The sequence below is a fragment of the Crocodylus siamensis genome, chromosome 3 (assembly GCF_052110815.1).
Source record: "Crocodylus siamensis isolate JL-2025a chromosome 3, ASM5211081v1, whole genome shotgun sequence".
In the NCBI taxonomy this organism is placed as follows: Eukaryota; Metazoa; Chordata; order Crocodylia; family Crocodylidae; genus Crocodylus; species Crocodylus siamensis.
This window is the reverse complement of record NC_143397.1, coordinates 175,797,354-175,936,396: the sequence shown is the minus strand read 5'-3', so window position 1 is coordinate 175,936,396 and position 139,043 is coordinate 175,797,354. Positions and strand designations below refer to the sequence as shown.

General features: G+C 42.6%; 2 protein-coding genes and 1 long non-coding RNA gene across 13 annotated transcripts; 1 reads left to right on the top strand and 2 right to left on the bottom strand.

The window, feature by feature from the left end:
- The first annotated feature begins 17,989 nt into the window (after positions 1-17,989).
- OSBPL1A (oxysterol binding protein like 1A) lies at positions 17,990-125,685 on the top strand. Of its 5 annotated transcripts, XM_090039826.1 has the most exons (30): positions 18,082-18,096; positions 18,227-18,425; positions 25,255-25,377; positions 35,160-35,245; positions 38,641-38,715; positions 39,525-39,636; positions 41,263-41,348; positions 42,952-43,096; positions 43,899-43,966; positions 44,084-44,128; positions 44,860-44,933; positions 45,028-45,088; positions 46,789-46,887; positions 48,368-48,493; positions 54,364-54,445; positions 62,818-62,924; positions 88,834-88,996; positions 100,951-101,101; positions 106,416-106,491; positions 107,648-107,782; positions 108,390-108,487; positions 110,081-110,263; positions 110,728-110,835; positions 110,932-111,021; positions 111,294-111,420; positions 115,903-116,019; positions 116,857-116,980; positions 120,457-120,547; positions 121,938-121,961; positions 124,434-125,685. In XM_090039826.1, exons 2-30 carry the CDS (start codon positions 18,350-18,352, stop codon positions 124,534-124,536), a joined length of 2,955 nt encoding a protein of 984 aa, XP_089895952.1. In that variant the 5' UTR covers positions 18,082-18,096; positions 18,227-18,349; the 3' UTR covers positions 124,537-125,685. The 5 variants fall into 5 exon arrangements, with proteins under 5 accessions (XP_089895954.1, XP_089895952.1, XP_089895950.1 ...); XM_090039828.1 differs by lacking the exon at positions 18,227-18,425 and having other exon boundaries at positions 17,990-18,096; XM_090039824.1 differs by lacking the exon at positions 18,082-18,096 and having other exon boundaries at positions 18,154-18,425.
- On the bottom strand, positions 38,805-64,941 carry LOC149869161 (uncharacterized). Of its 2 annotated transcripts, XR_016441406.1 has the most exons (5): positions 64,529-64,941; positions 43,451-43,587; positions 42,405-42,455; positions 42,054-42,204; positions 38,805-40,356 (listed from the first exon to the last, which is right to left on the bottom strand). It is a non-coding gene; the product is annotated as an uncharacterized LOC149869161 (long non-coding RNA). The 2 variants fall into 2 exon arrangements; XR_016441405.1 differs by lacking the exon at positions 42,405-42,455.
- A 152-nt stretch (positions 125,686-125,837) lies between the features above and the next one.
- On the bottom strand, positions 125,838-134,400 carry CABYR (calcium binding tyrosine phosphorylation regulated). Of its 6 annotated transcripts, none has more exons than XM_090039833.1 (6): positions 134,237-134,400; positions 133,748-133,929; positions 133,594-133,647; positions 130,743-131,693; positions 128,619-129,248; positions 125,838-127,081 (listed from the first exon to the last, which is right to left on the bottom strand). In XM_090039833.1, the coding sequence occupies exons 2-5, from the start codon at positions 133,893-133,895 to the stop codon at positions 128,623-128,625; spliced, it is 1,779 nt and encodes a 592-aa protein (XP_089895959.1). In that variant the 5' UTR covers positions 133,896-133,929; positions 134,237-134,400; the 3' UTR covers positions 125,838-127,081; positions 128,619-128,622. The 6 variants fall into 6 exon arrangements, with proteins under 6 accessions (XP_089895959.1, XP_089895958.1, XP_089895957.1 ...); XM_090039832.1 differs by having other exon boundaries at positions 133,748-133,975; positions 134,237-134,399; XM_090039831.1 differs by lacking the exon at positions 134,237-134,400 and adding an exon at positions 134,080-134,182 and having other exon boundaries at positions 130,743-131,690; positions 133,748-133,975.
- Between the last annotated feature and the right edge of the window lie 4,643 nt (positions 134,401-139,043).

Below are 139,043 nucleotides of genomic sequence, written 5' to 3'. Positions count from 1 at the left end.
TACTTAAATGAGAGCATCAAACCATTTTGTAGCCCAGTTTCTTAGGAAGACAGTTCCTTGGCTTCTTGATACTTCCTTGGTTTAATGACAAGCAGAGAGCCAAGGGAAACCATCATGGTGCAATCAGTGGGCTTGAAACCATGGGGCACATCTAGACAAGCACACATGTGCCTCTTGCCACACCTCAAAACCCTCTGGATATCCAGGGGTCTAAAAAACACAGTTTAAAAAAGCAGGGCAGAGCACAGTCCAGAGGCTGGGTCCTCCACAGAGATGCTCTGGCTGCCAGAGCATCTATATGTTTGGCCCCTCGCCGTGGCAGGCCAGGCCGCATGTTTCAGCACCAGGGTTCCAGTGCCAGTGAGTAAGGGGTCAGGGAGGCTGAAGAACAGGGGAGGTGACCATGGGGGAGGTCCCCGATAGCCCCAACCCCCCCAACCCCTGCTGTGGCCAGCCTCTCCCCTCACCAGCCCCCCCGAGGTCCCCTCCCCCTGCCGTGGCCAGCCACTCCCCTGCCAGCCCCACTGAGAACCCCGACCCCTGCCCCTGGATGGCCCCTCCCCCTGCCAGCCCCCCCAAGGCCCCTGATCACTGCCCCAGATGGCCCCATCCCCCCAAGCCCCACCTTAATCCCTGCCCCCCACCCCATAGTTTTAAAAAACAAAACAAAAAAACCCCAGCACTTACTGGCAGTTCAGCTGCCGTCTGGCTGACTGGGGCCCTACCCTCACAGTGCAGGGCAGGCTGACAGCCCCAGCCTGGGCCCTCCTGCCCCTCCACTGTCCTGTGCTGCCCAAGGGGGCTCTGCCAGGAGGCTCTGGAGCCCCTCCACCCCTGCTTCTAAGGTAAGCAGAAGCTTTTTCTTTTCCATTTTTTTTCTGGGTTTTTATTTTTTTAAGTGATGGTGCCCGAGGACCTTGGAGGCCTGGGTGTGGAAGTTGGGGGGTGGAGCTAGGTGGGGCAGCCATTGGGGGGCCTGGATGAGTGGGAAATGGACCTGGGTGGGGCAGCCATTGGAGGGGCTGCAGCAACTGGTGGGGGATGGGGCCAGGTGGGGCAGCAATCAGGGGGCTAGGGTGGGGCATGTGGGCCTTGGGGGGGTGGTAGCCCCTGCAGGAACCATTTGGCCCCCATTGGGGAGGGCCGTACTCCTTGTGTGGGGCCTGAATGCCTTGTTGGGGAGCTGAACCCTTTGTATAGGGGCCAAATCCCATGTTGGGGGGCCAAACACCTTGTGTGGGGGACAAAACCCCTGTTGGGGGGCTGAACCCTTTGTGCAGGGGTCGAACCCCTTTGTCTGGGGGCCGAATCCCCTGTTGGGGGGCCATAGCCATTGTGTTGGGGCCAAATACCCTGTTGGGGGTCTGAACCCCTTGTGTGGGGGCTATCATCCTGTGGAAGGGCAGCAAAATATGTATTCATGAAACATGTATTACAGTTCACTTTATTATTATGATAAGAGACTTGCTTTAACACTGTAAGATATATCGATAAAACACTGTCCAACTGATCACTGTCTGGGCCCCAGAAGCTCCTGAGAGATAGTAGCCCTGAGCTACTTGCCAGGGAAGCTTTTTATATTGATGAGGCCAGGACAGGGCAGCTTTTTATACTGTTGTGGACAGTACAGGTGCTGGTCCCAGGCTCTAGCGCCCTCTGGCTTCAGATTCAGGAGGAGACAGGCAGAGTTATTTTGCCCCAGGTGGCACAATTTGCTTCACACCAAAGTGCATGTCCGAGCTCAAATTTGAACCGCCTCTATTTGAGCTGCTGCCCTACGGGTGTGTCCACACATGCAAGCACATGTGCTTGCAGCAGCTCAGATAGAAGCAGTGCAAATTTGAGCTGGGGCTTTTTGCTTCAGTGTACATGCTCAGATCTGCACTTTGGGCAGGTATTGCCCGGAAGATGTTCTGGGTGTGGTGGCCTGCTTTGAACTGTCCCATTTGTCCAGGAGCTCAGCCACAGCCAGATGGGTCCAAGGTCCCAGTTCTGAGCAAGCACGGTCCTGCCACTGGCCTCCCCAGCAGGAGTTCTGGTGTTTCCTATTGGAAAACTGAAAAATCCCTGATAAAAAAAAATCCCAAAGTCACTCTGTAAAATACCCCCAAATCCATGTTCCTCCACAAGTAAAACAGAAGACCACTATAAAGAGAGAGAGAGAGACTGAGACAGAATCAGTTGAACAATGTTTTATTGATATATCTTATAGTGTTAAAGCAAGTCTCTAATCATAAAGTGAACTGTAAACACGTTTCATGAATACATATTTTGCTGCCCTCCCACAGGGCGATGGCCCCCACACAAGGGGATCATCCCCCCAACAGGGTGTTCAGCCCCTACACAAGGGGTATGGCCCCCACACAACGGGTTTGGCCCCCACTCAAGGGGTACAGCCCCTCAATGGTGGCCAAATGGCCTCCACAGGGGCTACCGCCCCCTGCAAGGCCCACATGCACCACCACAGCCCCCCGATTGCTGCCCCACCTGGCCTCATGCCCCACCAGCTGCTGCAGCCCCACTAATGCCTGCCCCACCCAGACCCACCTCCCACACTCCCCCAGACCCTCCAATGGCTGCCCCACTCCCCAACTTGCACCCCCAGGCCCCCAAGTCTACCCCCACAGGCACCATCACTTTAAAAAAAACCCAGAAAAACAACAGAAAAAATGGGGAAAAAAAGCCTCTGCTTACCTCAGAAGCAGGGGTGGGGGGGCTCCAGGGCCTCCTGGAAGAGCCCCCAGGGCAGCACAGGACAGGGGAGAACAGAAGGGCCCAGGCTGGGGCTGCAGGGGCTGTCAGCCTGCCTTGCACTGTGCAGGTGGGGCCCCAGTCAGCCAGACAGCAGCTGGAAAGTGCCAGGGGGGTTGTTTCTTTAAATTATGGGGTGAGGGGGGCAAGGATAGGGGAGCTTGGGGGGGATGGGGCCAGCCAGGGCGGGGGTTGGGGGCTTTGGGGGGGATGGCAGGGGAGAGGCCAGTCAGTGGGGCTGGGTGAGTGCGTGGGGCCATCAGGGGTCCCCCCCATGGTCCCTCCCGCCTCCTCCAGCCCCCGACCCCTTACTCACCAGCACCAGAGCCCTGGTGCTGAAACACGCAGCCTGGTCAGCCATGTGTTTCAGCACCAGGGCGGGGGCCAACCATAGAGACTTCTGGCAGCCAGAGTGTCTCCATGGAGGACCCAGCTTCCAGTTGCCTCAGGGGGACCATGCCCTGCTCCGCTTTTTTAAACTTCTAATTTTCTCCCCTTGCAATGCGGGGAATATTTTTTCGGTCCCCCACGTGCCTGTTTCCCCTCCTCAAAGGGGTTTGAGGTGGGGCAAGAGGCACGTGCGACTCATCTGTACACGCCCATAAAGGCTGTAATAGAAATTGCACTTCAGCTGGTGTTGGACACCAGCTTGCCTGGTACATAGTCTCCAGCTGTCACAAAACAACTATGACACATTAAAGGGCGCATCCAGGTGTGCGCAGCCTTGCAGTATGTGAGACTGCAGACACATATGTGGTGTCACATACTGCACATTGAGCTGTTCTCTGCACTGCAAGAGCAGCAAGGGGGTATTTTTTGACCCTTGGATATCCAAAAGTAAAAAAAAAAAGGCACAAAGAAAAAGCAGAATGGTGCACATGGGGGCAGTACGCACTACTCAAAACCAGAGCCTGGCCAGCCAGAGCCACATTCCAGCTGCCAGTCAAGCTCTGAGCAGCAGGATAACTGCTGATGCAGAACCCCAGAACCCCTGGTAAAGCTGCTGGTTCCAGCCTCCTCTACCCCACCTGAGGTAATCTGCAGCATACCAGAGGGCACATGGCACAGGCATTCCCTGGGGACAACTAGCGGTGGCACAAGATGTACCTTGGCTAGTCGTCCTCAGGGAAACAAACGTCTATGTGTGGATGTGGCTTCAGAGGCTGTGATACTAATACATCAATAGTAAAACTTCTGGTATTTGATATTTGATGATCTGTGTTGCCCCATGTACTCTATATCAGGGCTGTACAACTGGTGGCCTGTTAGATGCATGTCACTTATAAGTACTTAACTTGCAGCCTGTGTGTTTCTGTCACCCATATATCCTCAGCTCCCCAGTGGATCTGAGTGCTGCTCCCTGCAGATCTTCCTGATTTCCTTTATTGCTTGCTCCTATAGCCATTACCATCTAACCCCAGGACACCAGGGTCTCTAAGATCCCCTCTCCCTCCTCCAGCTTCTCCTTCCTGCTGCCCCCCTAAGGACAGGGCAGCACATCATGCAGAGAAGATGACGACAGGGTGGTGTAGCCTGCAAGAGAGGCAGCGACAGGGTGGTGTGGCTTAAGGGAGTGGTGGCAGGAGGGCTGGGTAGCCTGTAGCTGTTCAGAAGTTGGACAGCTCTGCTCCATATTATAATGCAGAGAGAGTTGCATTTAATTAAATGATAGAGCAATGCCCCCTTGAAGTTCAGCCAGGGATCCTGAGTAACACAGGGAACACCAGTTCTTTATGGGTACATACAAGCATTCAAGGAGGTCAGGGGGAGATTAGACCCTGTTAAAAATGGCCACCTGATCTATCCTAGTTAACTTAAGTGAGGATCCTACTTTTAAATCCCTAGTTACGTCCATGAAAGTGCAAACTGTACAGAAGTTCAGGAAGGTTACATCAACCTAAAAATGGCTGACCTGATATAAGTTAACTGTACTTCCAAGGCACTCTTAATTTAAAACCTGTCCAGTGATAACTGATCTAACTAAACCTCTGTACAGTTTCCAGTGCAGCTCCAGCCATGGTCCCCAGCACCAGAGTTGCGCTTTTCCTACCCCATGTTCCCTGGCACCAGGTTATTTTTTAGCCCCCAGCCCTCACCAACAGACAACCCCCCACCCCCCATCCTGGCCAGCCAGAAACCCCCTCCTGAGCATGACAAACCCCTCCTCCCACAAGCCACCCCTGGTGCCAGTTTTACTGGCTTTCACCAGTGCCAGAAGCCAAGGAAGTAAGGGGGAGTAAAGTTTAGATTATGTATGGGATGGTTTAGATAGGGATAATCCTGCCTCAGGCAGGAGGCTAAACTAGATGACCCCTAGAGGTCCCTTCTAGCCCTACTTCTCTATAATTCTATGAGTCTATGAAGGGTGGGTGGGATTGGAAGGGGGACATGTTCACTGGGGTGGTTTTTTATCTGGGGCTTAAGGAGTTGGGGGGCTAAAAATAGTCCCTTAACTGGGGAGGAGAGCTCCCAACCCCCCAAGAACCCCTGCAGACCCCACTAGCCCCCCTGATCCCACCAAAGCCTCCTGGACCTCACCAACCCACCTACAGACTCTACTAGATCCCCTGCTCCCCTGAAGCCTTCCACTTGCCCTCCAATCCTGCCAAATTTTCCTGGTCCCCACCAACACCCCACTGTGGGACCTGCTAGACCCTCTGATCCCCACTTGCCCTCCAGTCCCCCCCAAGACCTCAAAGTCCCCATCTGTCCCCCCCACCCCAATCCCACCAAGCTCCCTTGTAGACCGCATTTGCTCCGCAATTCTCCTCACTAGCTCTCCCCATTCCTGACTTACCTCAGACTGGGTGGCCATTTTTAACTAGATCTAACCTGCCCCTAACCTCCCCAAATGTCTGTATATACCCCACGAATGCAACATACAGTGCAGCATTACTCACAGTACTAAGAAAAATACTTTGTTACAAAACCGATTATTGTGGAAAGACTCATGAAAAAATTGTTCTCAGAATACAGGAAGCTATAACTTGTAAAACTGCCTATGAACAAAAAGAAGGGGTTGCAAACATCCTCACTGACACTCACCAAAGGAAAGGTGGTTGACCAACAGCCACATCCTTGCAAAATAAAAGAATGCAGGCAAACAGATGTACAGTTCCACTTTGACTTGTTGCGTGGTGTGTTAGCGGTCACTGAAACATAGAACCATAGAATCAGTGAGTCGGAAGGGATCTAGGCCGATCATCGAGTCCGACCCCCTGCCATGGGCAGGACTGAGCACTGGGGGTGGCAGGGGTCATAAGACCCCAGCCAGGTGCCTATCCAGTCTCCTCTTGAAGATTTCCAGGGAAGGTGAGATCATTCTCACCTATCCTTCTTTTTCAGGAAGCATTGTAAGACCTTTTAATATAAGGAGGCCTTTAGCAGCAGAGTTAACTTTTGGGGCACTGTTTGGGGAGTTTGTTGTTACATATTATTGTATTTTAATTCTTTTTTTGTTTGTATAATTTATTTCATTGCTATTGTAAGCCACCCTGAGCCTTTTCTGGGGAAGTCAGAATATAAAGCTAATAAAAGTACCTCTTTAAACAGGAAAATAAATAGCCAACATAATTTCTCCAAAGTTTCAATTGAAAAATTATTTGGACTATAATTCATGAAACTGTGCCTAAAGTTGCATTTCACTTTTTTTTTAAAGAAGCAATCCAAAAATGCCCATTTGATTCAGTTCTGTAACTGATCTATCAGACACCAGGTGCTTCAGAATGAAGTGGTGGAGAAAAAAGTGCTTCAGCTACCAGGCTCAGCCCTGCAAGGATGACTGTGCCACCTTTCCCCCTTGCTACCCATCTGCATTAGGCAGCCAGGATGCAACCCAGTCACTTGCACCTGGTAGCAGCAGAGGGAAAAGGAGTAGAGCACATGCTACTGGACTGGTCCAGCAGAGAGCACCCCAGTGAAGCCACTGCCTCCACCCCAGGCTCCACCCCTGGGCTCCACATGAAAGGGGAAAGTGGCACTCTGCCCCCACGCAGACCATGTGTTTCTAATGCAAAACCAGGAGTCTGTGCACTAGACACAATGAAGTCCTTGACCTTCCTCACTGCCAAAACAGGGAGCAGGGTATGCCAGGTGCAGCACTGTGTGTCACAGCCCTGTGATAAGGACCATGCATCTTTCCTGTGGGAGTGTGCACTAAGTGGCAAGTGGTAATTAGGCAGCCCTCCTGCTTCCCCATCAATAGAGGCAGAGCATTTAGAGAAAGGGGAGCTTAAACCACTCCAGCCCCAGGGCTGCCTGCGTGCCTGCAAAAAGTATGTCTGCTATAGATCTTTGCTTTCACTTGTAGGGCAGTGGCTTATCATGAGCCTCTGTGATTCCTATGTGCTGGCTTTTTCTGATATCCCCAAATGAAAGTCATAGGTTAATATGTTTAAATAAATGCATGAATAAATTATTCAGTATCAATAAATATGAAGAATATAATTATTAGAATGAATAGATATGTTGTATTAATAACTGGTATTGAACACTAATTCATAATAATAATTCATTATTAATAAATGACTACACAGCAGCTCCATTTCTCTCCCTGCTGCCACAGATCTTAGTTTCTGATCATCATGTAAGACTTGAGTCTGGATCCTGACATCCCATTTTTTTTAAGTCAATTGTGTTAATGGATCTAAGCTTTGCAGGTGCCAATGGTGGATCTAGATTGCTATTTGGTGCCTGCATTCTACTAGATTTCCCCTTAGGCACCTAATTTAACTGATTTGGATCTGCCCCCAACTGGTTATAAAGTTTTTCTATATTTGGAGGGTTCATATGGTTGTGAGGGTCCAGGAAATTATGTGAGAGAAATGTGTGTTTTTTTCAGTGATACCTTTTATTGGACCAACTGTTTAGTTGGGAAATTTTTTGGAGGTCTCCCGGCATAGCTGTCATGTATTTGGAGCTGCATGTGCTAGCCAGAAGGTAGGATATAATAATCAGTAAGTCTTAGGGATGATGTTATGCTTCTTGCACAAACTTAGGTAATAGAAGTCACAACATCACTTGGTTACTTTTTTTCTTTGTGTTAGATATTTTCCATTGTAGACAGTGACGTTTGATATCCTGAATTCAGTAGTAGGATTGGAGTGTTGTGTTGTAATGGTCTGGGAAATATCCAAGAAGCAAGGAGGTTTTGCTGGGTTTCATACCTTTTATTGGACCAGTTATATAGTTGGGAGAAATATTAGATAACCTTTCAGGAACAAGGGGCAACCATACACATGCTTCGAGGTGCAGGGGGAGGGAAGGGGCATTAATTAGAGGAGTTCTTGGGAGCCAGTCTAATTAAAATGCCCTCAACATCTTGTGTACTCAGCATCTCACATTTTAAAATGGCAGTGGGGGCACTTTAACTAAATAAAACTCGTTCAATGAGCTTTAGTTAAAGCACCCCTGACGCCATCTTGAAATGCAGGGCTGCTGAATACACGAGATGCTGCAGCACGCTGGAGTGTTTTGTTTAGAGCGCTGCAGCAGACTCAGCTGAGTCTGATCTGACCCGTTCTAATCAGAACTCATCAGAGCATGTGTAAAAGTGCCCAAAGTGCCTTTCCTCAGGTCTGGGAAAGAAGCAGGTATAGTCTAGGTTAAATAATTTTTATTTATTTTAATTATTCCAAATGATTTGGGAACTACAAATAGCATTTAGAATGTACATATATATTGTGTATACAAGAAAGCTTGCATAACCCTAATGATTAAGTAAAGCAGCAATTGGCAGCTTTTCAGAGCCATGGACTTGAACAGCCCACCTTAGGACTGAGGTGGGTCAGCGTTACTTTTCCCAGTCATCCTTTCTCCCCGGCCTTCTCCCAGCTGCCCACCTCTAGTGCAGCTCATTGCCATCTAGTCCCAGTGTAGGCAAATCCCTCAACTGACAGAACGCCACTGCCACACTGCAGAAGTCCCCTGGCTCTGTGGGATGGTTTCAGTGGCTCTGTAAGTTGGGTCCGGTTACAGGCCCTATATGCTGCCAACTCTGAAGTGAATGAACTCCATGAAGGTCAGACAGTGGTTTACTTTATGACAAGGAATACAAGCTGTTCTGCATGTTTAGGACAAGACAGTATATTGGGTTATTGCTGTTTGGTACTGTAGCAGGATGACACGCTAGGGTAGCCATTCTCTCCCCTAGGGTGTCCTCCGTACCGTGCCAAAACGTTCATTAAGCACCCTCGAAATCTCTCCTGCCACGTCTTTGATGTTCTGTAGTTATGTAGGGAGGCTGCCCTTCGTTCCCTTGGCTACGGTTCTGCTGCTACCCCGCGGCTTGGTTCTATAATGGAGTTCCGGACACCCCAGCCTTATGGGCTATGCATGGCTCCAACCACCCCTATACCACGCCCCAAGCCTCACAGATGTACCGGATGTTGTTTGGGTCTGTTTCACTCTCCGCACCCCACAAGCACTCTGGCTTGTCTCGCAACCTGCGCCTCACCGGCGCTTCTGACTTGTCTCGCAACCTGTGCCTCACCAGCACATGTCAATCACTGTCCACTCTCTGGGGCTTCTCACACCGCCCGCTCTCTGGGGCTTCTTGCTGTCCCCTTTGCTCTGGGGCTTCACGCACTGCCCCCCTCTCTGGGGCTGTGGTCAGTGCACCCCCAAATATTCCACCATCCCTGGCACCGGGGCCCTCATGCTACCATGGAGCCCCTATGAGGCCTCCTCCAGCCCCTAACAGCTTTGCCCAGTCCTCCGGTCTTACAACAATAACAAAGCAATAACACAAGCCCCTGGGCTATAACAAAGCTAAACCGCTTGGCTAACCTCCTTGTGAGTCACCTTCTGCGGGTGCTCCGTCCCTCACTAGCGTAACAGACTGCTCGCGTTCAGGCCTTACTCCTTTTCTCAGTCAGGCACCACTGCTTCCCCTTGGCTGCCAGCTGAGACCCCCACTCTCGGCCTCCAGCCTGAGCTTTATAGAAGTCAGCCCTGTCCCTTTTGGTCAGCAGACTCAACAGGTGTGGGCCCCTAGCTCCTCCTGGTTGCCCTGGCAACCGACACCTGGTGGCCATTCCTGCTCTTCAAGTAGCAGGCACCTTAGTGCCCTGCTACAGGTACCAAAAGGTGTTCAAAATATTTTATACTACATTAATATTAAAAAATAAAGCAGATAATAGTTATTAGTTAAAATGCAATGTTTATATAATATGCTCAATTAATGTATGAATTATTAAATATTAGTGGATACTTAAAGGTAGAACAACTGTTGTATGTATAGCTTTCCAGGAAAAACCCATGTAATTTAAAGAGAAAAACTTCCTAAAAGAGGATAGCTTATTTTATTTTTAATTTAATGGTTAATGTTTAAGCATTATTACCAAATCTGATAGAAAGCTGAGACAATTACCCATGCCTTCATATTCTTGCAAAAGGAAAGGAACTAACAAGGACTGGATCATTCTCCATATATCTCTGGGTCATATACACGCTACTGCCTTAGTACTGGAAACACTTTTAGCTTTGTAAGCAGCTTCTTAACTCCATGTCTGGGTTCATAACCTTAGGATAAAGATGACACAATTTTAGGAAAATGATATAGAGTTAGTTGTGCAAAGCGAGTATAAAATGCCACAAGTAGTACAAGTGTGGAAAAATCCAATTTAGGAATTTTTATGCAAAATTGACACAGGTAAAAAGTGTCAATACACAAAATGCAAGGCAATAAGAATCAAGTGCAAAATATATAGCTTGAAATCCTGGCTGCTTTTAAGTCAATGGGAGTTTTGCCATATGTTGTAATCCATAATTATGTACATTTTGAGCAGAAAGAACAGGATGTTACATTAAAGTATCAAAGATCTGACCTATTCTTCACTTAAAGCAACCAAGGTAGCATGGCTTAATTACAACTTTTGTGCGAAATTTTATACAGATGACAGTTCTAGAACTACACATCAGATTGCTCAATATAAATATGCTGCATTTTGGCCATATCATAATACATCAGTATGGGAGGGCATTATTGCTTAAACATTTTGAATAGTGTTATAGGGTTGTTGTAGCTACAGTGGATGAGGAAATATACAAGAGGCACATTTTGTTTGGTAATACCTTTTATTGTTTGAGTTGGCAGAGATGTTAAACAAGCTTTGGGGCACAAAATAGCCTTCCCTCAGGTCAAGGAAAGAAGTAGATACAGCCTAAGCTAAATACCAGGTAGAGCAATTACTTTGGTGGAACCCCATTATGTAAATGGCAGTGGTTACCTATGAAAGAAGAAGGCATTACTGTTTTAAATTATTATTTTCATTTACGTAATTGGATAAACCAAAGTAATTGCTCTACCTGGTATTTAGATTAGGCTGTATCTGCCACTTTCCTAGACCTGAGGGAATGACATTTTGTGCTCCAAAGCTTATCTAACATTTTTCCCAACTATTGGCCCAATAAAAGGTATCACTAAACAGATCTTGCTTCTTAAACATTTGGGAACAGGAATACAAATTAGGATATTTCACTCTTCTGATGACTCCTCAGTTACAAGCGAATATCTCAAATTTTATATGAATTGCTCAATATGCAAGCAAGCCTACTGTCTCTATTGTATGGAGCTGGACTCAATTAACAGATTTAGGGTTCTTTTTTGCCATAACATTAATATTGACGATTTTCTCTTGAGGTGTTAATGTTCTTATGTACAACAAAGGAGAAGGTTTATTAATAAAGCTCAATAGAATGTATCTACTATAAGAATTAAAAATATAATATAGGATCACAGAAGTAATTTTTTCAAATTGGAAAAGACTAACCAGAGCATAGAAATCTCCTTCAAGAATAGGATACAGGCCCCTAACAGGCACACATTCAATATAAAACATGATATGCAAGATCAGGGGTATCACACTTATCTGGGACTGGTGCATGGCCAGTCTGCAGGCCTGACTGGCCCCACAGACTAGCCCCACATTATGTAGTCTTGCTCAGATTGCCACAGAGCTCCCACTGCAGGGCTCTGCCACATGGTCCTCAAGCTCCTACTGCATGCAGCACAGCCTTGGAGCTGCACACAGCCATTCTGGGACTGTGTATACATGGCAGCTGTTCCATTGGCATCGCACAAGGCCATCCAATGTACCCTGCATGCTGTCTGTGGGTCACTCTGAGAGCCATGGGCAGGACCAGGGGCCAGATGATACAGCTCCTCAGGCTGTATCTTTGACACCCCTGTCCTAAATAGAAACTGTGATGACACCATGACAAAAAAATGGAGGGAAAATTTAACACGTGTTTAGAAATCAATGTAGTCTATTGAAGGACAACAGATACTAAAGTGTCCTAATCATATTTTTATGAGTTTTTGCAGGGTTTCATCACAGAGTAGAGTAAAGGTTGATTAAATTACTTGTATGTACTTTTGCATGTCTTAATGTGTTTAGTCAGACCAGGTTCTTTGGGTAAATCTGGTATCTTTTATTAAACCAACTCAAATAATTGGAAACATTCTTCTTTGCAAACTTTTGGGTACAAACACCCTTCTTCAGTCTGAGGAACTCTAAAGTTGTTCTGTGCTCATCCTAGATGGGATAGAATCGAATGGAAGCCCAAGGCCCATATGCAAAAATGCCAGTCAGTGAAAATGCAAATTGAGACAGTCAGTGAGAAACAGGTGGGAGTAAGGAAGGGGAATGTAGGCCTGTTGATAAGAAGTAGCTGGTAAATAGTAGAGAGTTTACCTGGGGTATCAGGTTGTAATGTGCCATAAATGCAATGTCTATATTTAGTCCATGATTTTTTGTGTCCAGTAGGTTGATTAAGTGAAATTTGTAGGCTCATCTGCAAAAGGTGTTTTGTAATTCCCTTTGACGATTAAGACTGAGAGATTGGCGAGAGAGTAGCTGTCTTGTAAGAAATGTGCCCCCCACAGGTGATTGGGTATTCGTGTCTTTGATAGATTTTTGGTGTGCGTTCATTCTGGCATGTATTTGTTGTTTGGTTTCTCCTGCATATTTTCCATCAGGGCATTTGGTACACTGGATGAGATATATTACATTTCTAGAAGTAAGATTCAGGAATGCTAATGATTCTGTTGTGGGGTGTAGCTATTGTGGGAGTGGTGGAGATGTGTTGGCAGGTTTTACATTTCTTGTCATGGCATGGTGTGGATCCATTCGGTGTGTTTTGGGCCATACGTAGTTTGCTTCTGGTAATGAGGTTGGTAAAGTTTGATGCTTGTTTAAAGGCTAGGATGGGTGGTTCTGGGAATATCTCTTTAAGAATTGAGTCTTCTCTGGATGTGTTGCAATTGTTTGAGAATTTTCTGTATAGATTCCAGGGAAAGATGATATGTTGTAACTAGTGGTGTGCAACTCATGAGGATTTTCTTTCTGTACTTCAGAATATGTTTAAGGTTTTTTTAAGCATAATTTTAACTGGGAATTTATTAGGTTAGGCCTGATTACTTTAAGAGTAATTAAAATGGCCTTGTATTATATACCTTTAAATAACTAATGCATATTCACAACACGGAAGTTGTCTTGCTGACTTTCAAGTACCTGGTTAAGTATTTAGCTGAACTGAGACCAGTGTATGCACCTCTTATTCACTATCTTTCTAACACCAAACCAGACTGCTTCTACCACTTAGCAAAAAAAAGACACAACATATTGGTATCTCAATCTTGAGCTGTGACCAAGATCTGCTTCGTGAGGCTCAAGAGGAACATGTGAACAGGTGGCTTCTTTACATTGGAGCCATTTAATGGCCTAATCCAATGTTGTACTTTAAGGAAATTTAGAGATTTTCTAGATTGCATTAAGTGCCTATGGGCCCCATGGAGGAGGATCAGTAGATATAGGAGCCGTGTTCCTTTGGTCATGTCCATATGTCAGTTGGCAAGAGCATAACATAGCTAGTTTAACAACTCTAGACCACCTCTTTCTATATACATAAAATTTCTCTGGTATGTTTCTGTGGAGTGGGGACCCAGGATTCATGTCTGCCTCCTGATCATTGTGCTCTCCAAGGAATAACTTTCCAAGTAAATATGGGCACAAGGAATTACATGCTAGTTCTTAGAATGCTGCTTGTCAATTAACATGTTGACCTTTCTTTTAGTAAACACTTTCCTGTACCTCCCTAATTATTTTCCAGTGTGTAGTTCCTAATAAAATAGCAAATATATGTAACCTGACTGATATTAGAAGGTGAAGAATAGATCAATGGCAGAGCTGTGAACACAGATAGTAAGGTGTTAGAAGGCCAACTGTTGAATTTTTGCTTAGAGTACATTGGAATGAAATACTTTATATTTAATCCTATTTAAGTTCTAACATTTCCAAATGTTATTCTTCACTTCACCCATGGATAAGTACGTACTCTTAGGGCAGGTCTACATGTTACTGTATGGCTACAGTGCCATGCTTTAGTACTGCCTTTTGGAAGTACTAAAGCATGGTGCAGCATGAGTGGCTACTGTGCCATGCGCATGGCGCATGGTTAGATTTGGCTACTACATAGCTGTAGCGGTGCGCTATACTGGGGGAGTGTGCTGCTAGAGCGACATAGCTGGCGATCATGTGTAGACTCACATGATCACTACATTGCCATAGGACACTATACAGTGAAGCACCACATCGCTATGTCACCATAGGACGACATGTAGATGCACCCTTAGTCACTTGTGCAATGCTGTAAACAGTGTGCATTTCCCTCTGACCTTTCTAAGGGATCACTGGGATCCTAAAGCATGAGCTGTTATCATCCTTGTATCATCTTGGCTTGAATGGCTCCTAATAACAACAGCAATAAGAAGAATGGCACTTTGCTGTGCTTTAAAATACCCAGAATTGTTATAAATCCTGGGACAGTAAAATCTGATTACACACTGCACAAAGTGGAAGTTCCAAAGTAGCCAAGGATCTCTTTGGACTTGTATTCCGGGGCAGGATGAAAAAGAAATCTGACCTTTCAAAACTTTGAATTCAATCAATTTGTCCATACTTCTTTATCTTTTCAGTGTAAATAATCCAAGCAGAGGAGCTGGTATGAGTATGTTGTGCTGCAGGAAAATTTTTGACAAAACCAATTTACATCACATATGTGAATTTTATTGTAAAATAGGTGCAAACCCACCAAACCCCAACACAGCAGGTGCTTCTTGGATGCTCCATTTATCACTAACTCCAGTAAATTACCTGAAAAGGAGAAGAATAGAGAGGCCCAATACAGGAAAAGCCATGATCTTGGCAACACTGGTTTACTTTCTTCTACATTCTTAGGTGCAAAACTCACCTGATTATTACTCTGGGAGTGTACAGGAAGCCGTAAAAATGGTAAACTGTGATGAAGAAATAGTAAGGCTTAATTTTCAAATACAAGGAAATATGAGAAACTGTGCTATAGTTTGCATAACCAGCTGTGTTGTGTGGTAATTATAGCAGGGACGGTTTATAGAACTAGTGAGTTACTGATTTTTTTTTTTAAAGAAGAGGTTTGGTGTTTACTGAGAGGCTGCTCCAAACCCTCAGGGGGTTGTGAAAGAAGGTACAAAACCAGAAATGGGTGAAAAAGACAAAGGGAGAGAAGCTGAAGTGGAGCCAAGGAGTAGCTGGGTGTGTGAAAAAGCAAAAGAAAAGTCTGAGCAGTGCAGTTACTGAATGCTCTAAAAGTGAAGAGAAGGTTGAAGAGTAAGCATTGAAGAAGACAGTGTGATAAAGGAATAACTCAGACCCTTCATAGATTGCATGCCTACTTCCAAAGCATGCTTGTGGCATGATGCTTACTTAAATCAGTACTTGTCTACTCTTAACAACACCCCCCAAAACATTAATCTCTGCAGGTGAACTAATACTTTTGCTCTTCATATTTTCTGTAATTTTATTTTTCAAATGACCATATTTGAAGGCATAGAAAATATGAGGCAAAAATAAGTCACCTATAATAAAAATCATGCTTTATTATAGGCTTTCTCTCTCATCTGGGTTTCGCAATAATTGCTGGGGTACAAGCATGTCCATTCCTGAAATAAAAGCCCCACCACATTCTCTTGCGTGGTCCTCTGACTGCATGCTAGTTCCCAACCTACCACATTTTCCAAATGTGTCACGGAATCACTGTTGTCTCAGCATACAGAAACGTATACCTTCCTTTAAATGCCAATTTTGTGAAGACAGCATGTGTAATAGTTGACTTGGAGATGGATGTCTAGAAAATCCAAACCTCTCTTCCCAACATTCACTGGGCAATTGTGGGAAAGCCACTTTGTGGGTGGCTTTGGGTAATTTACATCACTTTTCCATTGCTCAGGTTTCCCTTCTACAGAAAGGGTTCATTGATACCCATTTCTTTTCAAAGACTTTGACAGCATTGGGTAAAAGATGCCATGTAACAGCCACTCATTATTCATGGTCACTAGGGCAGTTGCCTCTCTACTCCTGTCTCCCTTAGTCGGGCCTGCATCACAGTGTTCTTGGCATTTCAGTCCAGAGCAGAGGTGTGCAATCATTTGGGCTGGAGAGCCACTTGGGGAGTCTTAGTGTGCTGTTACAGGCCTGGTTAGCGCCACTGGTGTCCCCCCCCCCGCTCCTGCAATAGCTCATCAAAACTCCTTAAGTGATAGATCACTAGACCTGGGAGCAGATCGCAACTCTGCCCTGTGTCCTGGCCCAATGCTGTTACTTCGTGGTGGAGACCACCCTAAGACCCCCTTGGGCAGGGCATACCTGGTCGGATGGATGGGATGGGGCAGGAGGAAGGGAGCAGCATCTGGGAGCAGGATGGGTGGGCAGGACTGGGATGGCATGGCAATGACAGTGCAAGGCCAGGTCCCTGGGCAGAGATACAATCCACTACCTCTGCGACCCTGCCCATAGAACAAATGCCCATTGCGGAGCGCTGTGGGCAGCGAATTGTGGCTCTGCCCCAGGCCTTCACCCTGTGCTGGCACTGCTCTGTGATCTTGACCCTAGCCCTGGCCCCAGCTGACCCTGGCCATCCTGGTCCCAGATGCTGCTCCCTTCCCACCGGCAGCCCCATCCCATCTGCCTGGTTGTCCATGTCCTCCCCATGTGGGTCCCGGGCTGGTCTCAAGGGAGGCCCTGCACCCCACCCACTCCAACCAAAGCCCTGGCACCAGAGTTGGGTGGGGTCCAGCAGTGGTAGCCAAAAGGAGCCACTGCTGTGGGAGCTGCTGGGAAGTGGAGTCCAGCTGCCGCCCTGCCTTAGCCTCACTGTTCGCCTGGGGCGGTGGGACTGGCCACATGCCCCACAACTCGGGCTGCCCCCTGGGCCTGGGCCAGGCAGGGCTGAGGCACCCAGCGTGGGCCAAGTAAAATCCCTTGCCAAATTGCATCCGGCCCACAGGCTGTGTTTTGCCCACCCTGGTCCAAGGGTGCTCTCTCTCCTTAGGGTTGCCAACCCTCCAGGATTGCCCTGGAGTCTCCAGGGATTAGATATAAATCTCCAGGTGGCTGCTGAGAGTCACCCAGATTAACGATGGGGCAGTCATTAAAATGAATATGAAATGTTGAATGTGACTTATACAGTAGTCCAGCAGGTTTTTCAAATGTAATAGTAATGTGCATTTCCCTTCCTGACATAAAGTCTGTGCCCCATAATCCATAACTGATATACCGGAGCACAAGGGCACTCTTGCTGCGTGTTGCAGGCACAGCGGCCTGCCCGAGACCTCCCGGAATAGAAGCACAGTTGGCAACCCCCCCTCTCCTGTGCTTCAGTTCCCTGGTGGGATGCCATGGTGGCCTGGGCAGCGCCCTGCTGAAAGTTTCTGCTGTCAAGGGATCGGAGCCCCAGCCCAGCCTGACCCTGGAAGTTCAAAGCAGACGGCCGGCGCTGCTTAGCCTGGAATATGACCCCCACCAGAGGCGAGTTCACACGGTGGGGCTGAAATGGCAACGTGCCTCCATTTGGAGCGGTCACTGCCGCGCTCCGTGCGGACACATTACGGGTGGGGTTTAGATGAGGGCTGCATGGGATGGTTTGGATGGGGCTGGCCCTTCCACTTGGCTGTGCTGGACGCGCGCCGCGGCCCGCCAGCCCGGCCGCCCTGGGCCAGACACGCTCAGACTCGAACCGAGGGGAGTCGACACCAGGCTCTCCCCGCCCCCCACTGGCAGCGAGCCTGCCCCGCCCCCAGCCCCTCCAGTTCGCAGCGGCCGCTGAGCGGCGCGGGGGGAGGAGCTTTTCTCCCTCTCGGCGCTTGTTGGGAGTCAAGTATGGGCGGAAGCGGGGGGACTGGACAGGAATCCTCCCCCTCCCGCCGGGCCGCGTCACGTGCGGCCTGCGGGCTATAAAAGACTAGGGCGGCGGCGGGGGGAGGGGTAGGCGCTAGGCGGAGCGTGCGGGACTCACGCGGAGCCGGGAGCGGTGAGCGGCGCGGGGTGCGGGGCGGGGGGCGACCGCAGCCAGGGGGCCCGGTCCGGCGGGGGCGACAGGGTCTGCCCGTGGGGAGCGGGCAGGTAGGTAGCACACACGTGTGACGCACACATGTCTGTAGCACCGGCTCTCCTGGGCTGGAGCTCATTTGATCAGCTGATCGCTTCGTTATTGCCCAGCCTGATAAAGACAGCTGCTGGGCAGAGCTCCTGGGTACTTCAGTGGAGTGCTTCCGTACCACGCTATGTACACACGCGCGCACACGCGCTTTGATCACCCCCATTTGGTCCCTTCTCCAGCCGACGGGCGTCATGGCCCAGGTAGGTAGCAAAACAAGCTGACAGGACTCTGACCGGTTACCGCTGCTGCTTGTGGCAGAGCATTGATATTGGAGCTGCCTATCTTTAATACCAGTGCTCTGCCCAGTAGGTCACTTGGTCAGATGCTGTGTAATGGGGAAGAGAGACCCAGTTTTCTGGGCTGGAGAAGAGCTTGCAGCAAGAGAAATCAACAAGACTAATACATGTGTGCATAATCTTTAACTCTAGTAACTCTCTCTCTCTTTCATTAGTCTGTAAGGTGTGGGTCTACCCTCCCTTCCATTTGACTTCAGACTCACATGGCTAACAACATCTCTCCCTTCCCAAATCTACCTGAGCATTGCTAGTGACATAAATCACGTTATTGCTCCGCTCCTGAGGAACTAGGACATCATCAGTCCTCCGAGGAGACTGGTAGCTGGTTGTGAGAGACTGGAGTCAAGCAGGCAGAGCAGTGGCTAATTGGACTAGGTGTCACTTTACCCTACTTCTGCTTGAGTTTACAAGACTACCAGTTTGTCTTTTAAAGGTGTCATTTTGCCCTTCTGTCTTACTGTCACTTGTCTGATTCTGTTGTGTATATCTGTGTGTGTATATGTTTATTTTTTGTAAGATCGCATTGGTCCTAATTGGACTGATCAGCTAGCTCCTTGGTCCTTCTTTGTAAGGAATCTGTCCTAGATGCTGCAGAAAGCCATGCTAGCATGGGAAAGAGCCTTTCTAAATAATGAAGAAGTCAAGTGGGTTAACATAAATGTTCTGGCTTAAAATCAGCATCATTAAGCACTTGTGAACAGGTGCTGTGTTCTCACTTGTATGTTGGGTGTGGGTGAAATAATTTCCATACAGCTTAAGGCTGCTCGGTTAACGTGATGTACCTTGAGACTGCTATGGTGTGTACATTTGGGTGGGAGCTCCTTAGGTTGTTGAGAGTAGGCTCAGTGCCTGAAATAATCAAATGTATCTCATGCTTGAAACATCTCTCCATGGACTGTGTGCTGGCAACTGTTCCTGCTTTGGGAGTATCCATTCATCTGCAGCGCAGACCAGAGCGGGGCTTGTTTGGGGCCTCCTCCATTTCCTGGTGATGTCACTGGAAGGCTTCTGTGGCTACTGGGCAGAGCACTGATAATTAAATGGGAAGCTCCAAGACTTCTGTTGCTGGATAAAACATGAGCAGTTGTGATAACCAGCCAAAATTTTGTTAACTTATATTGCTGCTACGCAGCTGTGCCCACGTGGGTCAGGAGACCCTCTGGCTGGAGAAAGGATCAAAGCAAGAGCAAGTGGCTGGTGCTGAGAACAGTAGCTTGGTTGTTGGACTAATAGCATCTTACCTTTCCTAGTAGCTGGAGAGGAGTGCTTAAGCTTCTGACTGGGCATGGTCCAAGGGCTGGAATAGCTATCAGATATCTGTAGCTTGTAGATTTTACTTATCTGGTAATGGATCATTAAGAATGTGAATGAGAAGTTGGGACTGTGTGTGTAAAGAGGCTTGTGTTTAAGAGAGTAGATGTATTTGAGAAATCCAGTGCTTATGTGCAGGGATTCCATCTTTTATACTCTAAAATGAAATAATGAAAGAAAGACTTCATAAGAAGGACTTGTTGAGTAGTAGTCTCTAATGTGAAGGAACATTGGCACACTTTGTGAAGTACTAAACAAAAAGTACAAACTTCATGCTGATCAGTATTCAGAAACTTTTTTGCGTTGCTTGGCAATTTTATAATTTAAACTCTGTGTAGTTAGACAGCAATTTAAAGGAGTAAGGCAGTCTGAGGGAGAGCATGCCTGCACAGACCTTTCACATTGGCTAGTAATTTTATTTCTTGGATCTGGTAGGCAGGAGAGGAAGAACTTCCTCTGTATAGTTAGTATTTATTTTGCCTTCCTTCTACATATGTTCAGATTTAAACCATGAAGTAGTCGCCTCTTATTTTAGTTGGACTTGATAGATAAGTTTCAGTGGTCCAAGGAATGTGGAGCTCTTCATCACAGTCATGCAGCTTAGAGGCTTTGACAGTAGTTTCCTGTGTTGGGCAATGCTGCCAGCTAGTAACACTTTTCAGCATCTGTGCATAAACTTGCTTTAAAGTGGCATAAAGCACATCTCTAGAATACCTGTCAATCCTAAACTTTAAGTTCTTATCCAGTCATATTGTGTATCTTGATGATGGATGTAGAAAAGATGCAAGTAAGTAGTTCATTGCAGTTGTGAAAAAACTAATTGTCTTTGAGTTGCACCAGTCACTCAAAAGGACACAACAGACGGTGAGTGCTGACAGACATGCAGAAAGCACCATGAGTTAGACTGACCCTCTATGTTTGCTGTTGGGTCGGGAAAGTGGGGAAATCAAGCCTTGCCTTGGAGCTGATCCAGCTGAAGAGCTGCCTGTCTGCAGCTTCTCTCCCCTAGCCTTGCTTCTGGTTTCCAACCCCCCCCACCCCCGGACAGCTGCCAGAGCAGATGGCAGTTGAAGGTGCTCCAAAGCTCCGTTATCTGAACCCTCATAATGGGTTGGCTGTGTAATTGGGGACTTCTGAAGCGCTCTGTAGCCCCACACTTCTGTCAGAGCACGACTGTAGAGTGCTTTCAAGGGGCTGATCGTGTGACAAATGTAACTTCTGTCTGTGCCCTGTATTTCACATGCCAAAACTTAGTGTGGGATAGACAAATGCAGGCAAAATAGGATTGGTCCCAAGCCAATCATACTTGCATTCAATGTTTCACAAGTCTCCAGGGTAGATGAAGCTTAAGCTGCCATTGAGACTTTCTGGTTGTGTGACCGACTGGCCTCAGCCTGTCCACAGCATGCTGGCAGTGCTCCTTGGCTCTATCTGATGAGGGGTAGATATGTCCCCACTATCTTAGTAATTGTGTGTTAAGTGCCTACTATAGGCTGTTGTAGGTGGCCTTGGAAGAGGAGCGAATGGGATGAGAATATATTCAACTTTTCTCACTTTATTTTTTACAGGGGCTTTTTTCAAGTCCAAGATGAAGTAGCTGACAGGTGCACTATAAGGAAGCTTTGCTATGCTCCTTTCTGTTAGTTGCTCTGTGGGTGCTGACAGACATGCAAGCCCCTACTTTAACTCATGGCCCTTTACATAAAGTGCCATGAGTTAGTGCCCCCCTCCCCCTGACACAACAGACACTTGTCTGTTAGGTTTGGGGGGGGGGGGGGAGCAGAGCAGGGGGATGAAACCTGCCTGCAGGAGCCTGCCTGCAGCTTCTCTTCCCTAACCCCCCCACTCATCCCAGCTCTGTGGCTGTCAGCAGGAAGGGAGGGGGAGTAAGCTGCTGGCTGGGGCTTGCCCAGCCTGAGCTGTAGGGTGGGCTTGGGGGGCTTCTAATCTGCCATAAGGTGGGGGGCTCTTATCTACCTGTCCCATCCTTTCCTGCCTTCCCCTCCAGGCCAGGCAAACTCCAGCTATACCTCATTTCCCCTCCTCTGTTCCCTGCTCCCTTTCTGCAGAGAGCCCTGGGGGTGGGACTAGGCTGTATCAGCACAGCCCTGATTGTGTAACAGATTTAAGCCTAGGCAACACAAGTTCTCTAAAGCGCTCTCAAGTGGAGTGCCTTCATCTGATCCCTCATTTGATGATGGTTAACTTATCGGGTGATCAGTAACTTTAAGAGTGCTCTGCAGCCATGCGCGTGCATCACAGCAGGGCTGTAGAACGCTTTCAGGAGTCTGATTGTGCGACAAACATAATTTCTGTCTGCGCCATATGGGTATACACAGGATTTCAATATCCATGGTTCTTTTGCCACCTTCTTCCAAGTACCAGTCTGTCCTTTGCATTTCTTTCCTTGACTCTGGAACTTGAGGGTTATAATTAAGGAACCAACTTGGGTTTATTGTGTTGCTCAGTTCTAATAAAGAGCACAGCTTTCGCTGGTGTGGACAGCTTCACACTACTCTATATTTTGAGGCTGTTGCTGTAAGCTTGACTCCAGGTGTACACCCAAAATAAAGAATTTCATGCTCTGAATCACCTGCAGTCTTAAGCTGGAAAGTAACTGCAGGCAGATCTCCCTTTTTGCTGTACAAAAATTTCCATTATATAATAAAAAAAAAAAACAAAAAACCTCAAGCCATGATTAATAGTAAGTCATGTTTCTTCCCTTTTAAGTATGTTCAAGACAGAAGAGTTAGAGAAAGTAATTGTGAGTAATTGGAGATTAAAGTACTAGAATAAACTCATCTTGTTCTATCTTGGCATTACGCATCTACTCTCCCTTCTGACTCTTGGGTACGAGAGAGGAGAAATTGTTCCAGGTTTTGTTTGTTTGTCTCTTAATTTCTGGTTGTTAACTCTAAATTGTGACAGTGACTTTAGGACAAAAGACTCTTGTTCAGTGTCTGCATGGCCTCCTCTTCAGTGCTCAAATGGTTCTAGTAATGTAGGGCAAAGTGCTGATCAAAAGAGTGGTTGCTCTGCTAGTGTTTACACACAATATGTGGAGCAACTGGATGGGTTACCAAAAAGGGAATCTCCTAACCCAAAGATGAGGGAAGGGAGAATATAGTGTCAAATAGGATTGCAGAGAGCCCCCTTCTCAGTTGATACATTGAGAGTGCACTGTAGTATTTGCACACTGTTAATATGGCATGTTTGCAAGTGATACAATGTCATAGTAGAAGCACCTCAAAGAAATGTACCTCTTGACTTCAGATGGAGAATCTTGCTGAGGAACCTTGTTTCAGACAAGTGCTTATCCTACCCTTTTTTGGAGATAGCAGAAAATGCAAGTGTCTTATTTCCATATGGTTGTTTCCTACCATTCCCACTGCTTGATTCTTAAAACACTGCATTCTGTGAGCCACCAAAAAAGGCAGTGCACTTCAGAGTTGAGAACCAGTACTGTGAACTATTAACTTGACCTATCTTGCTTGCTTTCTTCCCACTCCCCTCCCTGGACTTGTTTGTCCAGATGTGGTGGTGGGTGACCTTTGTTCTCAACCAGATAATTACTAAAGAAATAACAAAATATGTAGCAGAATTCCTGGCATGTCACTTTTGGGTCTTATGCTGCTAGGCTGTGAAATTTGGAAGTTTGCGTCAAGTCTAGAAACAACTAGCATTTGGATAACTTGTCTGGGTGTATAGCCTCCACAGGTATATCCTTTCTGGGTGATGCAGTGAGTTCCTACTTCAGCCGACTCTAACTATTTAGATCCAGAGCTCTGCTCGATTGGCCTTCTATTTTTCCTGCATGGGAAACTAACAGGAAACAGCAGAGTACATGGAAAATGTCTGTGGACACAGGAATATTGATCATTACACAGGATCTTCCAAGTATTAATGAGTCTGTAAGCATAAGGGCAGAAATTTTCCAATTTTTATTTTTAGTCTAGATTCTGCAAGACTAGGTTGAAGGCCAGCCAGCTCTGTGTACATTGTAGGGACTTGTTGAGATTTGCCTTGTGTCCATAGCCTGCTAACCTAGTCATCTGCTGATGCTCTCGAACAGTAATTCACCACATGTAGTAGACTTGTCCATTGTTATATACAGGCTGCTGCTTGAACCTGTTCAAAGGAGTCCTAAATCATGTCTGACTTAAGGAACCCTTTTTTTTATGAGACTAACTCTGAGACAGTTGATTTGTAGCAGTCAGCAAGTTGGAAAAACTTTCAAATGTCTAATACTGTATTTGGGAAGACAGAAAAACTGCATTTCTTGTGGTGGGGAATGGGCACAGGAAAGTGGACCCCCTTCCACATCCTCCCCCGCCTCTGTTCACCAGCACCTCTGCCCGGCAATGAAGCGTTTTGCTGCTGCAGATGTCCCCCTTCACCCTTGGGTCACACATGCCTGCCACCACGTAGACTGTACTGGTTTGCAATGGATCCAGCCTCCTTAAGCTGTTTTGCCACGCCAGAAAATAATTTGACTAGCTGATACTGGGTACATCTGCACATTCATTAAGTTTAGTATCTGTACTTGTAGGTACTACCTTTTAATGTGCTGTAACTGGTGCTACTGCACACTGGCACTGGCTCATGCTTTTTTGGTGACATGAATGCATAGACTAATTCTACTGTGCACTAGCATAGGTTGTGCGTGCTGTGCTAATGCACAGTAGAACTAGTTTACTGCACTCGAAGTGTCTTGTGTAGATGCACCATGTCTCTTATCAACAGGCTTATTTAAGACTTTTTATTAGCATAGTATCATGGCTCCCTTGCGTGTCTGAAGGGAGCAACAATCATGCAACCTCATGGTTCTTTTACCAAAAAGGATGCAAGATCCTTGGTCACTAGCAATAGCAGTCCCATCATCAATTAAGCCATAATCTTACAGCAGCCTATTTTCTAGTAATATTAAGTCCCTTTTAGGTTGCTTGATATTTCTCTGACTTGAGTAGCCAGTACCCTGGAACTTCATGTACTTAGTGGCACTGGTCTTCAGTTGACTTGCATTGCTAAAAATACTTCAGTTTATCCTGAAACAAGCTTTTGGACTAGCCAGGGTACACAAAATTGTACTTCTTTGAAAACCAAGATGGGGATGAAAGACTACCTGATGGTTGACAGGTGGGCTTATCTGAGTTGAAAGGTTCTCTTAAAAAAAGTTTCCCTCCATTTGGGTCTTAACAGCAAAAGCTGAGTTCTAAGGATCAGCACCCCAGTTGCATGAGCCTGAGTGGGCCTCTGAATTCATGGCATGAGTTAACTATGTGATACTCCCTGGCTTGTCTAGTAATCAAGATGATCACTTTGCCTCAATAGCAAGTTTTATATTTCATGCTGTTTGTCTCTATTTTTGTGGGGAGGGGCATAGTACTACTGTAATAACTAATAGTCTGCACTTATTATTTAGAGATGAGCACTGAAGCAGAGCAACAGCTTCTTCATGATGCCAGAAATGGAAACTCTGAAGAAGTTAGACAGTTGCTGGAAAACATGGATAAAGGAATAATACCTCTTAACATCAACTGTAAAGGTTAGTATGCTTACTCTTTAAAAGAGGAGTTATCAAGATTAAAGCTTAAAGTATGACACCTCCACCATCTTTTTCCTTGAAGAGGTTCAGTAGTGAATGATGGTGCCAAAAAAAGTATTTTCCAGTATACACATACTGAAATGTACATTCAGCTCTGAAGAGACTCAAATGTGTGGGTGCAGGTAAATTGGAATGTACTGGTAGAAAAAAATGCCAAAAAACAAAACCCAGAACTTGCAGGAGTTAAATGTGTTGCATCTACTTTCCCTGGGTCAGCAAAAAAGAGGTTTTTTTGTAAGAGACATTGCCATTGTGTAACGCTTCTTTTTCGTACTGCAACCTGCCCTAACGTGTAAGTGGTATGATGCAACTGTAGCATGTCTGTGTTGTGTTGCACTACAAGAGAGACTGACGAAAAAAGTGTGGCTTGATGCATCTTGAGTTTACAAGTTGGAAATCCTGTAGAAATTCTGGATCGCAAGATGCATGCTATGGGACATGGGCAGAAGCTGCAGAATGAGAGGCAGACTTCTCTGGATAAGGGGACAAGAAAAGTTGAAATGTATTAAGAACTTGGACACATGTAACATACCAAATCCCTTAACTGGTATGTTATGGGGAAGTGAACAGTTCTAGTGTAATACAATGCCAGTTACATTTTGTGTAACTGCCAAGTCTAGTAGAGAATTTTTTCCTTGTGGAAGAATTGTGGTTAAAATGCTATTGGTCTAAGTTTTTTAGATCAGGGGTGTGGAACCCTTATCTGGCCCTGTAGACTAGGTGAGTGGCATGGGGCCAATCCACAGACTGGATCGAGACCATAGGATTCCAGCTGTTGTCCAGTCCTGTTTTTTCCACCCCCTCCCCTCCACCCCCCCCAGCATACCAGGTCTGGTGTTTGTTCCAGCCTGTCTGGGACCTGCACTGCATGTGATGTGGATCATGGAGCAGTTGGTACATGTGCCATGTGTAGTGCAGTCCAGCTGGAGGTATGTAGCACAGATCCTAGATTGGCTGGAGTGGATGCTCTGCTCCACATGGCGACTGCCCTGGCCAGACTAAACCACATGCAGCACCTACCCTAGCCAGTTGGGGACCTATGCTGCACGTGGTGCTTGCAGGTGCGATGTACGGCATGGTTGCCCAAATGAGTGCTGCATGCAGCACAGTCTGGCTGGTGTGGGTACTGTGGGCAGCACAGTGCCCACTTTAGCCATTCTGTGATCTATGCCCCACACCTGCATTCAGTCTGTGCTTCATGTAGCACCCCTTATGGCTGCTTGGGGTCTGCACTGAGTTGAGGCAGGCATTCCAGGCCCTGCTCACAGGGCTGGTCCAGCATGTATCCTGTCCTATGTAGGTTTGATAAGACCTTGGAGCAGCACTGGGGGCTGAATGGTGGGGCTTAGTGGGCTGGATCCAGCCTGCAGACCATATCTTTGACAACTCTGGTTTAGATCTTCTCCCTCCATCTTGGAGTAGCAGCTTGCTAAAGAGAAAGAGGCTATTACCTGTTCCGTCATTGCCTAGCAGCAAGACCCTAGAATAATATTACCATATGAACTACCTGAGGTTTTCTGCATGTCTCTGCTCTTCATCATGGTGTAACTTTCATGGTACATAAGTAACCAAAACTGATGCAGACTACCTTTGGGCATATGTACATCTGTCTTTGCCCCAAAGTCTCCCCACAGCAAATGGGACTAATTGCCTTATTGTATGCTGCATAATACCAACATGGTTGCTGCCCTGAAGAGCTTACAGTTTGAATATCCAAAACGGGATGGGATGGGGAAATAATGATTTTGGTGACAAATTGGCTCACCCCAGCACTGTACGTGGTGTCATTGGCAAAGCTGCAGATAAGCCCAAATGTCCTGAGTCAGTCTAATGTACTAACAAATACCTCTGCTGCAGCTTCTCTTCACTTAATAAGCCATGGATGCTTTACTCGGATGCCTCTATTGTTAAAGCCCTCGGCAAAATCTGAAGAATGAACATGAATTTATTTGTTCTACTGCTGGGAGGGAAGATCAAGAGATAAGAGGCCCTTGTATTTACCCTGCAAAAAATGTAAAGTGCTTGAAACGGGTAAGGTTTTTTTGCAGGGTAAATGCAAGGGTCTTTTATGATCTTGTATCTAGCTCTCAAGCAGTAAGTGTTGAGCAGGGATCCTGGTTTTATCAGATCAAAAAAAAAATTGCAAATTCTCTCTGGGGTGTGTGTTTGTTTGTTTGTTTGTTTTAAACCCTGCAATCTATGATTTTAAATTGAAAGGCTGTTATGTATATGGGTATCAGTTCAACACAATGTTTTATTGATATACTTACAGTTTTGTTTTTTTTTTGTTTTTTAAAGCAGTTTGGAAGCCTACTAATACTCCAATCACTGTAATAGAATAAATGCTAAATACCAATAAATCTTAGTGTTTGAGTTTTTGGGTTTTCATCAGAGAAGATCAGAGCTTTTGTTGTCCCTTCCCCTGCCCCCCCCCTTACCAGGATGCAGGTCTAGCTGCACTTGCCCCCCACTCCACACTGTTTTGTGGTACTGAGCAGCCCTGATATGCCATTACCCCTCACAGAAAAGGTGGAATGCCTTTCCCTTAGAGCAAATTGTGGCAAGCCCTACTGGAGCCTTGAAACATGGGGACCTGGAGGCAACACAGGGCTGCCAGGTGTCAGCTGGCACTGCCTGTGGGGCTTGCCCCAGTGCATATGCTTGGCAGCTGCTATGAGATTCTAAGCAGAGGCTGTGCCCCTGCTTCAGAGGAAGGCAACTGCCCACAGTCTTGTACCAGTCTGACCAGGGGAAAATTCATTCCTGACCCTAATACAGCATCAGTCTGACCCTGAGCCAGAAGGGCAAGACCCTGTAGCTAGGACTGTCCAGGGCTGAGTCTGAGCAGGAACTTTGGGACACCCCTGAATGGTGGCTAACCAACCTCTGCACTGGAGGTGTTCAACAAGGAAAGCTCACAGCTTCCCTGGGTGTCTGTTCCACTGCCCCTTGCTCCAACTGGGAATCTAACTGGAATTGAACCAGAACCTAAAACACCAATTCTTGATTTGACCCTAAACTAGAACTGAACCATCATTTAGCCTATCCTACTGAACCACAATAGGGAATCAACCCACAAATAATGACTGGGGTCACCAGACTTGTGTCACTGGTTAGACTGTGCTTTTGAGTTAAATGGGTGTCACCAGTTACCCCACCAGTCAGATTGAGGTGACTGGTTCAGTTTTCATTAAAACTGCCTATAACAACTTATTTAAACTATAAAAACCATTGACTTGCATGAAAACACATAAAGACAAAATGATATATTCACTGCTACCACACAGGCTTGTCTCGCTGCTCTATTGTGAATCCTGGGATTTTTTTCTTTTTTGCAACTTCTATCACACTTCCTTTATTTCTCTCTTTCACTTCTGTAGTCTATATTCTTAACAGAGAATGGAGTTAAATGTACATAAACAGCTGTAAATAAATGCTACTGCTTTCTTAATGGACTCTTAGTTTTACAACTGCTGAAGATCAACTAGTTCCAAATGCCCATTTCCAAAGCCTGCTTAACACTACATGCAGTTGTAGCATGTAGGAGGTGGAAAGGGAGGGGGACAGGCAGGCTTCTAGAATCTGTGGAGCAATGGGAGACTGAGAGTATGCTTGCAGGGGCTGTGAACAGGTGGGAGGCTTGGGGCAAGATTCCTGGCTGGGAGGTAGTGTGCTGTGAAGAAGTCCCTAGGCAATCCCACAAGGTACAACCCAGGGAATGTATGTGCAGGAAAACTCAATTATGCAAAATTAAGTACTTTTTTACAAAGTAAACTAAATATAACACTATTTGAACCTTCTTTAGAAATATATGTGGGTACTTTGTACAGATGGGTGTGTGTGGCGGGGATTTGTGAAGGTATTGGATGTGGATATGGGGGGGGGGGCATGAGACTGGAGTATGTAGGAAGGTGCGAGTGGGGAGTGCATATGGGAGCTGCATGCTGTTGGCCCAAGCAGGCTCTGCACTTCCAGGTGCAACATCCCACAGGAGTGCAGGAAGCTGCACAGGCGCACAGCCCACCCAGCCTGGCCTATGTACGTGGACCAGGAGCTTCCAGCTATTGGCCAAGTGGGCTCTACACCTTGTGGGGCTTCCCACACTCCTGCAGGAAGCTGCAAATGAAGGTGAGAAGCCCTCCTGGCTAGTGGCAGGTGGACCAGGAGCTGCACACCATTGGTCTGAGCAGGCTCCAAGCTTCCATGTACGGCTTACCTGAAGACATGCACAGAAGCATGGAGTCTGCTCAGGCCATGGGTTTGGGGGTTTCTTGTTTGGGTTGTTGTTGGGGGTGGGGGTTGTCTTTAAGGGTGTAGCTCCTGGTCCATGTTCTGCTGGCTGGGCGGGCCCTCCATGTGGGGTTTCCCCCAACACCTCCCCACTTCCTCAGCCCCTATCCACATGCCTACTCCCTGCCTTCCAGCCCTGCCAGAGGGAGGTCCCTGGCCCCCTGGAAGCTGCACTTAGCTCAGGCTCCAGGAAGGAAAAGAGAGCCTGAGCTAAGTCTTGAGTGACTGAGAGCCAGGGCCATCCCTGGGGGGGAGCAAATCAAGGCAACTGCTGGGGGTCCCTGTGGAGCCAGGTGGAACTGAGAAGAGTAGCGACTCTGCATCCAATGACTTGCAGCCCGTCCCCACCCCCTGTGCCAATGGCTGTGGCAGCTTCTCCGGGTCTAAGATCGGAGCAGGGGTGGGGCCCTGCATGGGAAGATTTGCCTTGGGTTCCACACACAGCTCAGGTTGCTTCTCTTGAGAGCCTTAGGCCCTGCCCTCTTGCCCTCCCCTTCTGGACAGGGTTGGAGGTTTGCCACCCTCTTTTTGCAAGATGCTCTTGCAGGGTGGAACTCTGCCAGCCTGCAGAGATCTCTGCAAAAGTGGGAAATCCATGGGCAGCTCTGCTAAAAGGAAGAACCTGCTTTGTTTTGTTTTCCTCTTTTAGGGGTGCAATCCATAGTTTTCTGTTTTTCCATGGGAAACGGAAAATCCAGATCCCTGCTGTTAAGTCTTCAGCATACATAAAAGTACTGATGCTGAATTTTTCCGTAACAAATCCAGTGATAAATCTGGGGAGTCATTAAGGTGCTACCTTCTGCTTTAACTTCAAGCCAACATGGCTAGTTTCCTCTGTCTGCTGTGTGCACTCTGGGCTGCATACAGCCATTTTGCTGTGAAACTGTTGAGACTTGGCCCCTATGCCATCAGAAGTGAACTTGTTTTCACACTTGAAGAAATGAACTCCATCTTGTATAGTGGTGATTCTTGGGCAACTCCACTAAACCAAGACTACTTTGTATATAACCTTGTCTGATATTGGAAGCTTTCAGTCTGATAGACTGCTGAAACTTTGATTTACTTAATGTAGGTTTGGAAGAAGACCGAATTCATGACCTTATTACAGTTTTGTGGTCTCCAGCAGCTAAGTCTGGATAGGGAGTCCTCTGTAAAAATACCGAAGGGAAAGACGCATTTGATTCATCTTGCAGGTCCTTCTGGTAGCACACACTGAAGACCAGAATACACTGGAGCTGCATCTTCTATAGTAATGTGGCCATTTTTGGATCCTGCCAAGCAACTCCTAGAGATCAGGCCCATCCCCCACACCCAGCTTCTGGAACACTGAGAGACTCTTCTACATTGGTGCCTCTGCCATAAGAAGAATTGCTTTTAATGTCAAGGAAAGCACAGGCGACTTCTCAGTTAAGAGACAAGTCGTTTCCTCCAAGGCTCCAGTATCCTAGAACATCAAAGTGGAACTTTGCCCAGATTCTTCTGCATCCAGCTGAAATGGGCATTGAATGTGGGTTCACAGAGGGATCTCTATGATGCCATCACTACTTTGTCCTGAGAGGACTGCCACAGTGCTTGTCAACTCTGCGTTGGACTCTCCAGCATCAGTATGATGTGTGTCTCTTTGGCCTTTTCAGTGAAATGCAGCAAGCATTAATCACTAAATTGACCGTCTTCACCATCCATAACCACTAGGACATGGATGGATAGTAAGGGGAGGAATGCTTGAGACGCTGACAAATCTTCTGACAACTTCCTACATCTGGAAGCATTGTAGGAAGTGTCTCTAAGACCTTTCCTTTTTTTTAACTGCTCCTTCTGAAAGAACGGGGGGTATAATGACCCGTTCTGCATCTCCCAGTCCTTGTCATTTTCAAGTTCTGAATCTCTTATCCTGTCATTTTATTCCATAGACTAGATTATGACATGCTCTTGCTTCCATATTGGAGTGCTCAAAAAGTACAGAAAACTGTTGTTCTAATGGAAAGTGTATTACTAATACAGTCTTTCAGACTGTTCACAGTCCCTAGGGTATTCGACAAGGTCCTTTACTGTAATGGCAGCATGCCTAAAGAGACTGGGGATCAAGGTTTATCTTAATCTGAACAATTGGATAATATACACATTACTGCCACAAATTGACTGCATAAAATAGAGGAGAGATGCAGAAGGGATCTGCATAGTCTCCCCCACAGTCTTCTAGGAAAAACTGTTCAAAAGGAAATTTCTCTAAGAATAGAAACACTTCCTACAATGCTTCCAGTTGTAGGAGGGTGTCAGAAGACTTAAATCTCTACCTTCCCGGCACTTGGTATTGAAGATTGAGTGCAGAGAAGGCTGTTGCACAGTATTTCTTCATCCCTTTTTATGTAACTATTTCTTGATGCTTTGTTTCTGTTCTACGTGGACTCCTTCCAGCTCTGACCTTTTTATGGCCACAGAATCGGCTGAATGGAAATGAAGAATAGTTCTCCTGTTAGCAGGATGAGGGAGAATCTGCTGTTTGATTATTGCCCTTTTTTTTTGTTCTAGCTGTTGTATAGCCATAGTGACTTGCACAAAATGCAGAAAGGAAGGGTAGCTTATCATGTGGTCAGTAAATTTTAGTTGTGAAGTGGTTCTATTAAAGCAATGGAACTGATAACTAAGTACCCAAATCCGCTTGATTTTTAGACTTTTCACCTTTTTTGTTACTTTTTTCAAAACAAGGTAATGGGAAGCAGAGGGTGCCCTTCCCCCACCCCCTCCAGTTCTGATGTGTGTTTTGGACATGGAAGAAGCAAAGCTGATATGTGGGCCAGCTCTTCCTCATCTCTTATCTGTTGCACTGAACTGAAGAATTTCCTTGAATGATAAATAGTTCTGAGATGACAAACTTGACCTAATGCAGTCCTGTTTAAAGTCTGCAGAGTTCATTGGCGTTAGTAACCAATTTATACCTGTGAATTTTTGCCTACTTTTCCCCTTAAAAGGTATTTTATTACAATGGCATATATCTTCAGATAAAAGAAGTAGGTATTGTAAAACCCTTGTAGCAGTTTCATGTTTTTTCTTGTACGTTTGTATGTAGAATGTTACAGAAAATAAACTGAATTGGAAAGCTGTAGTTCAGCTTTCTGTAGGTTTTGTTGTTTTGTTTTGTTTTTTAATTCCTTTATTTTTTCCGGCTCTGCTTATAGGAAACTCCCTTGATGGGGATTATTGTAGTGGTAGTCTAGCTATTTAGTCTAAGTAAACAGTCTGTAGTTCTGTTTCCAGACTGAAGGCGGGGGGGTGCGGAACAAAACCTTCAACTGTTTACTACTGTTCCATAAAGTTAAGTTTGCTAATATCGGAACTGATGACATCTTCATTTTCACCAAAACTATTACTTGTGGAATACACCAATGCTTATTATGCACAAGCGGTGTCTTCTATATGATCAAGGAAAACTTTGAAACAACTTCTTTCAAAACTGAACTTTTAGAAGCACTGCATTGCCTATATTGCATTTCTCTTATAATGAAGGCAAGCATTAGGAATCTGTCGTCTCTAAATGGAGAAGCTGCACATCGAATTGAACTGGGCAAATGGTTTCAAATCTCCTTTGAGAGAGAAATAGTGTAAGATAAGCAGGAGAGAAGAGTAGGGGTGGCTGAGAAAGCTGAGCTTTTGGCAGGAGTGTTTTGTGTCTAGGCAAAGTTGGCAGTCACTTTGATTAGACCTGGGCCTTTTGCTACTGTAGGGCTGACAGCATCTTGGATAAAGATAGGTTCAAATCTCATCCAAGAGCCTCCTATCATACTCATGTGGAAAAGATCTATTTTAAACCCCCCCCCCAATGAACTTGGACCAGCTTCATCTGAAATATAGACCACTTTGATCTTAAAGAGGGGAAACTCTCCAATTAGGGGAAAACAGGGACTTTGCTCAGCTGCTATCATAAGCCTGCTTAATGGGCCCTTCCAAATGCCTGAAATAGCAGCTAGTCAGGAATTACTTTTTTCTTCTTGCACTCAAGAAAGCCAGTTTCCAAGCACTGGATAAATGCCTCAGTCTTGTAGAGAGACAGAAAATCAATATCTTCTCCCTAGAGAAGGTTCTTTATCCTCTGTTTAAGCTTACTAGCTAACCATAACACTTCAGAAAGAAAGGCCTAGATTTGAAGCACAGGAGTAGCTGGCTCTGCATCAGGGAGAAGTTTAGGCATTGTTTGGTTACAAGTGAAGGGAGTTCAATAATGGACTTTCAGTACAGTATTGCTCTAATGCAGACAGCCTTGAGGTAGCTGCCCTAATAGGATCGCTGTTTAGAACACAGTTATAATAAACCTGAATTTCTTCAAACTTTTTTTTCTTTTCTTTTCAACAAGCTGTTTTAACAGCTCTTTGAAATCGGCTTCAGGCCCTTTTTGCAAGCTCCCTGTAAAAACAAAAATGATGAAAACTAAGGCGATATCTAATTATCCTGGGCAGGGTGTCCTGCTAATGCAGTTATGCTGTCTCTAGTTTCTGAGCTATCGTATACAAAGTTTAATTCAAAGGATCTAAATAGTACTGCCTTCTCAAGGCAACTTTAGTTTATATCTATATAGTGTTAATGACCATACTGCTGTTCTTGCTTGCCATCCCACTTCTCACCTGTACAGACAGCAACATTATGTTCCTGTTGAAGATGGGACCATAAGTGATTCTCAGCATCTTGGGTGGCAATTTCCCTGTAAGCATATGCCAGGACAGTTTTTTGAATAAGAGCAGTTACTGTATTTACTCAGTTGGAGGATGAGCTGCCCCCCACCCCCTGCTTCCATTTTAAATGGGGTGGGGGGGACGACAACTGCTATGACTTCAGCTCCCAACCCAGAGCCACAGCTGCTGCCTGTCTCCCCTCCCTCTGCTTGCCCTGGTGCCCCTCCCCAGTCTTCCCCCACCAATTCTCCTTCTCTCTGCTACACTCCTTACCTTTGCTCTGTGCTATCAGGCTCCACCCCTGCTGCAGCCTAGGATGCCAAGCATGGCTTCAGTTTGGACCCATAACAGTGGCTCAGAGCCAGTACTGCTGTCCCAGCCTGGCCCCATAGCTGGGAGGGAGAGATGGGGTTGGGACTAACTGCATGCAGTACAGTAGCAGGGGGAGTAGAGGGGGAGCATGGCAGGTTGGAGCCCTTGTACTGTGTTGTCCCTGTCTGCTTGGAGGTTGGATGGCCCTTATCTGAGAGAATGCCTTTAAAGAGAAGCTCTGGTGCTGTTTTAATTGATGGATTAAAAAACGCCTTGTGTCATGTTGTCTTTATAAACATCTGTCTAATCAGTAAGTCTCATTTAGGTTTTATATAGCTCTTGTCGCAGAGAATTCCTATCCATATTGTATGTCTGAGACGGGAAGACGTTAATTTGCACTAAACGTACTTCGTCTTGTTCCACAAACCTATTTACCTGTTTGTTTCATGCTTTTAGGCAGGAGTAAATCTAATTTGGGTTGGACCCCTCTTCATCTTGCATGCTATTTTGGACATGCGAATGTGGTTGAGGATTTGCTGAAGGTATGTCTAATATTTGTACTTCTAAATGAGCCTCAGAATTCTGCATAAAGCAGTTGTGAAAAACTTGCTGAGCAAGTCCCTGTCTGCTAATCTTGCATCTAAGATGACAGAATAAATGGGGAAGTCCTTTTTACTGCAAGAGTCTTGTTTCTTTAGAAAAAGGCAAAGCTTAGGGTACTTCTACACTGTGCCCAAAGTGACTGCTGTCTACACTTTAAAACTAAACTGTGCTGAGCCTATATTGCTGCCATTAGGCTTTTACTGGTGCCAAAAATGTAGCTAGTTAGTTCTAAAATTAGATTGGGTGTCATTGCACTGTAAATGCCTGTTATCCAGAGATCTTCTCTTTCAAGAAACATGCGTATTTGCATCTAATTTTATGCCATGACACTTCTAGGTGCATATTGTACATCTGTGAAAATACCTGACTTGTCTCTGCACACTGAAGGTTTTGCATGTACCTAACCCTAAATTTGATCCAAAAGATACAAATCCTTCTTGGCTCTAGTCTAAACTAACACCTGCACATTCCTTTAAACTGTGGTTGTCACTTAAGCACCTGCTGAAGTCTAGTGTAGACAAATTGATTGGGTTAAAACCTGTGGTTTTAGTTGCTTGTTTACACTTAGCATGTCAGATAACTTCTATAAAATTAATGTAGCAAAAAAACCAAGACAGTAGTGGGCAATGGGGGATGCTTTCAAGTGGTGTTTTATTCTACCTGATACTCTATTTTTTTGCAAATAGTCTCACTTGCACCATTTCAGTATTGTCATGACCAGTATTTCACATGGTCCAGAGATGCAAAAATCTGGACTACCTTAACACTTTGTTTTAGATTCCAAATAGTTATTACTGTTTACCCTTACCACAAAAAAAAAAAAAAAAAAAAAAGGCGATGACACTACAGCAACAGCAGAGGTAACGTATGCCTGAAATTTACATGGAATAACATGTACATATTTGCAATCCAAGGACAAATAATTTTAGTTGAATTTTTTATTATAGGCTCTCCAGGGTCCTGGCAGATATTAGATTTATGGTGTAGTTTACAAAAATTGATGCTGCGTATTAGTTGATGGCTTGTACAACTCATTTAATTGAACATGTGGTATGGCTGCTCCTGCTGGATCCCAAGACTCAGCTGTGCATCATGATCAGGCATGGGACAGTCCCAGGGTCTGCGGCATAGCTGGCTCCTGTCTAATCAGTGGGTTCAGGCTAAGGGTGGCCCTGGAACCCAGCGTGTCATGTCCCATCCCCATCCTCTTCCCTGTGGGACTCCCCCCAGTTCCTGAAAGTAAGTCAGGTTTGGGGTGGGGTGGGATGTGGAGAAGGACTGCACAGGACCATGAGCTAAATGTAGGAAGCCTCTTCTGATTATCAGGCTTATGGCGCCCCGCATCTCTTAAATTTCCATGCAGCTGGAAGCCCTGACTGCATTGCTGAGCACCCATGGGAGCCACTCAGCTGAAGTGTCCAGCTTTGTGCTTCCCAGCTGCCTCTTCCACGTGTGAAGCAGCCCATGCTTCTTCTAACTGCCTTTCCCTACAGCTTTTACCTGGGCTGCAGGACCTGGCAGGAAACCTGCAGGGATTCCGCACATTGGCAAGGTCCCAGTGCAGGTCCTGCACTCTAGCAGCTAGTCATCATGTGATTTGAGATTTAGGGAATTTTATAACTAATCCCCCAAAACCAAGTGAGCTGCCATGTATATCTTGTATGGCATGTTGTATAACTTTGTGGTTGGAGTATAAAATTTCTTGGACCCCAGTTGTGTGACTACTATACTTAAACATCTGCAACAGCCTTGGACACTGGAAGCTTCAAATCAGTGGATTTCTTCTTTCCCACCCCTAAAATAAATAAGTGTAACCTGTATGTCATCTGGTAATCTAGTCTTGAGGGATTTGGTTGATAGTACTTCAAAAATAATAATAAAAAAGTCATAGATTTTAAAATCTTATATCTATTCTGAACTATTTGAAAAAAGCCATACTTCCCATATCCATGTTCAAAAGTTCATATTAGCAATGTGCTGATAAAGTGAAAAGAGACCACTCTTATAAAAGATTCCAGCTCTTACTCTAGAAATATACCCAAAGAAATGGCTTACAACATAAAATAAAGCGCTGTCCCTTGCATTTGGAAGCTTTTGGTATATCTTCCCCTTTTCAACCTTAAAATACTGATTTTTATATTATCAAATGCTTTTTGTCCATAAGTCACATGTATTTAGAAGAGCCCTGTCTGCAACAGTGAGGAGTAAAAGTTAAAGTATTCAGGAGTCTAACTTCTCATTCTAGGGGGAATTGGATTTATGTCTACAGATGTATTAGGAGCCTATATCTTGCCTAAGGACATGGTCAGTCAGCAGCAGAACCCAGCTATTAAAGGGTAGCAAGGCTTTTTGGTATCTTTTAAAGCACAGTTCTGGGCAAAGAGCACTGATGGAGGTAATGTGTAAGGGAAAAGAGAATTGGATTGAATCAAGGGAGTGGGGAAGGCATAGGAAAAACAAGGTTGAGATTCAAACTAAGGAGGAGTTTTCATGTTGCAGGAGGGTGGGGGGAACTGCCACTAGGTCTGCAAAGGGGGAGGGAGCAAGCATGGAGACAGTGAAACCTCTTAATTGTGGCAAGTTGGATCAGTAATGTCTGTATATTGTTGCAGAGTAGTTGTACATGCAACTTCAACACAGAACCACCCTCTATGCAGCTTGTGCATGGAGATAGTTGGCTTCAGAATAGCAGCAAAAAGTTCTCTCTTTGTAAAATCTTTGTAGACTTCTGCCCATTAGTCTTTTCATGCGTTTTCATTCATTTGGTAGTATGAATATAGACTGTGTACACATGTTCAGAAGATCTGGGAGAGCTCTCTGAGGTTTGCTTTCGTGGTAGAAAAACTTACCTGGAGACCTCCAAACAGCCCTTCAGTGCCAACTTGCTGCACAGCCAGGGGCTTCCTGTGTATACATCTGAGTCTGCTCTGCTGTCTTCCAGTCTGTCTTGTGATGGATGACAGCAGTATACAGAGCAGCCCTGCTTGGCTCACCCAGACTGGTTTTCAGGCTGTCTACCTGCAGCACAATGAGAGGATTGTGAAGGGATTCCCTGCTTGACTGGAGCAGTACAGCCCAACCCTAGTGACACACCATTTTCTCCGGACCTGTGAGGGGTGGGGAGAGAGCCTGGGAGCAAAGCATGCTGGGATACTGGAGAGCTGTGGTGCAGCTTCTCTCTGAATACTTTAGTAAAGCATAGAGGAAGCCTCCTAATTCATGGAATTCATTCTTTATCAAGTGTCGGTACTGCTACCCTCCAGAAAAAACTCAGTTTCTTCATAGTGATAAACTGTATGTTTCCAATATGCCTTACCAGTCTCTGTGTTGGTAGGCTGGTGCAGATCTAAATGTGCTAAACAACATGGGGGACACTCCTCTACATCGTGCAGCTTTCACTGGACGCAAGGTAAAATTTTCCGAGTTCCACTCTGGGGTTTGCAAGCTTTGTAAAGTTACCATGGCATAAGATGCTTCTGCAAAGGGACGCTATAATGATTAAACAGAATCTAAAATGTTGCTTTATTTCTATTTTAATAATTTCAAACCAAAACATGCAGGATATGGTACTAAAACTTCATTTTTCTAAATAGAAGTCATATTTAAAATGCTGTCTCTTATCCACTTTAAAATATCTGCTGAGTAGATTCATCTTTAATTAAATATTTACTTCCAGTATTTCTAGATCTATTTTTATAACTTGTGCTTTTTTTTTCTTTGCAAGCTTCCATGAGCCTCTTCTGGGGTGGGGATTATAAAGAGAGTATTTAATGTGACTAATTATTCTAGCTCTTATTAAAGAAGCCATTTTGATTCCTAGGCTTTGCAGACAAATATGTCCATATTTTTTTGGTTTGGGGTTTGTTTTTTTGTTTTTTACTAGAGAACCACTTCTACATGGATATGTGGTCACATGCCAATATAAGGAAGTATTATGTTTTTTCCATGAGTGCCTAAATACTACAGTGTTCCTTCACAGTACTGTTGCAGTCTACAGTCAAATGATCTTCTGTCTGGCTCTACTGTGACATACCTATTGTTAGGGCAATAACCCATTATACAATTTTTAGCCTCACGGGGAAGGTTGCAAAAGAAAACTGGATCAACCCAACTTTCAAACTTGTTTTTTCAATTGAAATTCATATTTTTTCAATGTACTATCAATTTGTTTTGTCAAAGACTAAACATCTCTCTCAACTTTTTATTTTTATTTTCTAGGAGGTGGTGATGCTACTGTTGCAATATAATGCAGATACTTCTATTGTTAATGGGAGTGGACAGACTGCAAAAGATGTCACACATAATAAGGAAATAAGAAATATGCTGGAAGGTAACTTCCATATATCCTTGTTTCTACATGTTTATAACTTTGAGGCAGCACTCCTTGACTCCAAGCTCACTTAAATTTGAAGTAGCTTCTAGTTCCACCATACAAAGCAAATGATGGTTAGTCTGTTCTATAATAATTCTCTGACAGGTCAATACAGCAGGTCTGCTTTGGGCTTTAAAATCTGGAATGACTTTAAGGCCCTAAGTTTTTTTGTTTTGTTTGTTTTTTGTTTTTTTTTTTTATCAAAAGTAACACTTGGTGACAGGATTTTTTTTAAATCTCTTTACCCCTTCTAGTGGTATGGACTTTTTTAAAGCATTGGCTTTGTATATTGGCATATTGGAAGGCAATTCCAGGAATGCTCTGATTTAACAAGAGCTTTGTGGGATTTTTGTTTTGTTTTGTGTGTTGTTTTATTTTAAAGATGTTATACAAATTCTAGAACTAGTAGCTTGCAAACATGGCGACTTAAGTGTCAGAATGAGTTGATGCCTTAGTTGAGGAGTTTGAGGTGTCTCCTTTAAAAGCCAAGAAATAAAACTACAAATGGGTATCAAGTCTTGTTATTCTAAAGTGTGTGTATGGGGGAGGAGGGTTGAATTTCTCTTTCTATAGTCTTTAAACACCAGCATCCAAGGAGACGAGCCAGATCACGTGCACATCTTAGCTGATTTCCCCTTCCGTTCACAGGCAGTTTCCTATTCAGTTAAATGTCTGCAGCTGCGGAAGATAAAAGAATCGTTCAGAACCACTACTCAGAATGTTTCCCCACAGTACTGCAAGGCTCAAAATGAAGTCCATAACCATTACTCTATGGAAGTGTCTTGTACTTCTGGTTGTATAAGCTGAGGTGACACAAAGGGACTTGACTTTGTGAGCAGGCATTCTGTGCTTTTTGTCTAAAGGATCCTTTTCATCTAAAGGGATCAAGACGTATCAACCTAAGCTTGTCTAAGTCAGTGGCATCTGACCTTTTCACCCTGAGTGCTGAATGATTAGTGCCAGGTCAGTCCACAAGCTGGATGTAGTCCATAGGCCTGTTCTAGCATATGATGCTGACTTGGCTGGGATCCAGTTCGTTTGTGTAGGAAGAACCCAGCTAGGGCCTGATCCAGCTGTGCAGGGGTTGGAAACTTGGTGGCGGAGAAGTGGTGGCAGTTGTCACTGCTGCCAAATTTCCAGACCCTTGGAGAGCCCTGTGGGCCAAATGACGTGAATCTGGCCTGTGAGCTAGGGGTTGAGCATCCGTGATCTAAGTAATCAAATATTACCATTGGCTTTCTGCCGTACCCCCTAGAAAAGCTTAGAACAGATGCTTTTTACTGTTAAATTAGCACTGCTTGGCAAACACTTAAGTACTTGTGAAACTTGAGTAATTGTTAAAATATTTCTCAGCATTGGTTTGGCATTCTATACAGTTGTGTACTGCATTTTTAAAATGACCCTGAAGGGCATGGCTCCCATAGCTATCCATTTCCCTGGCTGGTAGACATAGTCCTCAAATGAGTAAGCATCAACTTCTTGAACCCTGCAATAAGGTACTTGAATGTTTTAAACCATGGATGTTGTGTGTTGTCCTCTGAGAGTATAATAGTGATAGCTAAAATGTCTGTGCTTTGACAACAGCAGTGGAGAGGACACAAGAAAGGAAACTGGAAGAGGAGCTTTTAGGAGCAGCAAGGGAAGGAGAGACTGAAAAACTCACAGTACTGGTAAGATTTTTGAGATGTTGCTTGTCCCTTATGGTGCTACTGTTAGGTGCAGAAGTAACATCTTTTTAGTCTGTACCCAGGATGTGTTGCCTGAAATGATATCAAGTACTGTATTCCAAAGTACTAGTACTCTGGTTTTTACTATCCATTAAGATGCTAAGATTTCAAGTGTTTTGACATCCTTGCCAAGTTAAAGGAAACTGCAGAGAAGTACTGTGTGTTGACTTGTATGTTAACTTTTTTTAGGACGTAATGGTAGTTCCTTGGCGTTAGTTAGACTGAAGTTACTATATTTAATGACAAGCAGGTGCATGCGAAATGAATCAACACAATGTTAAATAAAGTGGTAAGTTCATACCACAAAACAAAATCTGCCTTTGCTGTATAGTAGTACTATGCCTGCAGTCAGCAACAGATACAGATTCAGATTCAGTCTCCAGGAGAAGCATTCTGGCAGTGCAAAGACTGAATTACCCAAGGAGCAAGCTGGGCACTCTTGGAAGTTAATGTTCATATTGAATCAGTGCACATGAAGTTAATAGCCTTTTACCACTGGAAGTGCTGGCTTTTGGGTGACACCGTGTCTAGAATTTGTACTATTGGTAGCTATTGTAGTTTGTTGTAATATTTAAACAAGCTAGTGTATCTAAAAATGGCATACATTTCTATTTAGTGCAAGAAACTACAGTACTTTCTTACTTTTACCTGAAATAACTGTAAGAGTGAATTCCCAAAGCAAGTCTCCCTCAGTCTGAAGTTTCATGCTTGGTTTCAGCTCTACTGGTATCTTTAGAAAAGCTGTAAGCCACTGGAAGCACATCTTGTCTCAGGGCTTTGAACTGGTTGATTTTCATGGCTGAAATCCAGAAAAAAGTAAAATATCTTTTACGGTCAAGTTTTACTTAAGGTTCTTTGCATGGGTTTGTTTTTTAGAACCTTTTTCTAGAAAGTCAGTGTCTAGCTCAAGATTGGCTTTAAAGGAAATATGCATTCTAATAGCAGTTCTGTGTGTTGTTTTTTTTTTCTTTCTTTTATTTATTGGAACTTCTGGAATACCTGAAAGAGATGTTGGGGGAAAATTCAGGCAGCAGCTGCCCTTCATCAGATCTGAGAAAAGAAGCAGTATAGTCTGTGCTTAGTACAAGTTTAAAACAATTGCTTTAGTTTTAACCTAATTTTGATAATGAATTGACTACTTGGAAGTGTAATCACCAGTGACAGCTGACCGTTTAAATCTCAAATTGGTCAAACAAAAGACTTCCTTACCTCACACATCTTGCACCTCGGGTTCTGGGACAGCCCTTGTGGCTATACCAACAGTATCAATTCTGACTGCAAAATAATACCATGTTTTACCACTGAAATGCAGCCAACCTGCTGCAGGGTATGTTTTGTGCTAGAAGTTAGAGTAAAGTAAGCTGAGCTATAGGAAACGCCTCTACTTGTAATTGGGACTCTTGCTTGGCAGCTGAGCACTCCTCCATCCTGTTACATGATTCCTTTTTGTCACTCTTCTGCAGTGTCAGACTTCTGCTTATATGAGTTTTAGCCAGCTGCCATGGTGTAGAAAAACTAACCATTAAGTACATTTTTTTTTTCTTAGTTAAACAAGCCAAAGCCTCCTGACATCAACTGTACTGATCAGATGGGCAATACACCATTACACTGTGCAGCATACCGTGCCCAGAAGCAGTGTGCCTTAAAACTTCTAAAAAATGGTGCAGACCCAAAAATAAGAAACAAAAATGGTAAGTAATCAACAAAAGCTCTTGTTGGGTAAAAATGAAGCACAGACTGTACCAGTGTCTCAACAGCTTCATTGTTAAGCAGTGGCTAACAAAAGTATTCTGGACTCTGCAGTTCTCCATAAGCAGTGTAAAAGTTTGTTAGGTTTTTTTTATTAAGCTTTTGAGGATGAATTTAGAATTGTTACCATAATTTCTCCTTCAAAGCCTATCGGCAATATTTGTCTCGTCACTCCAACAAAGTGACACTTAGCCCTGACTAAATTGTGCGCAACTGAGTAGTGGTAAGTACTGACTAACATAAAACAAAGCTAATGTAATTTTACTGCAGCCTTGCAAAACTTTAAACTTGCTTACCTTAATCTAATACTGTTTTATCCATCAAGCAAAAATTTTCTCCAGACAAGTGATTTTTAAAATGAATCTTGCAAGCCAGGAATGTTGGTGTAAGAAACGTGGGTCTTCAGAAAGTGCCTCTAGTATAAGAAGTTGATCTGGGGAGACGGTAACATTAGGTTGTGATTTAACTTACAACTCTTCTGTTAGCTGTTCTTTTTGTACATTGTTTTAAAACTGATTCCCTTTTTTGCATAGAAGCATTCAAATATGAGTAACTATTGCATAATACAGTTTTGGGTTTGTTTGTTTTTTTTGTGGGGGGTGGTTTTTTTTCCCTTGTGAATAGCTGCAGTAGTTACAGCTCAGTTCGTGGGTTTGGTGGGGAGTTTTGTTTTGTTTTTCTAAACCTAAAAACTGCTCATGCTTAATTAAAAAAAAAAACCCTCTCATCTTGGTTATTGAACAGACCAGACACCTTTTGATCTAGCCCAGGGTGCAGAAATGAAGCAGATTCTCAGAGGTAACCTTGGAAAGGTGGGTACAAAGGATCCTAACAATGTGGATTTTTTTTTTTTTTTTTTTTAATTAACAAAACAAAAAAAATCCTGTTGGGCTTGCTTAAAGAAACTTTTCGTTGTTTGTTTTTTATAGGTGATCAACAAACCCCTAAAACGTTACGACGGTCTCTTATGGAAGGTATGTCTTTTGACACTTCTTGGTGGATCAAAAACCATTTTGGAAATATTCTGCCTTGCCACAAAATAGGAAAGCTGACCATAGTAGATGGATCTGGTAGACCGTAGTGGATGGAGATTGAAGGCCCAGTGTTCAACACATGGTTTAGTCCCAGCTTCCTACATGAATTGCATGTTTTGCCTTAAACCAAAAGGACATTGTGGAGTCCATTAAGTACAGGTCTTTTTCTGTCATTTTAGAAATACTGTATGAAGAGACTACTGTTCAGTCTGGTAACCCTTTACAACACTATCTACCTTCTGATACCGATTTTAAAAAACTGGCTAATGTTTGAATTTGATCATGTGTAAAGAAAGATTTTTATGGTAGCTTCATAAAGGGGTTTTAAGTAGTAAGGAGCAGATATCTGAATGAATATAGTAAATGATGAAATTCTATATCCCTAATGTTGAAATGTTCCAATTAAACTATTTTCAGCAGGACTTTATTAAAATTTATATGTATAAGTTTACCTGGTTATTTTTTAGGAACACTGTTAAGAAACTTATTTCCTTTTAAGAATATTAATTTAAATTATTATAATAGTTTTAACAGACTTAATAACTTACAATTCTTTGATGCATTTTAAGGAGTCATTTACTTTAATGTACTACTTTTAGCCATCAGTCTCCTGATTTTATTTATTAAGTATAGCAATTGGCTGTGAAATGACTATTAACTTTGCCTTCCAGAGTTCAAGGTTTTTTGGCTGGAAACTTTATTGGGTAGTACTAGAACATGGAGTCCTTTCCTGGTATCGGAAACAGTAAGTCTTTCCTTTTTTAGTGTACCAATTGTTAACCTTTTTTTAGGAGTCCCTTCCTACTCCCCTTTAAAAATACTCTTTTTATCTTCCAAAGGGCTGATGCATTAAATGCTCGTCGTCAAGGATGTAAGCATCTAACACAAGCTATCTGCACGGTAGGAGGTGAAACTTAAATATGGGTATTTTATACATAATGCACGTGGCATTATCAGCCACATTGGCCAAAAAAAGCCAACTGCTGATTTAATGTCAATTTTTTTCTTCTGTTTATTGGTGCCAATATGGCATGGACCAACTTTTTTTTTTTTTTTTTTTTTAAATTGGTGCACCTCTAATTCTGTATACAGAAAACTTTATATGTTTGCTATAATCTTCCACATACAGAATCTAATTATTGGGAGGCTGTCTTGAAATTTCCCTCCCCCCCACAGGGGGGAAAGTCAGCAGCAAGGGGGTAGACAGCGTCCCCCATCCCCACTCAGCCTCTGCTTCCTTTCTTTCACTTGCTTACTGTTGAGCATGGCTCCAGCTCCATTCCTTCTTCAGGCAAGGGGAGATGGAGCCCCTGGCTGGTCTTTCAGTAGCACCCTGGGGCCGGAGATACTGCGTGCTTTCTGCCTGGCAGGGAATGGAACTAGAGTGGCACCCACCAGTAAGCAGCTGGGGTGGGGAAGGGGGCAGAGTCTGTTGGGGATAGGCAGGGAGACAGAAGGGGCAGGCAGCAGCTGCCTGCCTGACTCTCACCCCTGCTTGAGCTCAATCTGAGCTGCAGCAAGCTGCATGTAAAATTCTCTTAATAAGTCCAGCTCCATGCTTGCAACTTCTTCACCCCAATAATTGAATCTGAGGTAGCTAGCCATGCATTCATCATTCCCTGTAACTTTCAGAAAGCAGAGGGAAGTAGAAAAGTAAATGGTCAAGGAAAGTAAACCTTCCAGAAGTAAGCTTGGAAACGCATGGATGTGTGTTTTTGTTTTGGGTTTTTTTGTGGGTGGTTTTTTAAATTTTCCTTCAGAACTGTCTTCCATAACTAATTTACCAAAAAAAAAAAAAACACAAAACAGTCTAAGGAAAACACTTCACTTCAAGAGCGGAAGTTCCAGTGTTCCCATTGCTTTTAGCCTCTGTATAATGTCAGTGGACTCTCCCCTTCCCTGTTTAACTATGTCATATGTTTGTCAGACTAAAGACCAAAAAAATGCCATATTTTTCAAGTGGACTAAAAATGTGTAACGTAGTCGCTTTTAGCTTGCTTGGAGGGTTCAGAATCCCAAAGAAGTCATATGTGGTAGGCATTCCTATGTAAAATATTTTCCTTTCCAGCAAGGTCTTTTAAAAAATGCATTGAATGCCACACTCCAGAAACTTCAATCTAAATATCTTTTGATTTTAAAAATGTTAATGCTATTCAGTAGGGATATATATCCTGCTTGGGTTTTAAACCATGCAAATATTATTGCTTGTTTGCTTGCAAAGAGAAAACATTTTCTTGTCAGGGGCATGTAGGGGGCCTATTCTTCTTTGCTTCTGTATGATCAAGCTGTTTTTAAGTATTCACATGCCCTGTGGGAATAAATTGTTAATAGATTTCATTAGATTTGGTATACCAGCCACCAACAGTGGTAATGGCACAAATAAATGGTACGTTTTAAATCTGAATGTAGTGTTTCCTATGTAGATTTAATGTGCAAGTTTGGCATAAAGCTTCCTTTGTAAATCAGAGTAAACATACATTTCTCTTTCTCTCTCGTCATCAATAAAATGTAGTAGTTCAGTGCTCTAAATATGTCCATAATTGCCAGGAAATGTTTGTTTTTGTTTTTTTTTTTTAGTCTGTGAATTCTTTTATCCTCAGGTAAAATCTACAGACAGCTGCTTCTTCTCTATCAGATGTTTTGATGACACTGTTCACAGTTTTAAAGTTCCTAAAAACAATTCTCCTCAAACTAGAGAGGTAATTATTGACCAGTTTTTGTTAAATATTATTTATTTAAATATTATTATTTATTAAAAGGAGAGAATCCCAGCCTAACTTTGAATACAGCTAACTCTTGATAGTTAATCCTTGAGCTCTGTTATGGTTTGGGTTTTTTGTAACGTGGTTTTAGTGCTTGGATCATTTTGATGTCAGGACAACCATGCGTTGTCTCCTGCTTCTCTGCCAGAAGAAAGTGATGTCAAGAAATCCAGTTCAGTCTACTGACTTACTTTTTTTGCCCAGATGTTTGTAACAGAAAATTTAACAGCTTCCTCAAGTAGTTCCTTATTTCAGATGAGAAGAAACTTTCTTACTAATAGTGTGTTTTATTTCCAGTCTTGCCATTGGGCCCAAAGCTAAGACATTTAAGGCCACAATTTGTAAATACCAAACACTTATCTAGTAGGCTTGAATAAGAATACAATACTTGACACATGTTTTGTATGTAATATTGTGTGTACATGTATAATTTTATACACACATTTACTGACAGTGTATATTATAGTTTAGAGCTGTATAAAAACATACAAATATACATGTATGTATATTTATATATTTTTACATATCCCTAAACTCTTAAAAGTGAAGCAAGACCCAAGATGTTATCCTCCCATTCTGTTCGGCCTTGGTGAGAGCCACAGCTAGAGTACTGCATTCAATTCTCTGGACTCTCTCAAGCTTCTCCATATCCTTTCTAAAGTGTGGAGCCCAGGAGAGCCACATTCATGATCAGATATCAAGAGAACAGGCTGTATGAAGACAAGCATGGGATTCTTCAGCCTAGAGAAGCAAAGGTTTAAGGGTGATGTGGTGGCAGCCTATAAGTACATAAGCAGTGTGCATCAGGAACTGGGAGGATCTGTTCACTAGGGCACCCCAAGGGAAGACTAGGTCCAACGATCACAAACTGCTGGAAGACCATTTTAGACTAGACATAAGGAAAAACTTCTTTACTGTCAGAGTCTGGAAAAGACTCCCCACAGAAGTGGTGGAAGCACCTATTCTGGACACATTGGGGAAGCATTTGGACAACTATCTTGCTGGGATCATCCATCTGACCCCAGCTGACTTCCTGCCCTCTGGTCAGGAGGCTGGACCTGATGATTTCATGAGGTCCCTTCTAGCCCTAGTGTCTATGAAATTTCAAGACAAAAAGACTCTTGTATTGCAGTAGTGTCAGAAGATCTTATTTTACTAGACTTGATACCACAGCATGATGGACCTTGCTCCAAAGTACTTGCAGTAGAAATTGCAAGGCAGAGTAGTAATCTAGTTCTTAGAAGTCTGTCAGCACTCTGACAACCATGAAAATACTTTGTATATAATATAATACTTAGTTTTTGCAATTGGGTGGAGAGAATCTCTGAACTTGAAGCTCCGGTTACTGTTAAAGTTGAGATGTGTGCTTCTAAAATTTGTGCACTTAAATGGCTAACAGTGGGTTCTTTACCTTCAGAACTGGTTGGAAGCTATAGAAGATCACTCTGCTTACAGCACTCATTACTGCACGCAGGAGCAACTGAGTAGTGATGAGGAGGAATATGATACTGTATCTGTTGCAGAATTGGAAGAAACTCTCAAAGTATGTATGAAACTCTGGTCTGTACTCTTTTATAAGGAGAAAAGTCGTAGCACCTGAGCTAAATCAGAGCATTATTGCCCAATCTGGAAACGGTACTAACTTCCTGCCCTCATTCACTTGGCTTTTCTCATGGCTGCATAAAGTGTAATAGTGTTTATACCATTTTATATGATGTCTTATTCTTGGATACTGCACGTGTAATACAAATTGAAGTTAGTCCATTTTGGTGGGAGTAGTTTTGAAAATTACCAAGTGATAGTATGTCATTGTTATGACTTCTGATCAGCAGAGGGAGCTTCACACTTGATTTGGTAGTAACTAGACTTCATTGCAACAGTGAGGTCTAGTTTTAATTAGCCACTGGAAAAACACTATGCTCTTACTAGTTTGTTCACTTAATCATTGCCAGAATCCTTTTAGTTTGTATGCAAAATGCTTTGGCTAATTTTATCTTTTAAAGTATAATTAGTCACTTTTTAAAATATACATGCATACTATATCTTTAGAATTTGCTTCTGATAATTAGCTTATAATTGACTTATACCCTCTATCGCACCTGTCAAGCTAGCTGCTGCTTGCAAAGCATTTAATACTTGTCAGTCTTTCTTGGCTTAGCAATATAGACTATGCATTTTGCAGAACTCTCTCTTCTGGCAATAAATGCAAAGCAAAATTTTCTTTTATCTCTGTCAATTTAATTCTTATAGTGAGCACTATGAACTTCTGTAGTATAAAATGTGTGTACAATAAACTTTTTTTTACAGATAAAATCTAGCTTCTCATATAATTCACACTCAAAATTCATGTACCATGTTTTCTTCCTTAAATGTCAAATCATTCTCATCTTTCACACCATATTGAGACAGGCATCTTAAGAAAAGGCAAACTACTGATTATTAGCCATCTGTTTGTAATTAGCTTTTGTTACAATAAAATCTGATTTTAAACTAGGGACTGGTATTTTAAAACATAGAATGCAAGCCTCAGCAATATACTGGTCCGATCTATGAACTCCATTTTTAAAATGAGCAACTAAACATGTACATAATGACTATTTTAATGTATAGGTCCCTAACCTGAATTCATGTTGACTTAATACAAGGCAAACTACAACTTCAAGGAAGTATCTGAGAGGGTCTTTGGTGTTCCATGAAACACAGTTTATTCTGTGGTACTGATTCTACATTTAAACTGGTTTCATAAAACTTGTCTATTTCACAAACAGAATCTGAGTGTGTGATGGAGAAGACAGTTGTATCCATAAGGCTCATACTGTAAAGACCTTTTGAAGGAGGACTTTGAAGTGGTGTGTGCCTTTTTAAGGCTTTTACCATAGGCCCATAAGGTTCTGTTTGGTTTAGAAATGTTAGGGTAGCTTGGGTAATCACTTCCAGCCCTCCTATGGCATTCTCCAGAAAATTTCTTATTCGTCTGCTGTTAAAATTGGTTCCTTTGGACTTAAGATGATCTGGTCGTCTTCAAGCTTCCATGCTGTTTGGCTGACACCTGAAGTAGAAAGTTTTCAGAAGGCTAAACTGTGTCTGAGCAGAATAACTTAAGTGTTAGAGACCAGTTTATGCTAGCATGCTTGCAGTGCCATGAATGCAGTTTTGAAACAGTAGAAGTTTGACAAATTCTGAATGTCCTGCTATTCCTCTGAGCCGAGTACACAAACCAGATCTGCAAACTGGCAATTGGGGCAGAATTTAAAATGGTGTGCTTCATAAGACACTTCTGAAGGAACCTGTTCTGATATTGGCAGTTGTACATGCTGCTGAACTCACACCTGTGGGTCCTGGAGATGTCATGGTTCTACAAGGTCCTAGAACGCTTCTGGAGCAAATATGAACTGTACAAAGAGGCCCTAGAGACCCTGATGAACCACCATAAGATGCAGGCAGTGGTAAGGGCAAAAGATACTGTCATCCATGGACATACTAGTTGGCAACAGCTGCTGGGCCATATGGGAGTGCTTTTTCCACAACCTCTAGAAGAAGCACAGGAACTTGAACTGACAAGTAGGCTACTGGGTGCTGAGATGGGGCAGAGGGGCCCATTGAACTGCTCCAGGCAAACCTGCCAGTGGAAGAACACTGTCTGTTGGAACTGCCTGTACGCCAGGGAGGTGTAGAGGAAAGTAATCCATACTCATGATGGTGACAGAGATCAAGACCCTGATCAGATTGGTGCTGTTCCAATACTTGTCCAAGCAATGAGAGACCCTGACATCTTATTTTGACTAGTTCACTTCCTGTGAAAGGCCAGGCATCTCCTCTTGTGCAGGCACATGAGCTAGTTGAAGACTGTCAGAATGGCGCTGACTGAGCTACAGAAAGACTGAAAAAGCAGTGGGGAGAACTGCAGAGGACACATGGAAGAGAAAAGACTGGCATAGGTTGTTCAGAGGCAGGACCACCTAGAGAGAACAATGACGATGATTACTATGCTGGCAACAAGGGAAAGAACTGGGGAAACAGAGGGTGGGGAGGAGGCAGGGGCACTGAGGCAATCTTCTATGTGATATAAATGTAGATGTTTGCCTTGGACTGTCAGGTGAATCATATTGGTCATGAGACCAGCCTGTAGAGGTATGCGGGGCAGGGGGTGTACTACATAAATCTTTTTGCAACAAAAAGAAGTTTGAACTCCTATACAAATAGATACAGAAGTGCTGTGTATATGGGCAGTATGATCTAGTAGGGATCACAGAGACCTGGTGGGACTTCTCACATAACTGGAGCATAGCCATAGAAGACTACGCCCTGCATAGAAGGGACCAGGTAGGGAAGAAAGGTGGAGGTATTGCTCTCTGCGTGAAAGAGCAGGACACCTCCTTGGAAGCTGACATCAGCTCCAAAGAAGAATGGCTTGAAACCCTCTGGATCAAGCTGTGGAGGGGAGGGTGCAGCAAGAGGGACCCAACTGTAGGTATATTCTATAGAGGTCCTCCCCCTGGTCTGGTAGTTTTATCTAAAGTTTGCCTGAGAACTGATAGAGGCCATGTGTGCACAAGACATGGTCATCATGGGCAACTTCAATTATTTAGACATCTCCTGTGAGGAACACTCAGCCAGGTTGGATCAGTCACGATCCTTCCTGGCCTGTGTCAGACAGCTCTTCCTGACTAGGGAGGTGCATGGGCCAACCAGAGGATACTCTGCTAGACTTGGTTCTGACCAAAGGAGATGACATGGTGACCGACTTAAATATAGAGGGCAGTTTAGGCAACAGTGACCATGAAACCATCACATTCACTATCTGTTGCACGGTAGACAAGTCAGATAGCAGGGTAGAAGTATTAGACTCCAAAAATGCAAACTTCAACAAGCTCAGGTCGCTAGTAGGGAAAGTGCTGCGGGACTAGGGATGGAAGGTGAAAGGTTTGCATGAAGAGTGGTCGTTCCTTAAGGACACAATCCTTGAAGCACAAGAAGTCCATTCCCATGTGGAGAAAAGGTAGCAAAAGGCCTGGGAAGCCCTCTTAGCTAAATAGGGAAATTGCAGTCCTCTTAAAGAAGAAAGAGGCTTATAACAATGGAAGCTTGGGGCAGGCCCCAAATAGGACTATACAACAATGGCCTGCACTTGTAGGAAACAGATTAGAAAGGCTAAAGCAGTGACTGAACTCTTATATTGGCAACAGGAACGAAGGACAACAAGAAGTTCTTCTTTAAGTACATTGGGAGCAGGAGGAAAACAAATGGGAGTGTAGGACCTTTGCTCAACAACTCAAGACAGCTGGTTATCAGCACTCAGGAGAAAACTGAACTACTGAATGAGTATTTTGCCTCCGTATTTCACCAGGCCAAGGGAAAAATCATGCCGGGTAGGAATGACAGCCTTCCTGCTACTGCCATAGAATTGGTGAGAGATCAAAATAATAATAATAATAATAATAAAAAATAAACTTCATCTGAGAGTGCTGAAGGAGTTGGCTGAAGTCATCGCAGAACTCCTGGCAAAACTCTTCCACAACTCGTGGCACTCTGGAGAGGTACCTGAAGACTAGAAGGCCAATGTTGTGTCATTCTACAAGAAGAGGGAGGACCTGGGGAACTATAAGCCAATTGGCTTATTTTCTGTGCTGGAACACTAGGAGAGGGTTGTCGATCTATAAATGGAAAGCTTATAAATCTATCTATTAAATCTAATTATTGGGGGATTGTCTTGTATTCAAGGTTGCTTCATATTCAAGTAAATGCAGTAACTGATAATTAATGCAAACTTCTTTTGACCCTTCTGACATGTTGGTTCTAGACGACAAACAGCTTACCTGAAGTCTGGTGTTCCCCAGACTCATGTTTAATGTAACAGAAATTGTTGAGACTCCGGGAACATTTTTTTTTTTTCTTTTTTTGCCTAAATATGGAACTTGGGAGATACTGGATTAGACATGGCTAGACTTAAACACTTAAGCAATCTAGCAGCCTTGATGTTTTCCTCTTTCTTACTGCATCTGGACATTCTCTTGCCACAAAAATTTTAAATGCAACTGCTCCAACTGAAATATTGCCTAGAGTAATGTACAGTTTACTTTTTTGAGGTGGCTGACTTCAACATGTGATGGCTTATTTACCACATTCTTCTACCTGGCATGAGCTTGCAATAACTGGAGAACACAATAGCACTATTCCCCTTCATTGGAAAAGCAGCATCCTGTATCAACAACTTGTAAATAATTCTGCTCTAGTTGAGCTAAAATTACTTCACTGGAGTTTTAAAAATTTATACTGTGAAATCCAAGTACTTGGCTGTGTCACCTTGAAATAACTGTACTTCCAGAGCCTGGCACACATTTCTGGCAGCTTTTTCACTTACAGATGTAAGTTTTCAGCCTGAAACCCCTCTTGGTAGGGAACAAAAATTTCTGGAGGTGTTGTTGTTATTATTTTGCCTGTAGATTTGATTTAGATTCATCAAAAATTTAATGATTTCTTAACTCTGCAAACACAAATACAGACTGTAGCTCCTGTTTGGAATTAAAAAATGATTCGGGGCTTCTGAAGTTGGGATGTTTTGTATAAGTGGATGTCTCGGCAGCATTCTGGAACCTTGGGACCTAATCCTGAATGCAGTATCTGCACTTGCTTGGGCTTGGATCTCCTAAAATGAAGCCATGGCTTGAACCTTATAGCTTGTCAGTATTAACTCATTTTTTTTTAATTGGCCAACATGCAAGGGCAAGGTTAATGGGGAAATGGTTTCCTTGGACTCTGAACTTAATTGTTTCTTAAGTTTGAATTACAGCACAGTCCTAGTTTTTGGTCTGCGGTGGTACTTGAGTGAAGTGCACTTCAGACAAAGAACTGGAACTATGTGCATGGAAGTTTAATGCTTGGAAAAACTTCAAAACATAAATGTGGTGTCTTTCAGGCTTTGCCCTTTTTTTCTCCCTTCTCTCGGAGAGCTGAAAGAGAATACGTTGGTTCTCGGAAGCTTGTCTGTGTCCCTCCAGCTATACATTTCATCCAACAAAAGATATCGCGCTCAGAAATCTGTGTCTTAAAAATGTGCCATACATTTTGGTATACGAGTTGCAACCCCTGCTACCCTCCAAAAGGATGATATTGTAGAAACTTAAGTCGACTGAATTTCAAATTTATCACAATGGCTTCAGTTTTGTTACATAGCTGCACATTATAATACACCTTGGCCTAACTTTTTCAAGCGAGGAAGTGTCTTGTACACCAAAAAATACTGTAAGCTACTTGTGACTTGCACGTAGTATTTTGTCTGTCTGATCTTGGGATGAAATTTTTCAAAACACTTCGCTTTCTCTGAAGAGTACTAAGATTATTTAATATAGATGAAACATGTGAGTACTTTTTTCAGGTGCTTGTTTTGAAATGTTTTTTAATCTTTGTTTCTAGAAGGCACAAACATGCCAACAAAGACTAAATAAGGAGATTACGGACTTCCTCACAATGGCTAAATCACCAGATACTGCACGAGGTAAAACTAGTAAACTTCAGCTTCACAATTTCATGATGTGTTGCCTTTTTTATTTCCCAAGCAACTTCTTAAAGATGGGCCGCTTAATGAACTAAATGTTAACTAGAATCTTCAGAAGCTTGCAAGATTTCATAGACATTAGGGCTGGAAGGGACCTCGGGAGATCCCCGAGTCCAGCCCCCTGCCCCAGAGGCAGGAAGTCAGCTGGGGTCAAAGGATCCCAGCAAAATAAAAGAACATGACAACAACTGTTTTAAATTACCAATCAAGAATAAGTCACTTTCCAAGAATAGGTAACAGCTGTTGCTTTAGTAGCTTCTCAAAAGCTTGATTGTTCCTATCAACATGGCCCCTACCAGCTATGGAGTGCTCTAGCGCTAGTGAAATTTTGTTATTGTATTCAGCAATTGTGTTAAAACTGGAAGTCCAAAATTGTGTGTGTTTGTGTTTTTTTTCCAATGAACAGCACAAGCAGTTGATTATCAAATATAATGCTCTTCATAAAAGGTATAAACAGTCTCACTGCCTGACCAACTGCCACTTTATCTTCCTTCTCTCAAGAAACATGTGTAATGGCTCATTGCAGTACCAAACTGAAATTGGGGTGTGTGGGCTGGTTAAAATTTTTAAATACAAGTAAACTGGTATGGGGCAGTGACATGATGTACATTCCAGTGTCCCTGTCACAATGATGTGCCAAACAAAACTTGGGAGTTTTTTCAACCTGTGCCATACACCTTATCCACTAGCTTAAATTTCCACTTAACAAGTGGAACTTTCACTATTTTTAGACTCTACAGGAATTTGAACTGCTTGAGAGAGACCTTCACTTGTTTCATTTTTGTATGTAGAAGAATATAGGGGGGGAAATCCATTGATCACAAATTTTCAAAATGCTTGTTTTATTTAAAATACGGTTAGAATCCAAAGAGTAGCAGTCGTAGAAAATTCCTTTAATCAACAGGTCTGTTCCTCTGTGTGTGTGTGTGTGTGTGTGTGTGTGTGTATGTAATTTCATAGATTTCATAGACATTAGGGCTGGAAGGGACCTCGGGAGATCATCGAGTCCAGCCCCCTGCCCAAAGGGCAGGAAGTCAGCTGGGGTCATAGGATCTCAGCAAGATAAGCATCCAGTTTACTCTTGAAGGTGTTCAGTGTAGGTGCTTGAACCACCTCCGATGGCAGGCTGTTCCAGACCTTGGGGGCTCGGACAGTAAAGAAATTCTTCCTTATGTCCAGTCTGAAACGGTCTTGCAGGAGTTTGACTGTTCAACCTAGTCATCCCTTGGGGCGCTCTGGTGAACAAACGTTCCCCCAGATCCTGGTGGTCACCCCTGATACACTTATAGGTGGCCATCAGATCACCCCTGAGCCTGCGCTTTTCCAGGCTAAAGAGTCCCACATCTCTCAGCCTATCATTGTAAGATCTGTTTTCCTGACCTCTGATCATGCGCGTGGCTCTCCTCTGGACTCTCTCAAGCTTCTCCACAACCTTTTTGAATTGTGGAGCCCAAAACTGGACGCAGTACTCCAGCTGCAGCCTCACCAAGGCCGAGTACAAGGGGAGAATGACGTCCCAGGATTTGCTCGAGAAGCATCTATGGATGCAAGCCAGCGTTTTGGCCGCTTTACTAGCCGCAGCATCGCATTGCAGGCTCACGTTCATCTTGTGGTCAATGATGACCCCCAAGTCTCTTTCTTCTGTAGTGCTATCCACTGTAGCACTGCCGAGCCTATAAGGATGCTGCAGGTGTTTCCTCCCAAGGTGGAGAACCTTGCATTTATCGGTGTTAAACACCATGAGGTTCTCGTCTGCCCATTTGCTGAGCTTGTCCAGGTCAGCCTGGATCACCCGCCTATCTTCTGGCGTGGATGCTTTGCCCCAAAATTTGGTGTCATCGGCGAACTTGGCCAGTCCACTCCTGACTCCAATGTCCACATCATTAATGAAGATGTTGAACAGTATGGGTCCCAGGACAGAGCCTTGAAGGACCCCACTGGTCACAGGTCACCATGATGAGTGACTGCCATCAATTACAACCCTCTGGGTCCGACCACGGAGCCAGTTTCCCAGCCAGTGGATCGTGGTGGAGCCAAGGCCACAACTGGCCAGTTTGGCCAAGAGGTGATCATGGGATATCAGGTCAAAAGCTTTTTTGAAGTCAAGATAAATGACATCAATCTCTTCTCCCTTGTCCAGGTGATAGGTCACCTGGTCATAGAAGGAAATGAGATTGGTCAAACAAGACCTACCCGCAACAAACCCATGCTGGCTGTCCCTTAGAACGTTAGCCTGGGCCAGTCCCTCAAGGATGGCCTCCTTAATAAACTTTTCTAAGCTCTTCCCCAGGATAGAAGTCAGGCTAATGGGCCTGTAGTTAGCCGGATCCGCTCTCCTCCCTTTCTTGAAGATCGGCACCACATTGGCCTTCTTCCAGTCTTTGGGCACTACACCAGAGCACCAGGAGTTTTCAAAGATCCGTGCCAGGGGCTGGGCTATGACGCTCGCCAGCTCCTTGAGTACCCTGGGGTGCAGGTTGTCAGGGCCGGCTGACTTGAAGGTATCCAGCTTCTCAAGGTGTTCCTTCATGAGGTCAGCATTTATGGAGGGTAGGGGATCCCCATCACCTGGATCTCCCTGTCCCATAGCAGGCATGGGCGTCCCATGGGACTGATGAAAGACTGACGCAAAGAACCTATTTAATAGGTTGGCTTTTTCCTGGGCGTCAGTTGTCAGTTGCCCCATCTGGTTTAGCAGGGGTCCAACATTGCCCTTGCTTTTCCTCCGGCTCCCCACATATCTAAAAAAGGACTTTTTGTTGTCTTTGATGCTTGAAGCTAGTTGGAGTTCAGTTGCAGCCTTGGCTTTCCTGGTTTGCTCCCTGCAGGACCAGACCAGTGCAGAATAATCCTCCTTGGAGGTGAATCCTGTCCTCCATCCTTTGTAGGCTTTCCTTTTTTAGCCGCAGGAGGTCCGCTAGGTCCCTGGAGAGCCAGGGGGGCTGCTGTGCCTTCTTGCTGCCTTTCCTCCGTGTTGGAACAGATTTAGCTTGTGCACTGAGGATCGCTTCCTTGAGAAGCAACCACTCTTCTTGAACTCCCATCTCCCTGGGGTCATGGTCCCTAAGGGCCTGACCGACAAGCCTCTTGAGCTTGTCAAAGTCGGCTTTTCTGAAGTCAAGGACTTCTGTGTTGCTGACTGACTTGCCAGCTTTACGGCGGATGGTGAAGGTGATCAGCTCGTGGTCGCTGTCACCCAGCTTCCCATCAATCACTAGGTCGCCGACTAGGTCGTCCCCCGTAGCCAGTACCAGGTTGAGCAGCGCTTTGCCTCTCGTTGGCCCATACTCTACTTGAGTCAGGTAGAGGTCATCCATGCACGAGAGAGAGCTTTGCAACCGCTCGGATTTTGCTGAGTGATCTTCCCACGAGATGTCCGGGTAATTGAAGTCACCTATGACAACCAAGGTCCTGGAGCAAGCGGCCTCAGTCAGTTCCCAGGCGAACTCCTGGTCAAGCTCGGGACTTTGAGTGGGAGGTCTGTAGTAGACTCCCACCGTTGTGTCCCCTGTGCCGTATTCCCCACGAATTTTTACCCAGAGGGTCTCTAGCTGTCCATGCCGGTCGCCAACATCCGCTTGCAGGGACATGTAGCTTTCCTTCACATAGAGAGCTACACCCCCACCCCTTTTGTCAACACGATCCCTCTTGTACAGGGTATAGCCCTCTATACCTGTGGTCCAGTCATGGGTGGAGTCCCACCAGGTCTCCGTTATCCCAGTGACGTCATAATTCTTTGCACTGAGCAGGAGGATGAGCTCCTCCTGCTTGTTGCCTAGGCTCCTGGCATTAGTGTACAGGCAGGCAAGTGTGCCCTTGGGGGCTCTTGCCTTGGCCACAGATTGTGCCAGAGCTGGGGCAGGGGTGGGCTTCCTTAAGTGCCTTGGTCTGCTGGCTTTGCCTTGGTCTGCTGGCTCAGCGGGCCAGCAGTGGCAATAGTCCCCCACCCCTTCCCCCAGCAGGCTTAGTTTAAAGCCCGGTGGAGCAGGTCAGCCAGCCTGGCTGAAAAGAGCCTCCTCCCCAGGGGGGAGAGGTGGAGGCCATCTCTTCCCAGCAGCTTTGAGTCCAAACTGCTTTAGTAAAACAAAGCAAGTATCATAAACTCAGACCCAAGGTGCTAGTTACTTGCATCTGTGCAAGCCCACTACCTTCAACACCATAAAACAGACATCTAGCAGATCTATTGAAAGTGATTGATCCAAAAAAACTCAGCTTGATTCAATCCCAGGAAAGACTGAGGCACTAGCCTTTTTAAAATGAAATTTAATTCCTCTGTCAAGTGAATGCACACCTTGATTTTTTTTTATTTATTTATTTATTTATTTATTTTTTAAAGCATGTGTAGACAGTCCTGGAATCCCATGATGCTATTTGACTACAAGGAGTAGCCATGGACAATAGGTAATTGAGGCCTGTGTCCTTTTTCTGAAAGTACTGCATTACCAGAACAGGCTTTTCAAATACTAAACGGCATTAAACAAACTCTGTAGGTATAAAGGTCAATCACAAACATCTTTACTAGGTCTTAATTTGATTGGATCTTGTTACTGTGGAAATCAAATGGAGCAAAGCTAAGTGTCCAAACTAGCTGGATTCAGTCGACCAATTTTGGGTTTCATTTTGGCTTTGTTTTAAAGCCTACTGTTATCAGAAATCTAGACATGGACATGTTTAAATAGAGTGCTGACTATGCAGCTAAGGATCCTGCTACATGTTACATCTGGGATGGGATTCAGCTGTTAATTGCATCGAAATTGGTAACCCTGGATCATAAATAGTAACCCTGATGCATGTTAAAGCTAATTTTATGATTATAGAATTGTGTGACTATGGTATTATTAAGGTGAGGGTTTTTCCCCCATTTAACATGGTGGGGGTGTGTGTGGAAGGGGGGTGCACCTCACTTCAGATTGTGTATAAGACTAGTGGGGATAGGCAGCTGCTATGATTCAGGCTCCAGCCCCTGTGGGGCCATAGCTGCAGCTGCTGCCTCTGTACCCCACTATATCTCCCCTGCAGTCTCTTCTCCCCATCTTTCTCCTACCCCCTCCATAGAGCAAGGATAAGTGGGAGACTGTGGAGGGAGGGGGAGGGGGTGGGGGAAACAGGCACAAGAAAGGAAGTTTCTTGATGACTCTTCCCTCCCCTCCCACACACACATGGACCTCTGCCTCTCCACTGCCTGCCCCCCTGCTATGGTGGGAGAGAGAAATTTTAAGACCACTATAATGGATTCCATACATTTATACATGGAAAATGTATAAATTTACTATGGGGGGGGAGGTCATCTTAGATTGGGGTAGATACAGTAGCAAATGAGCAACAAAGATGTTCCATATATAATGTAGAACATCTTTTGTAGTATGTTTTAATTGAACCTGTGGCATGTTTATGCTGACCCATGATAGATCTCGATACTCAGCAGACCACAAAAGGGTTTGGCATGGGGCAGCCCCAGGGAATGGAACACAGCTGTCCCCTACCTGATCACTGAGATTTGGGCTGGGGGCAGCACTGGGTCCTGGACCTAGTAGACCTGCCAAATCCCTGGATGCAGAATTTGAGGTGGGGGGGAGGGCATGCTGTGAGCCCAGTGCTAAGGACCATCTCACTAATCTTGGGTTCACTGCACCCTGGACTTTAAGGGAGCCTCTGATTCCCCTATACTGGACAGCCCATTCAGAGTTTTCATACCTGGGTTTTTGACAGGTGGCTATTGTTGACCTAGCTTGGGCAACCCTGATCTTAAACCTCACTTGAGGACTTGAACCAGCCTGGTGCACTTCTCATATGTCCAGTCTGCTAATTGATTGTTGGCTCTAGCTTCAGGGGGACTGGAATCCATTGCTCATAATCAGCTGACTGTCAGCCCCAGCTGGACCTACAGTCATTCATCTTTCAACTTGCTGGCATAGGGGGAATGTGGGATTGTGATCCCAGGCTCCCCCTTGCATTGGCACTGGCACTGACAAATAGTAACGGTGTGATTGTTGGGATTGGAGATCTGATCCCAATTGTGCCTCTTGCCATGCATGTGTAACATGACAGGAGGCACAATTATTAGGATAAGGGATTGGATTCTATCATGATTAAATGTGATTGAACATTAGATGTGGCCTAAAACTTTTCAAAAACCAGTGAAGGGATGCAAAAGTGTAACTTCTTTTTAAGCTAGCCATCCCAAAATTGCAACATTGATTTTGTATTAGCAGGGCAAAACCCCACACAATGTATTTAGGTTCACTTTAAAAGAATTTTATTCAGTTTTGTTGCTTTTTTTGTTCTTCTAAAAAATAAAATGATAAAAATGTTTTTGCAACATGTATAGTTTGTTTGTAATAGTCTTTGAAGCCTTTTGGGTCCCAAGAAACTGAATCTGACACTAAAAAAAAAATCTGCCCTCACACTGTCAAATTACAAACTCTCATTTCCATGGAGCTGTTTGGTTATTCTCAGGTTTAGTAGAAACAGTAATAATGGTGAAGAGCTTGTTTCCACTTACTTATTGTGCCTAGTCCTGTGAAAATGACTGTTGACTCCAAACTACTGTTGGAGGAGAGTAGTAACTTATCAGTTTTTAAATATATACTGCCTCCAATTTGATGCTTCAAATTATAAATACTTATTATGCAGAATCCCAGTAGCTAGGTACAGAAATAACTTCACTGTTCCTTCTACCCATTCTCTAATGGTATACAGTTGCCTTGAATTGACTGAAGACCTTTAGTGGTTTGGGGCCTGACTACCTCAGTCAGACAGGCTTGTCTGGGGCAATAGAACTAGCCTTTTCCAAGGATAAGCTCTCTTGAGGTGAAAGTAAGTATCTTATTGGAAAGTCCTCTTTATGGAACTGTCTTCTGGAAATGCCTCAAATGAATCTAAGACTAGCCATAATGGAAAAATATCTTGCCCGTCTCCTTTTGCCAGATTCCTGAACACACTTGAAGAAATTAGATGATTGGCATATGTAGAACTTGCAGTAAAAGAAACTTGCTGTAGAAGAGGTAAAGAGTAGATTATTGCATCTAGGTTTTTTGCCTTTTGAGATGCTCTTCTGTTGGTCCCAATGGTGATCCAACCAGCTTCTAAAGTCTGCTAATGAACACAACTTTGTAGTATATTATTGAAACTTAAACATGGGCAACCTGAAAACTTGGGATTTTTTTATACAAGGTTTGGGTCTAAGTCCAAATTATTCTTCCATTGTATCTGTATAGCTGAGAAGATCTAGAAATATAATATAAAAGATGATAACTAATGTATGGATTGCAAAATATATATTATGCATCTAACTGCTTTTGTGTGGCTTGAAAATTTTTTAAATTTTGAAGGATTTTTTGAGGCTGGTGCAACTTTGACACTCTAAATCCTTTTGTGTTTGTATTGAACTTGGTGCTAATTAATACTCTTGTCTTCATGGCCTTCAAGACCCAGCTGACACTTGCCAAATGTGCTTTTTAGACACTTTAATTGTCTCTGCTCTTTCTACTCTGCCCCTTGCTTTCATAGTTCTGTTGCAATAAGGGCTGTCTTTCACATTTTCTAATTCCAGTTATTCCACAAAGTAGAATTATGGCAAGGATGGAGGGGAAACTTGCTTAGTTAAAATACTCAATCTGTCATGCAGCATAGCCTAAGTGTTCTTGTGATTCCATTCTCTTACCTGGATACCATTTGAGATGGAAATGTTCAGAGAGGGAGGAAAGATTTCTGTGTAGCTTATACTTATCTCTGATGGGTATGGTCTTGCTGGCTTTGTCTCCCCCACTTTCACCTGCCATTTTTCAGCAGTCCCTTTTTGGATTCGTATTTCTTGAACACTAATTGTCCAGTTTGACCGTGGCTTGTCATTTGGGGTTTTCTGCTTTAGCTTCCTGATATAACGCAATGGCAGAGTTTACCATATTACTATTTCCTGCAAAATTGCTGTAACCTGCTTTATTTGGATGATAGATTCCATGACTTGCATGGAGATGACTTTGCAACAACGAGTGTAAAATAAAAAGGGGGAGGAAGGAGCTGCCTTTAACCATCTTCAGGAAGTCACAACTTGTATCTGGCTCTCCTAGACATGCTGTGAGTGGGAATGTGTCTATTAGGTACAATACATGGGCCTATCACCTTTCCCAAGCTTGGGGACAATGGGGAGAGAGCTTCTGCACTATTTTAGATGGACTGTTACTGCATCTCTGGCCTTGAGGTGTATACTAGGACTTAGGTGGGATATTTAGCTGAGAGCTTGGGAGTAAAAATTGTACAAAATCTGTAGTGGTCTCCTGTAATGACTTGCCTTTGGAAATCTTGACTTTCAGGAATGGCTCCTTCACTGCTGCAGAAAGTTGAAGTGGTCTCTGAAGTATCAAGAGAAACACATGAAGCCTTGGGCAACTGCCTTAAGCTTTTCATGAAGCAGGAAGGGGTATGTATTGCTACACTGCTAAGAATTAAATTGTATTGGCCATCATTTCTAATAGCTTTGCTTAACCAGCATAGTGGACCAAATGTACCTCTGTTAGGCATTCTTTTGGCTAATAACAGCCAGTTTGCAAACTGGCATTTCCAAAGAAAATGTAGCTTAAGTTCCTGGATGGCTTGTTTTTTGTTTCTGTAATCCTTATTTTCTTTGCATGTTATACAGATGTTCAGTTTCTTTCTACATGCCCAAAGAATCCTGGTTTTTGTCTTTAGATAAACAAATGTTTAATAGTTTTTGATAGGTTGTTTTTAAACTTTTTTTTGTTTGTTTTTTGTTTTTGGAGGGGCGGTGAGGGAAGTGGGAAGCAAGTCACCTTTTTATTCCATTTACTAGTACTAACTTCTTTAAGGTGTAGTAGCGAGTGTCCAGACTCTCAGATCCTGGGGGATAACAGGTTCTTTAATATTCCAGTGAACTTCTTTGAACGTGTCAAATAGTGTAGTGTCACTGGACTCTTCAAAGTTGTACAAGCCTGTTTCAGTTGTAGCATCTAACTTCAAATATGACTACATGCTCATTTACTTCCTTCTGGATGTTGATCTCCAGAGGGCACCTTTAGAAACTGTATATCCATAAATTGAACTATATTCCTGGCTTAGTATTAAAGTAAATCTTCCTTCAGTTCAGTCTTGTTTTTATCTGGAATTTTTTTCTCTCAAAGCATTTGCTGGTGTTGTGAGTTGCTTGTGTGTGTGTGTGGTTTGTTTTTCTTAACAGAGCCATACAAATTGGCTTCATTGTCAAAGTATGAATAGGAATGAGAAATCCTGGTGCAAACCTACTCTTAGTCACAAGGCTTTTACCCTTCATGAGTCAAGATGCACCAAAATAGAGCAAGTAGAGAAAGGTCTGTGCCTTTTTACAGATCAGCAAAATTTTGTTTTTAATACCTAAAGCCCCCATATCCCACTTGTGAAATGAAGAAGAATCTAACCAGTTTGTCTTAATGGAGGGGTCCTTATTCTGTAATACTTAGTAAAGTTGTGGAAATCTGTCTCATTTGAAGCAACATTAGATTTGATAACACTAAAAAAAGTGAAGTTAAAAATTAAAAAACTGCACAGATTTGCTATTCAGAACCATGTGTATGAATATTGTACAGAACTCCAGTTCTTAATCTGTGGAAAATGGTGGGGAGAAGAGGTGCTGGTTTCAGTGGAATAATTGGAGCTACTGTCAGAACTGACACAACTATCCGGTCATGGGGAGGGCAGATAAAATCTGACACTCATGAAATAATGCTCAAATCCGGTTTCATCATTCCTGAGCTCACCTCCTTATTAAAGACAGCTCTTAACGTTGCAGAAGGTGATGGGTCCTTGGTGTTTTACAGAGCACTCCCAATGGGTGCTCCCCCCCCCCTTTTTTTTTTTAACTTTCTCATTTTGATTTTGAACAAGTGTTGCTCTTGCCTTAACGCTATGTGAATATATTCACTCATACTGAACAGACCACTAGGAACAAGCGTAAAAGTGCCATATACTTGGTTTTTACGCTGAGTCCATTAAGAGAGGGGCAAATCCTTTTTAATCTCTTGTGCTACTCACGTCTGCTGTAGTTTGCAGGTTTCTTGCCTGTTTCAGGGGGCGGAGGTGAGAGAGCTGAGCTTGTGTGCAGTGAGAGGTGCGGGGAGGTGCCGCCTCTCCCCCCCCGCTCTACTCCCTGCTGCAAGCAGCCGCCGCAGGGCGGGAGGCCCCCGGTGCTGTCCTGCTTAGGGGCCTCTGCCCGGCCTCTTTCCTCCGGGCGGGCGCCGGGTGCAGCGAGCTCCTTTTTAGGAAGCGGAGGCGGCTCTGCGCCCCCCCCCCCGTCCGGGGGCTGCGGCGGCCCCGGGGACCAGCGGGCTCTCGCGATAGGCGCTGCGGAGCCGCCGCCGCCGCCCGCCCCGAGCGGGGGGGGGCACTGCGATCCGGGGCGGCGGCGCGGCCGTGCCCTCAGCCTGCGGCCGCGGCAGCTCGCGCGCGCAGGTAGGTGCGGGGGGGCTGCGGGTGTGTGGTGACCCTGGCCTGAGCCGAGCTCCTGTCCTGACTTTTTTTTTTTTTCTCCCCCCTGGGGGCAGGCTGCTGAGCCACACAAGTGTATGGAAAGATGAAGTGATTCAAGCGGGAAAGAGGACCCCCCCCCCCCAAACACGCACACTCCTTCCCTATCCCCTGCTTTACAAACCGGATGTTTTCGTGCATTCACTTCCCCCAGGGAGGGAGCTGGCTGTGGCTTCTGCTGCTTCACAGCAGTCCCTGACCTTGAGCCAGGTTTAACGCCCTTCCACCCAACGCTGGGTTTTGCTGTGGTCTCGACAAGGGTGCGGAGCCATCTCGAGGCTGTCATGTCTCTGCAGGAAGCCGGTGGCTAAAAGGATCCACCCTAAACTTCCCCTACATCTCAACCAGGGACCCAGGGCTCCGGGGGTGGGGGCGGTGAGATCCTGGCAAGGGGGTGCAGGTGCCATGAAGCAGTAGCACCATTAGATGTGGAAGTGTGATTCACAAGATTAAAGCCAGAGGTTTCAAGTTAAATCCAGAGTGTTTTAAAATAATTCAGACCTGCTGTGATCTTTCCAAGTTCTTTGCAACGGAAAACTAGCTCTTATTTTCAAAGAAGAGGGAAAACTTAAGAGGTGGTGTTTTCCACAGGATGCCTTGTCTGTCAAAATTGAATTGCTGCCCTAGGTGCTTTTGGTTTCAGGCTTCTCAAGGGGTATATTTCTCTAAGGGGTATATTCATAAGCTGGTTTAGAAGTGGCTTTTGGTTTTGTTTGTTTATTTTTTCTGTTGGTGGGGCTGGGGTTGAGTGTTTGAGCTTCACAGTTTTCTGAGTTACTGTAGTGAATGAAACTGGACTAAAGGAAAAAATATCAGTTTTGCTTAAGTTGGCTTTTGTTTGCATCTTGCATCAGAAGATTGCAGCAGAGTGCATGTCTACTGTGAAGTTTCTAAATTTCTACTTCTTTATGTTCTGTGGTGGCTTTGGCAACAGGCAAGTTGCCACTTCTTACTGATTGTGGATTTAAAATTGATAACTAAAGTAGGCACTTTTTTTTTTTTTTTTTTAATTTGCCAGAACTTCTTTTCACTCTGACCTAGGTAATTTTCAGAAGTAAAACTTTTTAATGAACACCTGTAAGAAATTCCCAGAGTCGACAATTTGGGGAAATGCAGGATTATTTGATTTGAGCACAGTAAAACTGAAGTAATCTGGTCTTGCAGTGTAGATGCTGTAGGACAATGCATCTCTTTTGTCTTCTGAGAAATCTTAAGTTTCTTCAGAGTCCAGTGCAATATCTCAAACTTGGACAACTATCCCCAAGGTGTAATATATATTCCACTGTCCTTGCATGTATTTTTTGGCGAGTCTTGTTCATATACATACACTTTTTTGGGTTTGATCTTAGTATTTTTGCAGTATTATGGTGGTAGAAGGCCACTGGTCTGCAGATTTGCTTACTTCTAAGTCTCCTTAGATTACACTGGAAATGTCAACTAGGCACAAGGTTAGTTATATCATGAATATTTACCACAATCTTCCTCCTGTCTTTTAAAAAATGCCGCATGCTTTTTAAGGCACAGGGCTTCCTATGTTTACAAAGCACCTGCTATAGGAATGTCCATCTTGTGACCTAGGAGCCAAAATTATGATGTTAAGGTGACAGTTAGTTTACATTTTAGACTGTCAACTTGTTACCCTGTGGACTCTTTTAAATATAGTGGTTTTTTTAATGACCCCACTGGTACAGGCAGATAATGGAGTCTGCTTCCTACCACCTAAGGAGAAACTCTGATATGAGCTCTTGGATAAACTGCATGAAGGTATAGATAGGGACTGCTTAGCAGTTCTTCCTTGGCCTCTAAACTGCATTGCAGGAAAGTATGGAGAATGCTTTTAGTTGCTATATTGCCTGCCAGGCTGTGTGGGAGGCTAGGGAGAGAAGGATAACCATCTTGGCCTTAAAGTGCAAAAGGTGCCTCCCCTTTCCCACCCCACCAGGGTATTTTAGATGTAGAACAGTGATTCCCAACTTGTGTGCTGGAACACCCTGGAGTGTCCTGAGATCCTTCAAAGGGTGTTCTGGGGTGTCGCACAATGTTACCACTGTTAGGTGTGCAAACATGATTCATGAGATTTAAACCCAGAACTTTCAAATAGGAATCCAGAGCATTAAAAACATTCTGACCTGTTGTGATTTTTCTGTGTTGTTCGTAACTGAAATATTGCTCAGTTGTTCGTTGGTTTTGTTTGTTTTGTGGGGGGTGGTTTTGAGTGCAGAGAAAAAGGGGTGGGGGGAAGAGTGTGAACAATCAGAATTGGCATTTTTCTGAAGTATGCCATGAGTCTAACAAGTTTGAAAAATGCTGATGTAGGAAGAGAGTAGCTGGAAACCAGCAACCAGGTTGTTTTATGATTCCCTGGCCTACATTTCAGCAGCATAAACACTGATCTACTTATCCCCACTGGTTGCCATTCCCAAAGGAATTAAACCCTTTGGGGAAAGTAACAGATTATGCTGCACTGTTGTCATTCCCTCTTCCACCATCTGTAGTCCCTTCCAGCCCTACTTGTATCCCATGGAGAAGTCACGGTGGGTGAGGGGGATGATGCTGACCAGTTTCTTACACCTGTGGTAGACTTGCAGGTTACTTGTGCTCCCATCTCTGCTGCTGTGCTCAGGAGGTAGAAAAGAACAGGATCAAGAAAGTGTCTTATAGTTTATGGCCCCTCAAATGCTTTTGTGGTATTTAACTTTGGCCCAAAGTCTAACCCTTACCCCCAAATATAAAATTAAATACTGAATTGTCAAAGTGGGTTTTCATCTGAACTAGGACATGTATATAAAAGCAGGGACATACCCACATTTGTGATTGTGCAGATTTTGTTGAAACTGCAAAATTGGGTGATCTCCACAAAATCTGTTTGGGGCGGGGGGTGGATGACGCTTAGTAAAAAAATAAAAAATGCTGGCTCCCCAGTGGGATCCAGCAGTCTTCCCAGCTGTGCAGCCTACCTGGGTGAAGGAGGGAGGGAGCTGTAAGCAAAAAGGTTAATGCCCCTGCCTCTTGCCACTGATTAGCTGAGAGGGCTTTCTGTCATGGAGCCCTACCCCCCTCCACCAGTCAGTGGTGAAGGACGGGGCCATATGACAGACAACCCTCTACCAATCAGCAGCACGGCCACTGAGGCCCCTTGGCCAGTCGAGGCATGGGAGGGCCCTAGCCGCTAAGCCTCAAATGCCAGCTGGCTCCATGATCCGCTGGTGAAATCAGCTGGCCACCTCCTTCTGAGTTGTGTTAGACCCCTACTATAAATACTTTCCCATACAAATAACATTCTGAGAAGTGAACAGTTGAAAATCCAACTGTTCTTCCAAAGTTGTGTTGGGACCTTATTCCATGTCACTAAGTGAAATAAATTGAGTGTCATGGTTAGTGGACTGCCATTAAACTGGGATTTGTCTTCCGCAAAAATGCGGTTACACCATTACACAGTCCCTTTTGCCAGTTCACATACTTATCTGGTAACAGTGGTTTTCTTTTTCTTGAAGCATACATCCTGTTTCCTGTGTAACAAATAAAACCAAAAGCATGTTTTCATCCGGATGAATGCCCCCTTATGGGATAAAGTTGGCATAATAGTATCAATTTAAACCAAGGTGGAGTGTATCATGGGGTGATGCATGTGCTTGGTTCTCCAATACTGTTCAGCTAAAGAGAGATGAGACGCCTTCTTGTCAGCCTATACCTCGTAGCAGTAGTATCCAAAGGCTCCTGGCATAGTTGGGATGTTTTTGTTGTGTTTGGAGATGATATTGGATAACACTGTTCCTGTGTCAGATCCTCTCGCCTCTGCCCTTTCACAATTAAGTGAGGGGAAAATGGTATTGTGTGTGAGCAGGATGGTGAGGATGAAGGTAATGACTGCACAAGGCTACATTTCAACCAAGTTGTTATATAACCCTGGATTTTGATGGTACAATGTACACTGTTCTCCCCTTGCTATATACTTCAAGTTGTTTTCGTCTCAGTTGTCTGGTGGTGTAGGATGCTAGGTATGGGGTGGTGAGGACCCTCTTCTCCATGAAGTCCAGACGAGGGACTCCAGTAACCCCATTTCTTGGGTAGTAGAGAAGTAATGTTAATTTTCCCAAATCTGCCTGTTGTGGGATTTGAGAGAGCCAGCTGAAAGCAGACCATCCTAGTAACTGGACTGTCTGGCTAGGGGCCTATTAACATGTGCTTGCATTCAGAAACATGTTCATATTCCTTAATACCTTGTTCTCTTTTTAATCAAAATGCTTTTATACAAAAGTCTTGTCTAATCAAGCCTCACATGCCATAGCACCACAGAAGTGGAAAAAAATTAAGCTTTGAAGCATTTCTTGAAATGTATTTATATTGAATTCTGGGGATAGATTCATTATGCTGATAAGCCCAAGGCCAGAAGCACCTCTGGGAAGCTTGGCTTGATATGATAATTGGCAGTGCATACAAATTTACTTTTATAACTCGCAAATGCAGCACAATCATCAGAAAGCTGTTTTTTCCTTTTGGGAGGTAAAGCTATCATTTTATAATATACTGTTGCTTTTGTAAGCCCTCTAGGCAAATATTGTATGGTGTCTAGGACAATGGGGTCTAGGCCTCCTCAAGGAAAGGCTCTTGGACACATGTATTTTGTTTTGATAGCTGAAAGTTCAAACTAATCAAACCATTGAATTTCTAAACAAAATCTTCTTTTTGCTTTCTTTGAAAGGATATGTTTTCCTTCTCATCAAACTATGACTGTGACTAGTTACGTAGCCAGGATGCAATTCTGCTGTTGTGTTCCACTAACCTATGAAACATCAGAATGAGGGTAGTCCTTTAGCCCCTCAGCAAATGAAACAGCTACTTACTATTGCATATCCTAGAGAGTGGCTTAGTGTGGTTAGAGTAGGGCTTATTAATTTTATATTATGTTCTTAAACAGACTTGTGCCATTAATTTCTAATTATTACACTATTTCACATGGGACCTTGGAGTGAAGCTGCATCCATTAGCAGATAGAATAATCTTGGCTTAAAGCAGTTCTTGGCTAGAACCCCAGAACTAACCTTAAAGTTTATGCATAGCTGTGAGGACATAAAGCGCAAACATAAATACTTAATGGAATGTGTGTTCTTGGGGTTTGGGGGGTTTTTTGAGAATATATTCCCACAACTGAAGAAAAATGGTTCATAGAATCTCCTACTACTTCAGAGTGGATTTTTAGCCCAGAAAAGGAACTTTGCAGGGATTTGAGGGAGGGAGCAGAATGCAAACCATAAATGCGATGCTTCTTTACCACCTTTTCTGGGAGTGACTTTTCTTTGATGTCCTAAAAAGCAAGCTGGAAAGGGCATTGTGCAATTCTACATCATGAAACTAGGCAAGATTGACAGACCTGTTTCTTTGCTCAGTTTAGGAAACTGGAATAACTTAAAATGAATATCAGTTGTTTTGGAATATAGACTAGAACTCTTAAGGATACTATTTGGAACCAAGTTCCAAAAGTTGTGTAACTTACACTAGACTTTCTGATCAGAGTATTTTTGGTTAAGAAATGCAAATATTCAAGACATGAAATAGGCTTAAAGTAAAAACAGAATAAGCTTAAGGCTACACCTCTGCAGATGTTTCTTTCTGATATTGCTGTCAGTGCATGTTTGCTTATACATGTTTTGGAGAGTAAACACTATTTTTAGCAAGTAGTGAATGTTTTGACTTCAGTAAATATCTAGCTAGTTTTAAGGAGGAATCATTTGGTTTCCTTTCTTGACCTTCAGTTGAAACCTATTTTTATTTTTATTTTTTTTAATAATGCTGTCTGTCTTGTAGAGCTAATAGAACTGTCTTTTGAGAAATTTAATACTGGATGAAGAAAGTAAGTTTTCATCTTTTTCCAACTTCGGAGGTTGGAAAGTAGTTGAGCAGTTACAATATCAATAACTTTCTAATACAGGCTTTTTCCCCTTCTGCAAGTATCGCTGAGAGCTTTTTAAGCTACATGGCTAAATTTGGTGCTGATAACTTTTAAGATCTTGCTAAGTTTTTAGTGTAGAATTTTCAAAAAAAAAGCTTTGATTTATGTCTTTATGACATGCAAACTGAGAACTGATAAAACATATTTACTCTCCTTACAAAGACTTGGTTAGTATTCAGATAGCACTTTCTCAAATGCAGAAGGGTTTTTCTTTCCTCTCCCCTCCTTGCCCTGTTGACACTATGTACTTGGCTTAGTCACACTTGGTTTCTCTGACATCAGTTCTTGAGCTTTCAATAGAGAATGTGTACTATATCCTACCGTGGTATCCTAACACAACTTGTAAATATTATAACACATAAGTGGAAAATGAGTATTGTTAGTCCTACCCTTGGTGCTTGGTCCAAAATAACAGCAGGGATTTACATGTATGGTATAACTTCTTCAAAGGCAATAGCATGTACAAGGTGTCAGTAGGTATGGAATCTAGCCTGTTATCTACTTTTGCTCGCACTTTCCACAGTAAGATCTTGCTGTCCCTTTGTCATTCTCTGAATACAATTAGACTTGAAGCCCTTTGTATTTTAAAAACCTAACTCTAAAAATTCTGTTAATGGTCTTGGCAAATAATTGCCCTGTTTTGAGGAAACCTTCATACACCTAATCCTGAGTCAGTGTAACTATTTTTGAAGAATCATTGGTAAATATAGCAACATGTAAATTATGGGGGATTGGAGGAAAACCGTGACAGTTTTATGTTTACTATAGGTAAAGTACAGAAGCTGTGAATTGCAATACCTATTTCTGTAAAGGACGCTTACTATTAACTTCACTTGTAAAAACCATTTTACAGTAGTAATTTTGTGAATAAGGGTAACTTGCATCAAGAGGGCAGGTGCCCACACTTGTAGGTTCTGTTTGTTAATGCCTCTCACAACAGTCTCTTACACTGTGTAAAAGCCAAAGGGAGAACATGGCTGTTAGTAAGCTACTGATCTGTTGAATATATTCTCATTATTTTATGACTACCCCCTCTGCCTCTGATGTATTTAAATACTCAAGCATTTGAATTTGGTGAGAGTAAATGGGAGGGTGCAACAGAGCAGTCCTTGGCTTGGAGAAAGTAGGCGTGGACTGAGGAATGCAGGGTAGAAGGCAGGGAAGGGGAGTGAGCTGGGGGTGTACCTGGGACTAATGCCTATCCAGTGTTCTGTGCTGCCAACCTTTTTTCCTTTTTCATATCCTAACCCGCAGATGCAGCCCGAAGGCCAAACACTGACTTACACACTGCAGCATGCATGTACTTTTTTAGAGGTAGCTTAGATACGTCTGTGAAAACTGTCCTGCAGACTGTTCAGCATTAAAGATGAGGATGTCAATTATTATGGAAAAAACAAAGAAGAATCCCAGCAACCTTTTACTTGTATATTACTGCTTACCTCCAAAGTCTTCCAGAAAGATTGAACTACCTGGGATACTTTTTTAGAATGAAAACACTTGTAGCCAGGCCATGGGGCATAAAAGGTGCCAACCAAAAGAGCCTTTTGGATGCTGTTTAGAGGGGAAATGTGGGACTTGACATGGAGGATGTAACAGCAGTATGAGAAGGATAGGAGGATGCCCTGAGAGTGGTGTTTGTACTTCAAGTGATATTTGACAGACTGGGAAGGATTCAGGATTCAGATGTGTGGTTTGACAGTGTGAGGATGAGAATTACATATGAGAATAAAATCTGTAGGGTAAAAAACTAGCTCCCATGCACTTGCAATGCTGCTTTCCAACTCGGGCTTTTAGCAAGACCAACAGTTGTGGAGATGGCTGTGTGGTGTCAGAGCTACTTGAATAGAACTGTTATAAAAACTGCTGGTTTTTGCTTTAAAAGTACCCTTCATGTCTTGTTCAAACAGTATCTTGCCAGATGAAAGTGACCAACCCAGGGTGAAGAACTGATTTTATTTGATTTGGACAAGAATTGTGACGCAAACAGTAAACATCTATCCCTGATCAGTCCTAGCTCTACTTTGTCTCTAGATATTTCATTCAGACTAAAAACTAACATTTGCTCTCAGCCATTTTACTAGAGTTCTTTATGGCTTCAGTGGAAATGGCAGAGAAATTAGTAGAACCTGATAAAGGGGGAAATGGTGTGTTCGGGGGGGGGGGGTTACTCTACTTTATGGCCCTTTTATAGGTTACATTACTTGGGACTACCTGGAAGCATTGTAAATGGGGGTGGGGGGTTTGGTTAATGCCTTGTAACTTCTTATCAGGAATAGACCCAATTTTTCAAGCAGCTCTCTAGATTTCCTGCCTTGGCTTCTACAGTTAGTTGTCCTTTCAGAGCATCTGCTTTGTGTGGCTGAAAGTGATGCATATTTTATTTTGAAACTGTCCCAAATGTCAGAGTGAATCGAAAATGAACAGGAATAATCCTGGGCGTCCACAAGATGGAAGCCAATATTTCATTTAAGTAGTCTCATAAAGTGTAGAGGTATAGAGTCTTACTATATGTGCATAGCTTACAGATAGTATTAGTGCTACTAATATTCCTATTTACAGGGACAGTGAATTAATTGCATTCTTGAAATGTGCTGAACAGGGAGGAAGGTGTTTGTTCTTGTGAAGTCCATAGAAGAGGTGCTTATCCAAGAGGTGGTTTATTAATAAATAGGATTTGAGCAAAAGGCTAATTCTACAATTACTAAACAAATACTAGACCATGCAAGTTAAAGGTGTAGTCATAGCCCTTGATGTTGGCTTATAGGTTCATAGATATGGGGTCGGAAGGGACCTTGCGCATCTTCTAGTCTGACCCTCCCCCCTGTCCTGGGCAGGAGGGAACTGGGCTCAAATGACCCCAGCTAGGTAATTGTCAAGCCTCCTCTTCAAAGACCCCCAAGGTAGGAGCCAGCACTACTTCCCTTGGAAGTTGGTTCCGGATCCTAGCCACCCTGACTGAAGTAGTGCCTTCTAATGTCTAGTCTGAACCTACTCTCTAACAGCTTATGGCTGTTTATTCCTTGTTCACTCCGGGAGACACTTGGAGGGGGGACAAGGTCTCTCCCATTCCCCGCTGGTCCTCCCTAGTAAGTTTGTAGATGGCCACCAGGTCCCCTCTCAGCCTTCTCTTGTAAAGGCTGAACAGGTTAAGGTCCAGTAGCCTCTCCTCGTAGAGTCTGCCCTGCTGTCCCTGGATCATGCGAGTTGGACCCTCTTGATACTGTCCACATCCCTCCTGAAGTGCAGCACCCAGAACTGAATCCAGTACTCCAACTGCACCCCAACCAGTGTCAAATAGAGGGGGAGGATCATCTCCTTGACCTTGCTTGTGATGCATCTGTGGATGTATGACAAGGTGCAGTTAGCCCTACTGTGACCGTATCCTCACATTGGTGTCCCATGTTAACCTTTGAGTCAGTGATGACTCCATTAGAGTACAGGCAGTCCTTGACTTAATGTTTTGAGTTGCAACATTCCATACTTACAATGTTTTGTAAATTGACACCCTGTTTCAACTTTCTGATGTCAGTTTTGACTTTACAACGCTTGATCTGACCTGATGCCATGCCAGTGAACAAGTTTGCTGCATTGCCCCTGTCCCTGGAGAACATCTGTCCAAACTTCCTTGGACACTTTTTCTTTAAGATAGCAGACAAGACTCCAGAAAAACATGCAGCCAAGACTCCTGAGAAGACGCCAGCCAAGAACCCTTCAAAAAGTCCAGCAAAATCACCTTGAAGTCCTTACAAATCAATATGATTACTGTTTATAATAGAGATATATTACTGTAGCTATATTATTTATCTATAATTGATTGAGTACAAAATTCTGGGTATTTTTGGTGAAAATAGGGTATCGGGTCTTGATTCAGGAACCAATCCCCCATTTATAACATTGTTTCCTATGTGAAAATCGGTTCTGAGTTGCAACATTTTGACTTAAGACATGGCTTTCAGGAACCAATTGTGTCATAAGTCTGAGGACTGCCTGTACTCATAAATTACCGATGGCGTTAATTAGGATAGGAAGGAATGTTTTTATGTGCAAATCAGAGTTTATGGTTACTTTGGAACTTCCTCCCCTTTTAGTTTTTTTCACTTATTTTAGTTGCTCATTGGTAACCCAGACCGTAAAACAACCCTGTCACAAATATGGTTGCTAAAACTTAACAAATGCAGTGACACACCTGTTTTGGGTTCTTAAGTACCACTTTTTTGAAGCTAATGTGATGCAGGGGAAAAATTTCCATTGGCAAATAACCTGCGCATCCTTCCCAGTAAAGAGCTATTTCAGTGCCACTGAAGTAGCCAAAAAAGTAGATGAGGAGTAGTTTGAGATACAGTTCTGTTGCTGCTTGTCTTTTCATGTCTCTGCAAATACTTCCAGACAAATCCATTCAGTAACACTTAGCATTCAGGTAAGCCTTGTGCAGAAAACATCTGCACGTGACAGAGAGAAGCAAGTTTATAGAAGTGAAAGAGAAACCCTTGGGGATAAGAATATATATATTTACTAAAAATATATTTTATATATTTACTAAAAATTTATTTACTAATTTTTATATATATAAATAAAAAAAATGCATGCAGTCTGATTTATCCAGTGTTTTATCTAGGGAAGGTATGTGCTCTTGAAGCCTTTTGCAGTGTAGTAGTAGTTCTTAAGTTTTACTAATTGAGAATAGGAGTTGAAGTTAGTCTTACCTATAAAGTAATAATTGGAGGGAGTGCTTCAACATCCACACTTTCATTTGTTTGCATTAGATATTGAAATATCTCCTATTGATTTGGATCCATGGCATTTTCAGTTAGCTTAGCATTTGGGTTCTAAACCATGAAACTATTTTTCTCTCTTAAACTACAAATAATTCTATGCATAATGCACTCAAAGTTACGTATTTATTTCCCTTGGAGAGAACATACATTGCTTGGTTCTAAAACAGACCTTGAATATTCCTTTATATGGTAAAACAGAAATAATGCTTCATCAGTATAGTAGTGAGTGTGTGAAAGCAGCAGCCTGTTTTTGCTAGAACTATATTAGTTTCATGAGCCTGGAAAGACTTGCAGCAAATCTGACCCAGGCAGCACTGAGATGTAGAGGACTCCAGTAAAATAGTTTTATGTTGGATGGAAAACTAACCCCTTTCCTGGGCTGTTATTCTGTGTATTCGACTTGGACTCTTTCAGCCTACGTTTTAAAACTCGGCCTTTAACAACTTGCATTACACTTGCCTCTTAAGTTAAACAGAGATGAAGGTGAAGAAGAAAGCTTTTGAAAGGGAGAATTTAACTGAAAAGATTTGAGCCTCTTAAACTCTAGCACAGGGTAGTGAAACCCAAAACTGATTTTAGTTTCTGACTTGAAGTGGAACTTTCTATTTAATAGAGTAACATTTTTCCAAACCTCTTTTTAAAGTCTGGCTTATGCCAATGAAGTATGGTGAAAGAGAACTTCCTGTGACTTAGCAAAAATGTCTGATTTAAAACCAGTAAGTTGTCATAGAAACAGATAACTTCTAAATGCCTTCGAACCAAAACCTTTATAAGTGTATGACAAATGAACCACATATGCCATATAGGTTTTTGGAACAGTTTTTAAAACGGAACCATCCTATATAAATTTAAAAAAAAAAAAAAATGTATGAGGCAATACCTAAAACAGGGTAGCCTTGACCCAGTAGTGGTTAGTTCACACTTGGATGCATCTGTACTATATATGTATGTGTTTGTGTGTATAGAAAAGCTGGCATTTGAAATGTGTACATATTTTTCAGCTTTCAGATGCCAACCTCTTGATATACAGCGCCACATGAAGAAAGGAAGACTGTCCGCAGTATAAATTGTAATGGTGGCAAAATGTGGTTTTGTTGTGTTTTGTTGGTTTGCATGTTTTTTGTTTTTGTTTTTTTGTTTGTAGCTTGTAGCAGTGGTGGTTTTAATTCCCAAAGCTATACTGAGAACAGGGGTGATGTAAAAAGAGATTTTGGCATGGGCTCCAGTAAACTTGAATAAACTTCGTATTAATTTCAGCTCAAAATAGCACCTTATACTAAATTGAAAAGGACAGCATTGAAGGACTATTTTTATTTAAATGAGTGGGGGTTTTTTTGTTTTTTTTGGCTAACTGGTATATAATGAGATTGCATGGAGTAGTGGTATAGTGCCCTATGAAATCGGCCTACTTCCACTTTTTTTTATTCAACCCTAAATTGGGACTCTTGTATCTGGCTGAAATTTTCATGTTGCTGCTGTGTCCACTAAATAAATACAATGTGGGTGTTTCTACATGAGATGCTAAATGTGCATTGAACTAATTCTACTGTGCATTAGTGCTTCACAGAAAAAGTATGCTAATGTGCATTAGATGGTCTACTACACATTTAGCATCGCTAAAAAAACATTCATCTCTGCTAATGCATAGTAGCACTGATTTACAGCACAGTGATTAAACTTAATGTGCTGTAATTATGGTGCATTAATGAATGTGTAGATGTGCCTTGTAAAAGTGGTTTTTTCTGTGAACTCTTCTATTACGCTGGTATTGGAACATAATCATGCTTCCCCTTTAGAGTGGTCTCGTCTGCTTATCTCAGCTGAAATTAGTCATGTGCGAATAGCTCAAAGCTATATAGGGTTTATGTAAAATGTAACATCTTAAATGCTTTGGAGCTAACTTCACATGTGCTTCCAATGGCTCTCATGGCTATGGTATGCCCTTCTCGACCAGCTGCAACTCATTCAGCCAGTTGAGCTTGTGTTTTGGTAAATCAAGGTATCATGGTAAAGCAGGTGGAAACAATATCAGTATATGATTTCCAGAGGCAGATGGAAGGGAAAATCTAAGGTGGGAGTTGTTTCTCAAAGTAGTTTTGTTTGTATCCCAATCAAGGCTATGGCAGACTGATTCAGAAACTACTTGCAAGAAAGTGGAAAGCTTTTATATAATGAACATTTGGATCTTTTGTTTCAAAGTGTTGGCTATGTAAAGATACGAGTCTTGTGAACTGCTGCTTATTAGTGTCTCTGTCAGCTCCTTTTGAAGCCTGTGCAGTCTTACTGGCCTGTAGATAAGATTGTATGTGTATAGATTATTTAAGGCATCTACATTTTAGTTCCTACTGGCTTAGAAATTGGATGGCATTACAGAAAGATTTTTGGTTTAAGATGAACTCTTCTAGCACCCAAGTGTGGGAAGGGAATAAATGGGATTTTTGCTTGTTGAGTTGCATTATTTCGCTGGGTTTGAGTAAAGTATCCTGGGCAGGATATGGTGAGCTAACCCTAAATGTATAGTGTTGATTGACCAGACTTCTGTGATGCAGACTGATGCCCTCTTATAATAAAGTAACATTTTACTTGTCAACAGTGCGCTCAGCTTACCTTCTTGATCAACCACTCAACATTTTGCTTTGTATTTAACAATATTAGCAAAAGCATAAGTTTCTAGCAAGTGCTGTTTTCATTTATTTGATAAATGTGTCTAAAATAAATGGTGAATGTTATCAAAGAGGAGCAGGCATCTCTGAGCCGGAAACTACTCAAAAACAAAGAAGGGCAACACAACACTATGGAAAATTGTGGGGTTTTTTTGCATTTTCTCATCCAGTACACCAGATTAAATTACAGAGATTACTTACTGTGTCTTATCTGTCTTGCTTTGGCAAGGGCAAAGGCCTTAATAAGACAATATTGTAGTTGTGGTGCCTTTTGTAATACAGCTGTATGACCTTTTGCAGGAAGTCGGGTACTATGCTTTGAAATGTGCTAGTTCGAGATCGCATCAAGCCTGAAATGGTCCTTCTCTTCTAGAGAAGCAGGGTGTTTGGTGATTTTCCTTTTATTGAACCAGCTGCGTAATTGAGAGAGAGTAGCAGATTTGTAGGCACAAAGTTCCCTTCCTCAAATCTGCAGGGGGGAAAAAAGCAGGTATAGCCTGAAGCTAAATACAAGTTAAAAAAACAACACGTTCTCTTTAGAAAGCAACTAAAATATTTTTGTGACTCTAATGGATGGTTAGTAAGAAGATTAGGACTGTTGGGGCTTATTGCAGCAAATATTTTATCGCTGCTTTATTTAACCCCCTTTGTTTTGAAGACTGTCAAGTCTCTTCCCCACCCCCCTCCTCCATTTTAGTCTTTCTCCAGACTAAATAATCCATGTCCTTCCAGCTCGCTCTTCTAAATCATGTTTCTTAGACCTCCAATCATCTTTAGTCCCTAGATTGGTTTTCCTAATTTGTTTAATCTTTCCTGAAGTGTAGTACCCAGAACTGACACAGTACTCCAGGTGGATTTTCACCAGCGTTTAATAAGGCAGAAGAGTTGCTTCCCTTGACTTGCAAGTCACATTCCTGTTAGTGCGGCCCACTATGCTATTGGCTTTTTTGCAGCAAAATCACATGGTTGACTTGTATGCAGCTTGTGGTCCACTCAGCTCCCAGGTCTGTCTCTGCATTGCTGCAAACCAGTTATGACTTCGTCAAGTCCTTCTAAATGTGTGGCACTTTCAAAACTATGCTGCTGAAACTAACTGTAACTGAACTTGAATGAACAAACCTATATAATTCTACTTGCACGCAAATGTCTAAATATAGATGCTGTACAGAAGTAGAATAACAAATTTGCTCAGTACTAGTTCAAACTGGCAGTGACAAAGAAATGGATTATGCACAGACTAGCGCTAGGGGAAATAATGGTCTGTATTGTGCTAATAGCAAAGGCTGCCATTGTGTGGGCTTATTTCTGTGTTGTGATAAGCTGCTGGTGTACATGTTACAAATTTCTCTGCAATCAGAGGATGACTTTAACTGCAGTACTAATATTTTCTTTTCAGGTTTTCTTATTTGCTAAATAACGTGGAGTGAGGGAAAGAATTTCTTATGTTGATTTCTGGTGTTCTCTGAATTAATAGCTTTTATGTAATTTTATGTTTGATAATATGACTAGAGCTGGTTGCAGTGCTTAATTAAAAAAAAAAAAAAAAAAAAAGGGGTTTTTAAATATACTTAGTCTTGTTTTCCACAAAACCATCTTTCAGGTTTTTTGCCTGGAAGGTCTAATTTTGATAACATGTTCTTTTTGTACAAGCTTCCTTGTGGTTTTTAATGAGTGGAAGAAGTATTATGAAAAACCTCCTTTATATGCCTTAAAGAATATTATTCTTTATAAGCTGTGATTTGTGTGTGTGTGTGTATAAAAATAAAAACCAAAACTAAGTTCCAAGTTGCTTTAAGTTCCAATGCTGATTTTTTTTTTTTTTTTTTGTCCGGAGGGCTTGTCTTTTGCATACTACTTAATGATGTCTGCAGGAACATCTGATTTTTTTTTTTTTTTTTTTTTTTTTTTCCTCTGTAAGTTGCGTTCTGGTCCTCATCAGATGTCTGTCAGGTGAAACAGCCAACTACTTGAAAGACTGATTAGAGCTTTTGGCATGGTCACCTAGGCAAAATTCCTTAACTGTGAAAGACAATCCAATGGTGTGTAACAATGGGTAGAGCCATTGCCCTTCATGGGCCCAGATCTTAATTGTGTCTTGATCATTTTGCAGTCTGAAGCTACAGAGACCTGACCCTGCAAGCTTGTTGTAAGCATTTGCAGAGTAGACATCTGCAAGAGAGAAGAGCTGTTTTGAGAACAATACAGTCGCGAGTAAACTTAGACTGGAAGCTAAAAGAAGGCTTCTGAGAATTAGAGTGGTGTTCTGGAATGGCCTTTCTGACCAAAGGGGGAGGATGTGCAAAGAGTCTGAATTGCATCAAGATGCAGTTTGACAAGTTTATGAAAAAGGATAGTATTTATAATACAGTGGTATCAAGCATATGGTCCTGGAGCTGTTTGGCCTGTGAGTCTCCCAGAAGGGCTGGGAATTTTGGGATGGGGTCTGCGGCCAAATACCAAGTGACAGCCTCAATGGACATGTGTTGGCAGCAGGGGACAAGAGACTGCTGTGTTAGCCCCCACACCACCGTTTGCCCTGCTGTCTGGATGTAGCCTATGAGGAGCAGGTATGTTCGACAACCCTGGTATAATAAATAGGTGTTTCCTGAAACCTGTGGACAAGTACTTCATTTGGTATGCAAATAATGGGATTTAATTTTGTTACAGGAGGTTTCTAGGAATCCCACGCTTCGGAGGTTCTGTTAGTTGCCTATAAGGGACAAGAAAGAAATGTTTTTATCCCTTATGTATCAAATGTATTTGATTTGCTGAGGGGAAGGAGGGGAATTGTTTTTCCCCCTCCCTCTTTCTTCTGAATGTTGAAAATTGGCCACAGCTACAGGAGGGATTTTAGTGCTTCTACTAGTACTTAAAAAAAACAAACAAGCATACAAACCTTGGGTGCTTGGAAAGTGCTGATCATGTAGCAAGTGTCAAACTAAGCACCAGACTTTTGGGTTGGAACTGAATTTTTCCCCAAGCCAGGTGATGCATGGGTTTTTGCCTTGTTCTGTAGCATGTGATCTGTTTTATAGGATTACCCAAGCACATATATAAAAGTAGAATTTTATTAAATTTTAAGCAGGGTGGGAAACAATTGGAAGGGACCTCAGGGAGTTATTGGATCCAGTTTCCTGGTCAAGATAGGCTCGTCCCTGTCAAAACCATTCCAGATAAATATTTGTCTAACCTACTCTTACAGACTCCCTATGATATACTGTGGAGACTCCAAGTAGGATGTTTCAATGTGTAGCCATCTTCATAGTGAGGAAGTTCTGCCTAATGTCCAACTTAAACTTCTCCGTGTTGAGATTTTCATCACCATTTACTGCTCATCTTCTCCCTTGCGGCTGTAGAGAACAGGCTTTCACCATCCTTCTCTTTATAACAGCCCTTCAGGTATTTGAAGATTTGTCAGCCTCCCCCCCCCATCTTTTTCTCTTTTCCCATAAATTATGCGTATTAAACGTCAATAATTTTCTTGTTTTCTCTCTGCTTGACTTCCCTGCCCCCCCTTCCCAAATTTGTCTCTTTGGTTTTTTGTTTTTTTTGGTTTTTTGTTTTTTTGAAGTAGATATAGTATTCCCAAGTGAGGCCTTCCGCACTAGTGCAGTGGAAAATCACTTCTCTTGACTTGCAAGCAACACTTCTGTTAATACAACCCAGTCTGCTGTTAAGGTTTGTTTTTTGTGGTTTCTGCAACACTGATCACACTGACTCTCATTTGCTTTGTGGTCCACTATAATTCCCAGGTCCTCTTTCTGCATTACTTCAGCCTAGTTACTCATGCTACAGTTTGTACATTTGGTTGTTCTGTCTTAAGTGCAGAACTTTCCACTTGTCTTTAGTTAATTTTACTTGATTAATTTGGGACCACGTTTTCCGAATTGGCAGATGATTCTGAATCTTAATCCTGTCCTCCAAAGTATCTGCAATACCACACAGTTTGAGTGAGTTCTGCAAATTGGATAACTGTCCACATAATCCTTTTTTTGAGGCATTTAATGAAGATAAGCAAAAGCTCTGGCACCCATGGGGAATGGGGGGTGCTGGTTACCTGAGGCATCTTTGCCTGCTTCCCGCTGCGTCCAGTGCGTCAGTATGCTGGGGGACAGACACCCTCCCCTGTACAATCCCATTGGATTAAAAATGTTGGATTGTGAACTTTTATTAATTAAATTTGTAAACTACTAATGTATCAATAAATTTGCCATGGCCTGGAGTGGAACTCGGCAAAACTGGAAGTAGGACTTTTACTGTGTTTAACAGTATTGAACCCAGGACAGACCCCTGGGGTCTGTCAGAAGTTTCAATACCTCCTCAAGTACTCCTTCCAGTTGGACATTGAACCCTTGACTCCTTTGAGCTTCATGGCGAGGCCAGGCTTCTTTGTATTCTTTGCCCTGGGCTGAAACGGGGCTGGAGCAGTGACTGCTTGTAAGCAGCAGAGAGGCAGGCACTAGTGCAGGGAGGTGGCAGGAGAGGAGAGGTGCAGGTGCTGGGGACTGCAAGCACCATTGTGGGGGAGGGTGACAGGTGCCAGGGCATGCAGATGCTGGTGGAAGGGGTTGGGGTTGGGGGTCAGGCTGCCTGCCCCACCCCTGCTGCTGGCTTCCCTGCTGTAGTGGGGGGTGGGGAGGTGCAAACTTTAAGAGAACCCTCCAATAATTAATTCTGTACATTAAATATTTATAACATTTTCCATGTATAGAATCTGATTATTCTGGACTGTCTTTAAATTCAAAGTTGTCTTGGATTTTGATAAATATAGTAAAGAAGGAAAAATGATCTTGCCTAGCTCAGTGACTGCTTTCTTCCTCTTCACCCCTTACCTGCCCCCTGCTTATGGAGACTTGGATAGCTTTAATAGTATAATGGCACTCTTGTTCCTATGGGGATGTTTAAAGGGATATTATGTGGCATGGAAGCTTTGCTAGCATAATTCTGCTAGTATTCATGTTACTACCCATGAAATCTTGGGTACTGTCTGAATTGGGATGAATATCTTTATGTATATTAAACATTTTGGGTAAAGTCAGATTATCTTTGTAAAGTTTCACAGGGAGTAAGTGGCCTAGATAAGAGACTCATCAAAAAGTTCTGTTACGGTAAACCATACTGTGTAAAGTCAGGTATTAAACCTACATTGTCACCTGGGCCTTATGAAGGCAGGTCAGTTTCGGAAACTGAAAGAACAGTGGCTCGCATTAAGCTATTTTTTTCATGTCTTGCCTGATGATTCTGGATTTTTTTCCTTTCGTTGTTGTTGCCCACTTTTACTGATCAATGCCTCTCTTGATATGCAGTACTCTTTTTTTTTTTATAAGGCTGCTTGTAGCTGTAGTAGTATGTCATTTCAGTGAACGTTTGTATTGACTATTGAACATCCAGTGGTGAATGTTTTTCTGTCCTGGAAGTATGTCACTTAAACTAATTTTAGAAAATTTGAAAAAGCATTCAGTGTCGCATAAGGTTATTATTTTGACTTAGTTAAATTAGGTTGCCTTTTGAGGGGGAAGGGGAATATAGTTTTAAAACAGTCTGAGACCCTACAGGTCTCAGTAAAACAAAACAAAACAAAAACAACAACAAACCAACAAGTGGTGGCTCAAGATTAATCTTCCAGTTAAAATATTCGAGTCTGTGCTAGCTCCTTAAGTACAGCTCCATGTGCGAGCACATGCATGCATGCACATGCATGCTTTCATTTCTTTCTCAAATTGTGCTACACAACTTTATTTTTCATTCTTAAGTTTCTAAAATGCATAGTTACAAAGAACCTATAAAATGATCAATGCAGCTTGGAGGGCAGAATTAGGATTAATCTACTTATTTTATCTCCTGAGAGGCTTAATTTTTTACCTGTGGAAAGATGGGCCTAGAATGGCCTATGGCAGTGGGGACAACTTTTTTGGTGTGGGTGCCACATTTAGTCCTATACTTTGAGTGCTGTTGCCATCCCTTTCCTCTGCCTGATCACTCCTGTGCTTTCTGCTCTTAGTCCTGTGTTCCCTGCCCAATCTGCTGCTTTACCTTCTGCTCCCCACCCTGTTGCAGCTGTGCTGTGCTGCCCCATCCCTTGTCAGTGCTGTACTGACCCCTCCCCTGTCTGCAGTGTGCCAACCAGAGGCTGCCTGTTGTTTGGGATGGCATTCTGAGGCACATGCCACAATCTATGGCAAATGAGAATTTAATGAAATTAGTGTCTACTAGAGATAAAAAGCAGCTGTTGAGAATGTTGGCCCATTTTATCACAAAGGCTGAGCTTAGGGGAAAGAAGGAGAGAACCAAATTTCTGCAAATCGGGAGTAACTTGGCTTGGTATTGCGGAATAATAAGTATATGGACTAGGAATGTTTCTGCTTCTGAAACAGTTGACTTCATTTAAACAACACCTATAAGTTGCAACCAACTGGTAAGGTTTTGTGCAGACCTGAGATTCAGCTTGTCAGAGGCTGCATGGGCTGGGTTTCTTAAAGGTGTCTAGTAGATTTAGGTGCTGAATTCCACCATATACAGATGTTAGCTTGGATATCATGCAAAATTCTGGTAAACGCTCTGAAAACTTTCACAGACTTTTTCATTTTATTGTGATTTCACCTGTATTTGATTCAAAGTTGCAGAATATTTTATTTAATCAGAACTCTGGCCTGTATAACCATTAGAGTGACCATTTTATAGGTATTGTTGAGCTGTGTGGTAGTTCATCAGTTGAGATTGTTGTGATAAGGCAATCAGACTATCAGTTCAGCTAACTCCCTTTAGCTGTGTAGGTTCATCATTGCCCTCTTTAGCGGGCACTGGTTAGATTAATTATAAAACTGATTTTAATTGGTCACCCTTACAACCATGTTATCTAGCACATTTTTTATCCAACAACATATGCTTAGAGGAACTAGTTTGTACTGTTGGGTAATGATGGTTGTATACAAAAGAATTGAATCAACACATGAGATCTGCTTCCTTGACGTGCTACGGCTGTTTTTTCTAGGGTTGTATAAAGCTTCAGTCACCGATTCAATTCTGTGGCCAAATCTAATCCAGAGACCCTTTTAATCTCCGAATCGGAACCCTCCAAATAAATTCAATGATTTGGACATAGGCACAGCTTTTAAATGTTTTTTCTACATACCTCAAGGTACCAGGAGGCTCATGATCACTGAGATGGCGGGGCAGATAGTGTCTCATGGGGTGGGGGGGGTCCCGTGTGCTCGATGGTGGACCTGGAAATGGACCACAAGCACCAGCTCAGCAACTGGTGTCTCCTGGGTTGGGGGGAACCCGGGGTCCCACCCCATGCCCAATTTTGCTAAGCCGCGGAGGGGGGGTTCCCCCACATGTTCAGCAGTGGACTGGAAGTACTTGTGGTCCACTTCCGGGTCCACCACCGAGCATGCGTGACTGAACCTCCTGATTTTATATTTGGATTCAGAGATTTGGCCGCTGAATTGAATTGATGACCAAAACTTCATACAGTCCTAGAAAACAGCTGTAGCATGTCAAGGAAGCAGATCTTCAGATTCAGCCAGATCAAATCAGGACAGTGATCTGAATCAACTAATCAAATCACCATCCCCTGAATCAGGCCAAATCCGAATCAAATATGGCCTGCTTTGCACACCCCTACTGTTTTATTTCTCAGTCTACTTCTTGAAGACTTTTTTTAAATTTCTGTTGGGTTATGGAATGCCTCATAGTACACCTTGCTATTTTGCTTGAACTCGCTTTGACACTAGTAACATTTGTTCTCTAAATGTTATCCCAATGTCTATCTCGATTTAAAAGCAGCCAGTGAATTTTTCTGTGCTACCACAAAGAGAGAGAATAAGCAAGTTCCCAAAAAGGGAATGAGCCATATTTACTTTCATCTAAATGCTGCTCTGTTGAGGATGTTGACTTTAGCAGCTTTGTGGGCAGAAATGCTAATAGTATTCGAGAGAACCTCTGACTATATCATAGATTCTTTTTAATTTCCCTGATGTAGGCAGATGCCTGTGCCCACTCACCTCACAAGATGGATTCTTTCCTCCCCTCTCCATCTGATTTAGAAACTTTTTTTTTTTTAACACAAGGACATCCAGTTTTGGAATTTAACCCTCATTGAGTATTATAATTCTTCTACACTTGAAAGAAAATATCTTAAGTCCTCCTATTTAAACTGCTAATATTATACTTTTATGATAAGAAATTGAAAAGACTGAAAGCTACCAGTATCCAGATAAGTGTTGTACTTAAGTCCTCTGCAACTGCAGAAGCTGGCAGTTTGGAAAACTAACTGTACTTCAAGCTGGGTATTGCCCTTCAAAATGAAAGGTACTCCTTGTGCAATTACAAATCATTTTACATAAATGGCAAGGCAGAAGGAGGATTGTTGAGCAATTTTAAGGCTGACTATCAACAAAAGGAATGCAGCTTGGTTACTTAAAGTAGTATTGTATACCTACTGTTCTTCATTCACTCTCACATCCTTTGCTACAGCAGGAATTGTCATGACATTACAGTGTGACTTCCAGTACTTTATAGGTGCCATTTCCAAAAAGGAATAAGCTAATAGTCACTTGGGGCAGAAATATCAAAACCTCCTGGAGTCTGTTAGGAAGTTTAAACTTTGTTACTTTTAGAGAGATGTGGGGCAGAAAATTTTCCACGGAAAAATTTCCAAAACGGAAAATCTTCCAGGACTTTATTTTTCATGGGAAATTTGTTTGACTATAACATTTAAACCACATTAAGTTTGCTGTATGTAATTTTTTTCCTAATCAAATATTTCAGTGAAAGTACTCATTGCTATTGGGACATAAAATTAACATGGGGGTACTTTTTTAGTTTTGTTTACTAAATACAAATAAAATGCTAAATCAGATCGTGCTCTACTTGGGTCACTGGAAAACATTCTGGAAAACCCACATCTCTGCTTTTTTAATAATCAGCTGCCTTTCGACTACCAGCCTTTAACTTTTGTAAGTTGGGCAAACATCAGTTTTCTTTTTGCGATTAAATGGGGAGTTTCTCTAAATTGTAATTTAACACGTGGAAGCTTTCGCAAAATATAAATGCAGTTGAAGTGTCTATATTAGCTGTGTCCACAACTTTTAAAAATACTCATTCTGAACAAATATGCTGCAGTGTTTGAGACCCAAATACTGTAACACTGGAATGACCTAGCTATAAACCACCAAAGTTAAAATAACTTGACTTTTTTTGCAAACCTTTTGTTGCAAAAAGTAGGGGTGAGTGAATGTAGAGGTTTTTTGGCTTTAACTTAATATTAGCGCGCACATAATTCTTGCTTGCCACATGCTTAAGACTTTCATACAGTTATAACTGCTCAGGCTGTTTTAAGTATTTGCATATCCTACTTAATAAGAAATGGTATGGCTGCAAGGATTTCTGTTAATTAGACTCCAAGAAATGAGTGCGAGGGTCAGGGGAGACCTGTAACAGGGGGAGCTGAAAGCTTTACACTGAGGATAAGGTGGGAAAGGAGAGAATGCAATAGCCTACAGTTGGAAAGAAGGCAGCAGGTGGAGGCATTTGCAGGGGGTGGTGGGACTCTGGGAGGGATCTAAGTGTCATTCTTCTCCCTAATAGGACAAAGGAAATAGGGTTGTAAGGACATGTAGCTGCTTTAGTGCTAGGCTTGGACTTCAGAGAAGATTTAGCTGCATTTGGTAATATTAGTATCAAATATGTTTGTGTGGGCTTTCAAAATTCAGCAAGCATTTGGTGGTTTCTCTTCCCTGTACCTCACCATCTCCTTTCTTGTCAATTTATGGTTATTCTATAAACGGCATACTGTGTTGATGGGGGAGGCATGTTGTATCAGAGGCACATCAGCCCCTTACACTCCTAGATGCCCCCCCCAACTTCTTGCCTCTTTCATTTCCTTTAATGTTATTTGCCTAAAGTAATCCTAAGGATTAAAATGCCTGGACTCAGTTAATTATTTGTTAAATATTTGCAGCTGTACCATTCACATCTGTTCAGCAATGCAATTCAAGTGATACCACTTAACCCAGTTTAGAGCAGGCTCTATATAGATATTTATCCTGCCTGCAAGTAAAATGGGAAAGCATTATTTAAAATGTCATACCTGCTTGTAACTTGAGCTTGTCAAACAGCTGTGCTCTAAATACAGTTGTGGAATATAAAAAAACACTTGGTCTTTTGGTTCCAGAGACTGTCTCAGCATTTTCAACTACTGGAAGGGTGGAAGGCGGGGGGGTGGGGAGGGGGAAAAAGCCATGTGATGGGGACAGAATTAGCTTAATATTGCTCATTAGTCCAGAAGTATCCCCGCTACTTCATATTCTATTGTTTTAAATAACCGGTTCAGAGGCTAAGTAGAATTTATCCTCTAAATAGCTTTGAGCCATACATGCTTGGGAGAGATGAGATCTTATTCATACATATGTCTACTTATAGGTGAGGAATTTGAAACTGGAGCATGAGCAGGAGAAAAACAAGATCTTGTCAGAAGCACTGGAGACACTAGCCACCGAACACCATGAATTAGAACAGTCTCTAGTTAAAGGATCTCCACCACTGAGCATCCTTAGTGAGGATCAGTTCTATGATGCTGTTTCAGGTAAGCAAAATATATCAGAACTTGAGCACACAGCAAATATATATGCTTTTAGTTGGGTCCCTGCCAGCCTTAAAATTTTAGGGCCCAATTCAGAAAGACAATCGCATGCATTAACTTCAACAAGCCTTCTCATGCTTAAGGTTAAGCATGTGTGCAAGAATCTTTCTGGATCTGGACCTGTGCTCAGTTTGTCTGCCAGAAGCAAAGTTTGCAAAACTTTGGGTCTTGAAAAATGTAATCTGCCCCTTCCCCTTAACATTTTTTTCCTATGAAGTAAAATTTACCTCTTTAATTGAGAAGTAAAGCTAAGAAAATGTTACAGCTGACATTTTTAGTGTTGCAAAACTGCTTTCTTTTTGATAAACTAACTACTGCCTAGAACCATAGGTAGTGGGGGTGAATGAGAGTTAGGAAGTGTCAGTTTCTCTTCCTTCCCTGTATGTCAATACAATGATTAATATTTAAATAAACATTTTATTCAAAAACATGCGACTATGAAGTCAGGCAAAGGTTCTGTCACACTGAGGAACACACAATATTTTTTTTTCTTTTGCAATTTGAGGTGCAGGGCAGTATAATTTCAAAGAAGTGTGTTCCTAGGAAAAGGCTGGATCAGAAAGGTGAAATGTCCAGATTCTTATCTGAAAGTGGTTAGAGTTTGAGCGTTGTCTGGTCTCTCCAGGCAGTAGGTTCACTGGCTAGGATCCTGTTGCTGCAAGGCACTGACACAGACCTCTGACCGTCAAGGGCATATTTGTGACCATGGTAGCATGTTATGTATGCAGTGGTGTAGATTTGATTTTTGTATTGCCACACCTTTTATTCTTTGGATAAAGAACTTCAAACTACCCTGGAGACCCTGTTGTAATAGAAAGGAGATTTTTTTTTTACTATAGAAGATCCATGTTGGCCAATCAAGGAATATACTAAAGAGTTAGAGGTAAGTCCTAATTTCCTGTCTGTGGCTTAAAGAAAAACTTGTCCCTGGTGCTAGGAGAAGTGAACAGTGGAAGAAAACAGTTTTAAAATACTGAAGCATGGTTACTGTAGTCTCTGTGCTATCCAAACTTCATACCATTGGAAAAGGGTTAGCTGTAGCAGGAGTTGAGGAGGATTCCTAAGTGAAGTGACCCAAACTCTAAGTTCTAAAATTCTTTTCAGAAAACTGTACTTTAATCGTACTGTTCCTAGAATCTTTAGACTCATGGGAACATGTCATTTCAAATGATTGCATGGTGCTATTTTTCTCCAGAAATGGTATTGTAGGGATCCATATTCTCTAACTTCCATATCCAGTTTGTTTAAATAAAAACCCCCAAACCAATGTCTGTTTAAACCTTGACTTTCAAAAATAGTTGTGCCCATGGCCCTGGCAACTCTTTCTGGCTTGTGAATAGTCCATAAAGACTTTTTGCAATTGCAGTGTAGTTTATTTGTGAAGCATGTGAGACAGGAAATCTAACTCATTGGTCTTCTGTATTGCTTTTTTTTTTTTTTTTTTTAAACAACCCTTTCACTAGCACCAGGAGACTCTTCACATCTGATCATCCTTACTATTTACATGGCCATTTTTCAGAAGAGAACTGCATTTAGAATTGAAGTTCCATTGCTACCACTGATGTGGTGGCAGCACTTTTTTTAAAGAGGGAGGCAGTCACTTCTGGTTTTATACCTCCAAAGGGAAGAGAGGACAAGAAGTCGCAGAAGGAAGAAAGACTATTCTGTGGCTTGAACTCTCCAAGCACCCCACCCCCCCATTAGCTTTCCAATTCCTACTTCTGGACTTACAGAGATGAGTCTTTATATACAGAGGGATAGATAATGGATTCCAAAGGGGCTTGTAAATATCTGGACAAGGGCGGACAGTCAACATGCACCACCATCATGTGAGAGGGATGGGCACACTCAAACTTAAGAATGATCCTAAATGTACGATAGCTGACTTGAACTGCAAGCCATGTGGAGAAGCTTGGCCTAAGCAATCAATAAGAGACTAGGCAGAACAGAGTCTGTCTTCAAATATAAAAAACAGCAATAGCATTTAACAAGCCAACAGTAATTTTTTATATCCTGGTTAAGTAATAGAATAACCAAATATTTAGCCAGGAGATGGCCAGATCTGTTTTCCCAATCCTGGCTGGAGAACCTGCTATGTGCCCTTGTGCTGTTATTACGCTTGCCATGGCAGTAAGGTTGCACACCTGAAATCCTCGGGGGGTGGCAGGGTGCAGGCTGTAGGATCTTTAAAATACAAAATCTTGGACCTCAGATTAGTGCAACAAAAAGAAAGCAGGTGTAAGGCATAGTTGTCTTGCCAGCATGGCTTGAGGGGAAATTCCTTCTTGACCTAAATTCCAGTACCGCTAGAGGCATCAGTTCACTCTACCCAACTTTTCCCAATTCTAGCTGTGGTCAGTTTCTACTTCTGATAAGAAAATATTTTCTAGCCACTTCAAGCAATGAGCAGAAGCTCTGAAGCACAGCATTAGTTGATTTGATTGTAGTAGGGTGCAACAAGTATTGTAAGTATATTAAGTTCAAGAGGAAGGAAGAATTCTTTGAACCTAGCTGTCAACCCAAAAGTGAACTTTGTCTTCCTCTGCTCTTGTCTCATTCCCTCCTTAGAAGAATCAATGGCTTCTGTCCTCACACAATTGTAAAACATTTAGTTTAGCCAGCATATTTTTTTTAATTCTTTCTAAGGAAGAAATGCTATAATTTGGTTACTTGGTTATCCAAGTGTTAACTTGATCAATAGATCCAATTGATATGCAAGGTTTGACAGACTTGGGATATGTCTAGGTCAAGGGTGGCTGAACTGTACCATGCATGCCACAAGTGGCACAAGTAGCTTCTGTATGTGGCATGCAGCAGATCAGGGACAAGCAACACCATAGCAAATAAAGCAAGAAGCAGAGCAGAAGACTGGGCAAGAGAAGGGAATCAAATAGGCACTTGGAGGGTGTGGGGCTAACTTCCTGGAGCATGCCTTCCAAAAAGGTGGGCCCCCACTAGCCTAAGCCAAATTAAGACCTCTTGGGTTTAAGTATTTATGTTTTGGGTACTGAATACATGTCTAACCTTGCCCAAAGGAGGTTATTGTAATCCAGGAGTGCTCAACCCCCACCCCTGTGGAGAGCCCCATAAGCTTAGTCTGTGGGTCTTTAGAAGGGAGGGGGTGCCAATTCACATTGCTGTTCCCCCAGCTGTCAAATTTCTAAGCCCTGAAGGGCTAGATTGGCCCCCCTCAGGTCCACCCATTAGATTATGCCAGTTCCTCCATGCCTGGATCAAGCATCGGCTGATCCAGCCTCATGGAAACAGTCCAGTGAAGGCCCAATGAAGCCCAAACTAGGACCCTATGGTTGCAATCCATCCAGGACCCAGTGCAGCCATGCAGGATCAGGCTCTGAACAGTCCTTTCCCACATGGCTGCATTGGCCGTGTCTTGGTCAGCACCGTGCACCAGCTTGAGCCCATGGTCAGGATCCAGCCTATAGGTGGATTTAGGACCATTTACCTGGCCCCCAGGCCAAAACAATCAGACACCACTGTTGTAATCCATTTTAGAGAGGTGACTGACCCAGAAAAGTGCATGTTTGCTAAGCATATCAAAAATGGTTTTAAGTAAGGGTTCCTGTGAACAGTTGGGAAAAGGGTGGGTATGACGGTTAGTTGCCATTGGCTAGAAGGAAAAGACGGGAGGGACTCCAGTAGCCTAACTTATGAGAAGACCTCATGATTGCAGAAGGGATGAAGCCTTGTGGCTTTTGTTGTATATTGATATTTAGCCCTAGTGCTCTTTACCTTTTTTTAAAGGTAATTGATTAAATTCTTTCACTAAGCCTGCTTTTAACCATCCCACCATGTTAAATGCTGTGGATTCTGGTTCGACTCCAGGCTATATATGACCAAATTGCCTTAGACGTGTGGCTGCTTGCACACTAATTTCAGGGTTTGGAGTAGTAGAACTAGTGAGTCCCACATCCTTAACAACAGCTTGGCTCAAACAAGCATCCTACAGGCTTCAGAGCTAGGAACAGTGACTAGGCTCAGTTGATTTCAGAAACATGTAAGATCTAGTGGGCGTTCTTCACAGCAGATTGGTGTTCAGACAGGGATAACAGGCCATATGGTAGCACCCATCCCTAATGACTTTTTGGGAGAACTGCATGCTGTACAAGTGCTTCTGTACATTCAGATTGTCTAATTATAGCTATTACAGCCATCTACTGAAATCTTTGGCTGGTATCTGCTCAGAAGATTCTTGGAAAAGCCTCACAGTCCATGTTATGGAAGAAGACAAAAGCTTAGGGGGAAGATTCCTTCCCAGTACCAGCTATTGGTTATAACTTCAGCAATACTCTGTAACTAGGAACTTCTGGGTTTTCTAGGCACTACCACCTGATTTGACCTCTCTCTCCTCCTCACTTCCCAACCTCTGAAGAACCCAGTAACATTCATAGGAAGGGATTCCTTACTGGCTTCACTGGTGGCCTTGCATCATGGGAGACCTACCATGCTGCAAAAGTTACCCTTAACACCAGCCTGGGAGATTGCAAATGCATAATGCCATAAACCTCTCTTGCCAATTACTGGGTCAGAATTTAATTCCTTCCATAAATATCCAGGCAAATTTTTAAACCATTTCAAGTGTTTTAGCCCCACTAGCTTGGCAGAACATTCCAAAACTTCATATACATATGAAAGAGTCCATGCAAGCAAGCTTGAGGATGTAGAAGCTTGCCCTTTTGAGTAGGAGTCCACAGATCTGACCCAACCAGTAGAAAGATAAGGAACCACAGTTGGGACTTGGTTTGGTTGGGGGGTTTTTGAGGGGGGGCAGGGTACACGGGAGGGCCGGAGTGGCATTGATGCTGGTTTGTTTGCTTGTCCACCCAGGAGCATGTGTAAAAGTGCCCTTAGCTTCCATCCCAGAAAATATCAAGGATGGGATTCATAAAACCAAAATGAAGTTAACTAGTGTTAATCCTGGGATCTACTACTTACATGTAGAATCCTCTGAGCTTGTCTTGCATGACTATAGAGGAAAAGAAGTATTTGCAAAGATTTTGTGGTATCTTCTACGAATGGGTTAACAGGGGAGCAGCCCTCTGGTGTGAATGCAGTTTTATTGTTCCAAAGGTGCCTATCACTAGTTCAGTGGTTCTCCACCACCTTAGACTTGAAGCATCCTTTGGAAAATGCCAGCTCTTTGCCTTCACTTACTTTTATCCATGTTTGGAAAAAAAAGCCAAAAAAAAAAGCAGTTCTTCTTGCAAACAAGTGAAATAGTGCAGTAGTTCCAGAATGGATTTGACACTGTGGGTTCCTGTTTAAAATCTTTGGATTTATCTTTAGAAACGGTATGTAGGTGTTTGCACACCTAAGTGTTAATAAAGAGGCAACCCATGGCACCCCTAAAAATCTCAAGGCACCCCAAGGTGCCATGGCACTATGGTTAAGAATAGCTGCACTAACAAGCTAATATAGAATCGTACGAAATTAGGGTTGGAAGAGACCTCACAAAATCATCTAGTCCAACCCCCTGCTCAAAGCAGGAGCATCCCCAACTAAATCATTCCAGCCAGGGCTTTATTGAGCCAGGCCTTAGAAACTTTCAAGGATGGAGATTCCACCACCTCTAGGTAACTCTATTCCAGTGCTTGACCACCCTCTTAGTGAAGGTTGTGTGTTTGTTTGTTTTTCCCCTCCCCCTCCCTCCCCTCCCAATATCAAACCTAAACTTCCCCTGCTGCAACTGAAGACCATTGCTCCTTTTGTCATCAGCTACTACTGAGAACAGTCCAGCTCCATCCTCTTTGGAACCACCCTTCATATAGTTGAAGGCTGCTATTAAATCCCCACCTTGGTCTTCTCTTCTGCAGACTAAATAAATCCAGTTCCCTCAGTCTCTCCTCAGCAGTCAAGTGCCCTAGCCCCCTAACCATTTTTGTTGCCCTCCACTGGACTCTTCCCAACTTGTCCACATCCTTTTTCTAGTTGGGGGAAGAGGGAGGGCAAAACTTAACACAGTACTCCAGATGTAGCCTTACCAGTGCAGCGTAGAGGGGAATAATTACTTTCCTTAATCTGCTGGCAACGCTTCTCCTAATGCAGTCCGGTATGCTGTTAGCCTTCTCGGTAATAAGAGCACGTTGTTGGCTCATCCAGCTCATTGTCCACTGTAACCCCCAGGTCCTTTTCTGTAGAGCTGCTTCTTAGCTACTTGTTCCCAAGCGTGTACCCGCATGAAATTATTGCATCCAAAGTGCAGGACTTTGCACTCATCCTTGTTGAACCTCATGAGATTCCTTCTGGCTCAATCCTCCAATCTGTCTAGGTCACTCTGAATCATAGCTTTACCCTCCAGCATATCTACTACTACCCACAGCTTGGTGTCATCTGTGAACTTGCTGAGGGTAAGCTTCATCTCATCTTCCAGCTCGTTAACGAAGATAATGAATAAAACTGCCCCCAGGACTGATCCCTGGGACACTCCACTTGATGCCAGCTGCCAACTAGACCTTGAGCCATTGATCACTACCCATTGAGCCTGATGATCCAGCAGCTTTTCTATCCACCTTACAGTTCGTTCGTCAACTTTGTACTTCCTTAGCTTGCTTGCATGCAAGAATGCTGTGAGAGACTGTATCAAAAGCCATACTCAAGTCAAGGTATATTGCAGCTGCTGGTCTCCCCACATCCTCAGAGCCAGTCATCTCATCCTAGAAAGCAATTAGCTTGGTCAGGCACGATTTGCCCTTGGTGACTGCTCCTGATCACTTTCTTCTCCAAGTACTTAAAAATGAATTCCTGGAGGACCTGTTCCAGATTTTTCTGGGGACTGAAGTGAGCTTGACTGGTCTGTTTATTCCCTGGATCCTCCTTCTTCCATTTCTTAAAGATGGGTATTGTATGTGCCCTTTTCCAGTTGTCCAGGACCTCTCCTGATCACCTTGAGTTTAAAAGATAATGGTCAGCAGCTCTGCAAAGGTGGTTTTTTCCTCGCCCTACTGCCATGTTGGTCTCATCAAAACTGCTTTGTGTCATCATTATGATGTCATTTGAAGTGCCTGAAGATATGTAAATATAACAAGATGATTCTTTGGATCGTCAATTTCCTAGTTTTTATGACACGTGCATCTGACTCTTAACATGCCCATACCCTTGGCACCAGCTGGCAGCTTCTTTCAGCCTCTAGCAATAGGCTTAATTTCAACGCCGCATTCACTGAGATCATGGGTAGATGCCTCTTAATGAAAGCTGAAATCCTTTTTTTCATTCCTAGCTCTTTCAAACTGGAGAAGATGCAGCTCTGCAGCAAAGTCTATTGGACAAAAATGTTTTGCTCTTGATCTTCCCAGTGTTTGGGGAAGGGGACTGGTAAAGAGAATCTTTTTGATCAGACAAATGAAGAGTGGCCTTTCAGAGAAGGAATGGTAAAAGAACCCTGGAGTGGATCTCTTGGGCAGGTTGTGGATGGATTATTCCCCAGACATTTATGATCACTGGCTTAAATTAATATGGTTGTGCACAGGGATAATGGGGTTAGCCTAGATTTTTTTTGTTATGCAACCAAGCCCAGGTTTCAGCACTGCACAGGCAGTCTCTGCCTGAAAGGGCTTTTCTGCTGAAGTTTGTTCTGCTGTTTGTTTTTTCTTGTCGTGTTCCTGAACGAAAAACAATTCTTAGCTTCATAGTTAGTAGGGTCAGAAGGGACCTGAGCAGATCATCAAGTCTGACCCCCTGCCCTGGCAGGAAAGTACTGCGGTCAAACAACCCCAGCAAGGTGATTGATTGATTGTCAAGCCTCCTCTTAAAGACCCCCAGGGTAGGAGCCTGCACCACTTCTCTTGGAAGCTGGTTCCAGATCCTAGCCGCCCTGACAGTGAAGTAGCGCCTCCTGGAGTCTAATTTACTCTCTGCCAGCTTGTGACATTATTTCTAGTCGTTCCTCTTAGTGCTTGGGGGAAGAGGGACTCCCCCAGTGCCTGCTTGTCCCCTTTGAAGAGTTTGTAACAGGCCACTAGATCCCCAGCCTTCTCTTGTGGAGGCTGAACAGGTTCAGGTCCCGTAGCTTCTCCTTGTAGCGTCTGCCCTGCTGTCCCCGTTACGTGAGTGGCCCTCCTCTGGACCCTCTCCATGCTGTCCACATTCCTGTTGAAGTGCAGTGCCCAGAACTGGATGCAGTACTCCAACTGCAGCCTGACCAGTGCTGCATAGAGGGGCAAGTATCACCTCCCTGGACCTGCTTGAGATGCATCTGTGGATGCATGACAAGGTACGGTTGGCCTTCCTGACTGCATCCCCACACTGCCGGCCCATGTTCATCTTGGCATCAATGATGACTCCAAGATTCTTTTCTGCCTCTGCACTGATGAGAAGGGAGTTCCCCAGCCTGTAGGTATGCTGCTGGTTCTTCCTCCCCAGGAACAGCACCTTGCACTTGTCAGTGTTGAAACCCATCCTGTTCTCATGTGCCCACTCCTGTAACCTGTCTAGGTCTGATTTTGTAGCCTATTCCTTCCTTCTAACATGCCCACATCTCCCCCACATCTTAGTGTCATCAGCAGATTTGAACAGGGTGCTTTTTACCCCCTCCAAGTTGCTGATGAAGGTGTTGAACAGTGCGGGCCCGAGGACCAAGCTTGAGGAACCCCACTGCCCACATCCCTCCTAGTCAAAAATGACCCATCCACCACCACTCTCTGGGTTCGGCCCTCCAGCCAGTTGGCAATCCATTTGACTGTGTGGGTGTCGACACCACAGCCCCCAGTTTCTTAATGAGAACGGGGTGAGAGATGGTGTCGCAGGCCTTCTGAAAGTCCAGGATGACTATGTCCTCTGCTTCCCCTGCATCTAAGGATTTGGTGACCTGGTCATAGAAGGCCACCAGGTTGGTCTGACAGGTCCTGCCTCTAATGAACCAGTGTTGGTTGCCCCTAAGCATAATCTCCCCTGCTGGCTCCTCATGGACATGTGTCAGAATAATTCAAAAAGCTTACCCTGGATCGAGGTAAGACTAACCGGCCTATAGTTCCCTGGGTCCTCCTTCCTTCCCTTTTTTGAAGATGGGAACCACATTGGCCCTCTTCCAGTCATCTGGCACCACACCAGAGCACCATGAGTGCTCGTACAGCCATGCCAGGGGTCCTGCAATGACGTCAGCCAATTCCCTCAGCACTCTGGGGTGGAGATCGTCAGGACCAGCTGATTTGAATACATCTAGTCCCTCCAGAAGTTCCCTGGCTAGATCCTCCCTGACCCTTGGCCTAGGTGTTCCTCCCCAGGATCTGGTCCCTGCTTAGGAAAATGGAGGCAAAGAAGTCGTTAAATAGGTTAGCTTTGTCATCTGGTATGATGACCAAATTCCCTAGCATGTCTTGCAGGGGCCCCACGTTACCTGGTACCTTCTTTTTGCCCCCTATGTATTTAAAAAGAACTTGTCCTTGATCCAGGAAGCTAGTCCCAGTTCCATCTCTGCCTTGGCCTTCCTGACTGCTCCCCTGCATCCCCGAGCAACCGCAGTATAATCCTCCCTGGTGATGGCTCCTCTATCCCATTGGGTGTACGCATCCCTTTTAGCTAGGAGACATTCCCAGATGCTTTTGGTGAGCCATGGAGGCTTTTGCACCCTCCTGCTCCCTTTTGATCCATGTTGGGATTACCTCCCTGTGGGCTTGGAGGATCGTCTCCTTAAGGAGCAACCACTCTTCTTGGACACCTGGCTCCCCTCCCCTCTGAGATCTCAGTGCTTCCCCGACTATTCTCCTTAGCTCATTGAAGTCCACCCTCCTGAAATCTAGGGCTGCTGCCTTTCTGCAGGCCTTTGGCACCTTGTGCTGGATGGTGAATTCCAGCAGGTGATGATCACTGTCACCCAGGTGGTTGAGCACTTGCAGCCCCCTCACCAGGCCGTCGCCGGTGGCCAGCACCAGGTCCAGCGAGGCGTCTCCCCTGGTGGGGCGGTGCACCTCCTGGGTTCGATGGAGGTCCTGCATTTGGGCTAGGAACCTACGTGAGTAGTCAGACCTGGCTGACTGCTCTTCCCAGCAGATGTCTGGAAAGTTCAGGTCACCGATGATGACCATGTCCTTTGACCTAACTACCTCCATGAGCTGACTTAAGAATTCCTGGTCTAGCTCTTCCCCTTGGTTGGGTGGTCTGTAGTACACCCCCACCGTTACGTCTTTTTCCCCTCAACTGCCTTGTATTCTAACCCAGAGCACTTCCATGTGCCCCTCCTCTGACTCTGTGCTACCTGATTGAGGATGTGTATTTCCCCCTTAATGTAAAGTGCCACACCCCTGCCTTTCCTCCCTGTCCTGTCCCTCCTGTACAGCCTATGGCCCTTGATATTCACTGCCCAGTCATGCGTTGGGTCCCACCACGTTTCAGTGAGCCCCACTATGTCTGAGTTGGTGTCAGCTAGCAGGAGGGTGAATTCCTCCTGCTTGTTTCCCATACTATGAGCGTTTGTGTAGAGGCACTTGAGGCCTCCTGTGGATGTGTGCACTGGCCCTCTAATCACAGCATTGCCCTGGCCCCTGTGCTTACCTGTGTATATGTTTTGCTCACCAGTCTAGGCTGGGCTGTACTTGTGAGTGCCGCTTGGTTTAGCGGTCCAAGGCTTCCTCCTCCCTCGTCTTCCCCTTCCCCCGACGAGCCTAGTTTAAAGCCTGCCGGAGGAGATCTGCCAACCTAGAAGAGAACACATGCTTACCCATCCCACCCAAGCTAAATTGGTTTAGCTTAGTAGCTGCTAGACAGAAGGATGGATAACTAGGGCTATTCTTCACTTGGCTCCAAAGGCTTAAATGAGGGTTGTTTCCATGGAACAATCCACCAGCCTAATCTGATGGTAGATCAGTTGCTTCTAGCAGCTAGGAAACATCTTCCTCCTGCTGTTCTGCTGTGTTCCCCTTATGGAAAGGTCTATTATAGGAATCTTGGAACAGTAAAGTAAAAGTAACTGTTCATAGTCTCTCCCTTAGTCCCATTTGGTTCTTTTCTACATCTCTTACATCACATCTTCTGTCCCTTTGGGATTACTTATCTAGTGATTGAATTCCTTTCCAGCAGCTTAGTTATTGAGATTTCTTTGAAGTTTCTTAACTGAGGTAGAAATGGGTGAGTTGGTACAGTTTTAACTGACTTGGATAGACCTTTGCCTACTTGACTCCTGGTAGTTGGCGTTAATGCTTTAGCATGAGGTACTGGATAGAATGGGAAGAGAAAATATGAAATATAATCTCAAGGGGTTAACTTTCTGTTCCCATCCCTCAAAGCTGTTTAGCCACTTATCAACTAAAACCAGATTTTGGTTTGATTTTTAATTTTTTTTTGGACACAACATAGACTGTTTTATTAAACTTCATACTCTGGAAACCTGGCTACAATTATCATTTAGCAGTCATATTACATAGCAATATAACCTTCCCGGAAAGTCAGATAAAATCCATTGTATTGAATGCTCCCCTTGCATATTCATTACTTTTTTATTCTATATGGCTTGCATGGAATTGAAGAGTGTTTTTAAATGGTAGTTAGCAAACAATAAATTAAAACAAGCGAATCTAGAAGAATTCGAAGTTTAAAAGAATAGGTACCCAATTTAAAATGAAAAATTGAAATGCTAATGTTTTTAATTGGTTTCTGACTGAGAAATTGACTCAAGTTAATAGTAGTTTAAATGAGAATTAATATGGCTATTTTGATTCTATTCAATAGAATTGTGAATCTTCTACATTTCCTATCCCAGAATCTCTTGATCCGTTTCTAGGTAAGGAATCAGCAGTTTGTGGAGGTGCTGGTTAGTTACGAGACGGATACTGTCATCGGAACAAAGCAGTCTACTTGGGTTTCAGTTTTGTGTTAGGAGGAGGTTTCTGTTAGTCAGTGAAGTCTAGCATTGAAGTTAGATTCATTAACATGCACCTGCTCTTTTGCAGATTCAGAATCTGAAAAATCATTAAGTGGATTTGAAACAGGAACAGCATACTCATTAGAGGACAGCATGGATTCAAACAATACAATAACTTCCAATGTGTCCGAAGAAAAAGTTGGTGGAGAGTGTCTCTCTAATGGCATCAAAAAACACAGGTAGGATGTTGTCTCTGCTTTTTGAACTTACGTTGTAACTTGATTGTCATGTGAAGCAGAAATCCTTTCTCTTGCAAAAGATAACTGTAGACATTTTGAATTTTCTCTAAGGATGATGATAGTTGAAAAGCAGGTAGCTGTTCTGCACCTCTAGTGAAGAACCCTTTCTGATGCTAATGAACCATTATAAATCATTATCGATTTTGACAAGGAGACAAAATTTATATGGACATTTTAAAACAGACATGGCTTTGACTCCTTTAAATGTCTTGCTGAAATTGATGTGGGTCTTATTTCTTCATGTATTTTTAATGACTTATACCTTCTGTTGTCTCTCTAGTTTCCAGTCATTTGATCTCTGCTGGTATTAAGAATGACTTTCAATATTGGTATCTTGGCATCAAAAACTTAAGTTTAAACAAAGCAGTTTTAAAATAAAACTCATGTATGTTGCATAGGTTTATCTTATGCTGTCAGATGATCCATTTTTTTTGTTCATGCATTTGCCTGTGAAGGAGGACAATAGATCTAGAGTTAATGAGATGTAATAGACACTGCTGTTCTCAACTTTCAGTGCAGGGGCAATTCAACATGCATATATTACAGTTCAATCCCAACTTCAGCATACTTGGGTGGGGGGGAACACATTAATCTGTCTCTTGAAGCAAAATCATTCTACAAATAGATTAGATAAGGGTTATCTATACCACTTTAAGGCAGAAATTTAAAAATAAGCATGCTTCAGTGAAAATGTAAGATACCTTAAGTACTTGATACCTAAATCAATAATTAAATGTGTGGTAATGTAGAAGACTCTGTTGTCAGGCTCAACCTCCTGAGCATCTGTTCTTCCACACTAAGCCAAGACTAAAAGAAATGAGGACAAAAATGGAGTGAGGTAGTTATGGCCTGGAGGGTAAGAGAAAGTTGCTGACTAGAGGGATCCCTCTTGGTATCTCTTACTGACGTATTAAAAATAAATAAAAAGCAGCATTATTGCTGCCCTCAGACTATATATTCAGTTAGCTGGAAAACCTAGAAAATGGGAAGCACTGAGTTGAAATGAATATTTAGGAAGGAATGCATAAATTGCATGTTTTGTTGCCTGGAAATTCTGGGCCATGAAAGGGAATTAATTTTCTGTAAAAGTGACTAATGCGAGTGTCATATGTAAATACAATTGAAAAACTTAATTAAAGGCCGTCGGTGTAGTTCTTGGGTCGTTACACTAAAGACAGTCTTCTGTAAGTATAGGAAACTAACAATTACTTGGCCATTTTCCATGAGCCTTGTTGTACAACTATAGTGCCACAGTTGTAAACAAGAGGTGACTGGAGCCTCTAAGGTCCGTATTTGCTCATGTACTCTACTGTGTACCTATGGATGCCTCTCGCTAGACTTTTCAGGCAAGATTTCATTTCCATTCCTAATCTGTATATCTTGCACTGTGTTGCCTTCAATATTTAATGATCTCTCTAAACAACGATGAACTAGAATAGATGCCTATGTTTAACTTCTAAAATTAGCTCCTGATTTATTGCTTGGAAAAAGGTGGATGTTGAAGACTTAAGCATATATATGTAGATGGCTAGGACCTCTTTTGTGTTTTTACTGTAATGTTAAACTTTTACCTAGCATCTTAGTGACACATTGGGATTTAGTATCCACAAATATATTGATGCAAACTGTTATTTTCCCCAGAGTTATGCCAATTTAAATGTTACTTCCAAGAGAGCTCCTCAGAGGATGAAGCTGTACAGTGTTTCTAGTTCTCTTGCCATATTCTTTTTAGTTGATGCTAATGTGTCGGTTTAGTTATGTTAATAGTTGATCAAAATTTAAACTGCGTCTATTTCCATATTATGTAGATTACCTTGTAGGTGCACTTCTGAGAAACGGGGCTTATTTGCAGACTGCTTGGATGCTGTAGCTGATGAAATATCCTGTAGAGCACAACATCTGTCCTTAAAGTACAAAACTGTAAATGGCAATTAGTAAACCAATATAAGATTCAAAAGCTTTGAGGAAATACACAATGTTAGTTTTTTGCTTTACATTTTTGCTAGTTTAGCACTTCTGTTATTTTTTAGCCATTTTGAGACAAGTGTCTCAGTGGCCTATAAATCTCGTGATATTAGGATATCATTTGCTTTCCTCCTTTTACTTTTTCTCTTGAGCTGATTTATTTCTACGTAGGACTTCTGAAGAATGTTACATATCCAGCTAGTTCATATCCTCTTTACCAGAATATTCAAGGATCTTTGCTGGCCCAAAGAATTTTATCTTTGTTCTAGGTTTTGGAACAGTGGAAATCTGATGGGCCCAAAAAATGAAAAGTCATTTAGTCTGTTCATACGAGGAATGTTTTTTGTAAGTGCTTAATTACCAGATGTAATCAGGCTATCTACTATTAGACTGTCAGTGAACACTTAGGTTAATGAAACTTGCATTATCATTGAGGTATACTATAAAAGTGGAAATACCAAGGATAATACTAACTGATTTCTTATTTGGTGACCACTAACCACTTGATTAACCTCCTTTTCATATCCAGGTGAAAGCTAGTGATACTAAAGTAGTTATGGGGAACATAACATGATGTAGTGCTTGTTTGATCTGGAAGCAGATTTCATACATACAGCCTTTTATTTTAGTAGGGATTTTTTTTAAATACTAAATTGTGAACAGCATATGGCACAAAATAAGCAATCTAGAAATATTCAAACTATCTAATGCGTCAGCTAATGGAATACTGTCCAAGTGAAACTAAGCCAGTTTCTCTTTTAAAAAAACAAACAAACAAAAAACCCAAAACAAAACAGTTTTTTCTCTTTCCTTTCTCCTGAGCTTCCCTGCCAGTTTTTAACTTAACCTTTTTAATGATGGGAAAGGAAGTTTTTCCCCCTCTTGCTGCTCTGTGGAGGATCTACCCAAAGGGAAATCAGGCTACAAGGAAAGAGAATTTTACAAGTGTCAATGCATAAAGCAAGCAAGCCCAAGATATTTTTCAGTTGCAATAGTTGCAAGATGCATTAAACACAGTGGTTATTAGAAACATGTTTTTGAATGCAAGTGGTTTGTGGGGAGGGGTTTGTTTTGTGTTTTGTGTTTTTTAGCGATCCTGTGAATCCATGCCACTTGCTTCTCTTTGTAGTAGAAACATACTTTTTTTTATCTTAAGGTTTATTTTAGATAAAGCTATTTTTAATTTGTGAATAACTTCTTAGAAGAAATCTGCCCATGGAGACTAAAGGAAAGCTGCTAATTTCCAACCCCTTCCCTTATTTACAGGGTTGCTGTCAAGGTTGATGAGGCTGAAATTTGACTATTTTCTGTTTCTTTCTTATCGCCTGCCTACGAAGAACTTTTAAGTCTCTCAGAATTGTCAAAAAGGAAAGGACAGACTTTTTCATTTTGGGTGTGGCTAATGAATGCAGGAAATTCAGTTTTAACTTGAAAGATGATAAAATAATGTTATGTAATATAAAATTGTATTACCATATATATTATACCAGTAAATGATAGATTCTTGAACTCACAAAAGGAAGAAGGTAATTTTCTTAATAAAGAGTAAATTTATAAACTTTACATAGCATTCTGTGCTAAAATGCTCACTACCCAATTGTATATGTTATTAAATTACCTCTCTGGCTATTGTTTAATGAAGTAAATAATAAAATGGATATGGAGGAGTATAGACTTGGTGGAAATTGCCTCTTCTGGACACATGCATCAGAGCATCCTCAAAGGATGTTCTTAATCTTAAAATCACCAGGTTCATCTCACTCGCATCAATTTTCAGTGTTATGGAATAGCACACCTATTTTTTGTTCGTTTTAAATGGTATCACCATTTTTAATGATCAAGAAGCCTTCTGTTAGGAAGAACCCTTAATTCCCCATCATAGTTCCATGTATCCAAGTGAATTTAGTTAATACTGGATATTTTTAGTGAATCATTACAAAACTAAAATTACTTTCGAGAATTTTCATAGTATCATGGAAGGCAATTTATTTGTTGAGCGTAAGTATTACCTTTTAAATTATACCAAGTCAGACTTCTAAGGGATTTAGCCAGTTTTAAGGAACCCTTTGTTTTTGAAAAAATCAAAGAACCAGTCCAGGAAAATTGTCATCTTATCACAGAAGTATCAATGAAAATTAAGTAACACAACAAGTGAAGTTGCTGAAAATCGCAAAGAACAAATTGCATACCATTTTAGCAGTCTGTGAAGATACTGAATTCCATAATCTGGGAGAAATGGAGATCCTCCTTGTTCAGGAGTGTGACACTTGAATATTCAAGCATAGTGTTAAAGTTTCTCTTAAATCTCAGTTTTAATTAAGAGTAGGTGTGGTTTTTGAAAGCCATGAATAGCTTTCCGTTTAGTTGTAATACTTGGGGAGAGACATAGACTTATGGTACATGACCCATGATTACATGGGGATTATTTGGACTAATGCACCCTTTTTAATAAAAGTGTGTGCTTTGCCTCTTTGTGGGTAAACTAAATTATACTATTTGTCTGCTCTTAATTTTAAACAGTGCCTTAGCCAACATGAAGACCTGGTTTAGGACCCTTTTTCACCAGGCACCAAACCATGTTGATTTTAAAATTTCATTTCAACCCTGCTTAAGCATATTTGTTAGCTTCTACATAGAAGAAAAGTCATATTTCTCTTGAACTAAGAATAATTCTGTGCGCTTCTATTTTCCTGTTGTCCTTCAGTGACCCTTTTTCTTTTCAGTCGAGATGAGAAATGTCTTGGTCCTGTGTTCATGTGCAGTATAGAAACGGCTAAATATTTCAGCGCCATTAGCTAAAAATAATCTTAAACCTTCTCTATCTAAATGGATATTTCTACAGCTTTTCATGAATATATATTTTTTCAAAGGAGGTAATATGCCATCACTCTGCTGGTAAAAGACTAAGTACCACCTTGAAAAAATGACTGACAAATTATCTTCTACATCATGCAAATAATATCAAGAACTGATTTGTATGCATGGTTTTTGTTTGCTTTTTTCCCCAAACATTTGTTGCTGTTAAGAGTTCAGTTCACAGATCCAAACAACTGATTTGGTGTATTTAATATTTTTCAGCTTATCCTTGAGGAGTGTTTGAATTTAATTCACCTTGTTTTTAACAAAAAGTCCCGAAACGTTATCTCCACATGCAAAAACTGCCTTATCTGTTAGTCAGTTTGGAGTCATGGACTTAAAACAATATTAAAATGTTTGCAGCCATATTAGTAATAGACACTGTTTTTGGTGAACGGATAATGAAATAAAAGCTTGGCTTTTTTTTTCCTAGAACAAGTTTGCCTTCTCCAATGTTTTCCAGGAACGACTTTAGTATTTGGAGTATCTTGAGGAAGTGTATTGGAATGGTAGGTAATGTGCAAGTAAGATGCAGTAAATACCATATTTGCGTAATCTTATGTAAACTGAAGAGTTTGTTGACTTCCATGGTTCATAATCAGAAGGGCTAAGGCTGAGCTGAACAAGTAATTTGGGCATTTTGAGTAAAGGTGTCTTCACAGCCCTCCAAGCTTCCTACAGAACCAAAGTGTAAAATAGCAAGATGGAGTCTTCCAGTTTCCCCACAATGCTTCATTTGAGTGTGCACAGAACAGTGAGCAGTTCTGTGAGCTTTCTGTGCACCAAAGAGGCCTTAGTGAATAAAAATATTACCCCAAAATGCACAAAGGGCTGTTGACAGCAAGTCTAGCTCATTCTGCCTGCAGCTTAGTTTCCAGTGTGCATGGAGTGGACACTGGAAATGCCTCCATTGCACTCTGGAAGAACGGGTCGATTTGAAATTGGGTCAGTATTTTCTGGAACTTGAGCAGTGTTCATATGTTGCTAACAAAGATCTTGGTGATATGCTGTTATTGTTGTAGATAAGCAAATTCCTGTCTAGTTTTGGTGTGTTCCAAGAGTAATAACAGCATATTGAAAAGAAAAGGTGTAGTCCTGGTGAGATCATAAGTGGAGAATGGGACTGGCACTGAAAGCCAACTGGAGGGCTGCAAAAACTGTGCTGGGAAATCACTTGTAACAATGCTAAGGGTTCAGAGCAAATGTTTTTCTTTTTAAATAAGGCCTTCAAAGCCACAGATTAAAATGAAGACTTGGAAGGTATTCTTGTTAAAAACGTTATATTCTCTGTTGGAGACCATCTGGTTAATAGGTTCTAAAAGTAAGAGATTTTTTCTAATCTGAAAGTTGTCTTTTGTAGAAGGGTGTTCTGAGACTCTTCATGTCTTTTCTGAAACACTCCTATGATTAGAAATTCATATTTATATCCATCTTTAAAAGACTTATTTCAATGCAAGAAGAGGCTTAAGCTCAGAAAAATGATACAACCCACATTGTGTTTTTTTTGTTTTGTTTTTTTCATAATCCACAAGCCAAGTCAAAGGATGTTGCACTACCACTAATGGTGCCAATTTATCTTTACTAAGATAGTGAATTACAGCAACTCAAAACTTAACTGTGTCCAGTCCTTTTTGGTTTTTAATGTATATTTCACTCTTGTATCAGGAGCTGTCAAAAATCACAATGCCAGTTATTTTCAATGAACCACTGAGCTTTCTACAGCGACTTACAGAATACATGGAACATACATACCTCATCCACAAGGCCAGTTCGCTTTCCAGCACAGTTGAGAGGATGCAGGTACTTTTTTATAGTGGTTACATAATGTTTCTGAAAGTCCTTTTCTGAAATGTTTTGGGTATAGTATAATACTAGCTTAGAGTAAATTGTCATTTGGCCAGAAGAAGCAACCCTGTAACTTCAGGTTGATTCTCTTGCTAGCTAAACTAAATTGATCTGATTTAATTCACTGGGGGGCGCATCCGCATATTGCCATATGTGGCGACATTGCTGTGGTGCCATGTTTTAATGCTTCTTACTGGAAGTACTAAAACATGGCACGTGGTTAGATTTTGCCACTACGGTGACTTAGCTGGCGATCACATGTAGACCTACATGATCGCTACGTCTCTATATCATGCTGTATAGTGATGTACCGTGTTGCTATGGCACTGCAGGGTGATGTGTAGACACACCCTCAAAGTACATTCAGTTTTTAAAAGCTTTGATGTTTTAGTTTTCTTAAAGAAAAATTAAACAGATTTTTACTTCACTTTTTTCTTAAAATCCTGCCAGATCTTCATGGGAGAAGGTAGTATGATATACCCAACTTGTTAATTAGTTTTGCATCTAACAAGAACTAAAAACTAACAAGGTTAATTCTTGATGTTAATATTCTTTTGAACAGTGTGTAGCTGCATTTGCTGTGTCTGCGGTTGCTTCACAATGGGAACGGACAGGGAAACCATTCAACCCACTACTTGGAGAAACATATGAATTAGTCAGGTAAAGACTAGAAATGTTATTAAGAAAATAATGCATAACAATGGGTAGTTAAGTAAATCTATCATGTGCTTGAAGTGCTTTGTCTTTTAATTTGGGTGGAACTTTGCCACCATGTGCTAAAAGTTGCCCCCTTTTCAGCTGTCAATACTTTTTTGGGGGGAGCATACAGCTTACCTTAAACTGTTCTGGGTTGAAAATCTGTCCCTTCTCCCCCCCACCCCAATACTACTTTCCTTTCAGAGCAGTTTTATTGATCTAAGTTATCAGTGTTGCAATTTAGATGCTATATCTGTACAAAGATTTATTAGATAAACATACTAATACCGCAGCTAACTTGCAAGCAAACTTCTCTTAAATTATTACATAGGCTCTCATACAGTAATACTTTTAAAAAAACAAACAAAAACCAACTAAAGTAAATTCAGTTGGCAGAATAACCATTTCAGGCTTGGCAACTTTAAGACCCCATATAAGCAGGTAGGCCAGTCTGTAGGACCATATCTATGTGTATGTTGTAGACTTTACAAATGTTTAAGAAATGACCAAAGGTATAGGTTGTAGCCATGTTGGTCTCTTAAGGACATAGGCAGACAGAGTTCTTTGGGTAAATCTGATATCTTTTATTAGACCAATGCAATGAGTTGGAAAAATTCTTCTTTGCAAGCCATTCGGTATAAATACCCTTTCTCAGGCTGAGGAAGCATCCACAGTTTGTGTGCTCTTCCTGGATGGAATCAATAGTGAAGAAGCCGGAGGCTGGTATGCATGCAAGAAAGGCAGTCGCTGAAGATGTAAATTGAGGAGTCAGTGGGTGAGACAGGCTGGGGGAGAGGGAGAATGAATGTAGTTAGTCAGTCAATAGTGGAGAGAGGTACCTGGGGAGTCAGATGTCAGGCAAGTTTATAATGCATCATAAATCCAATGTCTATATTTAATCCATGATTTTTTTTTTTTGTATCCAGGAGGTTGATAAAGTGAAGTCCATAGGCTCATCTGTGAAAGGTGTTCTGTAAATTACCTCTGAGGATTAGAACTGAGAGATTAGGGAGAGGTGGGTTTTGTGAGAAATGTGCCCCCACAGGTATTCTTGTCTCTGATAGATTTCCAGTGTGTGCTCATTCTGGTACACGGTTGTTGTTTGGTTTCTCGTACATATTTTCCATAAAGGCATTTGGTGCATTGGATGTGATGTTACATTTCTGGAGGTGCAGCTGTAGGATCCAGGAATGCTGATGGTTCTCTTGTGGGGTATAATAATTATGGGGGTAGTGGAGATGTTTTAGCAGGTTTTTATGTTTTGCGCCATAATATGGTCTGAGAGAAATGACAATGTCTCTTTACTTACAAGAACTGTTTTGGTTAACTTGATTAGGTTTTCTTGTGTTGCTCAAGGATTTTAACTTAGATGGTTGCCTTGGATAAAGCCATATGGAGTTACCGTAACCTTTTTTAATCTTGTATTATGTCACAATAGGTAAAGAAAGTTCTTTTGAGAGAGTACTAGTTGCATCTGAAATGCAAACTTTGTAAACTCTAAATAAAAAAACCAAATAAACAAAACCCCCAATGATTCTAAAAATTCCTTTTTTTTAGAGATGATCTTGGATTTAGACTTCTCTCAGAACAAGTTAGTCATCACCCACCAGTCAGTGCTTTCTGTGCGGAAGGACTGAATAATGATTTTGTGTTTCATGGCTCAATTTATCCTAAACTCAAGTTCTGGGGCAAGAGTGTGGAAGCAGAACCTAAAGGGATTATGACTCTGGAACTACTTGAGTAAGTGGTCAATATTTATATTGACACTATACATAATAAAGGATAAAATAACTCTCCAGTGCTGTAATTACAATTGAATAGGTACATTTTCTATGTTTTATAGATAAAGCAACTGTTCTGTCTTTATGCTATTTTTCAGAGGTGTTCAGAATGGTAGGGTTAACTGGCATCCATAGTGTGTTTATATTCCCTTAAAATGATTAGGGCCATGATCCTTCAATGCTTTTTGTTCCCATCTGTAGTCCCATTGTTTGTCCAGCATGACGGTGCTGGCAGCAGTGGTATTTGAAGCTGCTGTGCCCCACCAGAAGTGACAGTTAATTTGGTCATGTTGGTGTGTTGCCAGGGACAATGCATGCTGAATTTCCACAGATGAATATTGGCAGCCTGTCTTGTTACTTGCTGTAGTGTCATTATTAAAGTGTTTTAAAGGTATAATTGTTGCAATAACTTTCTTTTTTCAGACACGATGAAGCCTACACTTGGATAAATCCTACTTGCTGTGTGCATAATATTATCGTGGGTAAACTTTGGATTGAACAATATGGAACTGTAGAAATAACTAATCACAAGTAAGCTGGGAGTATGACTTGATAACTTGAATGTGGTTTTTAAAAAAACAGTCAGTAATTTTGCAAGTAACAAACGTCTTTTGATTTCTACTTCAGAACTGGTGAGAAATGTATATTAAACTTCAAACCATGTGGCCTTTTTGGGAAGGAGTTGCACAAAGTTGAAGGCTATATTCAAGACAAAAGGTAAAAATAGTGTCACAATTAGACCGTACCTTTTAGCACTACTTAATTTACCTCATGAACAGTTGGAGTGAATAATGCTTAAGCATGTTGAATCCAGGATAAGTAGGGTATCTGAACTTTTGTGCAGCAGTCATAATATTCAATAGATTTTAGGGATTGGTCCTTTTTAAAAAGCTTTCATTTTTCAGAAATGCTTTTCATACTTTTAGAATCTGAAAATCCTGAAATGAGCTGTTTTAGAACTCCTCCCTAAACTTTTACTTTCTTGACAGCAAAAAGAAACTTTGTGCACTTTATGGGAAGTGGACTGAATGCTTGTACGGTGTTGACCCAGCTATGTTTGAAGCTTACAAAAAAAATGACAAGAAAAATACAGACGAGAAGAAAAACAGTAAACAGGTATTTAAATGTTAGGCATCCTATTGTGCCACTGACACACCATCTCTAAGAGGTTGTTCTTAGTACTGTCTTAAATGTCTCCCTTCTATAAAGTTGCAACTTTATGCTTGCTTTTCACTTTTGCTTTCAATTCAAAGAGCATTTGAATGTGTAAATGCAGGGAGCGTTAGAATTCTAGCTATCCAAATATTTTTGGAAGAGTTGATCTTCATGCTTTGGATTTTGCCAGTTCCTAGTTGGGGGGAAGATTCACACAGTCCAAGGCCAAAATATTCCACATCTGCCTTGTCTGGGGTGCATTCCCCTTCCTGAGTCATTGGGTTTGCGTACTGTTGGAAATGAGATGCTGGATTGTGAGCTTGTTCCATGTGGCACATCTGTTCTGCTTCGAGGTCTGCAAAGCCTCAGGTTGCAATAGGGGGAAAAAAGGTTCCAGAACTTGATGAAATGCTCCATTTCTTTGCTTGGCCTTTTTAACTTTTATTCTGTGGTTTGTTTTTGTTTTTTTGTTCTCGTTTTGGGTTTTTAAATCCTATCACCACTGATTCAGGAAAGCGTATTTGGTTTTCGTAACTGGCTGTTATCTTACTAATTAAGGCAGTGACGAAGGTGGTCTTGGTGCAATCCGACATTGCTACTATTGAATAGAGAAAATAACATTTTAGAATTCTTGAAAACCTTAAAGGTGATCTTCCCCTTAACATGACTGAAGACTTTGTTGCTTAGTCTTAATTGCCATTGGTCTTTAGAGCGTCTAGAAACATTTGTCCTTGTGCAGATTCACATTATTGCTGCATGATAACACTAGTGTTTGTCGTCAGGTGATCTCAAAACCACAGGGGACTACCACCCTCTGAAGCTGCACCTGGTGAGCCTTGGGGAAGAATAGAAAAGAAAAACATACTCTGCACACTTGTTATCATCCAGCTACCAGTTTGTTTCCCCTGACAATATTAAATATTACTCCTACTCCCCACTTTAGAATGAAACGCTTCATTGACAGCTCATATTTTAAGTCAACTTCTGGCTTTTTTGCATAAATTTCCAGTAAAAGGCAAAAGTGTGGCTTTTAATTAACTATGCATTTTTAAAAGAATGTTATACACCATTGAACTGAACGTACTACTGTGTGGGATCTTTTGCTCAAAAGACAGAATTGAGAATATGGTCCTCCATTACTGTCAAGGTGATTCTTTAACCGTTTGCTATTGGGTGTTACATCTGTTTGGTCTTGAGGCTTCGAAGTACGCTTTTAAATGCAAAATCTGAGAGACTCAGATTAGAACTGATCAGAAAATAATGAAAACTAAACTGTGAAAGAATCTTGGCAAAAAGGCTATTTTCTGCCAGTCTTGTAAAGAAATACAGAAATATGATGGGAATGGATGCCTGGAAGCATGCAGGTGTTCTACAAAACAGAATAATTGCTAGCTATTAGGATGTCTCCTACAGATCTGGACCCCAGTGCTTTGAGACGTACTTATGGACAGGAAAGCTTTATATGCTTCAAAGATGCTCTCATTGATTTCAGTTGAAGTTAAGTGCCTAAGTACTACTTGGATGTTCTGGTTCATATGAGCTGCATAGGATTTCCATTACCTTCAGCAATTCCATTCTCTCCCACTTCTTGCTGTCAAGAGCAACTGGCACGGTATCAGTGTCCAGGAGCTGATATTGCCTTAGGCTCACTTCTGAACATCTTGGTTACTTGCGTATTACATTAAAATGTACTTCTTAAAGCAGTTGTGTTAAAGAAGGCCTAGTTCTTAACCTTTTAAGACTTAAGGCACCCCTTGGAAAATGCTGGTTCTTTTTCATTCTTTTTGACTAGAGAAAAAGAATAGAACTATTAGTCTGTTACAAAACTCTGAATAGAACAGGTCAAGTTTTTATTTATTTTTTTTAACACTATGGATTCCTGTTTGACCGATCTGGGTTTATCTTGTGAATTTACATTTGCTTATCTAACAGTGCTAATATTGCCTGGCATGCTGCAGCACCCTTGAAAGGGGCTTAAGGGTACCCCAGGATGCTGTGGCACCTGCTTGAGAATTTTGGCTAGAGGAGATCTTAGAGCTGATGTTTCCAGAATTTCATGGGCTTCTGCCATTTCATTGCATGCTGCCACCCAAGCAGGCTCTCCTCCCGCTCTTTAGGGGTATGGAATCTCCTGTGCTGTTTTGACAGCTCCTCTGTCTCTTGCAGTAGATTGTTCTAGACTTCCCCATAAGTTAAAATTGTGGGAAACCTTGATTTCCTTCAGAAAATTATTTGGAGACATGTCTAAGGTCACAATATTTGAAAAGTTGGATATGCTACTAACACAATGACCAAGTTGGAGAGTTGGCAGACTCTCCCTCCATCCCCACACATGTGGTCCACAGAATTCAGAGTGCACATCTAGTTACCTTCATCTAACAGAGTTGCAGACTTAATTGGTTGAGAATCTAACTGATTTTGATCAAGATTTCATACTGGGATCGCATCTTTAGAACTGTACATTTTGCATTTTCACTAGGAAGATAGACTTCACGCTTTTTTGCAGCCTGAGTAGTACTGTATTTTTATAGCGAAGGTGTTATCTCAACCTGGAACATTATGTAAACTAGAGGCATATTCCAGATTACTGAAGTTATAACAGTAATTAATGTTTGGGTGCATATTTTAGAAACCTAGCCTCACAGCACATGCATATGTGCACACTAATACATGATCCCATGCAGAAAAACTGCATCACATCAAAAAAAAAAAAAAAAAAGTGCTGCTTTTGGACCAACTTGCTTTGATGCAAGGTAACCATCTTTTGAATTTGTAGCATTTTACTTTGATTTCTGTTCAATTTTTTTTTAACAGGCATTACCTCCTTTAGAAATCAGGGTTCTAGTATAGTCTGGGAGTATTTAAGTAGGTCCTATTGGCAGCTTGATAACAGCTTAGGATAGAAATCTACTTTTATGTCATAACCTGGTTATTTCAGTTAGCTTTTGGTGTTGACAGTATCATACCAAAAAGTTCCATAGATGATCAGATATTTGAATACATTTTGGCTTGCTAGTGTGGAAGGTGAAAACTGGGGTCAGAATGATGTCTTGCCCTAGGTGTTTTACTTGTGCTGAAACCCTGATTTACATCAGTTGGTTTTATCCATACTCCTGGCTCAGTAGTGTTATAACAAAGTTAATTTTACAATAGGTTTTAAGCTTTGTTACACAACCAGAAACTTTATAGGTGAAATCAGTGTGTGCACACATCAGTCTCACTGGAGGTCAGTCAGATACCTCCAAAGATCCCTTTTAAAGCCTTTTCCTGCATTACCATTCAGAACTATTTTAGACTAAAATGTCAGAACACAAAGTTACACCCACTGGTACCTGAACAAGATAAGATGCATATTAGACTGGCAGCAATTTAGACGGTGGCTAAACCATGTCAACAGGTGGTAGTGGTTTGGTTTTTTTACTTCACCGGGCATATTAGCACAACTTTTGGGAATATTGAAACTAAACCTAGTTTCAAACATTTGTGTTGCTAAGCCAGAGTGGTGTGTGTCTACATGCGTGTCTGACTGTGCAGTAACCGCCAGTCCTACACAGTCTTGGTGCCACACAGGTAGTTTCTAACCATACTGCACAGTAGCAACAAACTAGTAGTTTCCAACCCCCTTGCGCAGTAGCAATGGTGTCACCAATGCTATAGCTCATCCCCTTAGTGACCTAGCATTTCAAGCAGATGAACTCACTGTGTTTTAATCAATTGCAAAAGGCCCATCTCCCTCCTTACCATTCAAACTTACTCAAGCTGTAGGTTGTAACTTCAGTAGCTTTCCCGGAGAGGTATTAAGTGCTGCACCTAGAGCAATGTACACCAATCCTGGGGCTGCATCCTAGATTATGCATCCTTCTCTTAGAAGAACTTTCACTTAATTCTCCTAGCACTGCATTGTCAACATGGTAAGGCTAGAAGAGCTTAAGAGTACCTGTGCTGAATGGCACTAATCCATTCTGGAGCTTGGGGGATGCTGATACATGAAGCGCAGAGGCTGGCTAGAGCGTGCTAATTGGCATGCTCCAGCAGAGTTGGTTAATTGAGTCTGAAGTAGCCACCCCATATGTGCGCAGGCACCTGTACTGATTGATTAGACTCCTTTTATGTGAGGGTAAAAACTTCCTTTGAATGTGCAGGCACCAACCTTCCTGAATCTGTATGTCTGGTGCAGGATGCATGTAGCTCTTCTTCTCCCCACTCTCTTCCTCTTCAGCGTTCTTCACAAGGATCTCTGAGTGCACAATCTTGTTTTGTTGCTTTGGCTTAAGTGTTGAGGAATGAATGTGTTTCGGGTCTGCATGCTTCTTGACTCTCTGGGTTCACATCTTGTCTTTTTTTTTTTTTTTTTTAATGTAGTTTCTGTATAGGGCTGTTTTTACAATCTGAGGTTGTTTGATACTACATGAATTAAATATCTTTTCTTTGTGCTGCTTCCAGATGGGCAATTCAGACGAACCAGATGAGATACCTCTGCCAGATTCTGAAAGTGTACACGTTATTCCTGGAAGTATTTTATTGTGGAGGATAGCACCAAGACCTCCAAATTCAGCACAGGTTAGCCAGACTGCTGCTTTTTAAAAGTGCATGTTAAATTGTTTGATGTAGAGTATACTTTTTAGTCTCCGATTTGCCTCTTGTTCAAACTACAGCTGTGAACTTCTGTAAAATCTGCTTTTACTGTTATGAATATGAACTTCCCTGACGGTTAAGTGTCATGTGGGAGATGACATGTAAATAAGCCAAAGCAGCATGTGTGGCTCCCTTTTTAGCATAGCATAACCTCTTACAGAATCTTATTCTACTAATTAGTGAAAACTAGAATTTGTTGCAGCTAGTTGTAGTACTCTACCCTCTCTTGCTGATAAGCATGGCTATCTATTTAGCAGGCTGATTTTTATAGCACAGGGCAGCCAGCTGCAAAGCATCTCATAAAGAGCATTCATAGGGGGACAAGCTCCACAAGCATTGCAAGAGTACACGCATTGAAAAAGAAGCTTGCGTGATGCATCTGAAAAGCCACATAGCTGGAGAGAGAGTTGGCAGGATAGAGATTTGGGACAGAAAAAAAGTAGGTCAGAGCTGCTAATAGAGGTTTAGAGGGGGAAGTCTGGGTTGCTCTAGGGGCAGAGGTAAAAGTTTCTGCAGGACAAAGGGAAAGAATAACCCACCTGAATAGTCAGGTCTCACTGTAATTAGATATGTGCATGAAGGATGTGTGGCACAGGTTTGCCTTGCCTTGCCTTCTTCACATTCTTGCTATACTACAGTTAGCTGTGTTCTGGTCACTCGAGTGTATTGCTCCATATGTTTAATGCCCTTTGGTTATAGAGTACATAAGTAGCCAAACAGCTTTTGTAAAGCTGTTCTGTATTTCTGTGCCTCTCATTTCAGATGTACAATTTCACTACCTTTGCTATGGCTTTGAATGAATTGGACAAAGAAATGGAAAGTGTTATTCCTAAAACTGACTGCAGGTTACGACCAGATATAAAAGCCATGGAGAATGGTGAAATAGGTAACTATTAAATAATTTGGAACTGAATGACTGGGAGGAACTCAGATGAACTGAAAGATTCCAACTGCATGTGGCAAAATTTCCGTTTCGAGCAATAACCAGCTCTCTTGATGCTTCTTTTTGGCTTTGGAACGCACCTTTTGAAGAATGTGCTTCTAAAGAGAATATGCTTTAAATGTGTAAAGCTTTTTATATAAGGCATGTTTCTTATACTTGCTTCATAAGCATGCTGTATTCACTTATCTTCTACTTTTGAGAGAAGGACCTGAAGTCAATGGAAGGAACATATACTGCTTAAACTTGTTGGATTTTTAAGTCTTAAATGTGTCAAACTTGTCTTTGGACTATAAAGCCTTCCTGTATTTCTCTTGTGAATTGGTGAGGTAGACAATGTGTTGTTTTTTTGTTTTGTTTTTTAATTGCTAACTTCCACTAATGCGGTCAAACCTGCTGAAGTCAAACTCCTTTGCCAAAAGAAATGAGTGGCTGTTATAAAATTATTTCCAGCAAGAGGTTGCAGTTGGGAGGGGTGGCCACTGGATTTAATTTGGAGAAAGTAAGTTTCCTTTTGCAGCATGTTTGGTCCTACATCCTTTAAGATGTGCTGCTTCTGGTGTGCAGGATTTAAGGAGAAGGAATGAGTAGACTTTCCCTTGTCTGATGCCTGATTTGTTATTTTTTTTATCTAGCTTTTTTAAGAGCATTATTACACTTGTGGTTAGAATTCACACTTGGAGACTTGTAAGGCCTGGGTTTTGTCCCCTACTGTCTGGCTTCCTGATGATTTTCAGGCAAGTTACTTCACTTCTGTCTCCCCTTCCTCATCTATAGAATGAAATAATTACTTTATCTGTAGATCTCAAGACATTTTTAAACTCATAGAATCCTAGGAAAGTAGGAATGGACCTCCAGGGATAATCTAGTTCAGTGTCCTGCTTGAGACGGGATCATCCCTATCTAAACTCCACAAGAGAAGGCTGAGGGGGGAGCTAGTGGCCTGTTACAAACTAATCAGAGGGGATCAGCAGGCACTAGGGAAGTCCGTATTTCCCCGAGCACTGCCAGGAGTAACTAGAAATAACTGTCACAAGCTGGCAGAGGGTAAATTCAGATTAGACATCAGGAGGCGCTACTTCACTGTCAGGGCAGCTAGGGTCTGGAACCAACTTCCAAGAGAAGTGATGCTGGCTCCTACCCTGGGGGTCTTTCAGAGGAGGCTAGACAACCACCTCTTTCCTGCCCTGCAAGGGGGTCAGACTTGATGATCTGCTCAGGTTCCTTCCGACCCTACTAACTATGAACGATTGCATCCGAGTCCCTCATGTTTCACAACTACGAGCTGCCTTATAGGTAAGGAGAAATTCTAGGTATCACAGTGCCAGGTGCTTGGGTGGCCTTTTCAGTTATCAGTAACATGATCTTAGACTTAAGTGAGCAGAAGCTGAGTTGATTTCCACACACCCCTCAAACCAGTACATTTTGCCCTGTATATCATTGTTTATACAGTCAGTGAGACTGGCACCATAGCTCATTGCATCCCTACTGATCCAAAGCATCTATGTAGTACTGCATTATTTTCTTACTATAGTAACACATTTGGTAACATCCATCTTTTGAGCTGTGTCATACAGTTACAATTATATCTGTGTGTGTTTGACAATTATACTCCTGTGGGTGGATGGCTGCAATAACACACTGGGTAACAGACTTGCAGGAGACTGGATCAGGAGAACCTCTTGGGAACAACTTTTAAACTGTCCATTAAATGCTTTCTGAAGGTTTTGCCAGTCTCCTTTTGGAAGACAAGTGCATATGATCTCACCGAAGTTCACTCAGTATCTAGTGAACTGGCAGATGGCGTGCATCATGGACTGGAGTATCCCTTCTGTTAAGCATTTCAGTGATTTTGTTCAGTGTGCTTATAAGGCTGCATCGCCATGGTATCCTAATACCTGTCCAACAAGAATGACTGTATCCTAGCACCTTCTCTACCAGGTTAAGAATACTGTTTTCCTCATCTTTTATAGAAGAGGAACAGAGGCACACAATAGAGGCTTGTGCAGGGTCACGCAACTGGAGGCACAGCTGGAAACTGCATCCAGACTTCCTTAATCCAGCCTGCTGTCTTACCCATTTGCCTTTCTGGAGGATGTCTCAGATGGATCAATTAACACAAACAAAATTCTTGGGGATCTTAGGCCATGGCACAGCAAACTACTGAAGATCCAAATCGGACTGGTTGATCCTGTTGCTACAACTTGGTCCCTCTACTGTTTTAGATTTGTTCTTTAAATGGGTTTATTCTGTCACGTGCTACCATTACACACAGCGGCTGAGCCACCAGTATAGCTGTAAAACGTCTTGGAAAAATATCCATCTAATAGTGCACTTTTCTATTATTCCAATTAAAAAAATTTGAGTTGTAAGGAACCTCAGGAGGTCATCTAGACCTGTTTCTCAACCTTTTCCACCCCAAGGCACACTTGCATTAAATTTTCTGTGAGACCCATTAAGGCATTCCCCATCCTCATCTATTGTAGTTCGTTGCCATGGCAAAATTCTGTGGCGCACCTTGTTCATTTTTTGACAGCATTCTTCTGTGCTGCAGTACGCTGGTTAGGAAACTGTCTGGACCAACACTGTGCTCAAAGCGGGACGAGCCCCACCTATTCATTCTAGCCCAGGCTTTGTCTAGCCAGCTCTTAAAAACCTCCAAGGATGGAGATACCACAGCTTCTCTGGGTAGCCTGCTTCAGTACTTTACACTCTCCTCATGAGTTTTTCCTAATATCCAACGTAAACTTCCCTTACTGCAACTTGAGGCCATTGTTTCTTGTTCAGTCATCTGCCACCACTGAAAACAGTCTAACTCCATCCGCTTTGAAACTACCCTTCAGGTACTTGAAGGCTGCTCTTAAATCTCCCCTCCAGTCTTCTCTTCTCCAGACTAAGCCCTAGTCCCTCAGCCTCTTCTTGTATGTCATGTGCCCAAACCCCACAACCTTGTTGGTTGCCCTCTGCTGGACTCTCTCCAACTTATGCACATCTTTTCTGTAGCGGGGGGCCCAAAACTCTGCTCCAGATGTGGCCTCAGCAGTGCAGAATAGAGGGGAGTAATCACTTCCCTCCTATCTCCTCCTGGCATCATTCCTATTGATGCAGCCCAGGGTACAATTAGCTTTATTACTACAAGAGCACACTTTTTTTTTGGCTCACTCAGCTTATTGTCCACGGGACCGCCAGGTTGTCCTCTGCAGACCTGCTGCTTTATTCATTTGGGTAGATGGGATTATTCCATCCTAAATGCAGGCCTTGGCACTTGTATTTTATTGAACTTCATGAGATCTGTTTTGGGCCAGTCCTCTAATTTTGTCAAGGCCTTGTTGAATCCCAGCCCTTCTTCCAGTGTATCTACTTCTCCCTGAAGTTGGAGTAATCTGTAAACTTGTTTGGTTTTAATTCTGTTGCTTTTTCAGATTTAGCCAGTGAAGAAAAGAAACGGCTAGAAGAGAAACAAAGGGCTGCTCGCAAAAACCGTTCCAAGACTGAGGAAGACTGGAAAACAAGGTTAGTACGCAAGGCAAAGTGTTTGAACATTCAGGGTAGCTGTCAGGCTCTATTGACTGTGTCTGTCTTCAGTCGCCTGCAGTTAGAGCTTCAGCTTTACTGCTGCCACACTTTGAAAGCATGGTCAAAATGTTGGTAGTGTTTGCAGAGGAATGCACAAGGCTGAGCTTAGGGTCAGTCATACTTCCAGCCTTCCGTCACTCGGTTCTCTCTTAATTAGAGCTGTTTACAACTGACACTTGCTCAAGGCAATACTTGTTGTCTTTCTGATATTTTATCCTGACCAAAATGTACATGTGCTGCGCACTGCGACTACGGTTTGGGTTTTAGTTCCCTAGGTTTGCAGCAGATGGAAACCTGAGGCAGCAGCCTGCCTAGCTCCGGGGAGAAGAGAATGCCTAATAAGTTGCTCTCCTTCAGCTAACCTTTGAATTGTGTAGTTTCTTATCGAGAACTGCCCACATCCATTTGTTTTTATTCCTTTTCGTGCACACCTGTCCCAAAGGCCAAAAACTGATCAAATGATTGCTCCTTGTCCAAGGACAACATTAGAAAGCACTTAAGACTGTGTGCAACTGTGAAACATTATTTTCATATGTAGAGGCAATTGGCCATGTTAGTCTGACATCAGGGAGAACATAGTGCAGGGAGGTACCTGACAGAATTAACTGATTCAAAGAAGCAAGAGTTTTATAGGCACTTGTTGCAATAGGAGTTCGTGTGTCTGAACGTTATTTTTTAAGGTGCCAGACAGTCCTACCTTCTGCCAGCTCTTTTGTGTTTTTGTTTTCTGCAAGTCAGCGCAACAGATTAACTTAGCTAGTCCAGAAACCTGACTGCTACAGGCTTTTGGGTTTTTTTCTTGTATCCTGGCTAGTTTGGTAACTAAAAGGCCTCTTGAATTGTTTTCCTCCACTTCAAGAAAACTTTGTAGCCCATGTTGACATTGGAACCAAAGTGCTGTGTTCAGTGTTAGTCAGTGGTTCATGTCTCCAAGAGGAAAATTTTAAGGTGGCTTTGGAAACTGCTATGTGAGATGGGGCAGAGGAGCCAGTTTTAAAATGAGCTGAGATATAAACCTTTTTAAAAGGGCATATTGACAAACTGCATCCAGTGTGACATAAAAGGGTTTTTGCGTAATACACCAGCAATGATGGTCTCTTCTTACCTGCTCTTCTCTGCAGAAGATTGAAGAGTTTTGGATAACTTTTAGGTTAGATACTATGCCACAACTGAGAGCCCATTTCCTTCCCCACTTGCTTTCACTCTCTAGTTTAAGCATTTTAAACACCCAGACTGAGTGTGCGCGCGTGTGTGTGTGTGTGTGTGTGTTGACTAGACTGTCTAGTTGTAACACTAAATTGCTTTATTTTTTTTCTTTCAACTGAAGTCATCCATCAGCCCTGGGTCCCAGGTTTGGACTTGTCTGACTTTTGTTTTTACGCTTGCTCTCCTGAAGTGCTTGGCTTTCTTTCCTAAGACTAGCACAGAGCAACATCTTTCTAATTCTTCTGAATAACATAGTGAAGTCCTTGATACCCTTTTTTCCCCTTCCCTGCTTTGACTATGGACAATCAAGGGTGTTAGGTGTCTTTTACTTTATAAGGATTTCCTTATAAAGTAAATGCAACAGATACATGGGGGTTCCGGATGCTTCCTGTTTTTCCCAGTATTTTTAATAAAAAAAAATTCCTCTGGGTTGGGGGGGGCTTTTTTGCTTGCTTTTTTTTTTTTTAATGTGGAGTAAAACTAAAATTCTGGTGATTTTATTTAGGATTAGTCATTGATCAGGTTGCTTCTATCTGGCACTTTTGACAAGGCGATTCACTTAAGATTGTGGCAAGTAGAATGGTCCGTTCTATCCCCATTAAGACTTATGAGAAAATAGTGTAGAAGATAATGCAAACTCACTAGAGGTATGTTTCTACGTATTTCCAGGAAGCCAGCTATACTTATCTGAAGCATTTAATCTATAATGCAGCTGTTGCTTCTATTTGCTCACTGTAGGGCAGTAACCTTAATTTTTTTCCTATGGCTATCATTCTTCACAAAGGCTAGGATTTTCAAAAGTGATTGGCTTATTTTGGCTGCCAAGTCTGACATCTGTCAAAGGGCAGGAGCATGAGTGTTTGATATTTAAAAAAAAAAAAAGACATCATTCCAGTTAGGCACCTAAAATTGCTAATTAAACTTGAAAAATCTTGATCGGTGTCTTTAGTGTATTCCCTGTAAGTTCCTTGGAGCAAGGACCGTGTCTTGCAGAAAAACACAATGACAGCCTGTAAATGTGGGAAACCAGCACTGGCTATCACTTACTCTTGACCAACCCCTTCAACTTTGGTGGTGATATAGATGTACCCTATATCCCTCACATGGGGTACATGGACACTTTCTATTACTACTTTCTTTAGTAAGCTGAATCCTCCTAGTGTAGCACAACTCTTGTGTGAAGAAATTGGTAGTAGTGGATCAGATGTAAGCAGTGAAAACATTCTGCCACATCCTCTAGCTTGCTTGCCTTGATTTTTTTTGTTTAGTATAAGAACTGCATAAATGCTTGGATATTGGCTTTATCATCAGCCATGGTTTGTACAAGGCATAGTGGATGTTCTGTTTAGATCCAGGAATTTGGCACGTGATTCTATTATACAACAGAATTCTGTTACAATATGTGATGATTTAAGGTCAATATATAAATAGAATCCTGTTATATCTAACAAGCCAAACTCAATACCAAAACACCATAATATGCTAGCTCTTCCATTCTTAAAAGGGGTAAAAACCTTATGGTCTTTACCATTAGAAATTTAGAAAGCAATTGGCTTTGTTTCACAGAAAAGAGGAGCAAAAATTTGACTGATGTGGCTAACCAAACCCCGGAAGGAAGCTGATGGGTGTGTTTGACACAGAAGGACCTCACAGGAGGGGTACTTTGCCAAGTAAACAGTAATCATGGCATAAATAGAGCAGGCAAATTTTAAAAGAAAAGAAAACTGTACACTTCAGTAAGCTGTATGCACTGCTGTGAAGCAGTGATGAGTAACTGAGCACTGATTTTTAGACCAATTTGAGGAGGATTAATAAGGCTGACAATGCACATTATGTCAAAAATAAGTATTTTGGTTTTGCAGGGGAGCAGAGTGATCAGTGCTCTCCTAAGTGACAGTTTTTGCTGTAATTATTACTCGTGTATATACAAGAAGTAAGAGGAGCAGAGTGGCTGACACCCAGAAGGGTTTTTAAATAGTATGTATGACCTTGGTATGACTTACAAGTTAGCCTTTTGTGTATGCATATATACTGTACAAAACTGCAAACATGCAGATTGCAAAATGGTGGTTTTAAAGCACTTCTAGAAACGGGCAAAGAAGCTATTTGAGAACATGGAAATAAAATAAATGAGACCAGCCTCATGTCCTGACAAGGTACTACAGAGTATGTGCCAGTGTATTTGTGCACTGGTATGTGCTACTCGGCAAAACAAGTCCTTCAGGTTGGGGAAATCCTAGGTGCTGGTGAAGTAACAAACCTCTGCTTTCAGGAATGCAGTGCTTGTGGTGTTCATTTCTTGCAAGAAATGATTTAACTCTTTTTACTTGCATGCCAAGAAAACTTGTTCAAAATTGCTTTGGAGTAGAATAGTTAAATTTCTTGTAAATAGTCTGCACCTCACTTAGCAGCACAACAGTAGCATTGTTTTCAGCTGTGACAGGAGAAATCTAGCAATTCAAGATGCATTGAGTTGAATTAAAACTGGGTGCATTGCAGCATTGAAGGAAGTCTCCATAGACTAGTTTGGAAGTCAAATGTGGAGCTACGGCAAAGCAGTTTTGAACTTCAGCAAGATGTATTTCGATTTCGCAAAATTTACTGTCCTCTTTTACAGATGGTTCCATCAAGGTCCTAACCCCTACACCGGAGCACAGGACTGGCTGTATTCTGGCAACTACTGGGATAGAAACTACTTCAATTTACCTGATATTTACTAAAATGCAATAAGGAACCCAGGGATAATGCAAATAAGTCTTAATCTGTTTTTAATATTCTTTTTGTTTCTGCTCATCTCCTGGAAAAACTGACAAGTTATTAAACCGAATATTAAGCATCTCCAGCAGTAAATAGGGTGGTACGGGACCTGAAAGCCCTCAGAAACATGCTTGCTTTGGGTTCTGAAATACTTGAGTGTGGGTCTTGAATAGTGGGGGTGGGAAATGATTCAATTGTTGTTCATAGTTTAGTGCTGTCATATTTGCTGAATACACCTATATTAGGTCTTGGTGTATAGGAAATAGAACATCATCAGATGTTTTGTGAATCCTTTCTTTTAACCATTACATTGGCACAACTGAAACCTTTTGAGATGACATGGACAGACATTGCGACATGAATGTTTAGGAGCACCTGTATGAATTGCAGTATGCTGTGCTTAAAGCTAGAGAAGAGCACTTTTTTTTTTTTTTTTTTTTTTTCCCCTCTTTGTAAAGACCTCCTTAATTTTCATACAGTGGATTTCTTTATTAAGATAGCTCCCTAGAATTCTGGTCAGTGATTCTAGACAAATGACTGTCCCCAGAATGCTGATGAAGTCGGTTCAGCTGGTAACATTACTCCAAAGTTATTTATTCCATGTTTAGTGCAGTGTGTTTTGAATTTGCCGTCTTGTTTTGTTACACACTTCATTTTGCTGAAGGAATTAAGAGCCATTTCAATATTTGCAAGTCTTGATTTTGAACTGCACACTAGTAACAGGTTTTTAAAAAATCTGTTTTATGCACTAGAAATTGTGGGCTGCTTGGCACCATTGCAGAATGGCAAAAACCTTTTAAAAACAAAAAATCAGGACCCAGTAGAACATTACTACTGGAGGAAACATGCAACTGTGTGTACTGTACAAACAGCTCCTTCAGGGGAGGTCTTGTGCATTTCAGTCAGTAAGGCACTTGCGTGGAGACTACTGTACACAGCAGCTTTACCCCTTTACTTGGGGTGCATTATGTTAAGGAAATACATTTATATAGAACCAGGGTACAGAGCTTCCAGAGGGCTAGCTGCTCTTTGTATAATATTTTAACTGCTGTCTGGAGGTTAGTGTTAATATGAATAATTTAATTGCTACTGAATAAAGGCTTTAAAATGTTCTGAGACTTCTTTATTTTCCTGAAAGGCAGGTGGGTGGGATTCAGGTCATGTACTGCATACTGGCTTCACAGCAGAGCCCTTTCCCTTCTGTGAAATTACCCCATGTGATTGTTAGTTTAAAGGATCTGAAAATTGGTGCTGTTAGTAGTGATTTCATTTTTAAAAATTTCTATATCAAACTATATTGTGTACCTCCTTCTAACCATCTGGCCCCAAATCACACCGAACAGGGAATCTGTCCTACAGGCCAGGTCATGATCTCAGGGACATGGCTTCTCTGACTTTCTGTAGGTTTACTGGTTATAGCAAGTGTTGGGAGCCAGATTCAGGTACCTCATGCGCTGGCTCAGCAGTTGTAACCTGTCATAATGCAAGTTGCTGGCACCCATAGTAAGCTCGTCTTACAGTTCCTTAACCATCCATTCCAAAAGGTTCATCCAATCTAATATTTTTCAGTTTCTCTGAATTGTTTGAATATTTACTCAGTGACAATTTAATGACCTAATATTTATTCCTTGGGGCTGTTTGATTGGTGTAGCTGAAACATGATGCTGTCAAATTGTCTGTGGCATTGACGCTTCCTAACCTGCTCTGTAGGGGTAAGAGTAGCTGGGGTTAAATGATCTTATGAAGCCATTTTTAAATTCCAGGGTAGAGACTTTCCCCAGTACTACCTGTCATGTTTACAAGGCTAAAGTGGGGAAAAAAAATCATTGCCCCCATCCAAAGTCAAGTCCTACCAAAAAAGGGTACACTGTCTTCCAGGTAATTGGCATGCAAGGTGCTATTTCACTAACACCTCTAATGCAAACAGTGTTGGGTGACTGTTGCGTGTAGCACTTGGTTCCTTTCCTCTGCTTCTAGAATTCAAATAGAATGGAAGCTAGTCTTCAATTCCTGGTGCGTATATTGGAGTCATAAACCGAGGTGTAAACATTCAGCAGAAGAACTAGTGGAGAGAAAATACTGTTCAGCTCCTTTTTAGAGTACAAGTGTAATAGTTGTTTTGAAGCAGATCTTGTTTTAAGTTGTACTAGGCTAATTTTTCCTCTTACCTTGCCTATGAAATTAACTTCATCTAGTCATCCGTATATCTTGGACCAAGAATAATAAGAAAAAATTTACTCTTACACTGCATTCCCAAGTTTACGTGCTATAGAGAATGGGTATTATACCAATTCAGTTTTTTTTCTTCAAATGAGAACAATGGAAACTTGACTGACTTCTCAGGAACAACCTATATGATGCAGTGTGCTGCCTAATAGCCATGACGTGCATTAAAAAACCCTGATTGCTGGTATTTAATTTTATTGGGTCCTTGTATTTAAGTTAATCAGTTTTATTCTTTAAGATGCATATTCCATTCCACAGTGATATCCAATGGGCATCTCTTACCTGTTTTGAGAAAGAAAGAGTTTACTTAAAGTGCACTGAACATAATATTCTTTCTTCTAAAGCAGCAAGTTTTTTATGCTGCTAGAGAGCATCTAGTTAATGATAAGATAGTAAATCTTGAACTCTGGTTTTAAACTTTTGCTATGGCCAGTGATTAGAAGGCCCCTCCAGGTTATTAAAATGTATCCTTTAATAGATGATCTGTTTGCTAGCTTGTTTGTTTTTTTTTTTTTTTTTTTCAGCCATGTGTTAAGGAAACTGACACATGAAAAAATTCATCTTAAACTAGATTAGTATAGGCTTCAAGCATAGTTTACTGGGCAAGCAGGCTTATAGCACTTCAGAGCCAGCAAGCTCTTATTCTAGAAAAGCATTCAGATCTAGCTATGCCAGAGCAGTGTGAATAGCCTCCATCACTACAATTGCACAGGTTTAGCTACTGCTGCTATCTTGGTTGGAAATTTAATTAAGCCATAGCTGTGCAACCTGTTGCTAAGTACACAGGAAAAGGAGTCAAACTGAGGTGTGAACATCATTCTGCAGAAGAACTAGTGGAGGAAACATCACTACAGGGAAGATGCTTCAAGGAATAAATGAGCTCAATTGTTCTACTAAGGAAGACTTAGAAGTAGATGAATCTACTTTTATAACAGGTCAAGTCCATAAGCACCATGGTGTCTTTAAAGGCTGTGGGGCAAACTCATACAGTGGTATTAAATTGAAAGAAATCTGGTACTATTTTTCTTCCTTCCCAAATTAACTTTAAGCATAAGTACTAGAAGCCCTGCTATAACAACTTGTGTAAATAAATTTAGCATATTTATGTATGCTTTCCTTTCTCCTGCAACTTCTTCCCTGCTTCCAAAGTGTTGTTGGGGAGGGGGGTGAATGGGATGGGACATCACTGCAGCCCTTTGCAGCTTCTGGAGAAGTTTACCCAACAGAAACAGACTACTAAGCACACAGCTGGCCAAAACTGCTTTTCCTTATGAGAATCCTTCCCTTGCCTACAACTGTTTTGGCTATGTGTGGTTGAGACCTTCCAAATGAAATACTAGCTGCACACAGTACACAAAGGTCTTCTTTGCCTCCACTAGGAAAGCCATTCTTTTACATAGCTGCACTATTATTTTCTTCTTGAACAGAGCCATTTTTTTTTGTATCTTGTAAATATAAAACCTACCAACCTGTAAAATATTCTGATGTGTTCAGCGGTTTCAAAGGGTGGGGAGAAGAAAGGAGCCTACCTGCAAGTGAGGTCATCTTCTACTCTTGAAAGTTATGAGAAATAAGACCTCTTCAGGCCCAAGACCTCACAGTGCATCACATTTTCCTCCCCAGTGTCCTACTTGCATTAAACTGGCTTCTGGTATAAATAAGGTCAAGCTGAGCTGCTGCTTTTACATACCCATCTGTGACAGCTTTTTCTGAGCTTAACATTTCAGAAATTCAGGTTGGTCTAAGTGCCTGGTGCATTTAGCAGAGTCTAAACAGCATAAGCAAGTGAACTTAGCACCCAGTTTGAAACCAGGCCTACCTTCTCAAGAGTCTGCTCGGCGAACCGAGGCAGAAGTAAATGTAATCTCTCCTGCAATGCCATAGCTTCCTGCAAAAGGATTTGCTTGCTTATCGCCTGAGCCCCTCTTAGCAGACATTACATCATCCAGGGGTATGGCAACTGAAAGAAAAACTGGGGTTGGTGGTCTGGCAGTTTCCTGTGCAAAATTAGGATTGGGGTTTGGCGTGACTGTTTTCAGATCAGCTGCTCTGGCCACAGGTATAGGTACTGTGGTGAATCTCCTTGTAACACTAGCATCTTGCTGTGCAAGGACAGCATGGCCAGGAATAGATTTCCAGTCCTGTACATTCTGGACAGTAGAGCCCACCAAAATGAAAGGCGGTGCATTTCCCTGCTTGCTTTCTTCGGTCATCACATAAGTTGGAGAGGATACTTGTTGTTGACCTTGTGTCATCTGCTGCTGTAGGACCTGTTGTTGCTCTTTCCCACTAGATATATAGAGGGTTGCTTGGGGATAAGGAGCACCAGTTCCCGCAGGAGGAAGCGGTGGTGGTGACTTTCGACCTTGTTGACTCAAATCAGTTAGACAATAGAGAGTCCACACATTAGAATATGGTGGTGGCTGTCCTGCTTCGCTTGTTGCCATTGCTATAAAATAAAAATTTAAGAAATAGCTGGTATCAGGAGCTATGAATGGCAAACATATAAACATGTTGTAGGCTTGGACTTGCAATACTTACAAATGCCATAAGAAAGCATGTCCAAGAAGGTGGTTTGGTGGCAAATGGGGCTGAAATGAAGTATGGCGTTGTGGAAACATGATGCTGCATTTGTGGGCCAGGAGGTGCTTCAAATCCCTTGCTTCACCAGCTACTAATGTTCTAGAAATTTCCCTGGTGACTGGCAACTTTGCCAAGCCAAGGGTAAAGTTTAAAACAAAACTATCAACATAAAACTTTCCAAATAGGGAGATGCTGCTACATCCGCACTGATATGCAGCATCATCTTAAAAGAAGCTTCAAAGCAGAATTGAAGCCAGAAAGTTTCCAAGCAACTGGAAGTAGGAACTTGGACTGAACCAGCTCTTTCACACCAGAACTACAGCACCATGCCACAGGATACAACACTGTTCTTGATTTCAGCCCATAGGCTCTTTTGTCTTAATGAAAACACTCTTCTGTACCATGCTTTGATAGGACTTATCACCTCTACTCTCCTTGGGGCTTTTGGAAGAGGCTGAGAAGGGTATCTGCAGTAGTAAGAGGAATCAGGCAGACGGGTGACACTGGAGGGCTTCTCCAGCTGAGACTGGGGTAGGTGAGCTGGGCACTTGTCCCGGAGGGAGGACTCAAGGGTTGTGCAGCTAGGAAAAGAATCTGGTTAAGGTGCTTATCAGTAGGAATTTGTACAAACTACACCTCACCAAAAAGTGGCAGACCTCCTGCTACCTGCAGCAACCCTGCCAACCCTCGGTGGACTGGTCCTAGTGCACCCACCCCCATCTCAGCTGCAGAAGTTCTCTTGACCCAGAGGACAGTGCAGGCAACCACCACCATTTCTTGTTTTAAATGCAAAACACCTATGTTAATACAACTGCTGGGACCTTAAATCTTGCAAAGTGAGGACATCTGAAACTATGGACACCATTAACATTTCTGCAGCCACAGGGCATGTGTATTATATCTTAGATTCTCTGACATCTGCTTCAAAATGCATGGCTTGTCTTGAACAAAACTCATCGCGGTTGAAAGGAAATGGCCACCACCTGCTGCTTGGCATTTGCGCTCCCCACAGTGGCACCTGTAGTGTCACCTGTCCTTCAAGGCCACAGCAAATCAAGTGGGAACCTGCAAACCCCTGTCTCTGCAGCAGGGCATATTAATGCAGGAGCAGCACTCCGTCTCGCTCATAACCAGTCACACATCTTGGAACAAATCGTGGAGAAAGATCTAATACATGTGCACTGAGGCTGATGACTGCTGTTGTGGCCCATAGCTCTCTACATGCCCCAAAGCCAGAAAGTTTGGTCTCTACCATGCATAGTACTGACATAGATACTTTCACATTTAACAGCTACCTCACAAGTTACACAGTTGTTAGAACCTGGAACAGGAAGTTGACATAAAGATCTGACTTTCTTACCTGATATAACATAACCTGGTTCAGCTGATGCCTTTTGCGCTGTAGTTTCCATTCCTTCAGGGTCCCATTCTGCATCGACTGCAGATGGATCTAAGATTTTAGTGCATATAAACTGGCCTGCATTTAGTGGGTGCTGAATCTCTAAAAGACCAGCTACTTGGTCTATAAAGGGAATTACTATTTTCTGTGGAAACTGCTCTATGTAAGGTGGAACCTCTCCTTCAGTAACAGGCTCCTCCTCATCGTTATTCATTGGCAGAACCTGAATGGTTGATGTAACTTCAATTTCGTTGGGGGAAGGTGCAGCCTGCAATGGATCATCAGGAGGAGGTGGTGGGGAAGGTGGAGGTGGTGGTTCTTCCTGCAAGGGGATTGAGGGAGTGTGGTTTGTATCACTGGCTGATTGTTCAACCTGACTGCCTGAGGAACCTAGCTCTCTGGGCATGGAGGACTGACTCTGAACACTGGACTCTGACCTAACTGACTCTGCAGAACCCTCAGCTGCTGGGACAACTGTGGCATCTTCAGCAGCCCCTTCTATTGGCACAGCTGTTGTGTCCTCTGAGCTCATAGACACTTCAGGAAGAGTCTGCACACTTGTTGCCACATCCTTCAGAGAATGAAGTGAATCACTGTTACCTAACAACTGTGCAGCAAGCTGGGCGGGATCAGCTGGGACATAAGCAAGGTCAGGTCCCTTAGGGGATGAAGGTTCAGGTCCCATTGGGGACGATTCATTTTCTGTAAGTTCATTGTGAGTTGATGGGTATTGTGTTGTTTTGGCGCTACAGTCAGGTACGGGTCCTTCAAGGAGTTGGTCCTCCTCAGTGTCAGTAGATTTTTCCTTCCGTTTTGGTTCATCGAAAAGTGGAGATGCCACATTTGCATCTGGCGTAAACTTGTCTCTAGCCTCAGTTTTCTTCTCTGATAGTCTCTCAGCCAAGCCATCTACTAAGAAGAGCAAAATGAAAGGAAGTTAGCAACCGTCTTCACTGACATGAAACGCGAGAATTGTTATTGCCCTGGGGAATTCCTCATGCACAACCTGTCAGTACAACACTTCATTTAATCACTACACTGAATTTATCAAGCCCGTCTGGATCTGAGACATCAAACAATTTTCTTATTTGCTTGTGCATGGATGGAAAATAAAAGCAGAAGAAAATGAAAAAAATTAGTGATAAACAATGACAAACTCTTTTCAACTACCTAGTGGTAAATACCTTCCACCCCACAGTAGAAAAACATGGGAAGTAGTCAGCAAAAAAGTTGAACCTCTTTCCAATAGTAGATCAGTCCAGCTAATATAAAGATGCTTAGCAGTCAAGTTACAATTTGCTTTGGCATAAACCTAGTTTCTCAAAATTCTTTGGGATTCACACAAGTTCCTTTGGATGTACCCATTGCATCAGCATCCATGTCTCCATCTGAAAACATGCTGTAAATCTGGTGTGCATGGCACTTACAAAAAGTATGACGGTGATGGGTCAGAGGGACATAGTACTTGAGCAAGCTTTGGATGGCATGATGGAGGGAGATGAGATCCAGACGGGCTTTGAAGAAGAAAAGAGCAGGAGCTCTTCAGTTTGTTACTCCAGGACTGTCGGACTCTACACTATGCTGCTTCCTGTTGGTTCTTAGACCTGCACAATGTACTAATGCATACTCACAGAACACCAGCTCAAATGCTCCTCAGTGCTTTAAGTTCCTCTTACCCTGAGCCAGGAACATTTTCAAAGCTCTTCTCCTTTGTGTCCAACCCTGCTGTGAGAACCCAAAGACCATACTGCTCTCAAGAATCTGTTACAGGCTTTGTGACACTGCTGAGAATAAAGGAATCTTTGGTTCCCACATTTTCTCCTCTGTTGTCACTCCACAGTCCCTCTGCACTAGCTATTTATCACCACCCTCCCAGCAAGTCAGACAGTTATGAAAGCTCCTCCTCAGTCCTTTCTCCAGACTAAACCACGGCAGTTTTTCTGAGTTTGTCTTCCAAGACATTTCCCATAGTCTAACAGTCTTTGTTGCTCTCCACTAGACTCCTTCTAATCTGTCAACCTCTCCCTTGTAAGTGTGGGGCCCAAAATTGGACACACTACTCTTAAGTGAGGTCTTAAAAGTATTTCCTGTGATTTGCAAGTGACACACTCCTATAGAGCCCCGCCCCCATTGCTGACTGGGTTGTAGTGCAACAAAAGCACATTCCTGGCTCACACTCAGTTTGTGGTCTGCTATAATCCTAGGTCCTTCTCTGCAATGCTGCAGCCTAGTGTCTGTGCATCCAACTGTTCCATCCCAAATAAAGGACTTTGCATTTGGTTTTGTTGAATTTCATCCAATTGATTTTAGACCCTCCCCTCCCGTGTCATCTGTAAATCTATTAAATGCGCATTCACTTCCATCCTCCAAATCATTAATGAAGATAAACAATACCAGACCCATGACAGACCCTCGGGAAACTCAAATTTCCACACTTCATTATGTAAGAAAAAAAGATATAACCTACATGGTGCCTAAGCTGCACCTATTTCTACTGCTACAGCTTGTGTGAAGACTTAAGGAAGCCGCTGCAGCAGTCAGCCACATTGGCATGTCAATAAAGCACCTTTTGGCACTGGTCAGGAGCTTACAGTGTGAATGGAAAGTTGCACCCAAAGAGCTCTGCTCTGTAGATCAAGCCCTGTTCTTAAGCACTCTTGCTCAGTGTGGCTTGTTCACATCAGCGAGGTGTATTCACGTCCACTCAAGTTTGAAAGATTCCTCTGCATCAGGAAGCTACGGACACACTACACCGTCACTTAAAGCGCAGCGTGCGGTGCCTTGCAAGGTGACACAGGGTGACTTTTCTTACCTCGAGCAAAATGAAACTCTCTCACCAGGTCGATGATGTCCACGTTTGGGTGCTCTGAAAACAGAGGGATGCATTAGCACGGAGTCCGAGAAGCTGCGCGCGAGCTCAGATCACGACGCAAGGGAAGCGCAAGCCGCCGGGAGTGGGCACAAACCTCCTCTGAACACAATGAGCTCTCGGAAGTAGAGCGCAGCGAACTCGGGGATGTTGCTTGGGTTGCATTTGAGTATGGCCCTGGTCAGGCCCTCCAGGAGAGTCTTGAGGCCGTAGGGGACGACCAGCCTGGGCTTCGCAGTGTACATCTTCGGCAACTGCAGGCCAACGACAGTCTCGCAGCTGCCGGGAAGAGGGTAGGGATCTCTCTGGCACAGCCTCCAAAGCCCTAGTGTGTGTGGTGGGGGGAGGGGGGCGTGGCGTCATCACAACTGCTGCTAACCTCACTGTGATGTCATAGCCCTAGCCCAGCCCTCAACCGCAAACACCCACCAGGATGAAACAAGGGCATGGAGGCCGGTCCTCCCGCCCCTGCATTCCCCCCTCGGCTCGGGAGGGGGCGAGACCCAGGAGCAATGGGGCTCTACTAGAGCTCCTGTGAAGCCCTGAGCCAGGGCCCGAGGCCGCCCCCCCCCGCCACCGACCGCACCTTCCTGCCTCGCGCCTGCTCCGAAGCTCCCTCCGCGCCCCTGCCGGAGCCTCTGAGGCAGGCGCAGCCCGCGGAGCCTTTTATAGGGGGTCACGCCATGACGTTGCACCTGTGGCGTCACAATGCTCTGAGACGGTTATCAATGAAAGGGGCGTGGCTGCGCCACGGAGCCAGCCAATGAGAAGTCACAGCGGCGCGTTCCGCAAGCGCGGAGGGCGTCCCGTGGCGGGGGGCGGTGGCTGCGGCTCTGGGGAGGGGGAGGGGGGAAGGCCCCTGCCAGCCCCTCCCTCCAGAGCAGGGGGCTGCCCCGCGCCCGGGGCTGCGCGGCCAGCCTCGCCCGGCGGCCGTGGGGCCAACCTGGTCACACAGCCAGCCCAGAGCTTCCAGCTCGGAGCCCCTGGGGTTAGGAACAGCCGACCCTGCTGGGGGCTTTCGAGGGCTTCGCAAGAGAAGAATGGCTCTAGTCTTCTCGCAGGCAGAAGCAGGAGAGAAAGCTAAGAGCTGGCATTGTCAGGGAGGCTTTGAGTCTTTAAAAAAAAAAAAAAAAGTTTTTTAAATTGAGCACTGATGCAGGCGCTTACCACACAAGTCCAGTGCATTCCTGCCCTGCTGCAGGCTCTGCCTCACCAGAGCGCACCTAGAAGCAGAAGACTGAGCTTGAAAACCCATCTGACTTTCACAGCATCTCCCCACTTCCTCCTCCTCTGAGCCTGCCTAGCCGCTCTCACATACTTTACAGCTGCTGAGTCCCTTGGATCATTTTGCCGTTCAAACACTTGTCCTCTTTATAGAAGTATATGCCAAGTCCCTGCATAGAGAGTCTATCGCCCTGGCGTGGAGAAAGCCAGGCGTTGCTAATCAGACCTCTGCCAGGGTACATGCTGCTATCTTTCATTTTAGCAAATAAGCTTCTGAAGTCTGATGCAAGTCTCGATCAATAAAAACTGATAAAGGCCAATCAATGCTTTTTTTTTTTTTTTAACAGCATGTGTTGCAGTGGTTCAGCCTTTCTCCCTTAAATGTGTATCGGGCAGGTAGCACTTGGAGCTAGCATTTAAGCCTGCAAAATACCCAGGGTGTGAAATGTTTTCACATCCATTATCTGGGAATGAAGGAGATAAAGAGTAAACGAATTTTAAAATCAACTTGCTGAAAGTCAGGTCCTTGTAACAGTCTGAACCAATAAACACTACAGTGTTAAGTGTTTGACCTTTCTTGGAAGAAATTTAATTGGTGATATTTTAAAAGACTATAGCAATTTAGACTAAGTTGGTTATTTCCATTCAAACCCTCAATGCATTTTAGGGTAAGAAAGTTGTAATTTTTAAAGCAGTTTAACTCTCCAACCAATGTTGAAATGCAACATGGTAAACTCTACTAGTAGGAATGAATTCACAAGCTACCAATGCAATCACAAAAATACTGCTACAGCGTAAGTATATGATTAGACACTCATATTTTGAAAATTAACAGTTAATATCAACATAAACGTAAACCAAACTTTGGCCACTGGAGTTAGATCACGTTGGCTTATCAAACCATAGAAAAGTTTATATGAAGTAGCTTTAACTCTTAACTCTTGCAAGAAAAAAATCAATCAGTTACGTTTCATTTTTTATTGGTTAAAGTTGGTTAAATTCTAGCCAACAGCAGAAGCTATATTTAATTCATTTAAACAGAATTATATTAAAAAAAATAAAGTTTGCTATTTGCATTAAAAAATAAAGTTTGCTATAGTATTATATATGCAACATGACCTCATGATTGCAATTGAGAATAAAAAGTCAAAAGATCTGGTGCCCGTCAAGTATTCTGAGACCTTGGGTAAATAGCACATTCCAGTTTTACAGCTACTACTCTCTTAACACGTTAGTTACTTCTTGAAAAATGCGACTTCAAGCGAAACGATGTTAAGCAAATCCAATGACATCACAGTAGTTACCTACTAGCAGGCGGTGGCCAAACAACGTTTTTCATAGTTTGAGTTTCCTAGTTTCTAGGGTCAGAAGGGACCTGAACAGATCATGAAGTCTGACCCTCTGCCCTGGGCCAGAACGAGTGCTGGAATCATAATACCCCAGATATATCTGTCCAACCTCCTCTTGAAGACCCCCAAGGTAGGAGAGAGCACCACCTCCCTTGGGAGCCCATTCCAGAGCCTGGCAGCCCTAACTAAAGTAATGCCTCCTAATATCAAGCCTGAATCTGCTCTCAATCAATTTTTGATCGTTATTCCTTGTCCCAGGTGGTGCCCGGGGGAACAGAGCCTCACCTATTTTCCGCTGGTCCCGCCTGTTGAGTTTATAGATGACTACCAGATCTTCTCTCAGACTTCTCTTGTGGAGGCTGAATATATTCAGGCCCTTTAGTCCATCTTTGTAGGGTGTGCCCTGCTGCCCCCAGACCATACGAGTGGCCCTCCTCTCAATACTAGTCACATCCCTCTTGACATTCGGCGCCCAGAACTGGATGCAGTACTCCAACTGTGGTCTGACCAGTGCCGCATAGAGGGGAAGGGGGATCACCTCCCTAGACCTGCTTGTGAAGCATCTGTAGATGCACGACAAGGTGCGGCTAGCCTTATTGACCGCTTCCACGCATTGGCGGCTCATGTCCATCCTGGAGTCAACAATGACTCCAAGATCCCTTTCAGTCACTGTGTTGAAAGGGGTGGTCCCCAGCCTATAGGCATGTTGCAGGTTCCTCCTCCCTAGATGCAGCACCTTGCACTTGTCTGCGTTAAATTCCGTTCTGTTCTCATCCGCCCACCTCTGTAACCTGTCCAGATATAGCTGGATTCTGTCTCTCCCCACCAGTGTGCCCACTTCTCCTCGTGTCATCAGCGAATTTGGACAGCGTGCTTTCCACACCCACCTCCAAGTTGCTGATATAGATGTTGAATAGCACAGTCCTGAGGACTGAGCCCTGGGGAACTCCACTGTCCATGTCCCTCCAGGTTGAAAATGACCTGTCCACCATCACTCTTATAACTGAATATTGCACAACTTTAAACGAGTATGTTCTCTAATAGATCAGCGATGTAATAATGAAACAATGTTAACTGGGACAACATTAACTAAGGAGTACCTGTATTACAAACTTAGCTGTATTAAAGGGATGTTATGTACACATTGTTTCTGAAATCATGCTCAGCTATAGCTCTAGTCAGCAATTAATACCTTCTCCCACACAGAAAGGGCCTTTAAGACCTTTCTCCCTAGCATAATTTGTGCACCATTCTTTAAAACATCTTTCACAATGGGCTTAATATTCACAAGGCCAAGTTCTCCCATCACTCTCTCACAAGCAACTCCATATTGAAGTACCCAGGACTGCATGAAGGGGCAGCAGAATGTGACCTGTGTATCAGGGACAACTTTCACTGCAGCTGCTTGGGACTGCAGTTTTTTCTAGTCCACACTAGCAGCAACTGCATGCTTATGTTCTTGGTCATTTAAAAGTTCCAGCAACACAACTACAAGTAATATCATCTGATGAAATTTTTCCAAAGCCTGTTTAAGGTTGAGCTCCTGGAAGAAATTATTGAAGTCAGAAGGAGAAAATACAACCTCAGAAGCTTGCTGCTGGAGGAGATCCTTAGGTAAAAACAGCACCCAGAACACAAGAATCTTCATAATAGGTTAAAAGAAACAATGACTTGTCTCCTGCTGCTGTGCTCCAAGGTTCCTATATTTATATGAGGACTTGGCAGGAATTACTACAACTCAAGTATAAGCTGCTAGATCCAGTAACTATTGTTTTACACCATTTCTGCTGAAGTATTTTGGCTGCCCACAGCAATCAGTTCCTTTCAAATACAGATGTAACTATATTCCCATTAGAATAGTCAATTCAAAATTCAGAACCTTCAAAGTGGTATGTTTGAGGGTACTTGCCTGGTGGCCCACTGAGAAGGATCTCTCCAGAGAAAAACAATTACAGGTAATTAATTAGCCCTTTTAAAAGCAAGAAGCCCTTGAGGACTAAATGCCTAGATTAAATTTGAAAAAAAAAAATCCCATGTCAAAATAGAAACAGTACATAGGCACAATTATATCTTTGTCATGGGCAAATATAAAGTGCATCTTGCTTGCAATCATGCTTCACATTTATGTTATAAAAATACTTATTATAGTAATATAAGGAAATATTTTAAATTCCCAAGTGCGGCTCAAAGAAAAGCATTTAACTATCGAAGCCAGCAGTGAGAAAATAAAAAAGTGTGAGCAAACCATGACTGACGTGTTAGAATAAGCAGAATAAGATTACATCCAAAATACATTTGAGGACTACCAAAATTGATAACATTATGAAGAAAATTCTGGGGACAGGATGGCTAGGTTTATATCTACCTACTCTTTATCTGGATTTCAATTTAGAGGCCAAAACCAAGCAGAAGATTTAGTGAAGATATGCATGCAAAAAAGACTGTTATGGCTTGTAAGTGTTCTGTATGAACACAGATCAGAAGTTACCTGAGGTAGTAGATTTACCTTTTGCAGCACACCTTTACATGGCTTTCAAATAATGAACACTGCAAACAGACAATTTAAACATGGATATCAGAAACAGCAAATCCATTACTATCAGCTGAAACAAAAGGCTTGCTGGATTTAGAAACAGACTTCTATAATGCCAAGTAAAGACCTGTTCAGGTTATGCTTGAGATGAAGTGCATTTGACAGGCTGAGCACGTGCCCAGTGGGAAAAAGTTGTCTGAATAACACATTCAAAGTGAAACTCCCAACACCACTTCAGAAAGTGTCCAAAAATTTTTTGTACTACCTTTACTTTGGAAGTTAACTAA

Bases quoted from the DNA above. Each gene is read 5' to 3' on its own strand.
- OSBPL1A (XM_090039826.1), top strand. From the start codon at position 18,350: ATGTACACACGCGCGCACACGCGCTTTGATCACCCCCATTTGGTCCCT. The intron at 43,967-44,083 runs GTGGGTACAAAG...TGTTTTTTATAG, and splicing joins TCAGAGGTAACCTTGGAAAG to GTGATCAACAAACCCCTAAA. The intron at 46,888-48,367 runs GTAATTATTGAC...CTTTACCTTCAG, and splicing joins ATTCTCCTCAAACTAGAGAG to AACTGGTTGGAAGCTATAGA.
- CABYR (XM_090039830.1), bottom strand. The intron at 133,648-133,747 runs GTTTGTGCCCAC...CTCTGTTTTCAG, and splicing joins GCTCATTGTGTTCAGAGGAG to AGCACCCAAACGTGGACATC. The intron at 129,249-130,742 runs GTAAGAAAGTCA...TTTATTTTATAG, and splicing joins ACCAGGTTATGTTATATCAG to CAATGGCAACAAGCGAAGCA.